Below are 144,179 nucleotides of genomic sequence, written 5' to 3'. Positions count from 1 at the left end.
AAGACTGGGCATTTGGAAGCAAAGAAAGAAAAAACACATTTATTCATCTCCATTATGTGATTCTATCCTCACAGCAATCTCCAAAATGGATAATATCAGCCTTTTTCATGGGTGAGGAATGTGAAACTCAGAGAAGTTAAGTAATTTGCCCAGTCACATGTCTTATTGGTGGCCAAATGGGCCTTGGAACCTAGCTAGGTTGCCTGTGTCAAAGTCCAGCATTTAAGTCTCCTGAGGTGTTATAATCTTATAAAAAATGTTGAAAAGATTAAAAAGGGAAATAATATAACTGATGCACAAAAATCAAGGTTTGATTGTGTTACGGTCTAGTGAAATATAATTTAATTTTGGACTCCATTTTCCCACTGAACCATACCGTAACTAATAGGCAATATTCTTTTGTGAATCAGAGCCTCAGCGTTTGCGTTTTCTTGTGGTTACATTATAAGAAATAATGTGCAATGTTTTGATTTCTTTGTACCCACAATCTAAGCCATTCAAAAATAACAAAATTCCACAAAGGAGGAGGAAAAAATAAATCGTAGAGAATTTTGGAAAGAACGGTATCAACTTTTTATAGCAATCATAAGAAAATCATCTACATTCGTATCAAATATCAGGTTTCCAGCACAGGAAAAGAAAACTGCAGTACCTGCCATTTTAAATTACTCCCTGTCATGTTTTTATTCCTCCTCCTCCCCTGGGATGTTAATGTCTTGAAGAAATATGTGTGCACTCTGAAAATATTTCCTGAAGTCAGTGGATTCCATATGTTCCTAGGGAAACAAATTATTCACTCCGTGGGTCATTCCTGGTGACATTTAGATCTTCTAATCAGTACATTTAGGCCCCTATGTACTTTGTATTTTCAAAACCCTCTTATGTTGACTTGCATAGAACTCAAGAAATATTTTCACTGACTCAAACCTTCCTCAACCTAAAAGAACACACGTGAACACATATGCATTCTCTTTTTCATACACACTCACTTACACAAACACATGCACAAAGACACTTGAATACATATTCTTTACAGTTTAACTATATTGGACATTGGTTTAGGAAAATTAAGATAGCTATTTTGAACTAAGCAAATGATTGTCCCCAAATGCAAAGGAAAAATGAGCAATGTACAATAAAATATACTCAATATCCCTAGTTCACAGAGTTGATCAGAGGAAAGAAAGCAAAAATAGTAAATGATATGAGATTGTTTTTGTTTGATTTGCATTTTGTTTTATTTTTTACAAAATAAAGATCAAGAATTGAAGTGTGACTTTTGCTTTCCTTTGAACCAAAAAAAAAAAAACGTATAGTTTTTGAAACTTTCATCATTTGGTTTCAGTGTACTGCTCTCTTCCTGTTCTCTGAAATCGTCCTGAATGATTCTATTTTCTGACTCTGATGTTGGAACTTCCCCAGATTATTTCATTGGTCCTCCTCTTTGTTATCCTTAGAAATTGCCATATTATCTCAGGCTTCCATTGCCATTGATATGCTACAAACTCCCAAATATATATCTTATTCATTTATTGAGCATATATTTATTGATCACTTACATGTCCCAAAAATTTGTGTTATTTAGCTGGGACAAAATAGTCATGGTCATCACCATCTGTCAACTTAAAGTCAAGTCACCGTCTTACAACTTAAAGTCAGGTACTGAACTCATAAATTAAATATGTAAATACACCAAAAATAGAAAAAAGCCAGAGGGAGAGCAAGAAAGAGAGAGACAATGTAATTAAATGACAATAGGAATAATTCCTGGAAGGAGAAAACAGCGCATACAGGAGGAGAATAGGGTAGGAAGAGGGAAAATCACTCAGGAAGTTGAGTTTAAGCTGAGATCTAAAGAATAAGAAAGATCCAGTCGAGGAAATATCTATGAGAAAATTGTTCCAGTGTTTCTGGCATAGAACTCCTCATACCTTGATCTCTCCCTGAGCTCTGAACATGCTCCAACAATTGCCTACTGAACAACGCATTTGAATAGTCTATAATTTCCCTGATTTTAAGATGTATATAAATAAACTGTCTAATTGACACACAAATCCAATTGCTCTGCTTCTCCTCAAGACTATTTCTGTCTTGGTTAATGGCACCACCATTCACCTAAGCTAAACACCTCAGAAGAGTCTTGCAAAAATCTTCCTTGTCCCTTACACTTTACACAATCCCTCACCAAATCCTATGAATTCCACTCTACATAGAAGGTGCTTAGTAAATGGTTTTTTTAAATAAATGAATGATTCACTCAATAAACCAATGAATGGAAATGTCTTTAGGCTTCTGCCTACTGATGAAAAGTTTCCAAGTGCCACTACCAAATCTATCATGATAACAATAGTATGTGTTTCTTCCTCATTTAGCGTGTACTCTCTGCCTTTCAAAGGAACTTAAGCTACTTTTTGTTGAGCACATATTGAAGAACTGGGGGAGAAACTGGTTCCTATCTTGCTGCCTGATTTCAGTGAGTCTAAAATCAATTCTTGATAAAGGGGATTTGGTAGAGCCCACATTTTTATATTAGGAAGAATTGTTCCTGGAGAAGAGCATGAAAAAAGGAGCATTATTTTTTCCTCATCTTTTACTATCTCTATACAGACAGCTCACAGATTTATATTCCTGCACATACCTCTTCCCTGAACTATCTGTCTGTAGACTAGTACATCCAACTGCCTACATATCCAACTAGCTACTCAGCATTTCCGCTTAGATGTCTAATTAGCTTCTTAAACATAAATATCCAAAATGAACTCCCAATATTCTCCCCCAAACCCCGCTCCTCTGACAGTGTTTATCATCTCTGTTGATAAAAAATAACATCCTTCCAGTTGCTCGTGACAAAAAATTGGAGCCATTCTCAACTCCTCTCTTTTCCTTATATCCCACATCCATTCTTTCAGAAAATTTTGCTGTCTCTATCTTCTAAGTAGATCCAGAAGCTGACCAGTTATCACCACCCCCACACCTACCGCCTTGTCCTAAATCAACATTGTCTCTCCTTTGGATTATTGCAAAATCTTCCTAAAGGATCTCTGCTTCCACTCTTGCTCCTCTATAGTCCTTTCTCAAAAAAGCAGTCAGAGTAATAGTTTTTGCTCAAAACTCTTCAATCTCACCTGAAGTAAAATCCCAAATCCATACAGTGACCTAATAAGTTCCATGTGGCCTGCCCAGTTGCTGCTCATCTCTAGGAGTACTCATCTCTGAGTACTCTCTGAGTCCTCATTTCATCTCTGAGAGTGTTCATCTCTGAGTACTCCACATCTCTGAGTACTTTTCTACTTGATGTTCTCAGAGCCTGGAAAATGATCTTAGCTCTTCCCTTTTCCTCTCCACATCATGGCTAATCCTTTCTCTCCTTCCTAATTAGTCCTCTTCTGATTACCCTAGTTAAAATTACAGACCCCTCCCTGCCTTACACTCCCTGTTTCCCCTGCCATGCTTTATCCCCACAGCACTTTCAACGTCTAAAATTCTGCATAATTATTTTTTTTTCCCTACTGTCTGTGTCCACCAATTAAAATGTTATTTCTTGGAAGACAACGTATTTTTTTTCTGTCTTCTTCATTGCTGTTTCACCAGTGACATATAGTAGTGTAAAAAATATGAATGAACAAATAACAGAATGAATGAATAAATGAAAAATGGGTGTTTATATGTCAGGAATTGGGCTGGCATAAAGATGGGAGATTGGGTCGATACTTGAAAATTAAAAAGAAACACATCCTCTTTTATGGGAAACCCCAGGGAAAAGATTTCTACTCTTAAGGGAATGGAGTTGGAGATAGCCAAATTTAAATTGTGGCACAGTAGGAGGAGAGAAGTCAGAAGCAAAATACAGATGGACTTGGTGTGGAGGAGTGGACAAACAGAAAGGTGTGCATTGTGACTAATCGGTATGTTTGAAATTTTGGTAATTGAGGAGTTTGCACTAAATTATTTCGAAATCTTTGGCCAGCTATAAAGCTCTAGGACTCTATAAAGAAGAGAGACAGATACCACCAAGCATCGAGATAAAGATGCTTATTAAAAATCTGACACAAATCCTGTCTCTAAATTTCCTGGCAGCTAAGGCAGAAAGCAAAACGTGTTGTTTAACGATTGTTTGTTTTGCTAAGTAAAGCATGCAATTCATTCCACAAAGACAAATTTATCTTACAACTAAACAAATGAGGATTGACTATACAGGCTCTCTAATGATGAGGTATGGATAAGAAAGTGAGCAACATCTTAAACCATAATTTAATGAAATACATATACAAATATATCTATTTTGATAAAATTGATGATTCTTTTATGAGCTCTCTCCAAATGCAAAGGACATAACATGAAATGAATGTATGTTGATCCCTACTGGATACAGGGTAATAAATCTTGCATGTCTCCTTAAATCTCACTCAAATCTTCAGTGTTTCTGCTCCATTATATCCCCACCTTAGCAACATATTATAGCTTATCCTGACCATCTTAAACAAATACATAGGCGACAAAATTACCAAATAAAAAGAAATGGGAGTGTGCCACAAATTGGTGGGTATTGCTTTTGGAGGAAAAGTTGTTGAGTTTCCATCCCAAGTTTTATAATATTTTCAGACAATTAAAATTAAATGCCCACAAATCCAGCCTCTTTGGAAGTCAAGTTTCAAATCGATCGCTATCTTTGCCTCCCTCAACCAGAAATGATTGCTTTGTGTTATTTTGTTCAGATTACTGACAACTGCCACATGTAGAAGCTGAAGCTATAAGACCTTTGATCTTCCTTTTTTTTCTGGCTTTATTGAGGAATAATTGACAAATAGAATTGTATATATTTAAAGTGTACAGCATGATAAATTTATAAACATATATACTGTGAAATGATCACCAAGATCAAGTTAATTAACACGTCTATCACCTCATATAGTTAACTCTTTTTGTGTGTGTGGTGAGAATGCTGGATCTACTCTCAGCAAATTTCAAGTATACAATATTATTAACTATAGTCACCAGGCTGCACATTACATCTCAGAACTTATCCATCAACTGAAAGTTTGCACCCTTTGACCCACATCTCTCCATTTCCCTCTCCCCCGAGCCCCTGGCAACCACCATTCTATTCCTTGTTTCTGTGATAGCGGCTTTTATTTTTTTTATCCCACATATAGGTGATACCATATAGTATTTATCCTTCTCTGTCTGGCTGATTTCACTTAGTGTAACACCCTCCAGGTGCATCCATGTTGTCACAAATGGCAGGATTTCTTTGTTGGTTTTTAATGGCTGAATAATATCCCATTGTATATATTTACACCACATATTCTTTATTCATTCACCCACAACAGATGCTTCAGCTGTTTCTGTATCTTGGCTACGGTGAATAACACTGCGATGAATGTGGGGGAGCAGATATCTCTTCAAGATACTTATTTTTGTTTCTTTGGATATATACCCAGAAGCGGGATTGCTAGATCATATGGAAGTTCTATTTTTCATTATTGGAGGAGCTCCATACCATTTTCCACAGTAGTTGTACCAATAATCATTCCCAACTACAGTGTACAAGGGTTCCCTTTTCTCCACATCCTTGCCAACATTTATCTCTTGTCATTTTGATAATAGCCACCCTAACAGGTGTGAGGTGATAGCTCATTGTGGTTTTGAATGCATTACCCTAATGATTAGCGGTATTAAGCACCCTTTCACGTGTCTATTGGCCATTTGTATGCCTTCTTTGGAAATGGTCCTTTGCTCATTTTTTAATCAAATTATTTGGGCTTTTTTGTTATAGAGTTTTGAGAGTTCCTTACATATTTTAGATATTAATTTCTTATCAGATATGTAGTTTTCAAATTTTTCTCCCATTCCATAGGTTGCCTATCATTTTGGTTGTTTCCTTTGCTGTGAAGAAGCTTTTTAGCTGGATGTAGTCCCACTTATTTATTTTAGCTTTTGCTGCCTGTGCTTTTGGCATCATATCCAAAAAATCATTTCCATGACCAATGTAAAGGAGCTGGGTTTTCTTCTAGTTTTACAGTTTCAGGTATTACATTTAAGACTAACCCATTTTCAGTTAATTTATGTGAGTAGTGTAAGATAGGGTCCAGTTTCATTCTTTTGCATGTGGATTTCCAGTTTTCCCAACATCATTTATTGAAGAGACTATCTTTTCCCCACTGTGTGATCTTGGCACCCCTGTCAAAGATTAGTTGACTCTATATGCGTGGGTTTATTTCTGGGCTCTCTATTCTGTTCCATTGATCTATGTGCCTGTTTTTATGCCAGTATCATACTATTTCGATTACTATAGTTTTGTGATGTAGTTTGAAATCAGGAAGTGATTCCTCCAGCTTTGTCGTTTTTCCCAAGATTGTTTTGGCTATTTGGGGTCTTTTGTGGTTCCATATGAATTTTAAGATAGTTTTTTCTATTTCTGTGAAAAATGCCATTAAAATTTTGATATAGATTACATTGAATCCGTAGATTGATTTGGGTAATATAAGACCGTTAATTTCCTAATAAAATCAATCTTCATTATTCATAGATTCTCTATTTGCAAATTTACCTACTCACTAAAATTTATTTGCAATCCCAAAATCAATACCGCGTTGCTTTCCCTGTCATTTGCAGAGATGGACAGATCAGTGAAAAGTTTGAGTCCCTGGCTGGCACATTTCCCAGCTGAGACTGAACGAGAAGACATTCTGCCTTCTTGTTTCAGCTCTCATACTGTACACAAGCATCTTTTTCACAGCCTATTTAATACCAAATTTGTCACATTTTTGTGCATTTGATTGGTGATTTTGCCATTTAAAATGGCCATCAAAATAGTGTTGACATGCTGTCTAGTCTTCTCAAGGCTGTGATGTGCATTACAGAGAAAATATGCTAGCTGGATAAGTTTAGTTCAGGCATGAGTTATTATGAATTAGAATGCTGTTGGCTGTGTGTTCAATGTTATCCATCAACAACATATATTAAATAAGGTGTCTTTAAACAGAAACATGCAGAAAGCAAGGTTATTTATCGATCAATTGTCAAAAATATTGTGACGAGAGGAAACTAACACTATATTTCCCCTAGGACCAATGTGCAGTATTGCTAATTCAGTGTACATGGTAACTTCATAGAACATAATTACCAAAAATAATGAGACTCATATATAGTTGTAGTATGCAATACAAGCTTTTGAACAGACTTTTGAATGAAAATCTTATACTATTCCACCAGAGCTAGCTTGCTAGGTATAGTCTAGCTACAAGATCACATAAAAGAGCTACATGTCTCTGTGTGGCTAATCACTGATGTTTCTAAAGAACCAAAGAGAATGTGAATGTAACTCCTCCTTTGCTTTTGGACACTCTCCTCTGTTGGTTGGAATGACAAAGAGGTATCCTCCCAAGCAAAGGCTACAGCCCTCTTTGGAAATTATGTCTTTGATTGACTTAAATAATAATACCAAGCCACTGATGAAAATATATTTCTTGGAATTCTGCAGGGGTTAGATCTCCCAGCATAACTGGAACCTCGAGGGATTTTTCTTTATTTGTTTTCATTATCAGGGATTTGGGAGAGGGAATAGGACTTGCATTCAGAAGACTTACGTTTGGAATCCTTGCTTCATCACTTTCTAGCTGTAGTTACTCTATACATCTGAGCATCCTCATGCAAAATAGAGAAATATCTTCTTCACAAGCCTGTTGTCAACATCAGGGGAAATTATAGAGAGAGCACTCTGCAAACTATAAGGATTATACAATCATGCCATGACTGATTGGATATAATCTAATGAAATAGTTACGTTGTAGTCATATCGAAAGGTCTTTTCTTTGCCTTCATCATTCTTGATTTGGCTGGAACATTTTACTCTGTTGGGACCAACTTCTTCCTGAAACAACCTCCTTTGTTTTTTAAGAGACTGCATCATCTCATTTCTATTCCATCCTTTTGTCCGTGTACTTTCTTGTTTTTTTTTTTTTTTTTTTTGAGGAAGATTACCCCTGAGCTAACTACTGCCAGTCCTCCTCTTTTTTTGCTGAGGAAGCCTGGCCCTGAGCTAACATCGTGCCCATCTTCCTCTACTTTATACGTGGGACGCCTACCACAGCATGGCGTGCCAAGCGGTGCCATGTCCGCACCCAGATCCAAACCAGCGAACCCCGGGCCACTGAGAAGCAGAAAGTGTGAACTCAACCGCTGCGCCACCGGGCCGGCCCATACTTTCTTGATCCCCTCCGGAAGGATCATGATTTGAGGGAAGAGAGTGAGTGAGAAGGGGAAGGGAGAAGGGAAGAAAAAGTATCTGAGTCAGAAAACCCAAGTCCAAATAAGGCTCCACTGTCCGATAGAGGGCCTTCTACAAGTTTCTTCTTTGATTCTAACTTTCTTCATCTGTAAATTTGTACTAAAAATATGTACCTTATGAAACATAATTTATAAATAATTATATCATTTATAATTTACACTAAAATATGTACCTTCTTGTGAATGTTAAATAGGGAATAGAACTGCTTGTCTGCATCCCCTATGAGATGACTAAGTTGAATCCCACTATGCTCTCTACCCTGGTTTACCTCAGTTACCACTGGCAGGCCAGCCTCCCTGTGCACCAACTGGATCTGTACCCCAATTTGGATCTGTACATCCCTTAGGCTAACTCAAGCTTCCACATCTTGTCAACACTCTCAACTCTCACACTATGCCTTCTGGAACTCATGGTTTGCCATCACCAATAAACTCAATATTCTCAACCTCTTCTCTGCCAGTTCTCTTCACCATCCAATCCGGCATACCTCGCATGTCCCTCAGTTGATGTCTTTTTCTTCCACTCACAGAGATGAGGTAGATATTCTCTCTGTTCTTTATTGTCACTTCCAACTTTCCACACAAAGCTCTAGCTACTTCTAAGTACGTACTATAAGACTCTGATATGTGATAACCCTCCTTGTTGCAGATGTCTATCATCCTCCAGGTGCACTCCCTCTCATTCACTGAAGATTTTATTACCTGAAAAGTATCTTTCTCTTTACCATTAACTCTGTATCATGTTTGGTGATTTCAGTACCCATCTAACACCTGATCACTTGGTTCATTGACCTGTTACTCATTCTACACAGTTCCTGTGCCATAACCTTGAACCAAGTTAAAACTATGCAATATTTCCCAAATATGCCGTGTGTTGTCCAGTTTCAGAATACTTGCTTAAGCTCTTTTTCTGTTATGGAACACCATTCTTTATCATCTCTATCTGACAAATTTCTACTCATTATTCATTGTCTGCCCTAAATGTCATTTTCTTCACTAAGCCTTTCTTGATCATTTATTTTGGCTGTGAACTCTCCTTTCTTAAAATCTTATGTCATTCTTATTAGACTTAGTTTCAAATTACTCTCTTTTGCATTCTTTTTTGTCCCCCTCTGTCTTATACAGATGTTTGCTATTATTATAGTACACCCTTACACGGCAGGGGCTGCTTCTCACCCATGTGACATTACTTGGTGAATCTAATACAGCCATTTGCCTAAGTATATGCTCAACAATCCTTTTTAATTGAATAATTATAACTTCTTAATGAGTGTTAATAATTAAAATGCTTTTAATTTCAATAGACTGCTGGCTTCCATACAGAATATGGAATCGTGCAAAGGGCTATAAGAAAGTCTTTTCTGGATTCTGAGTGCCTACAATAGTGCTTTTATATTCAAATAATTTTTGATAGATGAATGAACTCTCTTCTCATTTTGTAGGTCCTATACTTAACACATTCATAGCGAAACATCCCCAAGGAAAAGGCAAACAACTTGCAAAAGTCTTGCAAGAGAACAATAATACTGAGTAAAAGTGGTGGCAATTCTCTACAATTGTAATTCAAAACCTTAACTAATCATAAGAATCATCTTCAGAATATTGTAAAAAATATAAATGCCTAAGCCCTATTCCAGACATACTAATTAGGATCTCTGCAAGTGAAACCAACCATCGAAATAATTGTTAATCTGGGGATAAGACAATTTTGGGAACACCTCTTAAAGGAGACATGGCTGGGAGGTGATTCCATTTCTTACCAGTAGATATGACCTCTATACTCCATCCACAGTGAATACATATAAGGCATTTTTAAAAATCTGAGCGTTTGTAATCTATGCATTGAATAAGCATTTAGGAAATATATTTGAGGCAGAGTAATTGGACAAATCTGCAGGCCAGTGATAACCACAGGTAAGTACTTTAAAGATGGGTAATTTAATGTGGATCTACTTCACTGAAAATAGGTTTATATCGTATTTATAATGCAATTTTAGCGTATGAAAAAAGAATTTCTAACTCAATGTTTTTCCTAAGATTTGTTGAATACGAAAAAACTAGGAAATGTTAGTTAATATGTATCTCATATTGTCGTTCTTGGCTCGCCATGAATAATTGTGTCATATGAATAGGTCCAAGCCAAGTAGAGATAATTTAGCCACGTAAAAGCAGTATGACAGTTAAGAAAGATTATTTAAGGTCACATAAGATAGCCAACTGGAATTTCTGTTTGTCAATCTTGGGGTTAATCACAGTGGAATAACACTAACTTTTACTTAGCTAATCCACATCTCCTCCATTTCCAGAGAAAACTGAGCAACCACACCTTGTTCTCAGAAAAGATTTAATAACTGAGAACTTGAGTGAGATTAAAATGTCAAGTTATATTTCTCATATTAAAATTAAAAGCATTAGACAAGGGGCAAAAACACTGGACATTGTTGAGTCAACTGATCTCAGTTCTTGCGCTAATTCTACCACTGAATTGCTGTGGGGAAAATAAAAATTGTCCTTGTAAATGTGCCTCTTTAAATACTGACAATATTTTTTATTTAAAAAGTAATTTATAATAAGAATAATTAAAGACAAGGGTGAACCCCTGCTTCAAATGCATTTGGCGTAGGAAACTCTGACCTACAAAGAGAGAACAGAAGTCATTCATTCAACAAAAATAATTTGAGCATCAAAGCATCATAGCAGGCACTCAGAAGCCAAAAAAAGAAAAAAGGATGCCACTGTGGCCCTTTTGATTCATGGTCTGACAGAGAAGGCAGGAATACTAAGAGATAAAAAGTGAATGTTTTTATTATTAAACATCTATTATATAGTTATTTAATTTGAGAAGTCTTCTCTGTGGGCTTTTGTAACCACAAGAAACATTAAAGAAGAGAGAAAATTTAGTTGGGCTTGAATAATAAATAGAAAGATAATGAGGCATAGGAAAGCATTCTTAGAAGTATTCTGAAGTAATAAACACTGATTTTTGCAATCACAAGACTTTGGGTCCATTGAGAGTCATGTGAAGTTTGTAAGCCAGTTAACCTTTCCAACCTCAGGTTTCTCATTTGAGACACAGAGAGAGTACTAATTCCTACCTAGGTCTTATAATTATAGGGAGGATCAAATGAAATAATGCCTGCAGAAGTGCTCTGGAAACTGTAAAGAGCTGTGAATATGTTTTTAGTTGGAGAAATGTGAGTGAAAACCCAGAGCCCCACGAGCCTGGTGTATGGAAGGAAGCATGCTGACAGTAAGAAAGCTAATGTGACTGGAGGGAAGACTTACGGGGAGCAATGTGAAGTCAAGTTAGATATAATTAGAGTCAAATGATTTTGTTTGCAATCTTGAAAAGCTGTTTGGAGTTATTTTAGGAGATAATGTGAAAGTACTCTAAGCTCTTATGGTTGAGGGGCAAGGGAGCAAGTCAAAGCTGGGTTGTTTTTTTCTTGCCAAAACAATGCAGACGAATCAAAAGAGGAAGAACAGACCAAATAGTAAATAACTGCAATATTTGAGAAATGATTTGATAGCAATCTGTGCTAGAACATTGTCTATGATCATGGAAAGGAAGGGCTGCATCTGAAAGGCTTTGTGACAACAGAATTAACTTGGCAGAGAGCTGACTTGTTGCTAACGTGAGATATTCCAAGGGGATACCTGAGATTTCATATTGTTGTTGGGCCATGAGGAGAGATGCAATATGGAAAAATAAAATTACTTTAAATATTTAAAGGAGTAGAGAGTTGCAGAGAAGGGAACAAGGAAAACTGGCAAAATGAACGTTTGTTTTAATCACATTGAGATACTCGGAAAAACGAATGTAAAGTTTGGGTAAAATAGAAGCATTGAAGTTGTGACTATAGAGTTGATCATGGAAATGCTAAGAAGTTTGATTTATTTGTATGAGAGAGAGAAGCTTAGGATATATGTATAAGGAGTTGGTAAGAATGAGAATGCTTGAGAAATAAATGAAAGATGAGAAACAGGACAATAAGTAAAGATTACTACTCTTCTAGCTAAGGTAGTAATTTTAAGATTTTTATAATCTTAAAATTATTAAAATGTTAATAATTAATAAAAAAGAAGCCCTTGTTTGAAGATATTGGGATAATAAATTGTAATGTTGTTCAGTGTGTTTGTGGATGAAGACAAGGAATCAGGAAAACAGGAAATTAAAGAAAGTTCCCGATAGGGACTGAAAGATGAGATCAATTTTGTTTTGTTTAGAATATAAAAGTTCCCTATTCCTTTCTCTCTTCCCTATTAAATAATGCCCAATTTTTCACAGTGGCACCTCGAGGTGGGAGGGGGAGTTTGAGGAAGTAAGAAAGCAGACATTGCAATCCTCTTCGGCAGGGTGGGACAGATCTCCAACGGGCCCGGGGACCAATGCTGATTGTGGAGGCCAAGGACCTGGGGAGCTTGGTGAGGTGGAACTTGGGACTCTTTCACAAAGGATCGAGTATTCAAGTGGGAGGAGAACTAATTTTTATAGAATGCTTATTAGATACCCAGTATCATTCTAGCTGCTTTACGTGTACCCTGGTGAGTTGAGAATATTATTCTCATTCTCGGAAGAGCCTCACAGAAGTGAAATAATTTGCCAACAGTCAAATATCTATTAGGTAGCAAATATAGGGATTTAAATGTGGATATGTCTAATTCCAAAGTCTGTGATTTTTCTCTATTCCACTCTTTCCTAATCTGTAAAATGAAAATATAGAACTAGATATTCTCTAAGACCCCTTCCAACTCAAACATTCTCAGCATCTCCATGTGTAACTACATTCATGCATTACTTAATGACAGGGACGCGTTCTAAGAAATGCATCATTAGACGATTTCGTCATTTTGCAAACATTATAGAGTGTACTTACACACACCTAGATGGTAGAGCCTACTACACACTTAGGCTATATGGTACTAATCTTATGGGACCACTGTCACATGTGCGGTCCGTCATTGACTGAAACGTCATTATGCGGCATGTGACTTTACTTCATTGGACAGCTCACCTTACTCTGTCATCACCGGCAAAGCAGGGCTTCAAAATAAGCCCTTGACTGGTGCCACCAATGCTTGGTCTTCTCCAACTTCCTTCACTTTCTGAGATCCTGAATTCCTCATCCTCACACTTCTTTCATCTAAAATTACATCCTTAATTTAGTAAACATGTCATATTTCATCTTGAAAACAAAAATATATTCCCTGTCTGAATCTTTGCTTATTCACTGAGAAGTACTAGCAGATGTTAGACATTCAATGAGAAGATAGTAATGAATATGTGCTGGGGAATTCAGGTGATATCATTTCCTCTTTTACTCCCGAGGTATGGAATACCAGTGTGCTTTAGGAATTCTGTATTCTGCAACAAAAGTTTAAAAATGAATCATATCCACAAAATAATGGGATTTGAAGAAACTTCATGAGAATCTACCCTAATCCTTGCATTTTACAGATGAAATAACCAAAGCACAGAAACATTAAGGCAATAGAGTATTCAGTAAATGAACAGGCTTTAGGCTGAGACTGTCAAAACTAAATCTTGGTTCTTAATAGCAATGGTTTCTAGGTCTGATTCTCTGTCTGATTCTCAGTCACCTCATCTGTAAAATGGGGATAACTATAGTACCTACCTGATAGAGTAGTTGAGATGATTAATAATTTAATGTATATAAGCACTTAGCACAGTGCCTGACCCAGCGCAACTGCTCAATAAAAGTTATTCTTATTACTGCTACCATCTTCATCATCATCAACATCATTGATAGCATCACCATTATCATCCTTTTTATTCAGAGCTAATCAGAGGCAACAGTCGAACTCAGGTCTCATGAGTCCTATCCCAGTACTCTTTACTTTAGTTTCAAGGTACTCCACAGAATTTCACATTAATGATATTGCATAGGACTACAACTTGAAAATTGCCTTATTCTTGGGTGCCTCTCTCAACAATCGTCACTCACATCTTCCCATTTGAGTCTCACCCATTGCTCTGCAGTAGAAAAAGCCAGTATCCTCATTTTACAGGTGAGGACGTTGAAGCTAATGAGTGCCTTGCTAAGGGTGACCTCAGGTCAGCAGTTGAGCCTGCACCCAAACCCAGAAATTCTGACTCCAAGTATGTATGTTCTCCTCCTGCTACAACAAGCCCACTCCCTTGAGCTTGATTCCTTATATACATAGACACTTAACTATTTACAAGACTGTCAAAAAGTGATTTTTATTTTCAGATCAGATGTAAATACGAAAGAGTTACCAAGTGAATTCTTGGAGTAACTGAAATGCACTAGCATCCTGTGAAATAAATCAGTAGATCTACAGAAATGTCAGTCTGGTCTTCTGGATGGTCAGTAGTTGCACTCCTGCCAGAGGGAATTAGATACCTGTGAAGACAGAGCTAAGAATCTTTCTTTAAGGCCTGGAAGCATGCATAGTAAACTTTCCAGTGAAAAAAGAAACCCAACAGAGCAAGCAGGCAAGCAAGCAATGGTCATCTTTCTAAGTTGTTATCAAGACTTCTGTGCAACATCTGATTCTGCAATCTGTCATTGCCCAAAGCCAAGAAATGAAGAGACAGTGGGAGTCAAGTTCTTTGTAGAAAGCAGTGGAGTTGTTGGGGACTTTGTTCCCTTCCTTCTGCCAAGTGAGATGGAACTCTGGCGGTAACATTTTGAATAAATCATGAAAACAGTCCTAAGGGCCAAGAAATTATTTCATAAGGGAGAGGGAGGGAGAAAGAGAAGGAGGTGCTGGATCCCTAGAGCAATCAATTTATGTACTGTGGTATGAGATTTGATTATCTTTATCTGATTTGTATAACTTCAAATGCTATTGGTCACGAAATACCTTGCATAATTTAAGATCTCTGACTCACTTTTTAACCTGATGACCTGTCTCTATATACTGGTTATGAGTTCAATTTCCCCCAAGTAATTCAGGATGCATTAGCTACACTTTCCCTAAGAATATTATCTTGTCTTTTGTTAAGTAGCATTGGTTTCCATTTTTTAATTCTTCAATTTTAATTCACTTTTCAATATCAAGCTAAAATAATCACAGCAGGTTATGGTGAAAAAATGTCGAATTTGATATAGGGAAACTTGAATTGAGGGCCCAGCTTTGCCATTAATTAATTGTATGACCTCAATCAAGATGTTTTTTACCCCCAGGAGCTCAGTTTTCTCCATCATTGTGAAAAATGTTTATTTCCAATTTCTAAGGCTTTAATACATTCTATAAATTCTACAAATTTCTGACTTCCAAACAATTCACAGAAATTCCTTTGCTGCCAAACACTGAGTAATATTTCTAAGTACAATATACTCTCCTTGCACTCTGATAGGAGAGTAAAAGAATCTAGAGCCTACGGCACATGTAGCTAAGGCCATGTTCTATTCCAAAGTATTCCAAACAGGTGAATTAAATAAACAGAAACAAAATCAGTGAAGACTTTATGTAATTGTTCGTATCTTGCTTTAATTCACAACTTAAAAGAATATATAAAATAATATGCAAAAATAAAAATATGAAAAAACTAAAATAAAGACATTGTGAGTAGAATAGAAGATCAAGACCATAAGGGAAACTAGAACAAAGATATGTATAGATTGGTAAGATCCTATACTGTTATTAACATTGACCTTCATGTTAATCTCCACCCAATGTTTCCCCCATGCTTAGAGACCACAAACTTTTGTATAGGGTAGCGAAATTGTATTTATTATTTTCAAGGTCATATATTTGTGGTCTTTTCTTACAAAATATAGATCTCATTCAGGAAAAGCCTTGTCACACACCATATTTCCTAGGTCCCAGATCTTATTTGAAGCACTCAGGATTGGGCAATTCTACACAACTTATGAAAATAATGTATTCTCTATACTTTTTAATGCATATAAACCTGAAATAGGTTTTAAATCCAAAGTCTGGATCTCCACTGAAATGGTTTTCAAAATATACCTCCCAAGTGTACATTACTATATGATTTTTTTTGATTGCACTGTCAACCCAGAAGATATGAATCAAGTGAAAGCTTGATGGCCATCTGGCGGGGAACTTACAGAGGGTATTCATGCTTTGGGCAGAGTCTGGATTCTTTTCATAAAAGCTGATGAAAACTGGGTGTGGACTTCAACCCTGTGAACAGTTCTCAGGCCTGAGACAGAATCCAGGAGGGCTGGCAGGATCAGCTTTGCTTAGTAGAGCACTGGACAGCAGATGAAAGCCAAGCAAGCACTGGTATTATCACAGGGATTACCAGTCTCTATCGGAGGAAGGTTATTAAACAGAAGATCTGAGAAACAAATGTAAAGACACAGAGAGGAAATAAGGCAAAAAGTCAGGAGCCAAAGAGATCATGAGCAAGTCAGAAATCAGAGTGATAGGTGGCATGTAGTGAAATGTTTATGATATTGCTATCTCAGCTGTGAATGAATGAAGCAAGGCTGCCAGGACCTTTTTTGTTTTTTGTTTTTTGGGGGGGATATTGAATGGTAGGTAGAATGGTCAGCTTAAAGGAGCATTTGGCTGGATATTTACTACCACAGCTATCCAGTAGAGAAGACAAAAATGTCAAACCCTCTTAAAATGTTCTGAGCCCTCTGAGGCCACCTTAGCACCATTGCTCTGGCAGAGTAAGTAATAGGCTTCTCCCATCACTCAATAAGTCAAGTGTAAGATATCGAGAAAAGAGATATGTTTTTGTCAGATTTTGTTTTGAGAGACAATTCTCTGCAGGTCTCTTTCATTTTTCCACATCTTGCGAGCAGAGGCACTTTCTATCATTTTCCAAGACTATCCTTTTAAGGACGTTTGTAAAACAAAGAGCCTTGGAAGATAAAGATAGTGTTTTCCACCAAAGCAAAGGGCAGATGTGCCTACTGTTTTGTATAATAAAAAGTATGTCTAGAGGCCCGCTGGTGGCACAGCAGTTAAGTTCGCCAGCTCCGCTTCTGCAGCCCGGGGTTCGCGGGTTCAGATCCTGGTGTGGACATGGCACCGCTTATCAAGCCACGCTGTGGTAGGCGTCCCACGTATAAAGTAGAGGAAGCTGGGCACGGATGTTAGCTCAGGGCCAATCTTCCTCACCAAAAAGAGATGGATTTGTGGCAGATGCTAGCCCAGGACTGGTCTTCCTTAGAAAAAACAAATAGTATGTCCATCTTCAGAGTAAACAGCAGGAAAAGTTACTTCCACCACAAAAGATTCAGGTTCCCTAATCTCAGGACCCCTCCTCTTTAACACAAGCTGCTGAATGGACAGGCATTACCCAATCTTTGCACTGTCTTATGTGAACTTGGATGTGGGGAACCAGCACCAGGAAACGCTGACGCTCTGGCTATTGCTATTGCTGATAATAAGGTCCTCTGTTTCTGAAGCAGGAGTCTTGTGTCTTCTGCCAGCAGCTACGAAACTGTGGCAAGCTAACTTGTTAGCTTGCAAGGAGTATAAAATCTCAAATAGGATAAAAAAAATAATTTTAATTATCTTGCCTGTAAAAGAACTGTCTTAAGAGAGACTCACCTCTGTTAACTGCCTCCAGGTAAGAAGTGATACTTTATCATCAGCTTGAGAAAACTTGAAAGGATGGACTAACCAGTATATGTACTTCATCTGATGTTTGTCTATTACATTTTAGACACCAAAAATATTGGCTTTAAATAACTTTACCTAAGAAGCTTATGCATACCAGCTAAAACTAAACCCATGCATACCTAAAGATACATTGAGTACATTATCTCCATCCTCAATGTGATTTCCTCTTAGTTGATATAACTTGAATGTAGAAGTCCTATGAATTTTCTCCTTTGACTTTGAATTTCACCTCAGTTATCCCTGATCTCTGCTCCAATTTGCACTTAGTTTTTATTTTTACCCTCAGGCTGTTCAGTACATTTGCAAGACTCAAATGGTAATAATTCATAATTGAATTATATCCCCATGCTGTTTTTCAGTTATCACATCTACAATACTTATTTGTCCAGGTCAGTACTGTAAGCCTTTTATTAAAAACTCTAGGAAATATGAACCATATTTACATGGTACTCTCTATATAAGTCCCTTGGAATTTTTTCATTCTTTTTTTTAACATAACCAGCATTATATTCAGATTGGGGCAGTTACCCTGGAATATAGTTTGAGAAAAGTGCAGATAGAGAGGATGAAGGATAATAATATGTAAAAATGGGAGAAGAAACAAAACGTGGGGACGTAAGTTGAACGTCAGGCAAAGAGGTCAGTAAATTCCAGAGAAATCCATGATGGGAAGAAATAGAAGAAGGGGCAGAGGAGAGAGCACACGTGGGGGCCCGAGGCAGACACGCTAGCATAAGCCAAGTTTAGATTATTCTGTTTTATCACTTTAGCATTCCCAACAACTGTATGAATACAAATGCACCACGCTATTCACTTCCGCAAATCCTTGCCAACGCTCAGTAAGTTTCAGTTTAAACACATCACACAGATGTTTACAGTCAGTAGAGAAATCTGAGGATTTTCCTCAGGATATACAAAACTTGAGTCTGGAAGTTTTGTGGTCTAACAAGTCCTCCTACTCAGAAGCAAAGGCATTGCTGCTACAAAGTCTGTTCAGATGGGGCCAAAAGGACGGAGAGGTTTCAGAGATGATGGCTCACCCACCCCAGCTAATCTATGTTATGAATCAAGTCTCTTTCTGGCCACACCAAATGGGCCAAGACCAGATTTATGTGCTTCCTCCACTCGACTTGTGACAAAAAAAGAGGAATAGTTAATTTCAATAACTACTCGTTGGAATTCACAGTTTGGGTTTTCTCAGGCCTGCACGATAGGACCCTGAGTAAGCAGGGTTCTTACTTCTATCAATGGAAGTTTTCCCCTAGAATTTACGTTTTAAACTGGACTTTTTCTTCTAGTTCATAATTTGTCACTTTCTGCTATTTATGCAATAAAAGACATCGATAGCCTACTCTATTTAAAGCATTTTACTCAGCACAGAGTACCGAATGATGAGTAAAACAAAATCCTTGCCCTAAAGGAACTTAAAGTGGGCAGTTATCTTTGGAAGCAGACCATCACAGAAGCAAACACACACTGCCACTCCAACAAAAATATTTAGGTTGTTAACTGGTTGAACTTGCCACATTTATTAAGGTGACTTGACTTATCAGAATAAGAGACATTATATAAATTATATATATAATTATATATATATTAAAAATTGTTACTGTACTTTTGCAAAGTTGAAAGTGAAGCCAAATTACAAGTGGCTTGTCGTTCATTTTTATTAAATTGTAAGGTACTGGAAATATAAAAACTAGCCTGGATTAAAAAATAATAACAACGATAATTTCTGGATTTCCTATAATCCCTGCTCTCCAGTCACACACCCAGCTCTTTGACTTGGTCACTCTTTGCCGCCTGTGTAAAGGAGCTGCTAAGTCACCCTCATCTTTTTGTGAATTCACTGCCATCATGAGGGGTACATTTTTTAAAAAGTGATTCCAAGGAAATTTTCAGATAGTATGGCCAGGATAGAGAGATAATATAGATGCTGAAGACCCATCCTACAGCAACCAAATAGCATCGGAAAGTCATCTGATTGACTTACGGATGGAGTTCTTCCTTATGGCAGCCAGCTTTGTTGTTGGACACAAGATTATTATTATACTGATGGATGGGGCCATAGACAAACTACCACTGAGAAATCTGCATCAGATTTGTATAGGTGATCCTAGGCCTCATGGACAAAAATGGAAAGATCAAGTCCTAGAATGTACCACTATCCTATTGTCCTTTGCTTCAGACAGTAGAGCCACCTTATGTCCATTTATATATGGGCTGCACTTAACATGTGGAGCAGCCGTAGATGGAAAGATAATAAGTAAATGAAATCTAAATACAAGCATCTAATTTTCACCATTCATTGCAACTCTTACCTCCTCCAAGCTTATCTTGCAAAAGTTAGTTGCTCAGTCTTCAACCAAATTAAGCTCTCTGGTGCCTTACCCATCTTTTCTCTCCTACAGCATTAACTACCTTCCCCACCTCCAACATACACAGTTTCAGTTGCTTCTGTACACAGCCTGTTCGCCATAGTCTCACACTTTTATGATGTTTTCACCAGTTCACAGTCCCTGGTTCTTTTGCAGTGTCTCTCCAGAAACCCTCCAAACTTTATCAATGCAACAAATCACCTTCTTTCTTCTTAACACCCAGAAAATAAGGAGAACATCACTTCTTGTGAAAATTGTGGCCCCTACAAATTTCTGCTTTCTGGCCTTGGCTTGGTCTACGCTGTTTCACCTGACCCTTCCTTCCTGTTTGCTCATGTCAGCCATTCCAAACTTTCTCATCTTTCCTTAGACTCTATGCTCTATCCCACTTGCTGCAGGCCCAGCAGATGATTTCTTCCTCCCTCCCTCCCTTCCTTGTTCTTAATGGGGCATTCACCATTAGCTCCCTGAAATTTGATCCTTCCCTCCACTTGCTTTGTTACTGTTCTGGAGAAAGCAGTGATCATTTCTCTCCTGGACTATTACAACTTTCTAACTGTTCTCCCTGCCTACAGTCTCGCCCTTCCCTCTCGTCTGCCCCCTTATATACAGCACATCCATTCACCCCAGTACTACTTCCATATGCTAGGAACTCCCAAACCCATCTCCATCCTGACTGATCTCCTAAACTACAGATCCATAGATACAACTACCTTCTGAATATCTGCAAATGGACATTCAGCAGACACCACATGCTTAACATGTCAAAAACTGAATTTTTTAATTTCCTGCCCTGGAATCTACTGCCCCCTGCACTAAGTTATTGAATCAATAGCGTAAGTTAGAATCTGTTACTCATTGTTGGCCCTTTCCTCTCATTCACCAATCTCCCCCAGATATCACATATAATTGAGTGCTAAGCATTGTTATTGTACCTCCCAAATATCTCCTGAATCTATCCTCTTCTCTGTAATACTTTTACTAATGTTCAAGTCTTTGTCATTTGGGGTTAGAATCATGAAAGCAATCTACTAACTATTCTTGCTTCCTCAGCCCTGCTCTCCATCAGTGCATCTACCCTAGTGATACCAGAGCAATATTTCTAAAACAAACATACATAATTTAGTATGAAAAGGTGGAAAGTCTCTGATAAATCTTCTCACTATTCATCCAAAATAAGTTTAAAGATGACATAACACTGGAAAATAAGGCTGATGGTAAATTCATACTAGAATTTAGGAAGCATTGGGAAGAATTCTCACTAAACGCAAAGTCAGTGGCACTGCCCACCAGAAAGAGGAGGAAAGAATATATGAAGCCTGGTACCTGAGGGTTATTGTAAATATTCGATAAGAACATGGTTACCCTTCAACTTTGTTCCCAGCACAGCCACAGATGAAAAGAAGTTAGTACCCACATAAATCCTAGATAAATAATCTTATTCCCAGGGCTGGCCCCATGGCCGAGTGGTTAAATTCACACACTCTGCTTCAGCAGCCCAGGGTTTCAGACATGGCACCTGGGTGCAGACAAGGCACCGCTCATCAGGCCATGCTGAGGCTGCGTCCTACATAGCATGGCCAGAGGCACTCACAACTAGAATATATAACTATGTACTGGGGGGCTTTGGGGAGAAGAAGAAGAAAGAAAGAAAGAAAGAAAGAAAGAAAAGATTGACAACAGATGTTAGCTCAGGTGCCTATCTAAAAGAAAAACATAACCTTATTCCCCGTTAGATGTATTTGTTGAACCCAAATGCTTGCTTCATAGCCCATGCATCATTATAATTTGTTAATTTGCTGTTTTCTTGCTTAACTTAAGGGGTGACTGAAAGGTCACAAGGATTTATGAGCCTGTTTTGCAGAAGAAAAAGAATGCCTTTAAGGAAGTTACAACCACCAGATAACCAGCCCCCAGTGGCCACTGACACCAGGAAGTCTGGCTGCCCAAGGCCTTATCTGGAGTGAAAGAAATATGGACTTCCCCTTTATTTCTCCAAAACTCCTCCTCCCAAGCCTTTTAGTACTATAACAAACCCCTGTTTTCTTCTTTTCTTAAGGTGGATTTGAGAGAACCTCTCCTCCCACCTTCTCATTTTGGCCAGTTTGAATAAAACTTTCTCTATCTCCAAGCACCAGTGTCTCAATGATTGGCCTATGTGCATCAGGCACATGAATTTGAGATTAAGAGGTTCAGTATCATATACATTTATTGAGTACCTACCATGTGTCAAGTAATCTAGTAGGTGTTTTAGACAGGAAACTAATTCATCACAACTCATCGGATCAGAAGTGTGCTATCCAGAGAGAGTACCCATATGTCCCTAGTGGTGGCTGCAGGTCTTTAAAGCAGGCAGAGGGCTTCCTCCTACTTCCACTTCCTAACCCACCATTTGGACCTTCCTCTCTACATCTAGTCTAATCCCACAAACTCTATGGAACAGAGCAGGGAAGAGAGTGTGGGCACAATAATACTAGCACATTTATTTCTAGAAGGTATACTTCTTACAAGCGAGTCATCACACGCATAGGTAGAGACAAGATTTGTGGAAGCAGGGTATATTGAAAATTGCAGTTTTAATGTACCTATGTGCTCGAAATGGCAGATAGCAGGCAGTGGAATGTAAAAGTAGATCAGCTATTAGATAATGACACTAGATAAAAAGTTGCAGATAGTGAGAACTGGGAAAGAACTCTGCACCAACCAGCCACTATAGCCATTAGTCTGAGAAGCAGACTTTACCATCACGAAAGTAAGCAGGCTCTGAAGCCAAAGAGCAAAACACACAGCCAGTGTGTTGGCAAATACCAAGAGTGAATAAAAAAATAAATAAATAAAATAAAAAGGAAAGAAAGAAGATTGGACTTATGGAAAAAAAAAAATAGAGTAATGGCAACCCAAGAAAGTTACATCAATTTAAGACCTGAGAAAGAGAACTTAGAAAAAATAAATTTGAAATGTGTACATTTGGTGTCAATTAATAAACAACAATATAGAAAATTTATAAAATAGAAGAGAAAGCTATAAAAGTGAGATGAAGAGCCAGCAGAATCACAAAAAAATAAGCTATAAATGACACAAGAAAGAATTGCTTTGTTAAGCTAAAATGCAATAACAGAATTAAAATCCATATTGGAAAACATAAATGACAGTATTAATACCATGAGAAATCAAACCAGTGATGTAGTGAACATGCTTGAAATATCCTGCCAAATACTATGGAAAAAATAAAAAACCAAATGATGGATGTGTAGGCAAGGTAACAAAGATCTAAATAAGCAACAATAGTTGACACAGACCATCTTTCAAAGCACTTTACATACATTCGACCCACTTAATTCTCTTAATAATCCATCCTCATGTTTACAGATATAGAAAATGAGGAAAAAATGACTAGCCCAAGGTCACAAAGTAAAGAGAGAGAGAATTACAACCCAGGCCATTTGACTTCAAAGTTTAGTGTTAGTCACTTTGCTGTAATGTCCTGCAAAAAGAATATCTAGAAAAAAACTAATAGTCAAATAAACAAAGAGAATTCAACTGATAAAGGATTTAAAAGTTACATCAAATGTCAGAATAAATCCATAAAAATAAACATAGACCAGACAAAAAATTCATATGATGACTATAAAGAAAAATAGCTGACATAGCTTTTTTTATATTATAATAATTGACAAAAAAGAATTGAGATCAACCTTTTTGACCCAATAGTTTAATATTCAGCCAAGTTATAATTCATCTGTGAAGGCAACTGAAGATATTCAAAGGTTCACAAACATACCTTCCTTGCAACATTTATGAAAAAAAATTAGACATACTCAAAAAATGTTTGCATTATGTAGATAAGTGGAAAAATCAGATTACAAAACAATAGGCATTATTTAAGCCATTTTTTGAAAAAATATAAATCTTTACTAGTATATTATAAAAGTATTCAAAAGGTTTTATATCAAAATTTTAATGTACATGAAAAGGTTTTTTGCTCACGTGAAGTTCCATTTTTATAGCATGTAACTACTTGTTTCATAAAAGAATAACAAAATTAAAAAAAATGTTTTGAGCAACAACGTGATGAACAAAATTAGGAACTTAGCAGGCAATCATAATATTAAAAATCAGGGTAATTGCTGAATCCTTAAGCATAGAATCAAGTTGAAATCCTCATTTGATGATAAAACCTAATGAGAAACCAGAAAAAAAATAATTATTTGCTAATAATAATCTTGTATAAAAGTCAATATTTAGCAAAAGATCAGAACCTCAGTAACAATAAGAGCTAAAGAGAGTAAAATCGTTTCCATGTAGGTCACCATACTGGTAGGCCCAGAAGATATCATGAGGAAAGAGTAAAAACAGGAACTTTTAGAAGAAACTTTAGTGGCCAGTAAAATTGGAAACACAGAAAACTATTTGTCTTTCTTAATTAAGGAAATACAAATTAAAACCAAATGCTATTTCTCACATATGAGCTTAGCATATTTATACCATCCAGTGCTACTGAATTTGACAATGGGTGAAATTTATCACCATAAAAATGTGTATGGATGATGGAAGAAGTAGGACTCAGGAGTAGCTAGTAAAATTTTCAATGTGCATAACATTCATCTCCAGCAATCTCACTCATAGGACTTCTTTATCTTAGAGAAATATTTGAACATGGGCCCATAGAACAACTTACAAAATATTTATTGCAGCATTATCTGTAACAGCAAAAATTTGGAAACACGTAAGTGTGAGTTAAAAAGGGAATGGGTTAAATCAATATGGTACATTCATAATATGGAACACTGTGTTTAAAAGAATGAGATAGAACACTATGAACTGGCATAAAACTAACGTCCAAGATTCATAGTTTTATGAAGAAATCAAATCTCAGGTAAATGCATACAAGATTATTCCATTTATGGAAAAACTCCACAAAGCAAAAAAGATATATATTATTGTCTGCCCTAAATATATGAAATTGTCTGTTAGAAATCTGGAAAAATGGAGAAAGAAGAATTTTTTTTTTATTTCTACATTTTCACGATTGCATATGGGATTTATTTTAAAATAAATATATATCTGTCAAAAAAGCCAGGTTTCCTTAAAAAACAGAGGCTAAGGTAAATCTTGGATCTTAATGCTTCATTGGGAGGAGAGGTGCACTCTCACGGCAGCAAGAGTGGGAGAAACAAGAAAGTGGGGCAGGGACTCCTGGAAAGCAGAAACAATGTGGGGCAGCATGGAGCTGGCCCAGCTTCATGGGAAAGCATGGCTGTGGACATGTCCTGGCAGGCCACTTGGAACAGTTGGGAGTGGGATGGGGAGTGGATTAGAATCAGTTCTCTCTAATCTCTTAATCCTCATTGGTCAACTTTTTCCTCACAAGTTAACTCCCGTGAACTTCTGAGTTGTGTTACTCATTGCCTCTGAATAGTCTTTGGGAAAGGCAGATCTCATGCCCAATGACAACTGCTCATCCGAATGCAGAACCAGTGGGAAGAGACAGAATTGGCATGCATTTAGTTGAGTTGAGCCTTGTTTAGATGCTGGTGCAGCTCCCCCGTCATCAGATGCAATAAAGCCTGATTTCTTAACTGGGGAACTTGAGACTGCAAGTGATATTTGGGGATGAGGTGACAGCATAATGTGACTGCCAAAGATCTCCACTGAGCAAGCAGCCAAGACCCCAAGAAGCAGATAGGGTCAAGTGAATGAAGGAAGGTGTATCAACATTTAACCCCATCACAGATATATTAAATTATGTAAATACATTAATTATAGATTAAAAATTAGTAACTAAACAAATAAAAGTTATTTATATATTTTATCTTCAATAATAAGAGAAATAAACAAGTATTTTTTAAAGTGTTTTAATTCTACTAGCTAATTACTTAACTGGTAATTAACAGTATGCTTACTTTTCAAATTCCTGGACAAGTGAAAACCAAAATATAGTTCACAAAAGAAATAAAAGGAGACTCCAAGGAAGAATAAAAATCAGAAAGCATAAAAAAAAAGATAATACATTTAAATTATGCTAAATGGTTAACTCCCCCATTAGGGGACAAGGCTACATAATATTAAAGCAAATAAACAGAGCAATATCCAAATATTTATTGGCAAAACACTCCTCATCAGTTCTGAGACCTTGCAGTGCACAAACTAAGATATCACCTTCATCTAATGCAATGCGTCTCCAGTTGTCAATAGAAAGAGAGCCCAAAAATGCATAGATGAATGTAGATGAATATTCTGAGAGTCTGTGCATAGAATCTGATGACCAGAGCTCAGTAATCTGGAAGTTTGAATCTAAATGTCTCATTAAATTATTTTTAATGGCATCCAGGTTATCTATAGCAGTAGAAATATGACTCTGTTTCCTTGTTTTCTAGTATAAAAAAAAAGTATCATTTTCTAAATATTTTCAAATCATATTTCTGACAAGGGGTTAATCTCCAAAACATGTAAAGAACTCACACAGCTCAAAAACAAAAAATAAACAACCTGATAAAAAAAGTAATGGGCAGAGGACATGAACAGACATTTTTCCAAAGAAGATACACAGATGGCTTATAGGCACATGAAAAGGTCTTCAGTATCACTAATTGTTAGAGAAATGCAAATCAGAACTACACTAACGTGTCACCTTACACAGTAGGAATGGCTATAATCACCAACACCAAAAATAACAAATGTTGGAGAGGATGTGGAGAAAAGGGGACGCTCCTACACTGCTGGTAGGCATGCAAACTGGTACAGCCACTAAGGAAAACAGTATGGAGAGTTCTCAAAAAATTAAAAATCAAAATACCATATGACCCAGCTATTGCGCTACTGGTTGTTTATCCAAAGAACTTGAAGTCTACCATTCAAAGAGACTTATGCACCCCTATGCTCAATGCAGCATTATTCACAACAGCCAAAAAGTGGAAGCAACTCAAGTGCCCATCGACTGGTGAATGGATAAAGAAGATGTGGTGTATATATACAATGGAATACTACTCAGCCATAAAAAAGACAAAATTGTCCCATTCACAACAACACGGATGGGCCTTGAGGGTATGATGTTATGCAAAATAAGCCAGACAGAGAAAGACAAACACCGCGTGTTTTCACTCATATGTGGAAGATAAACTAACACATGGACAAAGAGAACAGATTAGCGGTTACCAGAGGGGAGGGAGGTTGGAAGGTGGGCACAAGGAGTGAAGGGGCACATATATATAGTGACTGACAAAAAATAATGTACAACTAAAATTTCACAATGTTATAAACTACTACGACCTCAATAAAATCAAAATAAAATGTATCATTTTCTAAATCATGGAAAAAACTGTGGCATTGAGATTTTTTTGGTGGGATGGGAAGACGAAAAGCGGAAGAAGAGTGTAAATCCTTTTGCTTATGGAGAAGCTCCTTTGAGAGCTTCACTTCTCCATGTTTTTTCACATTTTTTAAAATCTTGGCACAAGACTGAACAGAAGCATAAAGGCAACAAGAGAAACCCACTAGTAATAATTCAGATAAGACTTTTGTGAGAGTTCATTACGATTAAGATAAGTTTCAGATTTCTGTGCCTCTGCCACAACATAACTTTTTTCCCTGCAAACTTTTCCATATTTTTCTGCATTATTATAAATAAAATCTAATCTTTTTTCCCCTCTCTAGTTCAAGGATCTTCAGTGGGTTTTCCAAAGTCATATCTAAATGTCTGAGATAATTATTGCACTATAGAAATGTACATATGCCTTCAAAGTCCTTACCATTTATGCTCAGGAAATTTTGCAGTTAAAAGAAAAGATATTTATTTAATTTTGTTCTGTGCTTTTATGTCTGTCCTTGATTTGAACTACACCCAAAAACACATAAAATATGAAGAATAAAAAACATACATCCAGATAAAGTCAGCAAATACCAGAAACATTTTCATAGCTATAAGTAGCCCATAAGTTACCGTGTAGTCTACTCTTCTGGCACTAACATTTTTTCCAAGGAATGATCTTGGTGCTGGCCTTATACGTCTTTGTAGATAAACACAATAGCTATGATGTGTTTAGTTCTAGACTCTGAAAGTGTTAGGGCATTAGTGTCTTCATTCCAAGATATTCAAGCACTAGCATTATCAGTTATTCATTTTAGGAGCTTCAGTGCACATAAACACATCAATTCATCAGTTAATCCACACTTTCCAGCCATTAAAAGAAAAGGAAACAAACCAAGAAGGAAGAAAGGAAGGCAAGAAGGAAGAGAGACGGCGTAATCTAAAATTCTGAAATACTAAGTGTAGATCAATTCTATAATAACCTTGTAAAATTTATGTCCACTTTATTAATATTGGCCATATGTATGTTACATTTTACCACCACTTACATCATTATCAACAGCATAAGGAACCAGCCTGAAATTGAAGTCAGCTCTGAAGCTAACAGAAAAGAATGATACGAACCACGTTGTAAGGGCAGAGTCAGCTGCTCCTCAGTAGAGCCACACTGGCTTTAATACTCAAACCACTCCTCTGTAATTTAAAGGCACACCTGAAATTGTCAAAGATACAGAAACTATGACTCTAAAATCATACATGCTGCTAATTATCTCTATTATGCAATTCTGTTCAGAGTTTCATTGTAAAAGATAAAAATGTTTTGTTTTCTGTCATTCAGTAGTTTGACTTTATATGAAGACTTCTTAATTCTACAATGAAAACCTAGAAATTAACCCAGAAGACAAGTTATTACAAGGCCTCTGTAGTCAAGGTTTCTGTTAGATATTGCACACTCCACACTGCTCCGTTTAATGGAACTCCAAAAAAAGCAGTTAACTAAACATAAATCCAAGGGACAGAACTAAACTCCAGGCTGCCATGAACTGCTAGGCTTTGCAAATGACATTTCTCTCTCTAACACCATATTTTTATCTGGCCCTTAACATCAATCTTTCTGATACTTTCTGACTCTGTGATTGGTCAATGACCCTACTCTGATATACTTCCATTAAGATACAATTTTCAGATATATCTTTAGATGGGGATAAGGTCTTCTCACCCCAGGCATCACAGCAGTCCAGAGGGGACACAAAGAGGGGGAAAAAGAGAAAAGTTAAGCCACCCAGATAGATCTCAGCCTTCAGCCCTGAGCTGAGCTGAGCTGAGAGGTGAGGAAGCCACACCTAAGTGGAAGAGATTCAACATGGGGTAGGAGGAAGGACACTCTGCCCACACCCCCTAATGGAGCCATATATGTTCTTGGCATGATAATATGAAGGATATGATGATTCACAAGGCCCTCCTGTCCAAAAGTCCCAACCCCACCACTTGACATTTTATCCACAGGGATTAATGCCTTTGCAATTGCCCAGGGGGGAGATCCCACAGTGTAAACTGATACCCATGAGGAGTGAAATGGCAGCCACTTGAAGAAAGAAATACAGAAAAGCTAAAATACAGGATGAAAAGTTTGGGATGAAAAAGGCCACTGAGAGGGTAGGTAACTTTAAGTAAAAAAAAATAAAAATAAAAAAAGACAAATTCTATATATGTCACTCTTTTCCCTGGATAAAATTCCATACCCTGGTAAAGAGAAAAGAGCAGTGAGAATCAAAGAAAATAAAATATGTATTGGGTACCTAGTAGATAAATCCTGTTATAGCTTTGGGATGTAAGGAAGAAACAAAACGTAGAAATGAAAGTAGGAAGATAGGAAGGAAGCATAATAACAGAAATCAAAGTTACCGTAATAATGAAGAAACTGTGAAGCAAAATCCTGATACTTATCTTGTACTAAATGTGGCAATTTCTAATTTCTCATTCGGGTCTATTTGGAGATTTGATCCTGTTGTGATACGGAAATAAGTTGGTTCCTGATGAGAAAAACGCTAGCTACTCCTCATCTCCAAGAGTTACATGACAGGAGATTGTGTGAAAATGTTATGCAAATCTTTCAAAACATTCACTCCAAATCTGCTCTGAGTGGATACCAACTTACAGTTGCCAGAGATAAAAACTGAAGCTGCATGATTTCTTAGAAATAGATATGCAAAGTATAAAAGAAAAAGAAATAGGAAATATTTTTTCCTCCCTCAGTTCCTAAAAAGAAAATTTCCTAAAACTAGTTCCTCACAAACATAAGCGCTGTCTCAGCATTGAAGTGTGAAGCCTGAGGAACAGCAATCAGGGATCTCGCTAAAACAGACTCTATGTCCACTTAATTTTTCAAAAACTAGGTGTTCTTTTTTCAGTAGCATTCTTTTATTCATTCCATCAGCAAATTTTTGTTGAGCATCTCCTATGAGCAAGCCATGCTGCTTAAAATGGAGAATGTAAAGTTTGGATCACTTGATCCCTACCCTTCCGGAGCTCGATTTGTTGAAGAGGTAAGACATGTCTAAAAAAGAACCATGATGCAGAGCAGAAAATGATAACGTGAAAAGAAAAAATAAAGCAAAATGCCAGGAAAGTCCAGAGGAAGCAGAAATCATTCCTATCGTGTTGAGGAGGGACAAGGCATTTTTCAGGGAGCACACACACCAGCAGAGTCGGGCCTTGAAAAACGTGTAGGATTTCTATAATTATAGATGGAAGCTGAAGAAATTCCAAGTGAAAGAAAAAGCGCAATAAAAGGAGCAAACGTGAAAAAAGTCGAAGAAGTGTTTAGGGGAAGAACGTGCCCAGTTGTGTATGTTTAGTGATGGTATAAGTAGATTGAGAACAAAATGCTAGACTTCCACGATTTTTCTAGGAACTACTGGCTCATATTCACATTTTCAAGACACGCTTTTATACAAACCATAAACTATCTTCTGTTGAAATAATATCATAAAATTTAGATCTAGGACCTTCTAGCTCAACCCTCTATTTTGGCAGAATTGAAAAACTGAATTTCAGAGAGGATAAATGGCATTTCCAAGTTCAGACAGATAATTAACGGCAGTGTTGAGACCTACAGTGGAGTTTATTATTCCAGTCCAGGAGGAAGGATTTTCCCTGGTCCATAAATACTGTCTTACTCCACATACTACCTCTCACCCTTTCCCCATTCATGACAAAATATGCATTGGTTCACAGTCTGTGACCAAGGGAGAGGGTATTTTCTCTGTAAGATGCTAATTGGTTCACACAGGGAGTCAGTCTCTACTTTTGCCTCATTAACTCCAGGTTCTAACCAACTCCTAGACTAGGTCCTTATTAAGAGGGTCAAAACGACGTTGTCACCAAGAAAAGGAATTTCTAAAAGGAACCAATAGCAGTTGAAATGCATTAAACATAACTTTCTTAGATTTGACTCCCTCTAGAGTATGTTGGAGGAAAAGACTTGATCCAGTGAATTCTTTTTCAAAACACATTTTAAAACATGGAAAGGTCCTGCTACAATACTTCTCCTCCCTCACAAAATCTACAAGTTTCCTTTAAAAACAATAGCAAAAGCAATATAGTCTTTCTTAATAGATAGAGCTGAAATCTTTCTGTTGAGCAAACTACTGATTTATATTTTTAACTCATTCACCTACTGATACTAGAACCAGACATCTCTAAAGTCAAATCATTAAATACTGGCTCTGTGATTTAAAGTATTAAAATTCCAGATTCACACTAACAACTTTAGTATGAGGCAGGTAGTGTTTATTAATGAGCTAGCATTTAATAAATGCTATCAAATCAGATAAACCTATCATGAAGCCTTTATTTCTACAATTAAAGTTCACTAAGCAACTTCAATGAGGTTCAGCTTTTCACATATATAATGAATATACATTCATCTGTAAATGCGCAAACATGATATATTCTTTTATGGCAAGATATGCATGTGTCCATTTCATATTGCAAAAAGGAAAACCTTAACACTTGAATGCATTTAAGAGATTTCTTTCACATGTTTTGCATTCTAGATCTCAGGTAGACTGATTCAACACAAAAATTCTCTCAAGGTCCCTGAAGCATTAAATACCATATATCAATAATAGATTTATGAAATCCCTCATAGGAATAACACTTATGCTAGGATAATCAAATTACATTAGATCTTGTCATTTTCCATTCTAGCAGGAAACTTACATAAAGTATATATATATGTATACATATGTATACATATGTAGATACAGTTATGGATATAGGTATATATTTTTTAATGAGCTTCTGCTATCCTATGTTGGAAGACCCTATTACTGTGTTATTTTATTACCTAACACCCTAAAATTTAAATACTATACATAAAGAAACTTGGAAATAATATGAGAAAAGAAACCATAAATCTTAATTTGAAAATACCTTAACACTCATCTGAATTTATGCAGGAATTCTACGCTGCTGGAAAACACTTTCCATTTTTAGGCAGCTCTCATGGTCCAAAATGACCCCTGATGTCATTCTCTCTCAGTAATACTCCTCCCAGTAAAGAAAGCTCTCATCAGGCCTTGGGTCACCAGCTATTAGTTGATTAGCAAAGTACTTTGGGTTGTCTACTAGTAATTAATAATTAACTTGATTGATTAATATACATTAAAGAGGCAAAGTCACACTGGCAGGAACCTATAACAGACTGGGTCATTTATTTGAACACTGTGGCGCATTAAGAGTTTATTTTGACTTGCTTGAACACCGCAGAGCAAATAATTGCTCACTTTCTGCAGGACTGAGAAAAAACACTTCAGTTTTTCACAAGTTGCAAAATGTAGTGAGTAATCCTTATTATATTGTATTACACAGTTGTGAGAGGGCTTCTGATGTCAATAGACCATTTCCCATTCCACAGACTGGATCACTTGACTTTCTGTTTATTTAAGTGACACTCTTGTTTGAAATTCTGGGTGCTTCTGATCCCTTTGAGTCACACACTGCGTCTGGAAGCCTCTGCTCTGGCACTTTTAGCACCTCATTAATTACTAACTGTAGCAAAGTCCTGCTGTTTTGCAACTCTTCTGCCTTTGTTGGGAAATCACAACCCCTTGCTAGAATGAGAAAGCAGGACAATAGTTATCTGCCAAATGTCCAGTTAGGTGCATATTTCGAAGGCTAATTATCTTAGGGTCATGTAATTTCCTTAGATATTCAAACTTGATAAGATAACTCATTGTGTCTCTGAAGTACCTTTAAGTTTAGCACCAGGGGACATTCAGAAATCATTTGCATCCAGCTAGCTAATATTCAGAGCAGTCAAACAATTGTTAAAGTTATAAGTGAGAATGGGTGATGAGATGGAAAATTGTCCCCTAGTTCACACAGGCAGCTTTCAGAGGGAGAGCCCAAAGCACAGAACCCCAAAGCAAAACAGCACTCTCAGCTCCTTTAGCACTTACTGTCTGCATCTCCCATTTGGTTCTCAATATATGCTCTGCTCTGTCGTTGTTTATTTTGTGTGCACACAAGCTGTGAACCAATCCCACCCACACAATAAATTTTAAGCTCTTCAGAGGCAGGGGCTGTATTCTCTAATTTTTTTTTTATCTGTAGTGCCTAGCAGATCCACACATTTCTCCATGTAGATTTTTAAAATACATATTATTGGGGCTGGTCTCATGGCCTAGTGGTTAAATTTGGCACACTGCGCTCCACTTTGGTGGCCCCAGGTTCAGTTCCTAGGTGTGGATCTACACCACTCATCAGCGGCCACACTGTGGCAGCAACCCACATACAAAATAGAGGAAGATTGGCACAGATGTTAGCTCAGGGCCAATCTTCCTCAGCAAAAATAAATAAATAAATACATGTTATTTTTCTACTACAAAATATAAAATAACAGTATGAATAATTCTATAAATCAATACAAGGTCTTGAATGACAACTAATGTAATTTTACAAAGAATTAATCTGTCAAACCAACCTGATGTTCTATGTCAAGTGGCAGATACTTTGAACAGATGCAATAAGCGTAATCCACACCAGTAATAGAAATGTGTTGTTGCCTTTGTGTGACATTTACTAATAAAGAGACCAAACATTCTTGAAATCAGTATTCCTCAATCTGGGGGTGAAATAAGAGTAAAGGGAATCCACAGGATAGCTTCCCACAATCCTGAAGAATATCTCCTCATTCCCTTCATATGGGACTCTAAGACCCTCAGTCAAGTTAACCATTCTGATTTGCTCTCTCTTCCTCTAAAAACTCTGGTTATCTTCTCTCCATGTTCCCTTTCAGCACCAGCCCTTTCCCAAACAAAGAGATTTAGAGTTGTTGAGAATCATTCACTGATCTACGTGCTGCGCTGGCTCTTGATAAAGATAAAGGACCAGGTTGATGGGTCCCACCTCCACCTCTGCTCCCACCCTATCAGATATTTTGGAAGTGATATCTCATCCCACATTCTCTCTTTTCCATGTTTGCCTCTCTGCTTTGTGAGTCCACTCCCTCTTGTCACCTGGTAAAAGGATATAGGGACGCTGAGACAAAAATGAGCTCCCACAAGGTCACCAGAGGAAAGGAATGGAACATCATAGGATTGCCAGTGTTTCCCATGCTTCTTTGTTAATAAACATCACCTGGCTTACTTGTTAAATATACAAATGAACAGGTGTCTCGCCTGGAAATTCTAATTTCTGATTCAGTACATTCTAAACCTAGACTCTGGAATCTATTTTGTTAACAAGGGCTCTAGGTGATTCTCATCTTAAGGAATATTTGGGAAAGAGTAGAGAAGTGCGTTCAACCCTGTTGGCACACTAGAACCTCCTGGGAAGTGTTTAAACCACACAGACACCCCAATCACCAGGGATCCTGATTTAATGGTGTTGAAATACAGCTCATTCATCAGTACTTTTAAAAGCTCCCTGGAATGATTATACCATGAAGCAGCTTCTCAAACATTAATGTGCATACAAATCATCTGGGGAAATGGTTAAAATGATTCAGTAGATTGTGATTCAGCAGGTCTAGGGTGGGGCATGAGAGTCTGCATTTCTAACAAGGTGATGTCTGTGGTGCTGCTCTGTGGACCACATGTGAGTAGCAAGGCCTATTAAACTGACATCTTTGGGAATAAAGCCAGAGCTAGAACCAGTGCTCGCTTACTCGCCTTCCTTCCCCCTCTTCCTCTCCCCAACATACATTATTTATATATTTTAGATTCCAGTGGCGAGTAAGAGCATGACAGAGAAGACTGAGAAGGACCTGTCAAACTGCCTAGATGGAAGAACTATGAGGTTAACAAATGTGACAACGTGCCATAGTGCCCGCACAGAGCCTGGAACATGAGCCCTTAGGAATTGCTGCTGAAGGTGGATCTGAACATTCTCAAGGGGTATATGCACAGAACGGGTCATTCAATTGGCCTCAAAGAAGAGAAGGAAAAATTCGAGCCTAAGCCTTTCCTTTGAATAGTAATAATTTCAGCATCTGACCTGCTCTTTCCCTATATCTCCATCAAATTTGCTTCAAAATCTGGCTTAAGACTCAGGTCTTCAAAGACTGGTACCTTGATTGAATTGCCCTGGTTCTGCTCATTTCTCTGTAGTTTAAAGAGTAACTTTTTTCTAGGACTAAGAAAGTACATATAGCATAATGTTTTCATTATGGATATATTTCTTTATTATCTTCTTCATGACTAAATTATGAGCTCCTGAAGACCTGTGTCCTTCATTTCTTTGGTGTTACTCTCACAACATTTAATAAATTTATGCTTATTGCCCACATAGTAGACACTTAGCACTCTCACTAATGGGCAGTCAGGAAGCACTTGATTTCATCTGAAAATAAATGAGTAAGCTTCAGCAGTACAAGTATAGGCTAACACATGGAATAAACACATTGCCTTATTTATTTGAGCAGATTATAATTTTTTTCCTTAAGTATGACTGAAAAAAACCCAACAGGGCCACTTTATAGCAAATCCATACTGGAGTTCTCTATTAAAAAAAATAAATATAGGCTTCAGTTACAGAAGTAAATGGTGAAATATTAGTCTTCCTTCTATTATATTCAGAATTCACTTGACTATAGACTTTGCAAATAAAAGTATATGAAAGTCATTGAAGAATTATTAAAAGATGCAGAATCAAAGTGTTTAACCCAAGGAAATGGATAAATTCATAATTATTTTAAACTTTATGAGAGTTCTTCATTTGAAAATGGTAATGAGGATCAAAGACAATGCCCAAAAAAGATACTAAAGGAATGTTGAATGAATGTAAGTGAATGAATGAGCTGTTCTCAGGTTCCATTGGTATGAAACAAAAGGATACAGATTTCTAAAGTAGCACGAGTAATGAAACACAATGCTGAATGAAACAGCATTCAGAATCCTGATACGGAGACGAACAATATTGTTTGTCAACTAGACTTCAATTAAAAGAAATTTTAAAAAGAATCCTGCTGTGGTCAAAAGTCTCCTAGTAATGAGATGGAGCGGGTTTTAATCTCAGTTTTGCCAGCATGGCCTTGGGCATGTCATTTAATCTTTCAGGTCTCAGCTTCCTCATATACAAAATAAAATAACATATACTAGATGATCTCTAAGAGTCCTTCCAGTTCTAGAATTCTATGAATTTTGCAAGTCAAATTAAACTAAAACTTTTGTTAAATATCAGAAGTGTAACCAGTTTCTAGGTAAAGATTCCAACTGGCTTTTGAAATTTCGGTTCAGTACAGAAAACTTATGCTGGCAGAATTCACCATCAGAGGGAAATGAAATTTGTTGCTCTGTATTTTTAAAAGCTTGTAAAGAAGGCTGGACATTCCCTCCCCAACAGGCTTCTAAAAACTGTATACACTTTTGTCTCTCAAGGATGCTTTCAATGTTCTCGCACCTCAAGTTCAGGTGCAAACAGGTTTCCCTGTGGTACTCCTCTCCCATCGATGTGCAGTAACCCATAGAGCATGGTGTGTAAAGGACCCTAGAGTTGGTGGTGCAGAGTGTCATGATCACATCAGTAATGTGCACTTCACAGAGAGGGAGTTGTGGCATCTAGTGAAATATCTGCCAAGTGAGAAACATCGGATTAACTACCAAACCCGTCAAGTTCTCTAAAATACGTGTGTTTGAACTTGGTATTAAAGGTAATCATTCTTTGGCAATGGACATAAAATAAAAGAATCCATTCTTGTATTTAACTTTTAAATACTTATCAATTCAACAACAGCAAATATATCTTATTCCAGAGGATTCAGCTGCTCCATCTTTCAGTCAATCTTGCCCATTATCAGCAAGGATCTAGTGACTCTTACCCTGTAAATTATCCATTACTTTTCTCTTAGCTATTTTGATGGAAATTGTCTATTTTTATTCCCTTATATATCCCCTTCCTGCACACATATCCTGGTTTATATATGCTAGGACCTATGTTGACTGAAGGAAACCGAATCTAACTAAAGGGAAATCTTGGTAGCCCAGTAACTACCAAGTTGTGTTTCTTGCTCCTGTTATCTGTCTGCCCAGCAGCAGCAGCAATAGGGAGGGAGGGAGAGGTCTGCTCACCATCGTCCCACAGGGACCTAGTCTGATGAAGGATTCATTTTTCCATGTGCTTGCATGATCATCACAGCCCTAGAAAGAGAATGTGGTGAATCTGACCCTGGCTCTTAAAGCTTTTACCTTGAAGTGACTTAGCAACACTTCTGCTCTCATTTCTTTCAACTTATACATTCTACACCTAACTTGAAAGGGAGAGGGGGCAGGGATATGAAATCTCTACCTGTGTCCAGAAAGCATAGTGAAGAGAGATGGCTTCCACACAAGGCCATGTCAGCGCTGGCATTACAGGGAGCCCTCCTTTGGTCACTTTTCACCCCTACTTGAGTGCTGTACCAGATGTCTCTGGCCCCCAACTAGATCTGCCCTTGAACTACTATAGTATGTCCCACCAGCATAGGGAGGAGTTTTGTCAAGAGGAGACCAGACTATGACTTCTTTGTCCTACTCTCCCATTCTCTTTCCTCAAGTTCCAGAAGGGTTCTCCACCTCCTCTTCCTTCTGACAAGGAAATCTTTTAAGTACTGATTCCTCACAACACCATGACTCTCAGTGAAACTCTATATCTGGACCTCCAACTTTGCTTGTAAATGTAAAGGAAAGTTTCAGAGTTTTGAAATTTCTTGTCTCTCAACAAATCCACGGCAAGACTAATATTACTAGGGATTCAAGAAGGCAACATTGAGACTCAAAGCAGAACAATGGAGCTGTGGTTTGAGTGATAGATGCCCTGACCCCAAACAATAAATAGTGTGGATTCAATGGATAGAGTAGTTGGAGAGCAGCCTAATTTCCATGGAATGAAAAATTCATCTGCTTGACATTTTCAAAACTGTTATCTTCAAATTAAGCAATGTAGAAAATTAAACTTCAGGGCTGTAAATTAAACGAAATTCTTTTTATTATCTGGGGCAGTCTTTAAATTAAAATATAGTATGAGTACTACTATCCAATCAAAAATATCTATGCTGTCACTGAGGGTTTCCCCCAGTGAAGCATTTAGAAGTTGGTCATATCAGAGAAAATTCTTTCATACAATCTTCACTAACAAGTATCGATACTAGCCACAATTTCAACAACAATTTATTTCAAAGGGAAAACAGGCAAAGAATAAAAATAGTACAGTATATTCTGCCTCACTTTTTTATTTTTGAGAATATATACTCATCTACTTTCAATCTTCAAGTGCACTTTTTGGATAATTTCTCTTCTTTTCTATTTCATAGGAACTCATGCCAACTCTTAGGTGGATTTACGTCAAGGAATTTAAGTTATTTTTAGAACAATCCATTGTATAATCTTTTACACAATCTCACTCTATGTTAAGGAGATTGTTAAGGGGGTTGCAATCAGGCGTCTAATTAAAATTTTTATTAAGACTTCATCAGGCCCTCCGTAGAACACTAAGTTCATCCTTGAAACTCACACTTTCCCTTCTGCTGCTGCTTTTTCCTGTAGCTCATGTTCCACCTCCTACAGTTACTCAGCATCCATATGAGACACGTCTCCCACATACTCACATCCATAATGCCCTGCCCAGGTCAGACCTTCTCCCCTTGCCAAATGTCAGAGATCTGTTAAGAAGAAAACAATCTAATTAAAATAATTCACTCATTCTTAACTTTCTTGGGAATCTTTGCATTTAAGATAAATTTCTAATTGTGATGCTTTCAGTAGTATACATAACGATGTGAATAATTTCAGCAATGAAAATAGATGAAAAATATATATACACATACACACACATAGAGAAAGAGGAAAGCAAGCTATACATATGAATATAATTATTGGGGGAGACATCTTCAAGTTATTACTTACCTATTAAAAGCCAGGCTGGCTCTGAATTTCTAATTATTATTCCATGTATCTTTAACAAAAACATGAAAGACACCATATTTTATGTAATTGACAATGTTACTAAAAAAAAGTATTGATTCTTATGACCGCAAATAATAAAAATTCACCATTAAGTCACGCAAAATCAATGTATCATTCTTAAGTAAGTCAGAGAATCAATTAACACCAAGAGAGGAAATCCATTAGTTTATCTGCCTCCTTTGCTAAACCCTGAGGGTAAATCCATTTTGTAGAGCAAAATGATTGTATCTATTTCATTGAATCTTACAACTACGGAATTAAGATAGCAGCTTCACATCCCTGTGCACTAAAATGATAAGTCCTTCTGTCAATTTTAGTAAACAAAAGGAAGTCCTCCCAGCAAGAAAGCATTTACACAGTGGGTTTTTTTTAAAGAGGAGTCTTCTATGTCATAGTCACAAATCTTAAGTAATGCTGTCTTCGCTCTTGAGACAAGAGAGAAAGGAAAGAAAATAATAGCCTGAAGTTTCCTCTGTATAGGAGAAGGCCTGTGACTTCCCCCAAGATCAGAATGCCCCAACGATTTTTCTCTATCAGTTCTAAATCATAATAGTCTCTACCTATGTGCTTAAGGCCAAAAGTTTGTCCCAAAAGTGGCCTGGAACTTTGTGCTGATTTGATATTCTGAGGCCTCAAGACTAAAATTGAAACTTAACCCAGAGAAAGAACTAATCTAGAACCAGAACATTCTTTACAGATAGACTATAGGTAAACTTCATTTTACCTTTCTTGTTTCAATTCAGTGTCTGTTTTCTAACCCGCCAAAGGCTTCGAAAGCTTGACTTTATGCAGATGTCAATAACCTGTTCATTTGCTCTGTGATGGATTAAAAACAGCCAATAATTCTTTGCAGCTCCTCATATCAGAAGATGGAGTCTATAGGGTAAACTCTGGAATCTGAGCTGGCCCTGTAACTCACTTTGACCAACAGAATGTAGGGGAAATGACACTAGAGGACTTCCAAAGGGCCTTGCGACTTCCCCTTTCATGCATCTAGAACTCAGAGATCTGCCACAATCAGGATGAAAAACCACCTGGGGAGAGAGGCTTACGTTCTCTGCCTTCTCAGTTGAGCCCAGCCCCAGTGACCTGACAGCTAAAAGTAGCGTATGAGTGAAGCACATGAAGGCAGACCAGCAGGAGAACCAGTCAACCCTCAAATCGTGAGAAGCCATAGTTGACATTTTAAGCCACTAAGTTTAAGGGTGGTTGGTTATACAGCAACATGTAACAGATACAAGCTCCCTGGGAGGAAAGTCTTTTGTTTCCCTCCATCTTCTTGCAAAATCCTTCTCACTGAGGCAATCTCACCTATAAATATAGAATACCACCTGCCAAATTGGAAAAAGTGGCAAGTAAGCTAGCATCAAAATGTCAGCCAACCAACCAGGAGCTTCTCTATTCCTCATAACGGCTTGAAATTTCCTACCTCTTGGATATGCCCCACAGGCCAATGTAAATCAAAATATATTTCTAGAAAGAAAGGATGACATGGGAGAGCAAAGAAGGAGGGAAAGGCAGAGCTAAGTGAACCCTTTATCACTAATATGTGAGCTAGACTTAGCTTTCTGAGGAGGGAGCTTCTAACGTGGGCAGTTAGCCAGCCCAACGGCTGACACTCAGCAGGGGACTTTGGGTAAGGTTGGGTGCACAAAACACTGTCTTGGGAGAACATGTTGCAGAGGAATACCAGAATGCGTGCGGAATGGTGGAGCATGGGGGTGGGGCAAGAGACTGAGAGCAGCCAGCCAGAGGAAAGCTGACCCTCACTTCTTTGTTGGTTACTCTAAATATACTCAAACACTTGTAGAAAATAGGAGAAATGAAACGTCATTTTTCTCACATGACAGCCATCTACTCACAGTGTAGCTACAGTAAACTGGTCAAATTATTAACCTACATAGACACCCGCACATGTATCAGCCATTAACAATACTCCCACAGGGTCAATACTGAGCCACGTTGAATCGCTGGAGGAGGAGGCCTGATTCCACTCCTGGAGTATGGCTGCCTCCCTAGCAAGCAGGCAGCCAACCATGACCACTGACCTCCACAAAACAAGATAGAAGAAGAGCTTATCCCTCCACCTCTGAATCAGGGCCAGTCTAAGCAAAGGAGAGAATCCTTCCTTATCCACATTAAGACTCACCAACAGTCCTTTAAATGCTGTACATCTTAGACACAGAATTTATCTCTCCCCACACCCAAAGCATTGTTCCTCTTTCCTCTTCCCACAACATACCACATAGCCCTTATCGCAGAGCATTTATCTCATGAAAGCTTTAAACGTTCCTGTGCCTGCCTCCCTCCCTGAGGGTGTTTTCCTTGAGGGCAGGGCCCTAGTCTTCATAGTTTTCTATCTCTAGAGCCTAGCAGAGTATTTGCCACATGTTCAGTGAATGCTGAAATAAGAGCAACCAGTTGACCAAAAGTAGCTACCCAAATGCATCAATACTAAAAGTTGTAAATCATAAATGATAAGTAAGTATGTAGACGCAGAGAGGATGGTATTTTGTTGTTGTTATTGTTCTTTTTTAGGAAGATTCGCCCTGAGCTAGCATCTGCCATCAATCCTCCTCTTTTTGCTGAAGAAGACTGGCCCTGAGATAACATCCATGCCCATCTTCCTCTATTTTATATGTGGGGCGCCTACCACAGCATGGTTTGCCAAGCAGTGCCATGTCCACACCCGGGATCCAAACCAGCGAACCCTGGGCCGCCAAAGCAGAACATGTACACTTAACCACTGCACCACTGGGCCAGACAGAGGATGTTTTTTTTAATATAGCTGCTTTGAAGAGATGTTGCCTAAACCTTGTTGTTGAGCATGCCCTTATGTGCCTCTATATGCCATTATATTTCTGTCATAAACTATAACATTGCTTCTAACCAGAGCACCAATACAACCTATAACGTCATCCCGTCAATATTCTCTTCTTAATGACCATGCCTAAAACTCTGCCTCGTTGCCTAGCCTGGAGTCACCTTTAGTACGCAGCATCAACAAGCATCTGTGGTATGAATGGATGACTGATTTACCTTAGCTGCCACCCTTCACTACTCTTTCCAATCAGGTACCCCTACCCACCTATGGATTGTGCAAGACTGGTTTTAGACCTAGCAGGAAAAAATAAATAAATAAAAAGTGACTTAGCCAAAACAGCCTTTAAAATCAATGTCATCTTTTGCTGCTGCTGTATCATGACTGCTGCTCCTTCTTTTCCTGTTTATCACTTTGTTTCTGATGCCTGGTTATAAGTTTGAACATGAACTTTGCTTTCCTCCTTGCCATTCTGATTCTAGCCATTCACTCTGGTTTAGCCCATGACCTTGCTCTCCAGTCTGTTATGTGCCCAACCCTTTTGATAAGCCTTCCTAGTTTGTAACCCTTCAGCCTCCCCTGACCACCCCCTCTTCACTCAACTCAGCTTTAATTAGCGCATTTCCCTGGAAAGGCCAGATGACATGGTGGAAAAAGCACTGGCTTCAAATCAGACAGCCTGGTTTCCAGTCCTGGCTCTGACACTTATGTGTCACTTAGGGACCCAGCAAGGATTTGGGGGAGATATTTTAACAAAAGGACTGTTTATAACAGTGCAGCGTTGAGGGAAACAACAGGAGATGCTGAGGCACCCCAGGGACTAGGAAGTGTGGGAAGCCAGTTCCACCCACAGGCCTAAAGAGGCTCCGAGAGTAGAGGTGTTATTGAAGGCTGGTAGGAAGCTAGAGTCATGGCAGAGGGGCTGCTTGGTAGAGCTGGATTCACTCCGAGGGATACGGCCACCTCGAGAAGGTTGCCAGAGCAGGATCACACTTTCTTCCCATGTTCTGATCTCCTGTTGGTGCCCCCACTGACTGAACTCAACCAGAAACCAGAGGGAGAAGGCTCTGCTAACTAGTGCACAGAAGCCAACACCCTAGTGGTCAGGGAGGGTAGAGAAAGTAGATGGTGGGGTAATATAAAATCACAAGAATAGTTTCTATATAAGTTTAAGCTAATAACTTTACCTTTCTGGCTTCAGTTGTCTTATCTATGCAACAAGGTGTTTTGAGACTGTTTTGAGATAATACATGCAAAAGCAACTGCAAAAAAATTGCTTATTTTATTATAAATTATCCCTCATTTAGCCATGCATTCTACATTTTGCAATACTTCAATGTCTTTGAGAGTTATCTCTTAACCTAAAGCTGTGACCACAGCCACTCAAGCCTCACTGTTGACCTTAGGAAGAGTTTCCTGGGACAAAAGAGACATGGATACAACTCCTCATCCAAAGACACGAATAGAAATACCATGAAATAAAAAGGAAAGTCCTCACTCAATGAAATCCATGTTCCTTCCCCATCTACGATTCCTGGAAACAAACTGAAATTGAGGGGTACCTCCATGAGGTGCAGAAGTCCTTTTCCTCGCTCTCTCTAGGAAACTGCCCAGAATCTGAGGTTTAAAGTGTGTTGTTCCTGTCCCCACAGTTCAGAGACATCTAGAAAGATGGAGCTCATCCTGGACAGATTTGCCTAGACCAGAGTCATCTAAGATTCTTGTAATGGGTTAGATTTTTCCAGAAAGTCAACAAGTTTGAAAGCAGATTTCTAAATCTGGACCCTTTCAATTAAAAACAATTCTGTAAGTGAAAGCTGTGATGTCACACAACTAGAAATAGCTTTGACATTTGCAATTACAAATCTGTCTTTCTTTTTCATATATTGCCATTATTTTCAGAGCTAAAAGGGATTTTGGAGATCATTTAGTTGAATTTCCTCATTTTTCAGATGAAGAAACCTGAAACACAGTAACAGAGAACAAAGACTCACCTTGATTTCCTAGATTGCTAATCTAGTCCCTTCAAAGCAACACACATCCTCTTTTAATATCCAAGATCTATAATCAAACAAAATTTTCTGAGGCGTTAAATTCTTCATATTAAATACTACTGGATATTCACTTTTATATGACCCCAGTTATTAACTGTGAAAGAAAGGAGTTTTTAAAAATACGCACACCAAACAGTGCTCACCATAATTTCATGTGTCCCATAATTTTATCTGAGAGGAAGAACATTCTTTCTTGTTGACAGAAAGTAATCCATCATGGGCCTTGATTTTCTTAATGTTACATAACCATTTAATCATTTTTAAAATTGCTATAATAATTCTGTCTCCTTTATTTCTCTCTCTAAAAATAGTAGTTGTCTTTCATCTACTAATTTTAATGGTTTTTAAATACTGCCGTCTGCTTTATATTTCAGGGATGACTTCTAGCTGCGTCAGTTACATGGATCCCGCCAGCAGTACCCTGTTTGACTCACTCACTCAGATGCCTCCAGATCTGAGTAACTGGAGAGCTGAGCATTTTCAGGATCTGCATGTTAGCTCTGTGGTATAATGACTGATGTCAGCCTGAACTTTGCCAAACATCTCTCATCACTACTAGTTATACCCCTTTCTAAGCTATTGGGCTTGCTCTCTCTTTCTGGAGCACACTCCCTTTCACATATTTGCAGTATAGATTCAACAATATGACAATCATTTTCTTTCCTTAAAGTGCCACTGCTGCAATGGACAAAAATAACTTATTACTGTTGTCACAGCCTGGTGGGGGAGGTGGTAAAAGAGAGACGAGAAGTTGCAGGAACTAGTCTGGATGTGTTTAATCTCCTCTCTTTGTCCAAAATGATTCTAGTCTCCTGGCCCAACTCTTAAACTCCTGGTTATCCAAACTCCCTGGGACTTTCATGTTTTCTGGAGAAAAATAACAAGCAAATGTTGACTTCTATGGTGAGCCTATAGTTTTTAACTTGCTTTAGGCCCAGGCCCTGGAATCCATTGCCAGCCACGGGCTTCCGTGAGTGTTGTTTTCTTGATTAAAAAAAAAAAGTAATACATTGCACAAAATAGGCCATGGCATGCTTTCTATAAGCATCTAGGACAGTTGAGGGAATGCAAGCCTCAGCCAAGCAAGTAAACACACATTTAATAGTACGGTAACATGGATCAGGAAAACGTTATTCTGAAGCACAGTGTCAAGAGAGAAAGAATACACTCGCCGTTTATTTAATGTTTTCCTTATGTTTCCTCAGAAGAGCACTTATTCCTTGACAAGCTTTTCCTGCCCACTGCATCTAGGACTTCTTTCTTGGGATGGCTCAAGGACTCTAGCTTCTCACCGTGTTTATTTATTTACACTGCCCTTCCTGTTCTCATCCAAACTAACATACGTCTGCACAACACACAGTGAAAAGTAAATGTCTTTCTTCGTGTTCATTTCCCTGAAGTTGTTCACCAAATTGGTTTTGTACATCCCTCTTGCAATCTCACCCCATCCAGCTCAAGTATCCCGGATTAGACAGGCCCTCTCTGGAGTCCTTTTCAAAGGGAGCCTCCCACAGCCTTTAAATCCCCCATGCTTTATGGTGCAGATATTCAAAATCTGAGGTATTAAGTAAGAGGGAAAGCAACTGACAGGGACAGGCACAGAAAATAGAGTAGCTTCTTTTTTGGATAATCATTATTGGAATTGTCCTGTTATCTGTAACTTTTCTGGTTCAAAGTGATAAATTCAGTCATTTGCAACTGGACATTACGCAGCAGATAAAGGAGGGGAGCGTGTGTGTGTGTGTGATGTACCGAAAAGACAGTTTCACCATAGAAAGAGGCATGTTGCAAATGGGAATTCTTGAAAACAAGCCCAAAATCATAATCTTGATGGGGTTATTGTCTTCCCCATAATGTCAAATCTAAAGAAAACTTTTCCTACCTTCAAAATTCCAATACAAGTATGCAAGGTAATAAATGACATTCAATTAAGAGATTAGCATGGAAAGACCAGTCTCTCAGATTTTAATTTTTAGCACTTTGACAAGAATGCATACTGCATGTTCTCTTCCTTTCACATCCAGGCCATTTCATCCCCCAAGTCCTCACTTTGGGGATGTATAACAACTACATCATTGAAGACTTCAGAGTCATACAACAATTTAAAGCACTGCAAATGTGTAAAGTGGGATGGATAGGGGCAATAACCTTTTTTTCTCCTCTCATTTATCAACACATAAATTGAAGGCAATCCAGCAACATGGGTTACAAATGGAAGAAAGAGAGAGAAATACAAATCTTATGTCTTTTCCCAGAAAGGCTTTCGCTATTTTCTAAACCCAAATTATTTGAGCATAAGAATTAACAAGGTGTCTATGAATCAGGGACTGTTTCAAAATGACCTTGGCAGTTTGGGGCTGTGTAAAACTGGAGTGCTACAGAATGTACTCCTTCAGATATTCTGTCACATACAACACATAGGACAAGTTTATATGAAAATCATTTGGAGGGGCTTGTGCCTTTCAACTGAATACTTCTTCAACAACTCCTGGAAGCCCATCGACTTGTACTAACGGAGAAAAGAGGTGGGAAGCTTACCATTAACTAATAGTAGGGTGCGCATCGCTCAGAACTGCCTGCCCTCTGTGGTCCCACCCCCTGGTTGACCACTGAATCTTATTTTCCGCTGCCAGGGGGCCCCCACTTGCTCTGGGAACAGAAGGAAGTACTGGGCCCTCCCTGCCTCCCCCAAGACTGGGAAAAATCTTTCCAAATATCATTCCCAGTCCCCTAGATAAGAAACCAAATTGTACAACAGATTCTCTCAGGAAGATAGGGAGACAGAGGGTGAGACAGAAACCGCCCAGCGGAAGCAAGCTGACTACGGAGGGAACTGCCTGAGCGAAGGAGGACTCTTCCAGAGCCGCAGCAAAGGCTCAGTTTGGAAGTCAGCCGCAGCACAATTGAATTTCCAATGGGACAGTCCCGAGCGCACACACCTCCGGAGCCTCCCCTCTCCAGGCAGGTAACCTGCGGCCGAGCTGACCCTCAGCGCCCACTGAGCTTCCTCCAGACCACCCGCCCAGCGCCCAAGTGCAGTTACTTTTATTGAAAGAAAAGGAGAAAAGCCACACAGGAGGGGCTCAGGAAACTGAACAGGAGTCCGCAGCCAGAAACCCTCCAGCGATCTGCCAAGGGGGCGACGGGCGAGCTGCCCAAGATCCAGCCGTAGCGCGCCGGCGCCGGGGTTGGTAGCACAGGGGCGCAGGGGCGCAAGGCCACCGCCAGCCGCGTGCGCCCAGCCTGAGGTGGAGGCGATCAGCGGGACTCGGGAGTGGGGGCGGGGGTCTCGTGCCCCGCTGGACCTTCGGTCCTAACACTCCCAGCCGGAGCGCGCCCACCTCTCCCCGGGAGAGCTGCCCTTTTGAGGGGCTCCTCTCGGCGCGCAGTGCCTCCCCCACTGTCCCCGGCTCATGTTCTCCCGCCTTCTTTGCAGTGTCCAGAGATGCTCCGCTGCAGACCCGGGACCCCTTAGGCGCCTCTTCCCGTCCCTCTGCCAAATCGTAACGCCTGTACTTTTCCAGCTCCCTCTTTCCCTCTTGAAATTGAAAGTTATTGAGGTCGCTCAGGGTTGTTGCTCCAGCAGTTTCCTTCCCCGCCCCCGAGCTCCCCCCGCCCCCCGCAGCCATACCCCCTCTCCCCTCCCTCGCTGGTCCTTCCCTTCCTCTCTCCCTCCCTCCCTCCTCCCCTCTGGGGTGCTCCTGAGAGCCCAACCCAACACTGGAGCGGCTCCTGCTCGCGAACGGCAGAAGCAGCTCGGGGTCTCTCCGCCGCCCCTTGGCCATGGCCGCGGCGCCCACGGCGCCCGCTCCCCTGCGCTCCCCGGGCCCCCGCCGTTGCCGCCGCAGCCGCCGCCACCTCTGAGCCCCAGGGGCCGTCGCCGCCGCCTCCCGCCCGGATCCCGCCCGCGGCCGCCGCCGCCGCGCACCATGCTACCTGCGGCCGCCCCGGCGAGGCCGCGCGCTGCTCCCGGAACCCTCGCTCGCGGCGTTGACAGCCACCCCTGCGGAGCTGCCGCGGTTCAGGGCTTGGACAATTTGAAAGTACAATAGTTGGTTTCCCTCTCCACCCGACCCGCTTCGTTTGCCATCCCAGCACGCCTGTCTATCGGATCTGAGTGGAGAAGTTGTCCGCTGCTTGGGTTCTCTCTCTTGCTCTCTCTCTACACGCCTTACACCTCCATATATTTCTGAAACATTCAATATAATTAATCACAAGCAAAAGGAGAAAAGGAAAGGAAACATTACTGGGTTACTATGCACTTGCGACTGATTTCTTGGTTTTTTATCATTTTGAACTTTATGGAATACATCGGCAGCCAAAACGCCTCGCGGGGAAGGCGCCAGCGAAGAAGTAAGTGCAGGGGTTTTTACGCGTTTGCTTCCTCCCGCCGCGTTCACCTGTCGGGTCGCTGTGCCTGTCCTGAGTCCGCTCCCAGCGGCAGCGGTCCCCCCGCCTTGCACCCCACGCCTCCGACAGGAGGTAACAGTGTGGGCTCCGGTGTGGACGGTGTCCTTCACGCCTTCCACCCCGCGCCGCTTTCTTCCCCGGCATCCTTGCCGGTGCCAGAGTCGCGCGGCCCCGACGCTAAGGTGGCTCCCGCCCCCTCGTAACTTAAGGTTCGCGGAGAAGTTCCGTCCTTGGTTAGACCAGCTCTCGGGATCTGCGCTTGCCTTCCGAGACGCAGAGGGGGGCCTCGCGCCCCAGGCATCCCGGACGCCTGGCCCGCGCGGCATGCCCCGACCACCGAGTCAACGCCTGGATAGGCGCGGTCGCGGCGCCCGCTCACCTCGCGTGGCCGGCTCGCGTGGGGAGACCCGGCTGCGCTCGGGTGCGGAAGAGCTGGCCCGCCAGCCGGGGACCAGCGAGCCGGGGCCTGCGCGGTGCTCCCCCAGCCACGCGCGGCCGGAGCAGAGGGGCGCGCGAGGCGCTCAAGGTTCGCGTGCCTGCGCGCTTGCGGAGCCGCTCGCGGTCCCACTCCCGGGGTCTGACTGCCGAGCCCCGCCGCTGGGAGCCGGAGGTGCCGGGTTTCCAGTTACAATCTTGCCTGTCACGCGTGAGCGCTTTTACCATCTCAGGCCCTTTCAAGTGTGTCCCCTGGGGCAGACCCATAGTGAGGGTGGGGTTCCCCCTAAAGACTCGCGCTCGCCTCCTCGCTGCCCCTTATCCTGACTCCTGGTACTTGGAAGGCTGGCTTGTGAAGGTTTCTTGAGACAGTGTCCTGGCTGGGATTAAACGGACACCCCCAGAGCACCCTCAACCCAGGTGGGTCTGTCTGAAAGGCGGCGTCTTCCAGAGAAGAGGGAACAGACACGAGAAGGCCACCTCTCCTGCTCCAGGGCAGCCCAGCGGCGCGCTGGGGTCTCTGCCGGCCTGGGGAGTTCCCTCGCAAAGAGCAGAGCCGGGCTCGACCCTGGCTCCAGTGGAGGGGACGCTGGTGGGGACAGGGAGGGAGAAACCTCCGCGGAGCTCGCAGGTCGTAGCGAGCGATGCTGTTGTCTTGGCCCCTCGGAGCTCCCCGGCGGGGGAGCAGAGGACGGTTGGCAGCGCCCGGTCATGTGCACCGAGCCCACTCGGAGCGCCTGCCGCGAGGCCCCTCGGGGCAGGCAGGTTGCCGCGTAGAGGACACAGCATAGGTTTGTGTGAGATGGAGATTTAGCGATCGCTTCCCCGCCGCTGTTCGTCTCTGCCCTGCCCCTGGACGGAAGGGTCCCCTGAAAGCTCCCTTTGTGCCGCTCGCCTGGGGCAGACAAGGTTTGATTCTCCTGAAAATTACCTTTAAAAAACATGGCTGGGCCGGAGCGCCAGGGGCTCCGGCCGGCCTCACTGCTTCTGCGATCGCATAGCAGGGGGCAGGAGGACCCAAGCTAAACATGTCAGGGCGTCCGATTTATTATTCTTGGCCTCTGAATGGTTTGTATTCTTCGGAACTCCACCCACACTTTCACTCAAGTCGTGCGGCCGCCTTACAGAAGGAGCGGCCCCCGGCTCGAGCCTTGCCCTCGCGCCTGGTGGTCTCCGCCTCCTCTCCTTGCAGGGTCTGGCGGGGAAATTGAGCCACAGGTCGGTGAGGAAAGGGATGTCAAGAACAAGCGCAGCCTCCTGCTTTCCATCGCTCTTCCAGCCTGTGCCCACTCGGTGGCCACAACCCATTCCCTCCTTCACCCCACGGACGACCCCCGGGCCAGGAGCTGGGGCGGGTCCTGAACTTCAGTGTTAGTGGTGTCTCCGATTGCAGTTTTGGGGACTCTGTTTCCGAAGGAAGACACTGGAAAGAAAGCTGGCTATCCGTTCGTTCCCATCTCCCCCAGCGAGGATAACGGTTCGGGAAGCCGCCCGGGGACCCTGTCCCCGAGGCTGCGGGGAGCAGCGGGATGGTGCACCTCCAGGCTGGGGCTAGAGAGGAATCGCCGAGTCAAAAGGCGAACTGCTTTTCGACCTGCCTTACGAGTCTCAAGGCCAAGTCAAAGGCGCCCTCTGGTTGTGTAGCCAGGAATAAGAAAAGGAGTCGGTGGAATTGGGTTGAAATTCCAATTATTCTGTGGGAGTGGGGGTGGGAGAGAGCTCCTGTTGCAGTGGCTGCTCCCTGCTGCTTCGCACTTGAATCTGCCTTTGCGGCTGGGTTTGCTGATGAAATCCTGGGAGAGGGGCGACCCCTTGCGTCCTCCGAGGAGACAGACGAGACTCTCTTGGCAGGTGCAGGACGGTTTTTGGAGAATGGGGAAGGGTTAAATGGTGAGGAGAGATCTTCGTTAAAGGTCCCTAAATTCAAGGTCAAATTGCATTTGCATGTGCTTGTTTCTTTGGAAATCTCTGAAAGAAATGTATAAAAAACCCCTTTCTCTAATAGGGACTCAGAAAAGGTTTTTAAAATGAAAAATAAGGTAGTAGTCAAAAGAATATTAGAAAGAGGCGGTCTTTCCTATTTTTCCTTCAAGAGACAACTAAAGTGAATATTTAAGAGTATCCCTCTGGTCCGTACGTAGTGAAGTAGCTTTGCTTTCCTAAACTTTTAAAATCACAGCTAACAATATGAAAGAGAGAAAATTAAGGTGTAAGAACTATTGTTCAAAGTTTTTTAAGTGGTCTCTTGAATGTTTCTGTCAAAAAAGATATTTATTTGCAGTGTTAAATCTTGTCAAGTGTAAGGAACCGTGGCCAATCCTCAGCTATAGTAGATAAAGCCCTATCAGTGTTCTCCTGTTTCCTTGCAACAACGCTTATACCATTTGTCTCTGCTTTGTTGCAAACTAGTGATCTTGTTTCCTCTTGTAAAAGAAAGATTTTAAACAGGAGTTTTGGGCCTTAAAAACTTTCTATTGAGTTATAGGTGAATAAATGCACAATAACTTTCTTACCTATTTGGATTCATATACAGCTCCTAGAGATAACTAAACTGAATTCAAGATAAAAATGAAAGGCAATCCTTATTCAGAAATCCCCAGCCAGCAATGTTTTCAGAGGTAAGCCTTAACTTTAAGTACCAGATGCTAAATCAAGAAGGCGGAGCGCAGTTTTTAACTCATTTTCATCTCAGACGTTGCAACTTGGTACTATCAGCTTCTGGATTCCAGGTTATGTGCTAATAAAATTAAAGGTCATATTTGACATAATAATAGGAACCACAATACCTTACTATTGCACTGATGTTCACTTGAATTATTCACTTGGGGCCTTAAAAAGCCACTTGAAGTAGAGAAGCAGGTATTAATATACCCATTTTACAGAAAAAGAACCTGAGAAAGAGAGACTAAGTAATCTATATAACGCCATACAGCTAGTAAGTGGAACTCGTCTCCTGCTATTTATAATATATGCTGATCTGTGTCATAGAGAAGATGCCAGGTGTGTTAAATATTATACCTGATGGTCTCCAGACCATCACTTATTCAATATGTTTCGAGAATAAGCTGCTCTAGTTGACTGGAAATTTTTGAACTGATATTTATATGTATTATACATAAGTGACCAATGTCAAAGAATTAAATACCTAATGGTAATAGTGAAGCTTGCTAAATATAACATTATTTGATTATTCCAAAGACATTGCAGGATCATATTATGCCAGAAGACTATTGTTAGAAACATCGCATGCCAGTGGAGTATCCTTTTTATTTGATGCCATCTATTAATTGGGTTTTAATTGTTTCGATTCCAAAAAAATGAAAGTTTGAGAAGTCGTTGTACACATAATAATTACAAAGCACCTATTGCAAAATCTATAAAACTATTTAAAGTCTGGGGGCCGGCCCGTGGCCGAGTGGTTAAGTTCACGCGCTCCACTTTGGCCCAGGGTTTCACTGGTTTGGATCCTGGGTGTGGATGTGGCACCTCTCACCACGCCATGCTGAGGCAGCGTCCCACATAGCACAACCAGAAGCACTCACAACTGGAATATACTGCTATGTACTGGGGGGCTTTGGGGAAAAGAAAAAAGAAAAAAAAAAGATGAAGAAAATTAGCAATAGTTGTTAGCTCAGGTGCCAATCTTTAAAAAAAAAAACTAAAGTCTTTCATGAAGATGTCTGAAATACAGGAGTAAGAATACAAGGAAAATAATTTTGATCATAATAAAATCAAAAGTGGTTTATTGAGATCTACTGGTCATTGCTCAGAGCATGACATTATTTCACATGTTGAGCCATTCTTTGAGAGTTTAGGTGAGTATATTGCTAATCCTGGAAAATGACAAGTTACCTTTAAGAGAGGAAAATCTTTCATTCTACTATGCACTTTGTAATATTAATTTTGAATGAAAGTATGGTTTGGATATTGGCTACAAACCCGTCTACTTTTGTCGCCAGTCTACCTTGTTTTTGAGAGAAACAGTGTTTTCCAGATGGAGACATGAGTAAAATTTGCTGGAGAAAGTATATTCTGCAACATATCATGATATCTGTATGAAGCAAAGCCACAAATTCAAAGTCTTAGGCAGTAGTGGTAATATCAAAATACAAGAAAATACATTTATTTTTTTGACTTCTAATTTAATTTTCACTACTCTATCAGAGTTGTTTCTAAAATGTCCCTTTTTATACTATTTTAATTCTTTATTACTTCAATAGAAGGATTTTACTAAGAACATTAAGAATGATAATTTTAAAATATTTTCTCTTTAGTCCCAAGTTATTGTATGTAAAGTAATTGAGAATATAAGAGTGTGACAGTGGTTTAATGTCACCATTTCAATATTCCTTTAAGCATGAAATCTGAACAGTATTTCAGCGTGTAAGTAGATAAGTTTTGCTAAATCATTTTTCCATTAAATATTTTCCTGGCATTTAATAATCTACAAATTGAGTCCCCAGAAGGCGATCAATGGAAATTACAACATGTAGTTAAATTTGATTTTCAAGTTATTATGGGGAAACCCTTGCCACATTACTACAAACCAAATTTATTGGTCATCTGATCCTTTTAGACTATTTGAATCTGCACACAGATCTGCAGATTGCTACTAAATATCCAAAGCATTTTCTAGCTAAATGGTTAATCGTTTTAAAAAATGCAATAGTTCTTTTAAATCCTATTTAGTATTGATAAAATACTATGGAGAGTTCTCCGTACCCTATGTAGAGTTAAGATGAAATGATCCCTCTGCAATCATAAGAATGAACTATCAAAAAATAAAACTATTCTACATGTAGTCATTTACCAAACCATCTTTCCTCTGTCTCTATCCAAATGTCCCATTTGCACATTGTTCTAACCTCTCTTTCCACTTCCTCACTATTCACCCACCCCACCCCCCAAAAATCCTTTTCCAAGTAGTGAATTCTTGAAATGCCATCAGAGTGGGTATTATATTTCATGAAATGTAAGAATCAACTTTGGTTGCCATTAGGAAAACATCATTCAGTTTTGAGAGCATGGTAAGGATCATGCAAGACAGTGTGTTGAAATTATGTTTTACTTGGTTAAGACTATTTCTTCTCCTAACAGTGCATTGTATGCTTGCATTCTTTTGAGAGTGATCATTTGAAAAAGTGTTGCGTCATAAATTATATAGATTTTTTTGCCTTGCTTTTGATTTCAAGGAAAAATGTGAATTGCTTTTTTGATTGTGAGGTTTAAAATGATTGGATTATCTTCATATTTACCGTCTGTTGGACAACACAGTAAGTTCGAAATTCTTTGCAATTATACCTTAACGCAATATATAAAGTATAAAATATACATCTGTAAACCATGCTGCTCACTTCTTCTATTTAATTCCACTAATCAGATCTTTCCATTTAGGAATATTACCAGCGTTCTCATTAAAGTGCTCATCCAGCAATACTGAAAGGAATGGAATGTTCCATTCTCAAGGATTGTGGGGGTGCTGAGAATACTTACCATCTAAGTGCCATTGAGTGCTAAGAAATCCCATTTTCTGCTCCAAAGGTGTTTCAACAACATGAAACTTTTAAGCAAAATACCTGAATTATTTTCGCATGTGAAGTTTGATAATTTCTAAATTTCACTTAAAAAAATATGGTTGCAGGTGCTTCTTATCTGATAAGAGCATTTCTGCTTTAGTTGCAATCTTGGCAAGGGACCTAGTTACCATCTGCTGTCACTAAAGCTCTTCTAGAAGTTTTTTAGAGAAAACTCTATGGTACTAAAGAATATTATTGCCCAATTAAATATGTATTTGGTAGCTTTCAACTATCTTTATGCTTTACGTAAGAATCTAATCCAGTCTTCAAAACACTACCTTATTAGGGTTCCATCTGACCTTTAAGAATTTGATGAATAGCAAGTATCATAAGTTTATGGTAGAGACTGAGACCTAAGAAGCCATTGAGGGAGACTCTCTCATGCACGCTGGGAAAATTAGACTGAGAAGTAAAAGACCTGGATTCTCCATCCTGCACTGCTGCTAAAATCTGGATAACCCAGGAAGGTCCCTTTACCCACTAGGCTGCAGTGCCTCATAAGTGAAATGAGGTGGTTGCTCAAAACTATAGATCTAAGTGATTGCTATAGTCTCTTCAATTTTTAATCTTTTGGTATGTGAACATAAATCATGACTAGGGAGTCCTTCTAAACTTAGTCATATTATTCAACAAAGTATAGTGGATAACAATTAAGAATGCAAACAAATATAAGGATTCATTTATTGTAAGTAAATTCATCAAATAAAGATTAACTAATAAGTAATTTATCAAAGTAGAGAATAAATTAATGATGATATTCCCCTCATTCACAATTTCTAGTGCCTGAAAACCAGTGTCATAGCATTGATCAGCATACTCAGTCAACAGCAGGTCCAGCATGTCCTTGGGCTTAGAGGCACAGGGATCTGGTTTGGAATGCCAGTTGGAGAGATGCTTCGGAGCTCTCCTACCATGACAGGCTTTCAGAAGCTGCCTGTGCTGGGCTGGAAGTGGTAATTACAATAGCCCAGCTTTAAGGTAATAAGGCCCTTTGCTGTGACAGTGACTGATTGAGCAAGAGAGTACACACCGCTGATAAATGATTAAATCAATAGGTCTTGCCAACTAATTGGATATGAAGGGAAAAGAGGAGGAGGGCTGTATTTGGCATTAAACTTTGGAATGTAAGGACCCAGGTCTGGGTGACTGGAAAAATGATGGAAATAAACAAAAAGGCAAGAAAGTGGGAGAAGCTGATTTGGTAGGAAACATTTTTCTTTTGAGCTATCTTTATTTGGAGGGCCGGCAGGACATTTAGTAAGTCAGAATCAAAGTTTCAGAGAGTGTCAGGGGCTGAAGATAAGTATTTTAGAGTCACTCACATAAAGGGGATAATTGAATGCATGAGGTAAAACCTAGTGGTGCCTTGTTTATTGATATCGACAGTGTTTGTAGTGCTGACATTGAGATTTACCGGTAATATCAAAATCCGAGCATTACATTAAGGTATTTTATCTATTTTAAAGAGTCAAATATATCATTCGCAACTGTTGTTTTTCATTTTTATAATACTCTCCATATTATATAAGAGAATAGTAACTGATGCCGTGAGCTGAAGGTTCACGTTGCTACATCTTCCACCTAAAGCTCCTACTTGGAAGTCTCATCACCTGTGGGACTATATGACTTTGCCACAGATCATAGGACACTTGAAAAACTTTATGGCAATGAAAGATAAGTTTCCTTAAGCTGTAAACCTGTTTCTTTTATGTGGTTCCATTTGGACCTAGCATCTACTCAGAACAGTGGCATTCTACTTTCAAGCAGATTTCCCTGTAAACTGCTCTCTTATGATAAGAGAATCCCAGGAAGGGATGAAACGTGAAGGAACCCAGGCCATCTACACGGTGTGTGGATTGCATCTACAACATCCCCACTGAGTCATTTTCTGGCCTCAGTAACAACCAGGACCCGTGCCCTCTCTCTCTACTCCTGTTCAATTTGGGCTTTCTGTATCAGAAGCAAGTTATGTTTTCTAGTGTGTCTATTCTCTCCCTTGTTCGTTTCTGAGTTCTTGGCAATGGGCGTGGGATTAGATTTAGTTACCTTAAAACATCATTCTAAAATGAATACACGATAATGCAATGCACTATATTCACTCCCAAAAATTGTCCTCAGAAAACTAGCTGGTAAGCATATTCATAATTATACCCCAATACAAAGCACATTCCTGAGAGTAAGTGGTAAAGCAGCCCCCAATTTATAACCACATAATACAAACCACCACCACACAATATAAAATAACAGAATTTGTGAGCTGCTTACTTTAGAACACTGTTTTCTTAACATATGCTTGATAAGTTGGTCAGAAAAAGAGTAGCTGGTTTCTCATTGTTATGTTCTCCTCTCATCCAAAGGGATCTCACAGATATGAACACAGTCATCTTGACAAAGGCTGTCATATAAGGAGAGGAGGTATCAGTCACATTTTGCCAATAAGAGGTAAAATGTTACGTCAAAGTCGGTGTAAATGCCTCCTGGTAAACTACAGCTTCGGAATTCTCAGAGCCACTGTTCTATTCACATACATTTTATTTTAATATACATTTATATTTGTTTGTTACAGTGAGTATTGTGATAATGATTATTATTTAAATAACTGCCATGTTTTAATTATCTATGAGTGCCAGACTCTGTATTTGAGGCTTTTGTAAAGATTCTCTCATTTAGTCCTCACACCCACCCTGTAAGGAAGGTGCCAACAGTCCCCCATAAGTTGCCCGAGATCACTCAAAAATGAGGTGGTGGACCTGGGCTTCCAGCCCAGATGTGACTCCAAAGCCCACGTCCCGCCTTGACCTCTTCACACCACCTCGACTGTCGGGATTTTAGTACTCTCCCCCACATCTCTTTGTCTTCTCTATCCTTTATCCTCTCTTTCCTTAAATCTGCCCTATTGATGGTTTTTAAACATAAAATTGGCTGATTCTTTTTTCATTAGAAGCCACAGAATAGCACAGTTTGCATGAAATACTCTAAGATTAATCTTCCCATCTCCACTGTGCATATCCAAGGGAAGATTAATTTAGACATGAGGATGTGAGCACAGTCTATAATTTTGCAGTCAAATATCAAAATCTTTTTTGCATAGTTTATAACCGCAATAGATATTTCCCTGGCTGGCTTTTGTTATCCAGAAAAGTTATCTTTAGGGTGCTTCATAAAATTTGTTATTTATGCTACTTTTACCATGAGCATTAACAGTAACCTCCACTCCAAAGTTTTGCTTTATGGATCTTGGTAGAGTGATTTTCAACCCTGAGTTCAAATGAGAATCACCTGGCGATCTTTAAAAGCAAACCAGTGCCAGACTCCACCCTAAACCAAATGAAACTGTCTCTGGGAATGGGGCCTGGACATCTGTATTTTCAAAAGTAGTCCTGGTAATTCTAACTTGTAGCAAGACTGAGAACTACTGTTGGAGCCTTGATTGAAGAATGCCTGTTATGGCTGAGCACCTGTTGAAAACAATGCCAATTTCATGAGAGTTAGACAGACAAAATAGACTTGTGTGGACTGTGATAAGGATGAGCTATATGTCATTTGAACAGATAGTAGTTTAAAATATAAAGCAATAGCCCCATATTGTTTATCAATAAAGTATTGTTAAACTTGTGGTGCTGACTAGTGCAAACAAGACCATCTGATGTAGAGTTGTTACTGCCAAAGGGTCTAAGAAAAAGAGAGCAAAGTGTCCACAGTAGGACAAGATAGTGACTGTGACAGATACTGCTTGCCAGAACAGAGGCAGTCAGGGCTGAGTGTATACCGTGGGTGAGGGAGGGAGGAAACAGGATAACTGTAGAAGATGGGATATCAGCTATACCACAAATTTTTTTCAAAGCTACTTAATAATACACAACTGTTTTCATGGCTTACCAGATGCTTGGTAACATGCCCTAGAGTCCTCTTTGTTTTTAGGAAAAACGTGATGATTAGAAAACTGCCTAACAAGAAGTAAACATCTCTTTCTTTTATAGTTTCTACAATTCCTGACTAACTAGAGTGACTACTGGTGATCAGTAAAACTACTATAAATAGCATAGTTTTAACTCTATCTTAATGGGTTAAGGTTTGCGGTAGGTTGTTTATTCGTGAACTTACTGTTTTTACTTCTCTCCTAATGTGCTCTTCTTTGGGTGGCTATCTTCATTAAATCTTGTTTATTATTATGTTCTAGTTCGTGAAGGATTTTCAAACCTTGTCATAAGCCAGGGAAGCTCCGTGTAAAAGTGAAGTGGAAGTGCGGACTTCCTGTCAGACTTCATTCTGCTTGTTAAGGGGGCTCCTTGGGAGAATCAGGGTTCCAGTGAGTCACTAGGCCAAATCCCAATAACTACAATTGCCAAAAGTAATTAGACTGAGGAAAGCCAGGCTCCTTGGGAGGAGGGTCATCCCAGCACGCTTGAGCCATTGCTCCGCGGTCAGACCTCGTTACTTGTCCCTAAGGGTTGGGAGCGATCATGAGTTACAGAGAGCAGGAAATCCACCAGAAAACAATACTTTTCCACCCATTTTTTTTTCCTCAATAGGTTATTCACCCTAAGCCTGCAAGAGATGGAAATATGCCGCCGGTATATGTGCACAGTTCACGTCACTATCATCTTATAAACCACCTCATCTGCCTGCATAAGTGCAGATGCACGCACAGAGCTCCTGCTGGCATCATTGCAAGGTCTGCTCCTCCCTCCTGAGCAGATAAAAAGAACCCAAGGAATTTAGTCTGAGTCTTTGTAAGAGAAGTGTCTGATCAGGATGGAGAGGGAAGGGATCCTTGTAAATTTCCTAAGGTCAATTTAGATATAATATTACTGAAGTACATTTGGAAAGAAGAAAATAGTAGTACATTACCCCAGGAAAAAAAGAGTTCTAAAACCTCTCGAGTTAGGAAATGGCCAAGAGCAAACTTACGATTTCAGGATGAAAACAATACTATTTAGAAATATGGTGCTGTTAAGTAGCTAAGTAGACATTATCAATAACTAAGTGGTCCTCGATTGTTAAACTTTCAATATGCTAGAAATTAGAAGATTGTTTAATCTTTCTCTAGGAAAATATTCAAGTAGCACAAATATATCTGGACTTTAATAATCTAAGTGAAAGTTTGTCTTTGAAATTATTGGCATTGCCTCAAATACCCAGGAAGGGTACACTGTCACCTCATGTGATGGCTCTTTAATGGAACAAAGACACAAAATTCTCATTGATCACTGTCCTTAATGTGATTTCACATTATGATTCAGATGACTTCGGCAGATTTCAATACTCCTGTGACCTTAGACTACTAGCTCTCTTTGTTTAAACATGTGGATGGGTGATACTGCTTATTTTAAATCCACCGAGAGGCAGGCAGGCAGGCAGGCAGATTCTTTTTCTGGCCAGCCTCCTCTGGCAACTGGCACTCTCCAGGTAACATTTAGCAAATAAACCCCGACCTCGTGTGCTGTGCACATCTGAGAGTTATAATAACCTGCTCTCGATATGACCAATTTGATGGAACTATATATTTACTTTTCCTCAGTCTTTCATTTGACCATGAGTAATCCAAGAATAGGAGAATCTTAATTTTTGGAAACTTAACAGCAAAACTGTGACCTGTGTTTACTTGTATCACTACCTTTTGATGGCATTAATTTATGCCATGAAATACAAAAGATATAGGCAAATGCTGCTTGACCACAAACTAAATGAGCACGTAGTGAGCAGCTGAATATTTGTTTCTTACAGAATTCAGTCTTGTTTTCCAATTTATGACCAATTTATTGATATAAGTCTGAAAGGCCCCTCACTACTGTTTGGTAGCAAGAAATAAAGTCCAAAGATGGTACCTTAGCCCCTTTGGCCTCAATTTACCCACTCATTTCATGCCATTGTCAAGATGGTAGCTCTTAGCCCCCTCTACAAAAACTAATATAATTTAGAAGAGGCAGTCTCTCTTTCCTATAGCACATTTATAGGACACCCACCCACCTTTCCAGCTCTGTCCAGAGCTTGATGTAGATCCAAGCTTTTAACATAGATCAGTGGGATTCCCTTGGAAGCCAACTAGGCTTGCAGGATCATGTCAATGCATACTTGGTCCTAGTACAATCAATAGTATGTGCCATTCCACCCAGCACGGAGCCTCTAGGACCCAGCCCTGATTCATGTGTGTTTTCAGACTTGTGAGCATTATGTGCTCACACCTCAAAGTTTAATTTCTAACAGAATAAGGGAGAGCTCCAGGAAGATCTCCAAACTATTTCAGGCTACTGCTACCATCTTCAGCAGCCATGTGGACATATCACTGACACGCCAGGAATTCATTATAAACTGTTGGCCTTTGAACTTAATATATTACCCATACTATAAATGGAGAGCTTACAATCCCAGAAACCTTTGTGTAACAGTTTTTAACCAAACGGCTTAATTCATAGGCTGTGGAGCAGAAGTGCTGTCATTCATCAGATAGGAACACATTTCAAATGAAAATAGCCAAGATTTTCCAGTGCAGGATATTTTCTCCTCCCTTCCTAGCCCAAACTCACCTCCTCATCCACTCCCCAAATTCTAAACCACTACTAAGATGAGTTCAAGAGTCTTAATTTTAGAATCTTCTAAAGAAAAAGCAAACACACAGACAGCCTAGTTAATTTATAACACACTGCTGCATTTATCTTGGCATTTATCTTGGCAGATTTCAATTCTCTCCTGTCTAACTAACTCTTGCATGCTGACTCTCACTCAGCAACTCATGCGAGTAAGTCATTTCTATATATTAAGTGCCTCGAGGGCTATTGCAGAGAATAAGTTTGGTGTTTCTTCACACTTCTTGTACAAGTTTCTTTCCTCATACACAATTTATTTACTGGGTCTCTGAAACCTAAATAATCCCTTTACTTTAAACCTGAAGCAAATGGGGAGTCATTTTTACAAGAGCAATAAACGAAAGTGGCTGTTCAGATACTTTACTTGAATTGGTCTGCACACTGAAGTACCTTTTTGTTAATACAAACCTTTCATGTTCTAGCAAGCAGCTCCCTGAAATTCTAGGACTGCTTAAAATTATACGACCAGGGACCAGGAATCTCCCCTCCCCTCCACGCCAGCCCCCAGCTCCTGGGAGTTTGCCAGCAATTTTGCAGGATTCATTCTGACAACTGTTCTGGTGTAAATATTTAGAGAAATCCTTTCCATTAGAGATTAAACAAAGTGTAAGTAACTGTTCGTAAATGATAGATCTTATTAATGTTTGCAACAGCAGGCCATATGCTATCGGATGCACAGATTCCAATACTGTACACAGGAGAAAAGACGAGGGGAAAAAGAATCAAGACAGGAATTAGATTGAATTGTATGTAATCTGAGCTGCAAAACATTATTTTAAGTTATCACGATAGAGATGACATGTTTTAATGTGCACAGAATGTAGGGGAAATGAGTTCACTTAAATAGAAAATAGTAAAAGTTTGCTCCTGGTGTTTTAATGGTTTAAAAAAGGTGAGGGGTAATTACAGATCTTTTTATCACCATGCCAATATAATGCAGTTCTGAGCTGTTTCTCCATATTCCCACCAAAATGAAGTAATACGTCTGAGATCCTATCTGATGTAAGCTCTAGTTTCCATATTATTATTTAAGAACTATTAAAAGGGATAATGGCAGGCTTCTAATGCTTATATCAAATATCACTTGTTAAGATAGGGTGGTACCCTTGCCTCAAGGGGTGGAAGCTCACCACTGTTCCACTTCTGTGCTTTGCTGTTTGTATGGCGTTTTCAAGTGTTTGTTATATACTAGGGGCCTACACACCTAACTAATTTAGAGCATCGGAGGTTTCACTGACTGAATTTCAAATTAATTCTGCAGTATTAATGATTACTGTGATCCTTGACTAGAAAACGTCTACCTCCTTTAGACAAGTGTTTCCTTCTTCCCTGAGGATTTAAGGTCTACACAAAAATATAAGAAGCTGTGAATTTGAATTCAGTTTCTTTATTAACAAGTCACAATCTGAGATTTCTCATTAGCATATGCAATTTTTTCTTCTTTACAGGAGTAGGATTTTTTTTTTACTTTACACTAGGATTTTTTTTTTCCTGTGGAAAAGCATTTTAGAAAAAGGATGCCATGCAAATAATGCTGATAAAATATCTACAATGGGATTTTCCTCCTCCTTGTTTTGCTTCAAACATCTGATAACAATAGTTCACTGCTGAGTCTCCAACTGAATGCCACTTGAATCCTGCATTTGTTCATGATTTAGCAAAGAAAATAATAAAAGGTGACTTAAGCAAGATGAGCTGGAAACTTTATAAGCTTCATTGCAGGAGAAGAACATCTTTCTCATTGCCTTTTTAGCGTCTAGATTTTCTTGAGTTTGGGCTATAGCTAGAGAAAGCCCACAATAGGGGGCAGGTGGATTTGATTTATAATTAATACTCTGCTGTATCATTTAGACAAATCATTTAGTCTGTGATTCAGTCGCATTCACTATAGAATGGGACTCATAATCTTTCATTTGTCTAAAAGCAGGAGACATCTTGAAGCGCCTCCAACAGTAAGATCAAGAGCTTTCCATTTTCTTCATGTAGCATGATCTAACCTTAGATAGTCAAAACTTCAAGAATGTGAAGTTAGGGCTTGAATTCAAAAGCATAAGTTTCTCTTTGTACTTTCATGGAGTTTTTTAGACCATACTTTTAAAAAGCTGACAAGTGAAAAGAAAGTTCTGGTTGGGGGAAAATATGGGGAACAATTGAAATTAAACTTAGCCCTAATTAAAACAGCAAAAATTCATTCATTCACTCAACAGCTATTTATTGAACATTTAGTATGTGCTGGATTACAAAGTGAGCACCACACACTTGAAACCTGCCATCATAGCATGTCACAGTGGTTAAGGAAAGAAAATACAAAGCCAGAATTAAACAGTATTCGGCTTAAGATAAGTTAGAACTATTAGATACTCTTTCTAAGCTGTATAACATTTTTTTAAGGCTTGTTTAAATAGAATTGGAAATTAATTAGTTTACCAATGAGCCTGATGCACACCCAGAGTTTTCTCTGGAAAACAAGGATACTAGACAGCATGTGGGGATGAAGCAGGAAGGTGGAAGGAAGATCAACTGAAAACACTGGAGTTTATTGGGCCTCCCAGTATTTTCTTGTCTGAAAATTTATGACCAATGAATAGGAGTCATCATTTAGCATGACGTGTGTGACAATCATCGGAAGTATGCTATGCACACTGTAAACGTAGTTGGCATTGTTAGATAAAGCTTGTAATGGAATGGCATAGTTTCGCTGAGCAAATTTCCATTTTCGGCACATTGACTAATTTCTATAGTGAACTTTCACACTAGTTCATTAAGTGGAATTACTTTCACCAAACAAACATTAAAATATTGTATGTTTAAAAATAGTGCATTTTTGTCCATCTCTCCAAGGCATTTTTCACCCCTTTTATGGTAACCCCTTGACCACTACGTGGAGCATACAATCCAATCTACTTAAAGCACCAGTTTGGCAAACACGTGTCAACAAGTTATTTGGATTTCTTACATAAGGCTGTTGATGACCTTTCATAACATCAATTGACAGCTTTAAAGATGCCAGTTGCCAGAATTCAGAGTCTTGAAAACAACATGATCCAGTTCTTTTCTGTAGGCCATTAGTAACTTGTGAAGGGTTTTGAGTAAAGAAAGGTAACTATCAGGTATTTTTATATGTGTTATCTCCTGTAAGTCTCACAACAATCTCATGCTATGTTAACTATTTGTAAATGAAGACACTGAGGCTCGAAACGATTAAGAAACAAACCAAAATGACATGGCCAGAAATGGTACAACTCAGTGTACACCCAGATCGTCTGACTAAGACACAGCTTTCCCCATTACACGCTGCTTTCCATTAAACCCATGAAAGGAGAATGCCAGAGGAGGTTTAAATCGGGGAGAGTCCTTTTCTGCAGCTGAGATGGAACTACTAATGCCTCCTTAGACAAAAAGTGAGGGTGAGACAGAGCAAGCCCGGCTAATTGACAGAAGTGGTTACTTGGGAAGTGCATTGAGAAGACTTTAAACTGTTTTTAAAGCAGGGGCCTGATAAGATCATAAGGATTGTTCTTAAAAGCTGTCTCTAATTGCTAAATGGTAGCAGTAGTGGGGGTGGGAAATAGAAAGCTGCCAGCGCTGTTAATTAAGGAGGTAGAATCCATAGGAAAGGGCTTGGAGATGTGGACGAGGAGGGCTTCTAGATTCCTGCCCTCAGCAACTGGATGGTGCCGTTTACTGAGAGAAAATACTGGAGAAAGGGCATGTGTAGATTAGATGTACGACATGTTGTAATAGCCAGGAAGACTCGGGGGAATAATGTATGCAGAGGGCCTTCGTGTCACTGAAGAGGAGAATGCGAGACCAGAGAAGTAAGTTACTAGATTGAAGTCACCTTGCAGTGGAGCCAAGAGTAGAAACAACTCTTGTGGCCATTCTGTAACACCAAATGACGCACAGCAGATGGACCCAAGGACTGACGTTCCAGGGAAGTGCTCTGTGGATCTTCTGCAATCTGATATCTTATTTGTTTAATTAATGGTCATTTCAAAGAGAATTATCTGTTCACTCGATGGAGATTTATTTCACAATCTCCTTATTTCCTTATTCCATGAGATCCAAATCTTACAAAGTTACTATAACCTGTTGCCCTAGTCTAATATGACTCATGATACGGCACAATTTAAAAAACAAGCCAACTACACATACTCTCATCAAATACAGTTGTCAGTTTTCCCATCAAATGTATTCTTATTCTATTCCTGGGAATGGTTAGGTTCAAATCTGGCCCTGAGTTGGCAAAGTATCATTATGCCCATCATTAACAATAACATCAATATAATTTTGTACAGCTTATAAACACTTTCCCATCATCATCTTATCTGATTTTTTTAATACCCTTGTGAAATGGGCAGAGCAGGTTTTACCATTCTCATTTGACAGATAAAGTTCAAAGATGTTAAGTGATTTGTATAGTGTATTATTTGTATAGTAACACAAAGTGGCAGAACTCAGCCTCAAATTTCTTATAGGGGTATATTTGTTTTGTTTTACAAGTCCATGGCCTTTCCTGCATTGCTGCAATCCCCATTTATCTTCTGTGAAGTTCCTACTATCAGTATCATTTCTTTGGGTTTGATGATAAAGGCATGTAAATTAGGGGAAATCTGGGTTAAGATGAGATTATTCTTACTGGCTGACAAGGTGAACTGGTGGATCTTTAAGGTCCTTTCCTATTTGAAGATCAGATGTGAGCCCATGGGGTGCGGGGGAAGATACCCAGGGAAAAGGGTGCCAAATAAACTATTTTAAAGACTGAACATGAATGCTTTCAGATCTAAGAATAAAATTCTAAGCCCATGGCTCCCTTCGTAGTCTTTCATAGCTAAAGGAAAATAAAAATAGAGACTTGTAGTGATATGCTATTTTGGAAAATGATTAAGAAAAAAAGTTCCAATTTTGCTATTTCACTGTCTATAATCATTATTTTTGTTAGATATAGGGAATGAATTAGGATGCAGAAATTAGCTAATAGTGAGCCTTCTGGTGAGACAGAAGGTCCAAAGCAGCATACCTGTTGGGGTGTGATAGAAAATGAGCCATGTTGGATCTCTTTTTGTAACAAAAGGTTTGGGCTCAGTAGTCTAAGTATAGATTGATCATTTATAATAGACCACCGGAAAATTTGTTTTATCCAGTGGGGAAGATGGAAAATCAGAGCAATAATTGTCAGGTGTCTCTGCTCCTACTCTGGGCAATTTTCCTGACCAACTTTCCACGTCCTGTCTCCACGATGACTACTCACCCAGGACTGAACATCAGAGAATGATCTCAAACACTGGATGATGTAATGGGATATTGCTGTTGTAAGAAATTAAGCTTAGCTCCAGCATTTTAGCTCTCTTTGACTTTGGAAAACTCTTAGATTCCGTACCTAAATTTGTGCATGCTCTGGTGTGTTGAACTGCTGTGTTGGAAGTGTCCCTCCAACTGTGTGTTCTGACCTCCTATGATGCATGAACAACTTTTCCTAAAATTCCATCACCTTTCAAAACTGTGATGTTTCCTTGTTATCTTCACAGTAAACTCCTTAGCCTGCTATTCATACTCTTTATGTTTATTCTTAACTTTTTCTCCCCTCCATTTCACACCATAAGTTTTACTTTTCAGTCAAACCAAAAAAAAAAAAAAAAAACCTGAGGAATTCCACTAATGCTAGGTGGTCCTAGTCAAAGTACCAAAACTCCATAAGCCTCAGTTTGGGGTTTTTTTGGGGTTTTGTTTTATATAAAATGAAGGGGTTTATTTATTGTTTCTGATTTATTATGAACCTGTTAATATGCCTAGTCCTGAGCTATATGTCTGGAAGACAAAGGAGGAATAAGAAGTCCAAGCCCCCAGGACCTCAAAATAATCATTTTACCTGCTTTTCTCCCTGCCTCTGTCACCTATCCATCTAGTTTAATATTTAAATCCCCTTATCTCAGTTAATTACATTATTTTGTGGCTGGTCTCTCAAGTTAGAAAACCTCAAACCAACTTTTATTACTCCTTCATTTGCCCATTTAAAATTGATTGTCAAGTCCTGTCAATCCTGCCCATTCTTCTTTGGAAATAACTTTAAAATCCTCTTGTGCATCCCACTAATGCTCTTCCAGTTCAGCTCACAGCCATGCCAGGTGCAGAACGTAACATCCTGCTGACTGTCTCAACTTGTGGACTCTCCTCCCCAGTGACTCGTCTCTCTGCCGTCCCAGAGTATTTTCTTAAAACCAAATTAGATCATGACACTGATTTATCCGTAAACAGTTCCTCCCAATTACATATAAGATTAAGTTCAAACCCCCACCAGGTTTCCCCTTCTTTCTCAAAATCCAGCTCGAAGAAAGAAGGTGCTTCGAGGAGGTTAGCAGTTTCCTTCCTGCCCAGGCCTCGTACGGAATGTTTACCACACTGGCTTTACTTTGCTTATGGTCTCTCACCATACTTTGAACTCCTAGCTCTTATCCATCTTTCCATCCAAAGCAGCAAGCATTGTTTGACAAACTGCCTCAAGGAAAAAGGAGAAGACGTACTGGGTGTGCTTTACGGTAGTAGAGCTTCCGGAAAGACAGGTTTACGTTCAATATGGGGAGAAGTTTTAAAATGTTCAACATGAGCAGATGCTGTAAAATAATTATGTTGGCTGCCCCTAAATATCATACGATTTGTTTTGTTAGACATGGTTAAATAGACTGTTCTGGGGAAGCTGTTTGAACTAAATCCCTCTAAAGTTCCAAAGGTTTATGATTCTATCAGCTGGAAGATAATGAACTGTGTGGACCTCGGTGTGCTCATCTGAAATTTGGGAGAAGGAAGAGATCTGAGGTCCTTTTAAATTCTAGTTATAGTCACCATTCTTTCAAATATTCTTGATGTATTCCTATATAAACACTTGTTTATAACGTTTTCTCTTTTCCCCCTTTCATTTGTCTAAGTTTTTCTTTTCCTTCAAGTCCTATAACTATTTGTAACTGCTCCCATGGTCTCCAAATACCTCAATCTTCAGTCACTGCTCCTGCCTTTTAATTTCTTGTGCACTGAATTTCTAGTCTATGTATTTGTGGCCCTTAGAATACAAAAAGACTATTTTACTGGGGCTGGCACCATGCTATGGTGGTTAAAGTTCGTCATGCTCTGCTTCAGGGGCCCGGGTTTCTGGGTTCGGATCCCAGGAGTGGACCTACACCACTTGTCAGCCATGCTGCGGCAATCCCCATACAACGTAGAGGAAGGTTGGCACAGATGTTTGCTCAGGGCCAATTTTCCTCAGAAAAAAAAAAAAAAAGATTCTTTTACTAACTGTATTGTAGGTTTCTTGAGTGAGAGACCATGTTTTGTCTCTCAGCCCCTAGAAGAGTATTTCCAGTAATCACTGAATAAAGACTTATTTGTGAAGATGGCAAGGATGTGATACTGAAAGTGTGGTATTTGTCTCACATCCACCTGGGGTGCTTCTGATAAATGCAGCTACCTAGGCCCACCTCTTCATCCCTGAAGCAAAATCTTTGGAAGTGTAACCTATGTACCTGCATTATTAAAATGTACTCCAAGTCAACTTTACACACAGTGAAGTTTTAGAACCACTGGCATAGAACTGCAGGTTCTCTACACTCTTCCAGGATCGTTTTTATGGCCTGCCTTACCTCTTTCAGTCTGTTTAAGCAGGTTCTTGTCTTCAGTGGGTTGCTACAGACCCAGAGGGCTTCGTGCCCAGAATGTTTTGTGAGGCCCCCATTGATTGAAAGCTATGTCTGCATTTCATAAAAAGTAGCCCTGCCTGTGACTGTTAGTGAGTCCCTGGCTCCCTGAGTTTCCCCAAATCTCCTGTGTTAGACAAGCACCGGCATCTGCCCTCTCTCCAGCTTCCTTGCTTGCAGTGTTTTGAGAGAGTTATTATTGACTAAAGCTCCCAGCTGCCTGGAATAAGTGTGGAAACAGCATGAGGATTAGTTAATACTTCTTGGGTAAAACAAAATGTCTTAGACCTACTGATTTGTAATGAGTGCCCATGAGAGTGCCAGGTGCTTACGGACGATCTCATTTACTAACCCCAGGATCTATCACGTAGCTATTCCCGCGTTACAGATGAGGAAGCCTAGGCTCACAGAGGTTAAGCAACTTTCGTTTAAATAAATAAGCAGATTGTGAACTCCTTGACACAGATTATTGGTTTTACTATTTTTGGATGCTCAATAACGAGCACAGTGTCTGGATGTTGGATAATTCATTTAAATGACTAGCTGGATGGAGAGAGAAATTTTGGTTATTCAGATAGTAAATATCAGAACTCTGTATGAGTCCAAAGCCACTTCTCCACCACCCAGTGCCTGTGCTCCTTTGAGAGGGATGCAGGGCTTATTTCTGACTTAGGTGGCAATGCAGTGAGTCATGCATACAAGTACAAAAATGCCTCATACTCACAAAGGTGCATATCAGCACCTTCTGTTCTGTCAGCAACTTTATGAATCTAGGAGAGAAATCCGCTTATTTTCTCTGCACAGCATCTTAGAAGTGCACATAAAGCCGGACTTATTTAATGGTATACCCACTATTTGCACATCTTCTTGTGCCTGCTAAAATACCACAAGCCCCTCACATGCTGTTTGCTTATGCTAAGACCTCAGCCATCACATATGCTACTTTAGCATGCTGTGTGGCAGGAAGATCCAAGTTTGTCCAGAATATAACAAAGTAGAGTTTGTTTTTAGCACAAACTGAAGTTTGTTTCCTTCAAGAATGTGAACTTAGCCATTATGGAATCACACTCATGCAGATTCATTCCCATTAAACTATCACATTTTCTGTTTATGTTGATTTCTAATTAATTCTCTCCTAAAAAAAAAAAGGGGGGGGGATGGCTCTCTCAGCCAGACCAGAGCACATAATGATTCCCACTGTTGGATGAACACTGTTGGATCTGTCTCATGAAAAACGCTGTTATTACCACCCACTAACTCATCAACAGGTCCTGGCTCTCTACAGAATCTGGGTCTCCATTACCCCTGTCCACGCCCTCTTGTCCTCTATTCACCTCCACTTGGGAACATGGCCACTTGGAGAAGGGGAAGCTTTCCCTCCCTTAGCAACAGCTGGAGATGCTGATGCAGTCCCTTATATTTTACACCCGTAGCAGAGTGCACTAACCTTATGATAGATTTTCTACTAGTGGTTAGGAAAAAAAACAACTATTTTTGGTTCTGCAAATACTTTTGGTTGTAGTTTCAGTAGCAGAATCAACTATAGCTGTCTGGTAGGTCGCAATATGGTTTTCACGACTTTTGAAGAATCAACTTTAGAATTAGCCCATAGATTATTAATTCATTTGATGGACAAAAGAACATAATATTGACATTCTAAAAGGAAGTTCTACTAAAAGTGAAACTAACGTGTTGTCGCTCTAAATTATTTAGACTGTGTCAATGAGCATCACTAATGGCAAGAATTCAGAAAAATACAAAAAAGATTATATGTAAGATTGCAAAATGTTTTACTTTTTATTTTCTTTATTTGTTCTTACGATCTCATATATTTCATAACTTTCCTGTTTCTCTTCACCACCATCACCGCCACCCACCCCCAAACACAAACACTCTAGTAAAAGAAATTGAACATTTAAAACCCCAAAGCAAACTAAAATTACTGCTAGAGAGAGATAGGAGGAACAAAGGAGAAAGGAAATGTTCCCAAGAGCAAAGAACATGTAGATCGAGGCACAGTCTCTTCAAAGACTGGAACCTGAATGTAAATTCCTAAGTTGTGGCTGGTTAGAACTTCTCCTCTAATATAACATTGGTAAGAGAACATGTTTTCATGGAATACAAGATGCCGGCTTGTTCCATAACCCATAAAATTAACAAAAATTAAAGTGAATAACTATAGCAGGCAAAATGTGTTCTTTCCTTTCCTTCTGATATTTGCTTAGCAACACAGAGTCTAGATGCACTTCGCATGTAGTCCTGGCTATTTGCTTTGGTCCGCAAGGGTCCATAGGATCTGGCTCGAAGCTCATCCCTACTGCTCACAGCTCTGCAGCCTCACTGGTTCCCTTTGTGCTGCTCCTCATGCCTCATTCTTTCCACAGTTGTAAAAGTTTTGCACTTGCTGATGCTCCACTTGGAATCAGGTTTTCATGGTTGCCTCGTCATTCTCCATGTCTCAGCTAAAGGGCAGCCTTCTCAAGGGGCCCTCGCTGACCACCATATTTCAAGGAGCTCCCCAGAGTTATTCTCTGCCTTACCCACGTGCTTATTCCTTCACAACACTCATCACAATCTTTAATCACTTAATTATTGGTTTACTTGTTTATTAACTGATGAACATCATGAGGTCAGGGACCAGATTATCTTGTTCACGCCTCCATTTTCTGCATCGTGTTGCGTTGGGTATATAGTGAGTTATCAGAAATTTTTGTTGAAAACGTTAATTACAGTCTCCACAATGTACATACGATGCAGCCCACTTTTTCTGGCTTTCATTTCTAGTCCTGATACTGCAGCCTGTGGATAGACAAAGAACCGCCACCAGCCACCAACTTGGCGTCTAGCGACCAAATATTCATCATATCTTAGATTTCAGGAATTCTATATCTGCCATCATTTGCTAGCCATTTTCTTAATATTCTGAGCTGGCTTGATTTTAGTGGAAAGTCTAGCTAATTGCTACTTAATGTTAGGTCTGTTTTATTGCTGTGGTTTTATTTAAAGTATTTATAGAATATAAATATTAGACTCCCTTCGGAAATTATTATTCAGTAAGAGAAAGAGAAAGCATTTCCAAGTTCTCCAAGAAATAGTTTCCATTAAAAACAGTATGTTTCCCCACATAATAACGGTGGAGCTCTAACTGGACTGTGTTCAGCAGCTGGTGAAGACATTCCTCTCTGAGACTGTTAGGAATTTTACGAACCTATTGGTATGGGCACAAACTTTGAGAATACTCAATGTTGATTCACTGGGACAAAAGATGTGGCAGATTCTCTTATCCTAAGGGTTTCAAGTCAATTAGCGTCTGTGCTTTGACTTTGATAAAAGACCAAATAGAACCTGTGTGTCGTGTGTCTAATTATGTATATATATACATATAGGGACATGTACATACACATACACAAGTGTACATTAGTATATTTAAATAACATAGGTGAATTTTAATTCATTTAATGATTAAAACTATCAGATGACACAGTATTTCAAAAATAGCAAAATCTATAATAAGTTTGTATATATAAACATGTGGCTCTTTGAACAAATTATTAGTCAAAAATAATAATGCAGGGCTGTGATAGACCCTTATTCATTCAGAGATCATCATTTGAGAATATAAAGGAGTGCCGTATATCAAGAAGTAATTATATTCACTCAAAGAGCGTTTGATATTTTGCTGTCTATACGTGACACTCTCAGACTGCCCAAATGGTTGTGGAGACCCAGTCGTTAGAAGCTTTAACTTAGGAACGAATAAGAAACATTGACTCTCAATATGTTCTGGGGTTGATTCAATAGAATTTGAAAGAGACTGCCAAGTAATTCAAATTTTTAACATTAGATTTCTCTTAAAGCAAATATTGCCAAACATTCCAGAGGAACCATGAAACATCTCTTTCTGTGACCATAACATTACATTAAACTTAAAAATTATTCTATAACAGCCAAATCCCAAGACATGATAGAAATGTTCTGTCCTAACTTAGACAAGAAAAAACTCTACATTTTCTCTAAGTGAATGTGTAACTCAGGTCAATGGCACCTAGAAAAGCCTTCATTATTTTATTTTGAATGATTTATTTTATAATTAAGCATTCTCAAAGTGTATGTGATTTGAAACTTGATTTCTTTACCATATGTTCATAGGCACAGCCCACTTAAAATCAATTATTATGGATACTTTCTGTTAAATATGTTTTTGCTTTGACATCTTTATTATTTTTTTTTTCTTAAAGATTGGCACCTGAGCTAACAACTGTTGCCAATCTTCTATTTTTTTTTCTGCTTTTTTCTCCCCAAATCCCCCCAGTACCTAGTTGTATATTTTAGTTGTGGGTCCTTCTAGTTGTGGCATGTGGGACGCCACCTCAACGTGGCCTACTGAGCGGTGCCATGTCCACGCCCAGGATCCAAACCCTGGGCCGCCGAAGCAGAGCATGCAAACTTAACCACTCGGCCATGGGGCTGGCCCCTATTATTTTTTAAACACACAAATAAATAACTTATCTTTTATATTTATTGCCTTCATCCATTCGCTAATCAAAAACTCTTTATTTAGAACCTATTTGATAAGCAGCTGCCCTGTGTAGAAGCTGGGAATTATCAAGAAAATTATGAAGAATTATGAAGACCCACCAGAGTCCTGCCTTCAAGAAGCTTCCAGTCAGTGTGAATGTCCTCATAAAAGGAGAGGACATGGAGGAAAGAGCAGACGTAAAAACAATTTAGATCATAGAATCCCATTAATCTCTTCTCCCTACCTTTTTTCTTAAGGCCACTACATAGAGAAGAGCAGGCAGTGAATGTTGTGAAGATAATAAAGCTTTAGAGAGAGAATCTGTATGGTTGTTTTTCCCTTCGCTTTTTTTCCTGGTGAGGAAGATTGGCCCTGAGCTAACATCTGTTGCCAATCTTCCTCTTTTTTTTTTTCCCTCCCCAAAGCCCCAGTACATAGTTGTATATCCTAGTTGTAGGTCATTCTATCTTCCATGTGGGACACCACCACAGCATGGCTTAAGGAGTGGTGAGTAGATCAGTGCCCAGGATCTGAACCAGTGAAACCCTGAGCCACCAAAGTGCAGAGTACAAACTTAACCACTCGGACACAGGGCCAGCCCCAGAATCTGTATGTTTTTTGGTTAAAAATGACTTTTATCAAATTTGTTAATTTATTAATTTTGATTATCTTGAGCTATAAAATCAATGTTTCTTTCATGTATTTAGCACTTTCTTTGAACTTAGTGAAACCTGTTTTTTAAACCTAAAGTCTATTAAATTTTGTACTTCTGGAAATTCTCTAGCCACAAATCCATGACCATCAGAGGTAATTGGCAGCATGCAATAATGGATTTCTTCCACATGGCAATTTACAATAGACGTTAGTACATTTGCAGTTGGGCTTTAGAAGGGGATTAAAGTAAGGCAAATCCTTGAAGCTTGCACTTAAATTGTTACAGAAACAGAACCTAGATTCCAATGCTGCAATCTGTTTGGTATATCATAAAATTTGAAAATAACGAGCCAAAGATTGTGTATTTACTACATACTCTACTACCATTTAAAACTCTATATTCTGGATGTTTTCTCAAAAAAGTTGAATTAAGTCTCATGACAATAGCCCATAAGAACTGTTGCATCAGTTACACATCATGAGATTACCAAATAGGGAAAAAGTAGGAAGCTTTCTTTAACAGCTAGAGAAATTGAAGTCAGTTACTCAAGAGAGTGTCAATGGTTCGGACACCGAAAACTGGCTTAAGTTATGCATAATGTATATTCTTTTGATACTTAACCTTCACATACAAGTCGAGAAAAGATACTTTCTTCTTTCCCAATTTTAGGGAAAGATGCTAATTTTACCATGTATTTGACACGTCTGTAACCAGAAGTTCACAATTTAAAGTTCCCATGAATGCTGCCCATTTTTCCACTAATATTTACCCACATTACACATCTAAAATTTGTTGTTGTTATTAGTACCATCCAGTCAATTCCAACTCCCAGCGCTGCTGTGGACAGAGCGGAACCCTGCCTGGTCTTTCGGTGCCATCCTCTCACCTTCCAGCGCTCTATCACAGTGCTCCACTGCTATCACTTAGATATAAAGAGATTGGTACCAGAGAGCAAAGATCTATGTTCTAATCTTCAGTCTAAACTCATTATTTGTCCAGTAGTTTACATCATCTCTTTGAGTCCTAGTTTGGGGTTTCAAAAAAAGTAGTGGTGATAGCTTTTACCTTTACTAACAGCAATTACTACAGTTCATTTAGCTATCTATGAGATGCATGCTTTGAAAGCAAAAGTGGTATAGAAATTCAAAGTATTATTACGATTAGCTGATAACGTATCTTTTTCTCCTACCAAATGTCCTTTATTTTGGACTACTTTTCCTTCTTCCAGCATTCTTCAGTGCCTCCCCATTTCAAGATGTCTTCTCTAATTAAGTAGTTACCACCAGACCCTCACATGTACATCGCTAGCAACCATCACAATATTAAGTTCCATCTATTAAGTATCATTTTCTGGATGTTTCATAAAACCCGCAAAATCAATGATCCCAAACCATGCTTATATTTGTAGATGTTTTTATTCTGTGTACCTTGCCCCAGTCCTCCAGCTGCAGGCTTTTACTTCTCCAGCCATCCTTATCTCTTTTCACTGACTGGAACTTGAAACATGCCTTTGTGAATCTCTCTCTTATTTAATTCACATTCTGCTGGTCACCATATTTGATTGAGTCCACCTCCTAAATATCCTTGGACTATGCATCTCTTCTTCTCCACCTTACACTGCCTCTGCTATATTTTAAGCTATCGTCAGTCTATTACCTTGGCCACTACATTAGTCTTCTCCAAGTTTCTGTGCCTGCCGTGCTACCAGAAAAATTACCTTTCTAATACAAATGTGATCATATCACCCACCAGATTGAAATCCCACATATCTACAGAATAATTTCCTTTGCACAGCCCACAAAAGTTCCTTAATCTAGGCCTACCCATGCTTCCAATCTTCTTCATATTCTTCACACCTCCATTAACCACTACTTATGCATCAGTTCCATCAAACTCATACCAGTTTCCTTGATGTGGGTAATTGTGGTGTTCCCTCCTGTAGCCCCTTAATGGCCTCTTACATACTGATAACTTCAACTCATTTTCTAAGATTTAAATTCAAACATTAGATACTCTATGAAATCTCCTACCACCAAAACCTTCATTGCTCATATAAAATAATAGTACAAAAGCATTGTTTGAAAAAGAGTCATTCAGAAATATAATGCAAAGTTATTATTAGAATGGAAATAAGAAGAAACATGACAACGTACAATTCTATTTTCTGTCTTACAATCATAAGACTTTAAGGCTGAAAGAGTTGTTACAGTCAATCCAGACCAAAGTGTTCTGTGGTTTCCATATAAAAAGTAAAACTTCTGGCCTCAAGATGAAGTTTGGGAAATTTGTATCTAGTTGTGTAATACTGACTGTATAATCTGAGTGATCCTTACACAGCATTCAAGAAAGCCATCACTATGCTACCCAACTGTGAAAAGAAAATTTGGAATCATAGAATCTGAGCTTGATGGTCTCAATGTTCCTCACTAACCACAGGGTGCTACTTAAATCTTCATGAAGAAATGAAATTTGCCATCATTTGTACCTGCCCATATTCAAAATTCCCTGAGTAAAAACAAACAGGAATTTTCTTTGCCAGTTAAAACGATTATATTTTCTTTACTTTTTCAAAAATCTACTTTGTCAAAAACTTTTGTCTAAAAAGGAAAAATATGGGGGAAACAAAGCAAGCAAAAAGAATGATTGTAGCACAATGTGTGAGAAGACAAAAGTTTTAACAAAGGAGTTGAGCAAGGCACTTCTGGCATAGCTCATAATTTCAGTGGAAACTGTTACCAATCGTCAGACACATATAGAACTCTCTCCTGGAGAAGTTTCCAAACATCCAAAACCCAATTTTTTAAATAAAATTTATTTTAAGGTGGATCAGTTTTGGAGGCTCTGAACATGTAAATCATATTTACTTTTATAATTGATCTATTTAAATTATATCATAATTGACAAAAGTTTTAAAGTGCATAAAATTACAATTGTGCTTCCTTGGAGCAGCTGCATTTCAGAGATGGAGATAGATTGGTGTGGACCAATTCAATCCATCTTCAATTAAACTCAGAGTCACTTGCTGCCCCGAGCTTGGAGTGATTTTCTTGCAAAGTGAGGTCCTCTTTTCATAGACAGTTGTTTTGAAAAGGTTTTACAGGTTTTTACCTACACCTCTTGCTTCTTGAAATGGGCCCATTAGATTCTGAACACATGGAGCTCTCTTTACTCCTTTACTTTTTAGGGTCCCCCCCCCTTTTTAAATGTGTACACATTTTCTGTAAGTCTCCGATGCTGAGTTACTGGCATGAAAAATGACCCCGTTACTTGGAAAGCAGTTTTCACTTACAAGTCCCCCAGGTCCTATAATGTGTAAACCTCCTGTGCCACTTTATATGTCTGCCCCACCCCACAGAGGAGCATGTACAGGAAAAGCAGACTCCCTTCCCCCACACATTTCCTCAGTTTATTTACAAAACGTCTTGGAATGAGAATGAGCTGCTTGTGGTTCCTGTGGCTGATTCAGGGATGGTTTCCTCTAGACAGAGGATGCTGGTCAACCGTATGACCTCTCTGTAGCTAGCCCGTGCACTGCTGGGGTGAGGCTGACTGGGCTTATGGATAGCCCCTCTAACTCAGCCCAATGGGGTTTGTTTTTGTGGTAGAAAACTTAGCAATAACCAAACATCACTGTTAAGACAGACTTAATAATGGTAAGATCCATCGGAGCCTAACCCTCCCACCATCAACAAAAGAAGTCAGAAATACACTGGGATGTCTTTGCACTCCTGTGCATCAAACTTTGCTTCTGATAAGGGTCAGGACTTTTCCCTTCTGGATTCCTGAAAGGGCAACAAAGCTGTTAATATTGTATTTGAATAGAGAATACATTAGCAGGAGAAATCATCCCAAGCACCAGCTACGTGAGGGATGCTCCTTAGTCAGCAGTTTTCCATCAGCTCACACATAGGTGTCGACGACCAGTTAATATTTGTAAAAAGGTTCAGAGTTCTGAAGATCTCAAGTAAACGTGAATCTTCCAAATGTTTGTTTCTATTTGTTCAGACTTGCTGATGAACACTCTCACCCCACACATTGGTGACTCTTGGAAAGCTTGGAATTCTCAGGAATATGTGTAGCGGTACTTCTTAGTGTGGACTGGTCATGTCCTGACCAAATATATATTTCACTTGAGTAAATGGAATGTGAGGGCACAAAAACTGTAAGACTTCTCTCCCGAAAGATAAACTGTTGAACATAAATTATTGTAAATACTCACATATGATCCATGTGGAAATACTGGTAAGATAATTATCACATTTTCACCATCATATCGATTTGAAATGATAAATATTAAACTTATGTGAGAAGAAATATTTCAGGAAAGCATTGGGGGGGTGGGATGCTGAATAGCTATATAGTTTCAGAATCAGTTTGCATCGGATCAAAGAGTAAAATTGTGCTAAGACCATAGTTGAAAAAAGATATCCTAGAATGTAGTGTCCTTGAGTAAGTCCTTGAGTAAGGACTCAAGCCCTAGCCTGTGTTGTCATCCCTTCTTGAAAAAATTAGAGGCGTACGCTTTCAGCCACCAATAAATGAAAAGCAAAACTAATGTGTATTGATTTCAATGAATGAGCGCAAAATTACCCAGCCTCCAATCTGCCAGAATGCTAGTTCAATGAAGATATTTTCACTATATTTATGATCTATAAATAGTTTGAGGCAATATATTCTTATTTTTCAAATGCTCAAATTTTAAGAACTGTGAAATTAAAAACAATATATGTATGTATTACAGGGAAATACCAGATTGCAGAAAAAAAGAGGGAAAAAAAATCCCAACTCATTTATCCATTACCACCCAATTGAAAGCTAAGAAAGAAAATGTATATTCTGCCCAGAGAATGTCATAGAACTCCTCTATTTGTGATTTAACCTTTGTTTTGTCTTTCTCTATTTGTCCCCCCAGTGCATCCTAACGTCAGTCAAGGCTGCCAAGGAGGCTGTGCAACGTGTTCAGATTACAATGGATGTTTGTCATGTAAGCCCAGACTATTTTTTGTTCTGGAAAGAATTGGCATGAAGCAGATTGGAGTGTGTCTCTCTTCATGTCCAAGTGGCTATTATGGAACTCGATATCCAGATATAAATAAGTGTACAAGTAAGTGCTCATACAAAATTATGTTTTTATCTCATCCTTGGGGACTTGCCAGATTTGAAATGGCCTCTAGCATATTTGTGATATTCAATGTCAAGTAAATAATAATATTTACCTGATAATTAGGCTAAACCATACTTGGACTTAGCCCTCAGAACAGGAAAATTTTCACACTTAAAAAAACGCTCAAGTTTTATGGGTTTTTTTTTTTTCATTATAAAAGTGAAAACTGAGAACACGTTTATAACTCATTGAACCTATAGAAAAGTACTGGAAGCATCAATACCATCGGGGTTCCCTTGACCATCCCAAAATCTAAGTGTTTATAACTCAAAGAATCAATTCAGGTATTTTGGCTTCAAGAAGGATTTCAGTATAGCAACTGAAACATTTGTTTATCAGCTGGAAATAAATGTTGCAAACATTCTCGTTATCACCTCTCCTCTGTACCCTGAAGGTCTACTCTCTATACTGCGGACTGAGTAACCTTTCAAAATGTGCATTAGGAAATACCGCTCCTCTATCATACGCCATATCACTCATCTGTGACTGCCGCCCAAGCACGTTGCACTAAGCTCCCTGGCCTTCTTACAAGATCTTCCCACCTCAAGGCCTTTGTGGTTCCGTCCTGCACTCACTGTTCTGGCAGGTTGGAAAGCTCTTTGCCCACACCTTTGCTTGGCTGGCCCTCTCCTTTTATTCCAGATTCTGTTCATATGTCATCTTCTCAGAGAGGCATTCTATGACCATCTTACCCAAAACAATCAACCTCTTCCCCTTATCAGTCCTTTTCCATATCTTTTTCCCTATCTTTTGTTGTTATTTTTTCCAGAGTACTTATCACTCTGTAACCATATGGCCTGGTTTCAAAAACCAGTCTGCTCTGTGGTCCTGGGCTAGGTACATAACGTTTCCGAGCCTCAGTTTCCTTATCTATAAAATAGGAACATCATAAGAGCTACCTCACTGGGTTGTTGTAAGGTTTAAATGGCTTAATATTGTAGAATACTCGTAGCAGTGTCTAACTCATAGTAATCACCATATAAGGGTCAACTATTGTTATTCTTTATTGTGTCTCCCCTCCTAGAATGTAAGCTTTGTGAAATCTGGACTTTATCTCTCTTTTGTTCACTGCTGTCAACCAATACCTAGAATCATCCTTAGCACATAGTGGGCAATCAAATATTTGTTGGATGAATGAATGAATAGACTTCAGGAACAGCACAAAGGCAACATCCCAGCATATTTCATTAAAGTTCTGATGGAATCATTTCCACTATCATTTAATGTCAAACAGATACTTGGTCTTATAAACATTCTTGGCAGTAGACATGTTGCCAAAAACTTTTTCAAAAGGTAATCAGTACAATAATTTGGAAATCAGTGACTGACGTACGTCAACTAAATGACTGTGGAGGAATCCTTAATTCAGTCTGGCAAAATAGTTTTGAATCCTAAGTATCTGTTTAACACCAAAGTCTCCCGTGCCTGTGGGGTAGGCATCCAGACCTGGACTGACCATAGTTAAGTGAAGATAATGAAAGCGTATTTCTCTTTTCTTTTTTTTCTTTCAGAATGCAAAGCTGACTGTGATACCTGTTTCAACAAAAATTTCTGCACAAAGTGTAAAAGTGGGTTCTACTTACACCTTGGAAAGTGCCTTGACAGCTGCCCAGAAGGGTTGGAAGCCAACAACCATACTATGGAGTGCGTCAGTATCGGTGAGAAGGAATCTAAGATTTAGAAAGAATGAGAAATGCCTCAGATGGTGATGTCGGTCTCCATGGACGTGCTGCTCAAAGTCCCATTGCACAAGAACCTGCGGGCCTGTCTCTTACAGGCTCTCTCCATCCTTCTTTACAGAGACACCATCTTAGTGGTGTTCCCATAGCTTTACCCAGTATGTGTCACAGTGCAATTTAACACCCGTGGCTGCTCCATTATTTCTTATTCTCCATTCTGTCAATAGCTGTTTCAACTGTTCTGATCATTATAGATATTTTTCGTATGATTATTTACTGAAATTTCACTTATAATGATTATATATATACTTACATATATATAATATATAGATTACATATTTATTTAAACTTGATTTTTTTTTTCACTTGAGGAAGATTGGCCTTGAGCTAGCACCTGTGCCAATCTTCCTCTATTGTATTTTTGTTTGTGCGTTGCCACCACGGTATGGTTTTGATGAGTGATGTAGGTCCACGACCAGGATCCAAACCTACAAATCCTGGGCCCCCAAAACAGAGCACACCATACTTAACCACTACACCACAGCCCGGCCTCTAAATTTGGTCTTGAACTAAATTTCCACCTTAGGGCAAGAGTTTCACAAAACACTAGGTCTGATGTCAACCACTGACCAAAATTATTTTCCAAAAGGAGAAAACATAGTCTCTGGATGCAGCCCATTAATACTCAGTAGATGGATCAACGACTCAGAGAACTGGAACCGAAGAAGTTAAAAATCACACTTTTTCTCTCACCCTGCTTTGCTGAAATGTCCTGCTTGCACAGGTATTCAGAAACAAGGAGAGGATTTTGGACTTACTCAAACTGACAGACGGACACAGTCCCAGGGTCTGACTAATTGCAGGCTGAATTTCCTGGAGGGGAGGTCCCTCAGACAAGTTGTTTGTCTAAATAACGGATCACTGTCAGGCTATATTTTCCCTCTTTTAAATGTGGTGCAGCTACTACAGCTACAAGTTTGATGAACAGTTGGGGAGCAGATGCTAAACCAAATGGGAAAACAGCATACTAAATCTCAAAGTCCCCTGGGCAACAGCTACAAGAAGCTTTGATGCTGCACCGATGTTGGCACATGCACACAAATGTTCTCCCGATTCAGTACAAGATAGTGTCCAGGACTCCCCTGGGGTCCCCACAGACAGATCCATTCAAATCTAAAGTGCTGGAGTAATAACTCTAAAGTGGTGATTTAACCATTTCAGATCCACACGGAAAATTTACTTCTAAGCAAAGTTTTTGAGAGGATGAAATAAATAGATGATATTTTAAAGATCATTTCAGAAGCATCTGGAAAACAACAATCCTGAAACAGTTCATGGCTCCTTTTGGTCCAGTCTTTTGTTTTTTCCCCCTCTAGTCAATAAAGACACAGAAAAACAACTTAGTAATAGGGTAAAAGATACATGAGAAAACACTGCATGTTCATCTCTTTGTAGGTCCTGAGGGCTGATGATTAGAGGTAATAAGTTCCAAACAGTGGAAAAAATAGGAACCAATTCTGTGGCACATTCAAGGACAGAAATTCGGGATGAGTTGCAGAAAAGTTTGTGGTATTTCTCTCCCCAGGAAAGAGGGCACAGGTTTAGACTGTCTTAGTTGTTGAAGGCGCAGCATTCAGTCCTTGAAAGTCTATTTATCCTAAATGTATTAACGCTTTCCTATCACAGAGGGCATTTAATACCTGGCACTGCTGGATTAGCTATGAAAATTTACTGGTAATTTATACTACTGTTTAGACAAAGACTAGGTCTTAACATAACTAAATTTAAGAAATGTATATATTTTAGAGTAAGGGTTAGCAATCTAAAGGCCATTTAGTGCATCGGGCTCATTGAACAGATGGGTATAAATGACCTAGGACATAGTAATAGCATGAATCAGTAACTTTTGTTTAGGGCTGGCTCTTGTGGCTGGCTCCATAAGGCAGCTCTCATCAAGCAGCGCCGAACCTACAAACGCTATATGGGCCATGCCCATGGGCTCGCTCCAGAATTTCATGAAAAAGGATGATCTATTTGATTATCACGAAGGAACAGTAAAGCTTAGTTGTCTAATAAATATGATAACTAGGACCCAGAGAGCTGAAATGATGATCCCAAGGGTGCAATGTGAGTTATTGTCAGTGCTGTACAGTACCTTGACTCTAGCTCTCTAGCGCTCACCCAAGAGGCTGAAGAACGTGTCTCTCCTTTGCTAAAATCTACACTGTATGACTTGTTTTTTACCCAGGTGTTGAGAGGAAAGGTCATAACCAGAGAAAGTACTACCCTGATATAGAGCTGGGGCAAAAGGCTTGTGCCATAGCATATCTACTCCCCCTGGTTTGCAGGTCAAATTAAGCATAAATGTCCACTGAACCCAATTTTATAGGAGAACGTATTTCTTCCACTTTGTGCTCCAGATATTTGCTTCCTTTTTGCACTGTCATTCTGTCATCCCCATCGCTCCTCTTGGAGAGTTGGCCTTGTTCAAGTAGTCACAGAGGGAAGATATCCAGCTCCAAAGAGTAAGTAGCAAAGAACGAGCCCTAGTTCTGTTTTCTAGGAACGATGCAGTCAGTCAACGAGAATGAGAACAAACAAGTAATGGTGTTGTAAAGCCACTACTGGTGGGACATCCAGTTCAACTTCTCTCCTAATTCACTGGTGGCCCAGTGGCACAGAGGTTAAACTCACACGTTCCACTTTGGCAGCCTGGGGTTCGCAGGTCTGGATCCCGGGTGTGGACCTATACACCACTTGTCAAGACATGCTGTGGCAGGCATCTCACATATAAAGTAGAGGAAGATGGGCATGGATGTTAGCTCAGGGCCAGTCTTCCTTAGCAAAAAAGAGGAGGATAGGGGGCTGGCCCTGTGGCCGAGTGGTTAAGTTCACGTGCTCCGCTGCAGGCAGCCCAGTGTTTCATTGGTTCAAATCCTGGGTGCGGACATGGCACTGCTCATCAAACCACGCTGAGGCAGCGTCCCACATGCCACAACTAGAAGGACCCACAACAAAGAATATACAACTATGTACTGGGGGGCTTTGGGGAGAAAAAGAAAAAAATAAAATCTTTAACAAAAAATAAAAATAAAAAATAAAAAATAATAAAAAAGAGGAGGATAGGCAGCAGATGTTAGCTGAGGGCTAATCTTCCTCAAAAAAAAAAAAAAAAGAATCCCTTTTACAGTGTTCCTGTCAACCACAGCGCAACCACTTCCAGGGCCGGGGAGCTAATTCCATTTTTGAGATACTAGCTTCTTTAGTGAATAAAGATTTCCAGTGTTCAGATTGTTCTTAATACAGAAGATAGAAGAAATACAGAAGGTGAGTAGTTCTGTTTTTTCTTAATTACCTCTTAACCAAATAGTGCCCCAGTTCTACACTGCTCATTTAATGACCTGAATAGAATTTAAATCACCCTTTTTGTTGTCTTTACATGTTTCCCAAAGTGTCCATTTTTTCCAGAAATACTTTTAGGACACTAACATTATAGGTTCATTCTACAGTATTTTTTGAGGGAAAATTCTCCTCCTCTCAAGGCTTTTTAACTATCCTACTTATTAGAGCTTTTTACTACCTGAATTCACTAGTTTTGAATATTTTTCCTCCTTCTTCTTCAGTGCAACGATCAAAGATTGTCATTAGAGTTTCATTTTCGAACCATTCATCAGCTGACTAAGGACTCAGCTACGTCTGCTGGGATTTTGTAAATCGGTTTTTCTGAAGTCTAGGTATACATTTGCTTAGATCACCTTTCCTATTGTGAAAAAAGCACTAAAGTTCTGGTCACTTCCACATCATATAATTTTTTCTAATTTAGTCCTCTTAGTTCTGGCATTAAATGAATACTGGACAAAGTGACAGCTCAGAAACTTTGATCTTTATTTTTCTATTTGCTTCCTTGGAGGTATTTTTATTCGTATATGCTAAAGACCCACTGCTTTTTAATAATTAATATTGGGATGGGAGATATGTCCTTAACTGGCAAGAGATTATTATACCATTAAGTGACTTGGTTGCTCTATCCATTAACCAAAATTATAGTGGTGTAAGTGAGCATAAAGATTATTTTGAAAGTGGTTCAGTGAAGTTCATTTAAATTCATAGAAACCTGTGTTTACTTATCCAGTCATTTCCATTTAACTCTGTGTTGCATGCAGATACCTGAAAGGGATAAAAAGCATGTGAAAATGTGGATGGCAAATGGATTTAAATTTCTAAAACATTTAGGTTGCCTTTCTTGAGGTTGTACGAAAGACAGCCTTCTATTCTAAAATCAGGGTTCTTTAAACCAGAAGGCAGCAAGACAGCTTACTGGAAACTTGTTTCCGTGGACAGTCTTATGTCATCTGAAAGAATTACTGCTGTTGGCTGTTTCCATTGCTGTAAATTAGGAAGTTTTATGACTTAAATATAAGAATAGCACCTTACAGACATTTATTTTCATTGAAAGTGCAAAAATCTCTGCAAAGAGCCAGCCCTGATGGCCTAGTGGTTAAAGTTCAGTGCTCTCACCACTTCAGCGGCCTGGGTTCACTTCCCAGTCATGGAACCATACCACTCATCTGTCAGGTGCCATGCTGTGGCGGCAGCCCACATAAAAGAACTAGAAAAACTTACAACTCAGATATATAAACATGCACTGAGGTTTTGGGGAGGAGCAAAAAAGAAAGATCTGCAACAGATGTTAGCTCAGGGCGAATCTTTCCCTGGGGTGGAAAAAAAAAGTCTCTGCAAGGAAGCCATGATTGAAGAGAAGAGATTAATGCATACGGAACAAGAAAAAAATATACAAAAGAATCTTTAGAAAAAGTACATCAGGACTGGCCCCGTGGCTGAGTGGTTAAGTTCGCGCACTCCGCAGCAGGAGGCCCAGTGTTTCGTTAGTTTGAATCCTGGGCGCGGACAAGGCACTGCTCATCAGACCACGCTGAGGCAGCGTCCCACATGCCACAACTAGAAGAACCCACAACGAAGAATACACAACTATGTACTGGGGGGCTTTGGGGAGAAAAAGGAAAAAATAAAATCTTTAAAAAAAAAAAAAAAAGAAAGAAAAAGTACATCAATTCATCATAGAAATCATTCAGTCAAGTTAATTCCAGAAGCAGTTTATCAGCTGAAATTGACCTAGAATTGATTTAAAATAGATACTATGCCTGAACCAAACCCATTAATAAATGACAACGTTTAAGTACCCAAGAGCACGTGAAAGAGAAAAGACAGGGAATTGTAGGCCAAGGACTTGGATTCGTTTTTTTGCCTAACCATTCTCTAGCACAGACGTTCTCAAACTGTGTTCTCAGGACCTGCAAATCAGCATCACATGTATTGTTAGAAATGCAAATTCCCCAGCTTCACCCCAGACAGCTGAGGCTCTGGGGATGGGGTCCAGCATTCTGTGTTTTAGAAAGCCCCTCAGCTGATTCTTTTGTACACTAAAGTTTGAGAATCATTTCTCTAGCACATAATAACGACTATTTTATCAAATTATACCCAGGATCAACCAATAAATGTATCAGTGCCCTAGAAATTGTAAGGCATTGGTAAATTGTGAGTAATTATATTAGCGCCTGGTTTAATCAACTCTAGAGTGAAAAGTAAACCCAAAGCAAGAATGAGTTTACCTGATAATATAAGAATGAAAAAATGGAAAACATTCTATTCCTGCCTTTCTCTTTCTCTTTGTTTTAAGTCATCTTGCCCAACTTCATTCTGCAGGATTTCCGCTGAGAGTTTGGGCAAGTATTGATGGAAGCAAACTTTTTTGTTTATTTAACAATTGTGAAAATATTTGTGAGCCAGCTGAGGCTCTTGCTGCTGTTCTGTTTCAGTGCACTGTGAGGCCAGTGAATGGAGTCCTTGGAGTCCATGCACGAAGAAAGGAAAAACATGTGGCTTCAAAAGAGGGACTGAAACACGGGTCCGAGAAATCATACAGCATCCGTCAGCAAAGGGTAACCTGTGTCCCCCCACCAGTGAGACAAGAAAGTGTACAGTGCAAAGAAAGAAGTGTCAGAAGGGAGAACGAGGTACAGTCATACTAACAAACTGTGCTTGTTTGAATCCTCAGAATTTGATGCAAATTTCACTTCATTTCTTAGGAAATATTTAGTATTATCACTTGTGTCTAAAACCCTGAAATATGTACCAAACCAAGAATATGTCGGCTGTAAATTACAGAATATTGATGTAATAGTTTTAAAAAAGGGAGCCTGATATCAGAAGCTTAAACTACTCTAGAAGTGTGCTAATTGAATTTTGGCAAAAGAGGCTGCATTGGATGCATTTGGGCCTCTACCTTTCTTTTAGGCCATTATCTTTCCTATCATCCGCCTTCCTAGTGCCTGGAGAACTTTTGGGAAGCCTCATAAACGCAAGGTCTGATACCATTTAGTATAAGAGCATGGTGAACACCAGCCATGAGCTTGTTCCTTTCTTCATTGCCTATGAACCCAAGTAGTGCGATTAGGGTTAAGTTTTTGTCACTAAACTTGTTTTAAAGGTTACACAGGATTTTTAGAATATTTAAATGGTAGATGTTTTTAATACTGACTTTATAGTTAAAGTAAATGACCAAGGCCATATTTCATAAATATAATACACGAATTAATGACATTTAATCCCCAGATTTTTTTCATATTACGCTAACTTTACATATCAGATTACATAATCCATAGATAAATATTCAATAACTGTGTCAGAGCTTGTTCGGAAGTCTTACGATTGCAAAGGAGAAGTATATCATTTAATGTGATGTTTTAAGGTGATTAAACTTCCATTTAGAAGAGAATTTTTCCACCCTTCTCACTAATGTCCTCAGCGTCACTGCCTATAAATACGTTATTTAGCTTTATATAACTATTGGTAGTTATCTGGCAAGCCTATAAATGATCCTTTCAATTAATTGCATCTTGGAAGAAGTTTAGCTGTGCCTGTAGTTGAACTTCCTGTGTTTATTTCATTCATTCATTCAATCAGTATTATTTCATTGACTTTTCACTTTATGGCCAAGCATAAGGCTAAGCCCTGGGGTTCACAACAGAATACAGTACTGTCTCTATCTGAAGGTGCACTCAGAGTCCAATGGAGGGTTGAGATGTTTAAACAGATAATCACCATATCATAAAGTAAGAGAGATTATAGGCGTGTGAACAAATGTCAGTGGGGACGCAGAGGAGGGTGCCTTGCAAACTCCAACAGTGCTCACACAAGAAAGAATTTGGGTCACCTGTGCTTTGCCGACACCAAACGACTGGCCATCATCAGAACGTATGCAGCCTGTTGTTGCCGTTAGTAACCAAGTAGTTAATGTGATAAAATTCCCGAAGACATGGATTATTTTAAAGGGAACTTTAAGCTTTTGTAAATTTGTAAGAGCTTTTGATTAAAATTAGGCTTAAGGAATGAAAGTTGGCTAGTGAAAAAGGTCTTTCTGGCATTGGTTACCAATTAATTTAAAACATCTTACAATTTAAAAGCTGGATTTGGAAATCAAATATTTCATCACTCTACTTGTTGGTAAGCTCCCATAGCCGTACATTTACTTATGTTTACTAAATTTTCTTGAAATTTAATGACTTACAGGTGGTCTTTGCTCATATTAGTCTTTGCACAAAGACTCTACATTACTAATCAGTATTCAGTGAACTTGGCTTTTAAAATATAAGTGAAGAAAATCTTATCCAATAGAAAAATTAAATTATGATGCTAATTACATTTTATTTCCTCTATTAGAGAATGTGTTCTTTTAATATATTTTGCTATCACATGACTTAAACATTAACATTGAAAATGTCAGTTTTTAAAACTAGCAATGGATAAGTAAAGGATGCCACAAGAAGTTTGAAATAGTAACCTGTGACAAAAGCTTGGCTTAAAAGTTTCTTTCTGGCCTTTTTTCCTCCCCTCTGAGAAGGGTACAGTGTCAATTTATATTTACAAAGAGAACTTTATACAACCTTAAAAATGTAGGTGAATTATTCTTTTTCAAATTTCATAATGCATAGACTACCAAGTAGGAAATGTGGATCACATTCTTTATAATTAAATTCCACATTCAGTTCCATTTTATTTAATCTTCATTCATCTTTCTATATGTCTGTCAAAAAATTTTTTCAAGTAGCCCAGAAATTTAAGATAGGAAGGAAACGACTTCTCTGTCCATTCCTTACTTCTCTAACCTAACAGTTTTCTTAACTTCTTTTAATGGTAACTTCTCAAATATCCTATCCGAACATTAAGAAACCAAATAGAAAAGTATTTATGACCTCTGGACAGGCCACTATATATCAAATATCAAATCAAAATAGTTACATTACCCAGAGTCCTCTCATTTAGGTTCTGAAATATATATATCTTAGAGAGATATATATACAATAAAGTGATAAAGATAAACACCATAAAGTTATGAAGACATGATTTCTCCTGCCACCAGAATAGCTATTACTTGAGTTGCTCCTAAATGCTTGTAGATTCATAAGATAAGATCTTTTAGGTTCGTGGCTTGAGAATGTTTAGATGAGTAAGCTAAAAGATAAGGTCTTTTTAAAAATAAAATTTAGCCTAGAAATCTTGAATTCACACTTACATCTATCATCCCTGCTTAAGAGTTAACAATAGACAGAGGTAGATAACTCATATTTGGAAAAGGTATGGAGCATGTGTTCAGGATTTTTTCTGCTGTGTTGTAATTGCCAAAGGCAAGGTCTCTGGGGAAGAATGATAAGATCCAGAAATGACTCTCCAAAATGTACACAAAGAAGAGGCTGAATAGAAGGAAATAGTTTTTAGTAACAGAATGGATTATTCTACTTGTGAGATGCTTTTTCATGGATATATGTTGGAAAAATTGGTTGCAAAATCTTACATACACATGTTTTTCTTTACTAACATTCTTCTCTTGCTTAGAATAGTTAGAGTAAATGAATCTGGGAAGAAAAATGTAATTTCTCTAGCCCCAAATCTGAGTTTTTGTCTGATGTACTATTTGTTTGCACCATTTAAGATTATTTCCCTTTACCTGACATGCTACCTTTTAATCAATCTTAACTTCTTCATCAATTACGAGCTTTAATAAGAAGTTATTACTATTGCAATACTTTCTAGCTTGAGCCTACCTAAATTAAATTATATATCTGAAATGTCAAAGATATATGACATATATTTTAAGAGATTATAAAGACTAACTTATAGGCTAGTATCACATATGCATTAAAATAATATATTGAAATAGAAGTAAACAAGGAGAAAATGCACTTTCCGTGATTCTCAACTTATATTTATTGAATCTTTTGATATACTGGGTGTAACCATCTTAGAAAAGAGGAAGTGAAACAGGACAGGTAAATATATACATGTGCCTGCATTTGATGCGCAATGGTGATTTTTGTGGAGGGGGCTGGGAAGGGGAGCAGGCAGAGGAAGGAGGATCGCCAAACATATTTTCATTCATTTGTACATTTCTTTAATTAACTGAAGACAATTTCCTAGAGATATTCAATTTTAAAGCAATTCACAAGGAATGAAATAAATTTTCTTCTTTGACCAATTGCATAAAAAACATACTAATTCATTACATGTAGTGTGTGATCTTGGGATAGAAAAGAGAGAGAAGGGCAGAGTCATTGAAGAAATGGGGAAGGGTCTACGTTTTTGGTGTAAAGAAGAAATAGCATCCCCTCTAGCAGAGAGAGAAAAAAGGAATCTATAAAAATATAAATAAATAAAAAGTTCAGAGACATTTCCAAGGAAGAAACACGCGTGGGAATTATTGCATTATTGGAATATATCATAGGTCGCCTTATGTGCCTTCCCAAAATTAGACGTCATAAACGTCTACTAGTTTTTACATAAAGGAAAAGTGTTACATGTTAACTTATAAATTGCTATCAATCATGCCTTGAATGCTTTCAGTATTATAAATATGCATTGTATGTATCATAAGCACAATATTTAAAATTACAGCAAAATCAGTGTTAAAAAATCAAGCAAATAAAAAAACGATGTCTGTTTTTTTCCCTATGTTTGCTTCCCTTTTAGTTTACTTCTTAAAATCTTTATAACAACTATTCCAGTGATGAATAGTTAAGTTTTTTACAGGAGGGATTTATATTAAGTATTCATTCAAATTCAAAACAAGACATCTAGCCAAGATTTCCAGAACAGTTCTCAAAATCCAAAGAGATGGATTCATTAGCTCAAAATTGTAGGATGCCAACTGGCTTAGAGCAGTTAGCTGATGTCCTCTCCCCACCTTCACCTCATGGAGGAAGACCAGCTGGCCTACAGACACTCATCCTGTTTAAGCACTGGAGGATGGGAGCTTTCTGCTCTTTCTCTACACCCAGTCAGTAGGCTAGCCCTTTGACAGAGGTCAGAGAAAATTAACGTAGTACAGAGCTGAGATAATAATGGCATGAGAGACTGTGGTTCTCAATCAAGCATGATTTTGCTCCCCAGGGAACATTTCTGATTGTCACAATGTGGGGGAGGAGAATGCTACAGCCTTCTATTGGGTAGAGGCCAAGGATGCTGCTAAATATCCCTACAATGCACAGGTCAGCTCCACAGAACACAAATTATCTGCCAGTAGTGTCAAGGATGAGAAAACCTGGTATAAAGGCAACAATCTCTCTTTGTTATCCCTTCTTGGGGACTAGTCAATCCCTAGCCAACAGGTTGTTTGTTCTGGGAAGGATCACTTGCCATTAATGAAAACCTGCACATGGTGCAAAGCTTCAATAACAAGAATAAGATGGTGGAACAGAGGGGAAATTTTTGCTCCCTGATCAATATAAAGGTAATAATCAATTTTTATAAAAATTAATATTTTTTCAATTTAAAGTATTTCAGTACCACACAAAAATATTCAACCATGTCTAAAACCTCTGAAAAAGCTGGTCCATTGCAGTAATAACACTTTTCACTCTCAGAGAGATATTCCTTAATATAAATGTATGTACTTCTGCTTAAAGGCTAAGCCCAATTTTTCATCTAATGTCCTCAATGGAGAAGCTGGCCAGTTGTTTAATCACTATTTACTTTTCTCTTGACCAAGACTAATTATGGGGCTACAGTCATCTCTTGTTGTTTAATGTTCTCCTCTCTATTAGGCTGAACCATATGAAATTGCCATTTGTGTAGGTCATAAATGGCCAATTATTAGTAGTTTCATATGGTTCAATCTAATACTTCAAAATTTAAACTAAATTTTGTAAATACTAGAACCAGACCTAGATTACAATTGTTACTGATCAAAAAATTACAACTTGTATAGACCATAACCCCATGTAAATAGTAGGCTTTCAATAACAGTACAGGTAGACTACTGTATGAAGGATGCAGGCACTATTGATCTCCAAAGACCTCCATAAAAACATGGTTCATCTTCAGATCCTTGTCAATCATGTTCACTCATGGCCTCTTCCCTGACTTTATGGGTTTTTGTTTCCCTTAGTATATTATTCAACTGTTACTCCTTTTTGCTTCTTTCCTGAACTCCAATTTAATCCTTGAAGCATCAAATCAGCTTGAAAATTCAATGGATATGTCAGAATTGGGGGTTTTTTTGCAAGGAAGATTGACATTGAGCAAATACATATGCCAATTTTCCTCTATTTTGTATGTGGAACATGGCTTGATGAGCGGTGTGTGTGTATGTCTGCACCCGGGATCTGAACCCGCGAACCCCAGGCCCCCAAAGCACAGCTTGTGAACTTAACCACTACACCACCAGGCTGGCCCTAATATGTGTCCGAATCTATTATCCACACAGCTAAAAGAATGTTATAGCCTCTACAATGGGCCCCAACCTTTCTCGTTGTTTCCTCTGACACTGACGTGACAGTGGCAGGATCTTTATGAGGATTCTCAGCTGCCCAGGTTTGTGGGTTGAAGACCACGCCAAGATCCTTTGTATGTACAGTTTACTTCCCTCTGTAATAACAGAGCAGAAGGATCACAGTCAGCACCTGGGTAGATGCTGAAAAAAGTGAATTGACAGTTATTAGGTTTCTTGCCTCTAACACATTTTACAATCCCATTGTATGTTCTTAAACTTCTCAATGTCAAAGAAAAAGCTCTGCAGAAAATAAAAAGCCTTTTACTTCATTCCTTGCAACCCTAGGTACAATACCATTTTTTATAATTCAACCAGCAGTTCTTATCTCTTTACAATTATTACCATGGCTTGCTAAGATTTTAGGGACATTATTCATGGTGGTCAAAATTCATGGTGGGAAATACTTGCGTTACCATTATCCATTAGGTCTTTTCCTTGCTATAGTGATAGAAAAAAATATTTTTAGGCTTCTCTGCTCTGTTGGTGTGTACCTCAGCATCCCTATTCTAAAACAATCTTTGTAATAAATTATCTAAATTAATGCCTGTATTTTCTAGGATTTCTCTTTTGTGATGTTTATAAATATCTAATGCTTTTTGACGCATTGGTGTGTGTAACATAACACACACTGGTCAGGTTATTGAATAGAGTAGTAACTGTAGTATATAAAGCATTCTTCAGCTCCAAAGTAAACAATGACCTTGCCATTGTTTAGATCCTGTGCATGAGAGTGACGTGGTTTCAGTTAGCTTTTGCTGCATAACAACCTCAAGACATAGAGGCTTAAAACAACAACAATAAATGGTGTGTGTGCAATTTGGGGTGAGATCCACCGTGCAGTCCTCCCGGGGCTCCCTCATAAGACTGGCTGGCTGAGGACTGAGGAAATTCTGCTATGTTTCTATCATCATCAAGGTGCTTAGGGGTTCTACAAGGTTCCAAGCAGTTCCTCTTGAGGCGAGGCTCAAAACTGGCACAATTTTACTTTCACCACATTCTGTTAACCTATGCAGATCACAAGGCCAGTTCTGATTCAAGAATTGAAGAAACAGATTGCACCTCTTGGTGGGAGAAGCTGCAAAGTTACTTTACAAGGTGGCATGCACATACAGGGATGAGTGGAGAATTGTAACCATTTTTGCAATCTACCACAGAGGTCTTTCTCTTGTTGGCAGTTGGTTGAGTATGCTTGTTCATTCATTTAACATTCTCTTACCATCTAAGGTACTGGCTATCTCTTCCTTTGTAAAAACACAGTCAGTGGTTGATACAGGAGATGTTGCGTAGGAGATTATTTCCATTGTACTTTCCAATTTGTAAAGGGCAGAATAGGAAGAATAAATCAAAGGTCAGGCCAAGATACCTTCATACACTCAACAAATTTTTATTAAAGCACCAGCTGTGTGCTAAGCAATCCTAGGTGCTAAGTAAGGATATAGTAGTGAACAAGAAACAAAAGGCCCTGCCATCATGAATCTTATGTTTTAGATGTTGGCATCATGGCTTATGTCAGTCCACAAGGTAATGACCATTGATGATCAGCTCACTTGTAGCATATGCCTGTGTGGACAGTTCTCATCTTTGCGAGTTGCTCCATCAGTAGCTGCAGTCTTCATTAGAGTTTGCTAACATGTTTACAAAGAATTTGTGTATGCTGGCAAAAGTGAAATATCTCTGCCTACTCTCTGTTTTGGTCTCAAGGCGAATATCTGTATTTTTTCTGTGACCACCATGTTGATGTGCTAATATGTGTTTGTAAGCTGGCTAAGTAGGGTTAAAGGTACAGCTTGTGGCTGTGGAACAGAGCTGAGTTAACGGGCCCTTTGGAGGAATGACCCCAAGACCTTGGCTTCATTCGCAGCCTGTTCTAGCCAAGTGAGATCCCTGCCAATTAGGAGGGTTCCCTAGAGAGAGACTCAGAGAGCATCAGCATAAATTTAAATTCTGGACCCCCAAGTATAGTTTCCAAAAGGGCCTTCTTGTCCTTTGCTAATTACAAAGTAAACATTTCTCCAGCAAGAAGACACTTCCTCCTTTCATGCTCCTGTCCTCCTTCCTACCTCCCTAATACAGTCACTCCTTGAAACTGCTGGTGTTGCTGAAACCTCTTTGGCAGAGAAGACATCCCACATTTGAAGGCACAAAAGAATTATTCTTTCCATAGATCATTATCTCCTTCTCTTTTTATCTACTCCAGCAACTTCTTCTTAGAAACGTTACAGACTGACTTTGTAGATTGTTACAGCCTGACAGAAAGGACTGGATACCTTGACCTTAGGCCCCCCAAGAGGTGTAACCAAGCACATACAGCCAGGTTACAATGAAATTCTGTGATGTCATTGAAACAGAAACATTCTCAGACTGTTTACATTAAAACCATATCATTTTTAGCATCATGAATGGGAATGCCCTACTCACATGGTTTAATCCCTGTACATTGCTGTCAAACCAGACCCCAGATAGAATGAGGTGCATTTTTTACCTATGGACAAATCTAAGCATGAAGCTTCTATCACAGTGTGTGGCACCAGTGGGCTATTATTGTTAACATATACAAAATGGGTGTAAATGGCAAATTCTTCAAACCTCTTAATCCACTATGAGTCTACTATCTTCCACATGTACTTCTCTTTCCATTTAATTTTCAATTCAGTCCCTTTTATCTTGTATTGAAAGCACCTAATTTCTCATGTCTTAAATTGGAAATGACTGAAACCAAAATGGGTTCCCTCCTGGCAAGTTAAATCAGACTCTCCACCAGAAGTAGTTGTCTCACAAAGTAAGGTGTATTTGCAGCAAATAGGAGACCATGAGGAATCACTTCCAGAGGCATGGTGTCCTGGGAAGCAGGGACCTTATTTTGGATGGGGAATGAATATTCAAAAAGGAGAGGTGGGTATTGGCTTGGGCAGGCTCAGTTGGAAAATGTGATTCCACGCACACTGAGGTAATAAGACCTAAGCCCCTCCTGGAGAGATCTCAGCATTAAAAATAAGGCAAAGGTCATAGGCGTAGCTCTTGTGGTGAGGCTTGGTCTGGTTCAGGGTGGTTGGTGATTGCATCTCTTTAACATAACAAAAGGGAAAAGAACAATTTGGAAAGATATTTAAATGCTTCCAAACCCACCCTTGAGTTCCTCAGGGCAACAAGTCGGTGATAGAAATACTTTTCCATAATTTTTCTTTCTGTTTTTCAGTTTCTCTAAAAAATTTATTTGCAAATATACGTGATTATTACTTTAACAGAAAGACACTGTATCATGGTTAGCCCCCACTGATGGCCCCTTTTCTCCAAACTCGGTGTTACCCCTGTGTATTCATCAGGAAGTTTTAGATGAAAATGACAGATTTCAAATTACCTTAAGCAAAATGAAAACTATTGGCTTTAGGCAAAGCTTGCTCTGAGTGCTCAGATATTATCACTGGGTCCATCTCCTTCTCGCCTCTCTCTTTCTCATCATTTCAGCTCACCCTGCCTCTGTTTCTCTTTGGTTTGGGCCTTCTTTTCCCCTGCTGCTGAGAGCCTTCTCCAGCCAGGGGAAAGCTCACTCTGGGCGGCCCTAAGCTATATCCACATTGCTGTCAATCCAACAGGATAATGCTTTCCGTCTTTCAGCGTCCATTTGTCCAATCTCATGAAAGGACTCAATTGACCCTGCTTGGTCACATATCCAACCTTGAGCCAGTCACCATGATGGAGGAATTGAGATATTGTGACTGGTCTGCCTAAGTCACATGCCCACTTTTGAAGCCAAGGGACAAATGGGCCATTTTGAGTGGCAGTTCTACTTAGAAACAAGGGTGCTGACAAAACAACAGATGTAAATGGCCCCTTCCAAAAAAAAAGTTTAAAATTTACAAAATCTAGAAGCTTATACTCTTCTATAGGGTAATCCTTGTCCAATATTATTCATGGAAAAAAATTTAAGTGAGAAAGAATAACCAAAGTTTTTCTCCATCTAGTTTAGATTAGAGAGACATGTCCAGCATGGTACTAATAATATTTTAATTTAATTTTTTTCTAAGTTCTCTGATTTGCTAGAACATTTCTATGTGAGTAAACTGCCTCTGAAATGAATAGAAAAAGAATCTACTTCTTATTTAAATGGTTTCTGGAATTGAATTGTGCAAGCTTAAGTCAAGATATGTCCGTTTCTAGCTGCTGAGTGTTGTTCTGTGTGAAATGCACCAGTGTGGGTAATGACCTTTTGCTTGATTATGCACCAGGCCAGTGAAGCTTTCAAATTAACTCAAACCTAATTACTGAACTCTTGTGTTTATACTGTGTATACACCACTCGGTCATAACTCTAGCCTCTGTGAGCCCAGGCTGCCATAATTGAGAAATATGCCTTGTAAAGGGTTGTTTTGTTTATTTGTTGTTTCTGCTGGAAGAGCCTGCTTTTCCTATTTTTGCAAAGGATCAGATTAAGGAAAGAGATTCTGAGTGGAGTCCAATTACATTTTATTTCTCAATGCTAGACATGTACATTTTTAAATGAGATATTCCTGGTACCGTTGCATTACATGAAATCTAATGTCTGGAAGCACAATGACAGTTACTTTTCACTGATGGTTTGAATAATATCACATTTTAGGCAAGGAAATATCAACATATTCACACTTGGGAAGTATGATTCATTGCTAATTCCAAAAATAAAACATACTTAGAAATGTATGCATACTTAGGATCAGCAGTTAATATCTAATTAATTGTAAGCTGTGAACAAAAGTTATTACCCTAATTGACAGAAATAATAACCTAGTTTTGCATAATGTAATTTGTAGAATGTTAATTAGATAGCTAATTTTTTTTATGGAATATGGACATATGATAGTGAAATATCCCTCAGAATAATAAATACACGCTGTAAGCATCTGATATGATGCTTCTCTGGTTTCCAACCAATACCGAAATCATAAAGGGCTTTTTGTTTTATCTCAATTGTTTTATCTCTGTTTGTTACAATGCAGTTTACTCAAGTATTTCATGGGCAAACCTGCGGTGGATTCACACTCATCCAGTTTGTCGAATTTTGTTTTGAAATGTGTAGAAGGGAGTTTTTATATTTAATTTCTCTCCCTCAGCCTGTTGTCTTCCTACCGTGTTTTATGCTCTTAGTGGCCCTCGTCCTGCTTCATATCCTGCCTTATCATCCTTTCTTTCCATCCCTGCAGGTTTCTTCAATTTTCAAAGAATTATCTGCTCCTAGAATCATTGTTTCTTTTCATGTTCACCATCTTCAAAATGTAACGTTTAATATTTGCAACGTCAGCTTAGTGAAGTAAAAAGTACTGAAATAATTTGAAAGGCAGTACCACCTCAGTTCAACTCTGGATTTGCTGTTTGTTTCTTTGCTTAGTTTTCACAAAAGCATTATTTTTTAATATCAGTAATAGTATACGTGCTATTTGTACATAAAAGTATACATACCAATATACCACAATGCTATACCTAGATAGTAAAAATTTTTTCCTGTTTTTTGCTCTTACAACTATAATAAAAATCTCTATAATGATAAGGAGCTGATGCACCCACTTTCTTTTGGAGGTAAGATAGGCGACACAGCATCTTATTTAGTATACGGGCTCTGGAAGCACAGTAGCTGTTTTCACATCCAGTTGTGCTTTTAACTAATTCTATGACTTTAAGCGAGTTACTTAACCTCTGTCTACCCTGTTTTCCTCATCTGTGAAATGGGGATAAGAGCAGTAACTACCTCACAGAGTTGTAGCAAGGAGTTCATGAGTGTGGATAAAAGTCTTAGACTTGTGTCTACATGGTAAGCACTCCATAATTGTGAGATCTAATAGAAAATGGAGTGCCAAACATTGGATGGATAAACCAAAGGATGTATACATTTTAAATATTAATGTATTCTGCTAGATTACTTTTCAAAAACGTTTTAACAGAGTTCACATTTACCAGATATCAGATTTATCAGCAGAATATCAGAAATGCCTATTTCCTTATATCCTTGCCAGGCTGGATGTTATCAGTCCATCAAATTCTTGCCAATCTGATGCATTAACAGTGATATCGTATTGGTTTATTATTAACATTTTTCTGACTACTAGTAAGGCTAATCACATTTATTACTTATTTAGATTTTTATCGGATACCCATTTATATGTTTTGCCCATTTTTCTATTGAGTTAATTTGCTTTCTGAATCAGTTGTAGGAACTCTTTGTATATTAGGGATATTAACCTTTTGTCATGTGTATAGTAAATATGTTTCTTATACTATTATTTATTTGACTGTTTATAGTGGTTTATCCTATTTTTGAGTAATCACAACTTTTCCTTCTGGGTTGCTGATTTTCTAAAAACTGGTTAGATACTGTAATCTTATATGTGTGAATGTTCATTCAACAAACATCTGTTGAGCAGCAATTGTGTGCTAGACATAGCGCTATGCACACTAGTGTAAATGGATCTGTGTGTACATAGGACGGTCCATATATGTAAGCTATTTTGCCAGTATCCCTCATAAATTCACTTTGCCTCTACCAACGTAATTAAGAGAAGATGTGTATTAGGACTAATCTTATTCCTATTGTAATAGGTCTTGTAAAATGAAAAATCAGAATGAGAGAGTCAATAAAGACCTTAGATGGACAGTTCGTCGGTCCTTTTTCAGCAATAAATGATACCAAGACCTAAAGAGAATAAATGACTTTGCCCAAATGACCTTATCACAATCCTGGTTCATTGCATATTCCACTATATCATGTGGCTTAATGCATGTAATATTTTCTGTAGTGTGTTATTGCTTTCCATTAACAACTGTGTTGTTATTAATTCCATTTCTGGAGCTATACAGATATGTATAATGTATCCTCATACCAACTTTACCTGCTTTCTCCTTTTTTGAATCACTTATCAACCCTATTTTTAACAGCAAAGGGAGCCTCCTACTTGAGCGATCCTCAGCTGCTACAACGGAAAAGAGACAGGCTCCTGTCAATGAAATAGGTCTTTCTCAGTGAGTTTGTTCTCATTGCTTGGGATGGCTTAGAGCCAGGTATTCTGGAAAGCAGATTTGAGCATTAGGCTAAGAGATTTCTCATTGGAAAGGTAGGGTCTGGGAAGGGGCACCAAAAGAGTGGAACGAAAAAAAACGTATAGAAGAGGCAAGCAAGAGGTTTCTTATAGGGAGAAGAGCAGCCTTTTGAGTGGGCATTTTACAGAGTCTTGTTTTGCTCCTGTTAATAGATTGCTGAGCTATCTACAGATGCTTGCAAGATGAGAAGATTGGATGAGAAAAGTCACTTTAGAATGAATTTTGGTGACAGAATCCTCTACTTTATTGAAATCTTATGCAGAGTCCAATGTATAAATAGATAAAAATAGAAGTGCTTGTTGTTGGCAAGGATGTGGAGAAATTGGAACCTTTGTGCACTGTTGGTGGGAATGTAAAAATGGTAGAGCCGCTATGGAAAACAGCAGAATGGTTCCACAAAAAATTAAAAATAGAATTACTATATGATCCACCAATTCCACAGCTAAGTATATCCCAAAATAATTGAAAGCAAGGTCTCAAGGAGAAATTTAGACACCCATGTTCATAGCAGCATTATTCACAATAGCCAAAATGTGGGAGCAACCCAAATGGGCATTGATAGATGAACGGATAAATAAAATGTGTTGTGTATACATACAATATAATATTATTCAGCTTAAAAAGGAAGGAAATTCTATCACATGCTACAACATGGATAAACCTTAAGAATATAATGCTAAGTGAAATAAGCCAGTCACAAAAAAGATAAATATTGTATGATTCTACTTATATGGGGTACTTGAAGTAGACAAGTTCATAGAGACAGAAAGTATAATGGTGATTGCCAGGGGCTGGGGCGTGGGGGGAATGGAGAACTGTTATTTAATGGGTACAGAGTTTCAATTTTGCAAGATGAAAAGATTTCTGGAGATGGATGGTGGTGATGGTTGCTCAACAATGTGAATGTACTTGATGTCATTCATCTGTGCATTTAAACATGGTTTAGATGGTAAGTTTTATGTTATGTGCATTTTGCCACAATTTAAAATAATAAAAAAAAATAGAAGTGCTTGTATTGATGTAAGAGCTAACCAACTGATAGCCTTGTGCTAGAGCATTCTACATGATACCATTAAACAGGATGGTTTATAAAATCTCTTTCACGTTTTTCAATTGGATTCAGGTAAAATCTGAACTTGACATTCCTATGCACTCTTTACTACAGTAAAGCACAATATTTTCTCTTAGGAAAATTGCTTGAATCTTGTAAGGGAGGAATATGTCAGTGTAGCCCCCCAGGCATTGTGCAGGGGTTATGTCAGATGTCTTTGTGTATGTTATGCTGTAGCTATAGGATGTTTACAGCTGACAAGAAATAAGTAGCTGTGAACACTAGCTCTCTTGGGATGTACTAACGTGTTAGCCTTTGTTTCTTGGTTTTGTCCTCAAATTTGTATTCACTTACACAATTTATGGAAATGTTCCCACATTTGTCATCGGAAGCAGCAAAACTGGAAAAGGGACATGAAATTTTGTAACATTCCTAGCACATACACTTTACATGTAACATTTAACTTGTATTAATGTTTAATGTATGGCATCATATCATTTTGAACAACATCCTTTCTTGTTGTTTGTCCCACTTAATCCCTTGACACAATGTTTTTTTCAGGATTTCTGTCATTTATCTCTCCTTTTTTGATTGCTAAATGCATAATCTATAACACCAGGTTGCAAACCAGCCTTAAATTGGCTAGGAGCTTAGAACTACTCTGAACACTTTTTATATAAACTCTAAGGAGGTCAGATTTAGAAAAAATCTCAGCTGCTGTACTTGGATCCCATGAGCCACTGACCATTTATAATTAATATTAATAAATGGCAGATGACAGATGTTTATTACTTAACTAAAAATGTGTGTGCAATGCTAAATTTAGAAAAAAAAATAAGTTAAAGACCCAAAGGACTGGAATATATGTATTTGGAATAATGAAAAGAATAAAACTACCAACATGTGATCCAGAATCCTCTAACTGCAAACACCCAAAGTTCCATAGGAAACATAAAAATATTTTTAATTCATTGTGTCAAGCATTGGATTGCCATGAAACTCTACTCCTTTAAACTAAAATGCCTGTTTCACCAGCCTACATGTCTCTGGAAAAGAGGCTTATGAACCATTAATATGCCCTTAACTATTGATCTCACCAGTCTAAAACCAAATTTTTTAACATACACAGCTTTTATAATCAGAAAGTAAAAAAATAATACCCGGATTCTGAGTTGGTTTAAATCTTAACATTCCATGGAGTCCCACTAAATAGCGTAACAACCGGAAGGGAATTTATTCACCTCTGGACACTAAGGAGTTAGGACATGGTAGTTCAGTTACCTAGTTATATTATTCTAGAAACCTGATAGGATGATTACAATAAAGATGACACTTCTAGTTATCAAAAAAGTAAAAATAGTTTAGGGGAATTACAATGGACCCAGAGTGATCTTACAAAAAGAGAAAAGGCAGGAAAATAATTTGCTTGGGTTGTGTGTCCTTACTCAAATCCAATGACCATATCCATTGACATAGATTAATTCCAGTTAGGCTGTGATTTAATAATATGATTTGTCTAAATCTTGGCAGTTTTGCATCATCATCTCATGTAGTCCTTTAAGTATTCCGGGCGTCTCTGCATTGTTGTTATCAACTCCATTTTAAAAATGAGGAAATTGAGGCTTTGAGTATGAATAGTTGATTTAAAATCACTCATAGCAGGTGACAGACACAGGACTTAAACCCTGGCCTGCCTCCAGGTCCAGTGAAATTTCAAGTAACTGAGGCTGGAAAGAGTTTCTAACTACTTTAAGAGTGTTAGCCGGCAGGTACATGCATCTGGACTACAACCTGGACCTTTTGTCTATGAATCCAACCTTTTTCCCATTCTGTCTCTTTGAACACTTTTGCCACATGTTCAAGATGACCATTTATTCCTATTTCACCTTTTCTAATTATACCCATCCGACATGTGGTTGGCATTCACCATTATTTCTTATTATTGTCATTGTTGTTGCAAATAAAATTGAGAACATTCAATTTCTACCACCAAATCTACTAAGTCCTTCTTTCTGTTTTAAGCCATTCTGTTGTTTAAAGAAGAAACCTGAAGTTACTGAGCAAATTGCCCAATGATTCCCCTTTGATTCAAATCACATTGATGTTTTAAAGCCAAATGGTTTTCACAAATTGCCAACATCATATTCAAATGTAGTCAATGGTTATGTTAGTGGAGTCATGCTGTGCAGACAAAGACGCTGTCAGTCAATAAAGTCATTGATCTTCAGGCTTTATGCAATTTTCACAGGGTTATGTTAAATATGGATCCTAATAAAGATCCTCATTTGGCTTTTTAAAAAGTTATGAAAATTAATACCCCATCCAACTACTATAAAATAACATTGAAGACTTAAAATGAAATACACTAAAAATGTATTTCAAAGGTTCGGATTTTCGACTCAATTTACGAAGTATATATGGTCTCCGAAGTGTCGTGTGAATCAGTGGATATGCCAGACGCAGAGCAAAGTTCCCACCCCAGGGGGCTCCCAAGCCTGAAGCAAGCTGTGAGTTCCAAGAGAGAACACGATGTGCATGTGCGAAGAAAGCAGATGCAGCATGACTTTTGGTTTATTCTTTGGGAACTCACGACTATATGGAAAAATCTCATGCTGCTCTCAATTGCTGTAGACATCTGCTGAAGGCACGTGAGACTGAGACTAGGGCAACGGTGCAGAATTCCTCCTAGAATTTAGTAACTTAACTTTGGAAACAAGGCAAACTGACTGCTAAAAGAATAAGATCTTTACTCTAAAGTTACAGATGTATAGCATGCTCACCCAAGTGGGCAAACAGAGGTCAGTAAGCTACCTGTTTGCAAAAAGATGGGAGCATTTATTTCCTCTGGAAGTGTTATTAGACATCTATTTACAGCCTTGACTTTGGGCTGTCAAAGACCAGCCCATTTTTAATGGCGTGTGTGTGTGTGATACCTTGCTCCTGGCAAAGTCTTAAAATTTTAGAGGCTTTTAAATATTTTCCTGACATGAAATTGAGCTCACAAAATAAGCTTAATGGCAAGTTAGTCAGAAACACATGGATGTGTTTCCTTTAAATTATATACAAATTTTCAGAATTAAGATGTGGTAAAACCTACTAGTGGTCTATTCAGCCTCCTAAAGCACTTGAAACATAATTAGAGATTTTCAAATTCAAGGATGGCCTAATGGAAATAAGAACAAATTGGTGGTTGCCATTTTGGCATTGACTGTGTATTTTTATAAACACTTCATTTAGCCTAGTTTGGAAATAGTGAATATGCTGTCATCAGGAAAAGACCAAGAAGTGTGAAGAGACCAAAAGAAACATGGGATGTTAAGAAATCATGGTTACAGATAATGTTATTAAACTGCTTCTATGCTGGATTTTATTTTGTTGCTGTTGTCCTATAAGAAGATGAGGACCATGGCTTTTCAGGTGGACCTCACTGCCGCCATTATTTCTCTAGAACCATTAGAATGGAGCTAGTCTTACGCCATTTTCCTCAAAGTTTAATTATGTGTGTGCTACACAGTAATTAAAAATAATACACATGGAGTCTCCGAACTGGAAACATAGTCATCAACACATTTTTTTTTTAAAGAAGCCTATTTTATGATCTATTTGTATTTATTCTCAGCCATACAATAAATTTCCGTTTGAAGTACTCAGCAAAATTTTCCTAGGCCAGTTTGCAGGGATGTCTGATAGAAATAGTGTTTAGATTTACAGAGAAACTTTCTACCCTCGGGCAGCTTTATCTTAAATCTTCAAGCTAGCCATGGAATCCTAAGTGAGAAAGTCTTGGATTTCTTTCATTTATGTCCCTGACTGTAGGCACAGATGCATAAAAATTTATTCAATTTGAAAACTTTTTAGTGAATAGATTTTATAGCACATTTCAGTGCAAAAAGAAGTAATTTTTCCAGCTTATTGAGAGCACTCAATGATCACCTCACTCATTTTTTTCTTTTTTTTTTTTTTTTGATGAGGAAGATCAGCCCTTATCTAACATCTCTTGCCAATCTTCTTCTTTTTGCTTGAGGAAGATTGTTCCTGAGCTGACATCTGTCTTCCTCCACTTTGTATGTGGGATGCCACCACAGCATGGCTTGATGAGTGGTGTGCAGGTCTGTGCCCAGGATCTGAATCCGCAAACCCTGGGCCACCAAAGCAGAGCATGCGAACCTAACCATTAGGCAACCGGGCTGGCTCCTCACCTCACTCTTTTTGCATTCTATAATTCATTCATCCCCTACCATATACATTTTCCCAGAATCAGAGTTATTTATTGATTTGTAGTTTCATCCCTCTATTTGACTCTTTGAGTCTCTTATCTTCAGTTATTCCCATTTGTTTTGTTTTGTTCATTTGTCTAACTTAGAAAATAGAGGTCCTTTATTGAAGATAAAACCCCAAAGCACATTATTTAGTTTTTGTTGGGGTAGGGGAAGGGTATGCATCTTGCTGAATATTGAAAATCCAGAAAATCCAAGAAGTAAAAGCTTTGCTAGTGTGAATTATAGAATATGTTTGAAAGACATGCAATCGTGTTACTTTCCTCAATTGCATATGGTTACTTTGTTGTTGCCAAGTGGAAACTGGTTAGGTAACTGCTTCAGTTATCAAAGTATACTGCCTGGTAACGTTGATTTTTTTTCATAAACGAGTAAAAAGTGCCGGAAAACTTTATACTCTTTGATAATTTAAATACCTCTAAAAACAATGTTTGTTTCAATATTAATTTGCTTAACAAATCCCTTTTCTCCTGATGATATTGCAAAGGTCAATTTTAGCACACATCTCAGTCTGTTCTAAATCATAGATTCCCAAATTCATGGCCTTAAGTTGATTTTCTTTTAATTACTCAGCCTGAATTCTGCACCTCCATATTGGTCTCAGTCTTAAAACTAGTAAGAATAGATAAAGTATCAAACCTGGATATTCTTAAAAACTGTGTTCTTTAAGATCAGCTCACCAAATTTTCCAACACTGGTAAGTGAGGACACATTATATTGAGTGAGATGATTCCTAGCCATATTCTTTCTAAAATTTGTCTTAAATTCTTTTCTTATAAGCATTGTGTATTTATCATCAAAATCATCACTATTATTTTAAAAAACTTATAGAGTGCCCATCTGAAAATGATATGTTGTTGGATGCTTTGTAATGTTAAACAGATGCAGACATAAAGACAAAAGCAAATTCCAGAGTATTTTTGCAGCGACGAAACCACCATAAAAAGAGGTTTGTGAACCCGATGTTACCTTAACATTGTCTTCAGCATTTCATATTTAATTATAGTAGATTACTCACCAATATAATAAATATAGATTTATGAGATACTTTAATGTTCTTAAAACAAATGAAAACCACCCAAGAGGAGCCTCACCAACCCTGAGGTTGTCCAGATTGCATTGGTTAACATTAAGTGGAAGATCGTTCATCTCCAAGGGTCATGCAATTAATCTCGGAGTGGGAGTTAAAGCAATGACTAAGCAGAAAAGGAAGCTGAAGCACAAGCCTGTAACAAAAGGGGTTGGAGCTCCAATGTCAGGGAACTTGTTATTTCCTTTTTTGTGAATAGACCTAAAATACTCACTCCTTACTATCAGCTTCTTTGGGTCCTAAAACCCCACTTGGATAGGTCTGCTATTTTTTCATAACAATTATTGATATGGCCAAACTGATGTAAAGAATAAGTTTTAAAAGAGCACGATGTGTTTTAATGTCTAAGAAGAAAAAAAGGCACTTTATCTTAGGAGTCACCAGAAAGTAATTTAGGATGAATTTATGATAATCCAGAATTTGGACAATGAAAAGGCTCAAGGCACACTTTAAAGAAGAAATATTCTACTCCAGAGTTTACATATTTATTTAATTTCAAATAAAAGTCAAAGTTCATCTTCATTTAGCTCAAGTGACACCTGTTGCAAAGTATGGCTTCCTTGTGGCTGAATTAATATGCTCTTGATAATCCCTGTGATTCCCTATGGTAGCAAAGCTTTATTTCAAATAAACATCACCTGTTTTCCCCCAACCATACTGAGATTTGCAAACCTTACATTTTAAGCCAAGGCTTCTTTTGAACTTGCTCTTTCTTTAATCGTAGGGCCTTCCTCTAACTGAGGAGAATTCTGACCCAAGATTGGCCTACCTCTGGGGTTTTTAATGTGATGTGCCACGGCTGATGGCCCGTGGAAGTGACTGCTAAGTCTACTGCTCACGTCAATGTTCCCACTGGATATTTTGCTCATTCCTTGGGAATTTAAAAGAATAACAAATAACCAACAAATCATCAAAAGCTATAACATGTTACCCAATTCTTGGGAATAAGCCAGTGAGACTAAAATCTGCTTAAATATCACAAATGTGAATTCCCAGCCTTTCAAGCTACCAAATTGTACCAAATGCTCCCAATGACAATTCCATATCTCAGCTGTACAGAAGAGTCACATTCATCTGGTAGCTGTCAACTGTGAGGTTCTGCCTCCTTCTTAAACCCAGCTGGCCAACTTGGAATTGATTTGAGGTTGGCACCAAATGTTTTATGCCAGTAGTAAGCACTGGTCACAAGAACTTAACTCTATATTCTATTAGAATTATTGATAAGGTATGAACATAGCATGTCCCCATCTATAGGAATGAAGAATCAGAGCTGGGTGAAAAGCTAAAATAGTAAAACAAGAACTGAAAAGAAGTTTTAAAAAATGTAAACTGAAAAGATTTGCATTGCCTTTCTCTCTTTTTATAACTTGAGTAAAAGGGATGGAAGACAAAGGGAGAAAGGACTCACAAGAGGCCAGACTTTTTTTTACAAATGTGTTTGTTTTTCCTTAAAAGTCAATTGGAAATGCTATCCAGGGAAAGGAATTAGAGAGAGCCAAAGAGTGGTCTCAAAGTTTTGTTTTGTTATTGGAGTTTTGTTGTTGTTTTCCAAAAATAGAATGGTGAAATAAATTTTATTACACTAGTATTAGTCCCATAGTCTGTGGGATATAGTCCTTCTTTGACTCATTTCTGAAATTGAAATGAAGTGTGAGATGAACTTGGTATTCGTTGAATATTAATAGGTACTTACTTAGGACTCTTCTAGGGCTGTGTATCCTATGAGGAAATCTTTATAGTTATCTTGAATCCAAATTTCACTGTGTATATTTTTAATTAGTAGATTATATACTGTAGTTGACAAGTGAAAACATTCTGGAGAATTGGGGCTGGACAACAATTGTAAATGTCACAGACAATTTCTTGAGATTCTCAAAGATACGCACAAGAGCTGCTTAATTACCAAACTCATAACAGAATTTGTGTCTTCAAGCAGCTTTAATTTGAGACCTCTTTTTTTCACATAACCATGAAAATAAAAGATAAGCAATACGATTAAATTTGGAGGAACTTAGTCTTAGGTAACCCTTCAAAGATTTTCCTAAAATGATTGGAAGCCTGCTAAGTAAAAATACTCTCCATGCTATAAATATGCTCAGTTATAAGTCAGAATAAGTGGTAGAATATCCGTTTCCCATGAATTTTCAAAGGAAAACTTGCTGGGCTAAGAATCAATATCAACATGATATAATATTTACTACTTTGTGTTACATATTATATATACTATAATAATAATATATACAACATACATACTAACGGTATTATATTTTCTATATATAATCTTAGATATTTCTAAGGGATGTTTATATTTTGGGAACTTTTATAAATGAAATCAAAAAATATGTGGATATACAAAATACACATTGTTCTAGATTTCAACCAGGTTTTTTTATATTATACTTCAAAAGTATGAAAATATTGCTGAGAAAGGAGCATCTGTGTCTTTTCACATATAACTTTTCTTGATTATTTCTAGGAAAGCAGACTAAACATGCAGTTCTGACATAATGCAGCATCCCATCTTAATTTCTAGTTCGCTCAGAAGCCTTCACCGGCTGAAAAAAATCTCTGAAAAGGGCAAAACTTTCTGACCCCAGGAGGTTCCGATAGGAAGAACTGAAGCAATGAACACCGAGAGTAGAGAAAACATTGGAATGAATTCCCCAAAGTTCTGTAACCACACTGGTGTGGGTGTGTGGAGGAAGGCGTAATTTCATTCTTAAAGAATCTCCCTGTTTTCACATTCTTTCATTTCTTTTAAAGCTCCTCTTGCAGATGATATAGTCCAGATGAATTTCTGCTTAATAGGAATCCTTGTTCACAAATTGACACTGAAAATGTGTCCACCATATATGTAAAAATAAGATGGGGAGGACCCAAGCACACTACAATAGCTTGTTTCACAATTTGGCTAGTAATTAATCACATTGTTTTTAGGAAGGCAAATTTTTGGTTCTCTTAAGAATTGGATAAATAGTAGAGGTATGAACTTTAAAAACAACTAGGATGTGGTTCTTTCTGGCTCTTGGCTCCCTTTGATCTATTATTTAGCATCTGATCATCAATAAATTTAATTTCTCCAAATTTCCTAGAATAAAGTTTCCAGAAAGGAAATTAAGGTACTTGTGTTCTAACAGTCTTTGTCGACAAGTTAGGTGCTGTTCATCACCAAGCTTCTCTAGAGCAACTGAAGAGTGGGATAGTGGTCTTCAAAACTGTTTTTGGCATATATTTATGAACTGAAACACAAGAAAAACATTACAAAGTTTTAGCTTGTATTAGTTTTCTATTGCTACCATAAATTACCAAAAATGTAGTGTCTTAAACAGCACAAATTTATTATCTTATAGTTCTATAGGTCAGAAATTCAACACAGGTTTTGTCAGGCTAAAATCAAGGTATCTTGAGGACTGTGTTCCTCCTGGAGGCTCTAGGGGAGAATCCAGTTAGCTGCCTTTTCCAGCTTATTGAGCCACATCCTTGGTTCATGGCCCCTTCCTCCATCTTCAAAGCCACAAATGGCATGTGAAGTCCTTTTCACATAGCCTCTCCCTGACCCTCTCTTCTGCCTCTTCTTCCACTTTTACAGACTCATGTAATTAGGTTGGGCCCACTTGGATAATCCCAGATAACCTCCCTGTTTCACAGTTAGCTGATTAGCAATCTTAACAGCATCTGCAACGTTAATTCCTTTTTGCCATGTAAAGTAACATATTCACAGGTCCCACAATGAAGACGACGCACACATCTTCTGGTGGCTATTATTCCGCTTAACACAGGGCTGTTCTAGAACAACAGGAAATTTTAAGGCCCCTCAATTTACGTAATGCTCTCTTAATGGATTCTAGATGAATGGTCACCACGCCAAGGACAAACCTTAACTGACATTGCTCATTTTTATGAAGTGGGCAATCATAGAGTTTATTTCCTTCGTGAGAAATTGTTGACCAAATCAGCTAAGTCTGCCCAGTTCTTTCTTTACTCTCTGTGTGTTTCCCATGGAACTTTCATTGTTTTAAGAAGAAAAGTTAACCTTTCTCATAAGCATACTGTAGAAAAATATGACTAAATTATCCCTAACTCAGCATGAGTGTGTTGTGCATATTAATCAGAGGACAAATTGAAGCCTAGAAATTGGAAGCTGGATGCAATGGTACTGTGAGTAATCCTTGCATCCTCACTGCTCCCAGCTGGGGTGATGTCATGATACCATGCTTCATATAGAACAATTTTGTTTACGAGATTACATCATCGCCAAAAGCAAAGATTTCCTTTACTTGGAATAGCATTAAAGAAACTGACAAAGCAATATATTTGTGACAAAATAAAAACAAGTGCAATAAAATAACGATGTCCTTCTAGAAAATTTGTTTTTATGAATGGAATTGTCATTAAACTGTTTAGTTATTTAAACCTTGTGGTACCAGCACTCACCTTGCTTTGTATGATTCTGGCATTGAACATTCCATCTATTTATCCTTTTATTTGAGTTTATGTGTTGAATAACTACTATATGCCAAGAACTGTGCTCAATGCTAGAAGGCAAGATGACAAGGAAGATATACAAATAAGTGTGAGACTCAACCGAGAGTTCATAGTTTCATGAGACAGTTGGTTGTAAACAAATAATGGCAAAATAGATGAGTGGGTATGGAGTTCTGGTAACAGAAGAGGTAAGGTGTTATTGACTCTGTCAGGCCAAGTAGAATTTTTCCAGCTAAAGAAGCTTTCCATTGAGGTGCAGCATCTAAGGCACAAAAACAAGAAAGCATGATGTGGTCAGACAACAGTGAGACATGTAGCGTGGCTGAAGCAGAGGGAAATTAGGGGAAGAGATGATGCCCTATAGAATAGGCTGGAGTCAGTCCCAGCTTTGGGAGGACAGACACTGGGGAGATCGAAAAACTAGAGACCAAGAAGAACAACAGCCCAGCCCTCTGCGCTATAAGAAGGTAACATGACAGCAACATGGAAGACATCTGGAAGCAAAAGGAGCAATGTCTCTGTTTTTGCAAAAATACATTCTAGAGATGATAAGAGGTTTTAACTAAATGAGAATGAAGAGGAAATAACACACTTGAGAGATATGTAAGTGGTAAAATTTCCAAAATTGTACCAAAGCAGATAGACCTCAGTGGGTTAAGGACTTCCACTAAAAGTCTCAAAAGAATTAAGTACCCTGAGTTTTACCATCATCGGACTGAAACTGTTCTATTTTCAAAGGTGACTTGATTCATTCACTCAACTGTTTTATATTTTTATGGAGACCATCATCATCATCATTATTTTAAGGGTGATAATTTCATAATTCTTTCGATTTTCTAAGTACTCATATATCATTTGTTCCTCAGACCTGTGAGAATAATAGGAACTATCTGATCTAGTTTATAAATGAGTCAACTACAGCACAGAAAGTGCTTCATTTAAGGTCGTATTGCTGATAAGCAACATAGCCATGTCTGAAATGCACATTTTCTGATACCTATTTCAGATTTGTGACATTTAATTTAATGCCACACATATTTTTTTAAGCACATGTTTAAAAAAATGAGGTCTTGAGAGTTTAAATAACATCCCCCAAGGAAAGACAATGACTCAGTGGTTTGGCAGAGAATCAGACTCAGATCTTTCTAACTTCAAAGTCCAAGGTCATAGAAGCCATACTTTACTGCATCCCCTCTTCACCTGCTAGAGAATGATCAGGGAAAATTTCATGGAGAACGCAGCCTTTGAAATCTATCTCAAAGGATGTATATAGACAAGGAGTGATTTTTAAAACATTTAACAACTAGTACAGTAAAATATGTTAATATATTAATCCATGTATAAATCAAAAATGTTGAATATATTAACATACATAAAGAATACAACTGCTTACCATGTGTCATAAGCGGTAGTGAAAACCATCAGTTAGATCATTCAGTGATCTCTGAAATATTTGCGGATTTTTAGAAGTCAGTGGTATCATTTTCTGTTGGTTAGGGCAGATTCACACACCCAGACCCAGACCCACTTATGCTCAGGGAAGGCTGCCCAGGAGACATTTTGTGCTTAACTCCTCAGAGCCTCTGCTACTAAAAAGTTCCAACAGAGTTTTGCAGGACCCAAAAATGTGCTTGTCTAAGGGTGACCAAGGTACACTGGAGAAGAAAGCCTTCTCCTTCCTATACCCCCAAATCCCAGCATAGCAGAGAGACAAATGTGCCAATCTTGCTTCTGCTTCCTTAAATATTTTTACTCCCCAGTATTTTTTTTTCTTTTAAAGATTGGCCCTGAGCTAACATCTGTGGCCAATCTTTTTTTTTTTCCTTCTCTTCAAAGTCCCCCAGTACATAGTTGTATTTTCTAGTTGTAGGTCTTTCTGGTTCTGCTATGTGGCATGCTGCCTCGGCGTGGCATGCTGCCTCGTCATGGCCTGATGAGCAGCGCTAGGTCCGCACCCAGGATCTGAACTGGCGAAACCCTGGGCCACTGAAGTGGAGCGTGTGAACTTAACCACTTGGCCACGGGGCCAGCTCCAACTCCCTAATATTTTTAATCACCTTTTGACTACTACCCCTTTTCTTAAAAATTCCCTGGAGATAAGGGAACGGCTTATGTACACTCATTGACCACATATCCCTCTTTCTACCTTAATATGGCTGTCAGGCACACAGGAAGGTTGTTCACTTGGCTCAGGAAAAAAAAAAAAAACCCAAAAACATGGGTTATTGAAAACTATTTATCCCTTTAAAACTTTTTTTCTATCTCATTTAGCCTTGTTATTTCCAGGATTATCTTATTTGATTCTTAAATACTCAATTAAACAATAAATACTCATTTTCCTGGAGATTGAGTAAGATAGAGTTCATTTCTTCAGGAAATGTCACATTTTCTTTAATTTTCAACTCATTTCCTTAAGTCCTTCCTAGCACTTTCTCTCCCCATTAATTGCATTACATATGCCATTTGCTGCCCTTGCTACACCCTCTTAAATTGGAAGTTTCATCACCCTACCCAACAGCCCTTCATTTTGGTGGAATTCCACTGAAAGCAAAATTCAGTGAATGACAACAAAAGCCACAGTCATTCAAAACACAGGAGGAAATCGAGCTTTTGAGACTGTACAGTGCCACTTCAAAAGCACCAAGATTGGGCCAAGATGAGCCAAGGTCATATTTCATTATTTTGAAAGAAGACTACATTCCCAGCTCCATCAAATAAATCATCATTTACACCTGCTATAGGAGATAATTTAAGGAAGAAAAGGTTATTTTGCCATCTTTCGACTTTTCACAATCTTCTGAAGTCCCTTCCTCCCCTCCTCCACTTCCCCTTTCTGTCGCTCTCCCTGACTGCTTCTTATTCTGCAGTCTCAGAAACGTCTTGTTAGATCACTGTTTCACAGCTTTGGACTGGGAGATGGACTGTGGGCCATCCTCCCATCCTCAGTGAAACTTCAGAGCCTTCAAATCCCCAAAACTACCCTAGTTTAAATTGCTTCTCAAAATAGAGGAAGAGACTAGGGTCCTCTGTAACCTCTCTGTTGCAACCTGGACTTTCTAAGCTCTCTTCTTAAAACAGCCTTAAGAAGACTCTAGTTATTCATTATTGGTTTAGTCCAAAGATGAGCTTCTAGGGCATGATAAGTCAAAATTATTTCCCTGAGGCTGTGATGTAGCTTTCTAGAGTGGGCTGTAGCCACTTAAAGCCAATATTGGAACAAAAGTGGCTAACTGACTGAGGACTCCATAATAACAAATGAAAGTCATTAGGACAAGTTGTTGGAAATGCTGGGTAATCACAGCGTGCTCGTGTATGTGAGAGTAACACCAAAAGCATCTCTCTCTATGCCTGCCCTTCCCTGGTTCTCCCTCAGATAGAATGATGGGCATGAAATCAAGAAAACAGAGCATCATTCATCTTTTCATTGTATTTTTTCAACAAATATCGAGTAGCTACTGCGTACAGGCTCTTGCCAAAGAGAAAGGCGAAGCTACAACATTCTTTGGAACAATTATAGCAGAGCTTACCAGTGTCCCAGGTATGTGGGCCTCCTATGCCTGTGAGGTTCTCTGTGCACAAAACTTTGCAAATCAATGAGAAACCCACGGCTAGAAGCCCTAATATTATCCATCCACCCCGCCCCCAAATACCCTGTCCTGTGAATTGCATTTCTCTTTTTAATGTATTTATAGAGAATTAAGATTAAGTTCATCAAATTTGAAGTTATTACTGTACTGTTCTAACATTACAAAAAATAGAAACATAGATCAATATCACCTTGACAAATTACAAAATGGCCTAGACATACGGATCAAAATTCAGTAGATAATCTATAGTGATGCACTTAAGGACCAATCAAAACAATGGAAGAAAATGAACTAGTTAGTAGCAGAGAAAGAGGAGAAAAATTGGGGTTCTAATGACAATGTCAATGTTGGGAGGGAAAGTCCACCGATAGGAGTTTGAGAATCCAAACAATGAAAGTAATTCTTTGATTTCCTCTGTGCTAATTAGGTACTTATTAGAGGACCATGTTCTGTCTTCCACAACATGTTGAAGGTTTGTGAAGAAAAAAAGTAGAGAGGATGCAAATGTGAATTTAACATATGGAAGATATGTTTAAGAAAAAGTTAAAAGTCATATAATCTAGCAAAGTCTATTAATTTTAAAGATTCAAGTTTCTGGACTCTTCTAATAGGATGAATCTCCTTTCAAACTAATTGAGAATTAAATTGGAAAATGGGCTCTCTTTGAATTGATATTTTTAAATCCACTCAAAAAATAGAACTTTTCCATCTGTGGTGGGAAGGGACCTATAAATAAATATGTGTGTGTGTATATATATATATACACACATACACACACACAAACATACACACACATTTGTTGCACATGTGTCTACCCTCCCAACTCTCCTCCCTGACCCTAACACGCATCAAAATAACAATAAAGGGAGCACAATAAAAAGCTGTAAGGGCTGGCCCCGTGGCTGAGTAGTTAAGTTCGCGTGCTCCACTGCGGCGGCCCAGGGTTTCACTGGTTCAGATCCTGGGCACGGACATGGCACCACTCATCAGGCCGCATTGAGGCAGCATCCCACGTACCACAACTAGAAGGACCCACAACTAAAATATACGACTATGTACTAGGGGGATTTGGGGAGAAAAAGCAGAAAAAAAAACAAAAGAGGATTGGAAACAGTTGTTAGCTCAAGTGCCAATCTTTAATAAATAAATTTAAAAAGCAGTAAAATGAAATTCAGTAAAATCTTACTAATCTTGCTTAATTATAGGGTCGATATTTCTAGATTAGTGAACACAACTGCCAAAAATTTTAAATAAATTAAATCAGTGGTCAGTGGTCTTCCATTCAAGTATATATAACCACTATTGATGAAGTAATTATAAGGAGTTATCTTGCTGGTTATGGAAATGCATGTGGAAAGTATTTCTAGTTAAGAACAGATATTTGCACCAACAGAGTGGGAGAAACAGTACTTAAAACAGTTTGCCTTATCTGCCTTAGGTGAAATATGCCCTTTATGGTCTTATTTACATTATGAATAAAATTTATTTATTACAAATTTTAATATAGTGGAGGCTAAGTGAGGTTTTCTATGTTTTCCAAGCTAGTTAAGAAATCAATAGTTTGAGACAGAGTCTGCAACAAGAATAAAGAAAATACTGAACCAAAGTGAAAACATTTGAGAATGTACTGAAGGTGCATTAAAAAGTTAGCTTTACATAGGTAATCAATAAATAGCTGAAATATTAAATTATAGCTATCTTAGTGTGTGACATCTTTACTAAAAATATCATGGAGTAGTATACACTAAAATAAGAGACTTGGTAGTTGTTTTTCCCCCTGTGATGTAATTCCAGACTAGAATTACATTTTTTCCCCCGTAGAACAGTAAAACACTTCAAAGAGAAGAAAGAGTGGGCTGCGGTAGAATGAGGATTAGACGGCAGAGCCAACTAGAGCGTAAAATGCTGAAAGAGACTAGAATAATATCAATATTTCCTGTATAATCAATCACTGCAGTTGTGTCAGCGAGTGTGAGGCCATCCCCTCCTGTCAGTGCGGTCGAGTCAACAATTCGGGCGCGGGAGTAAGTGCAGCACCGTCAGACATGGCTATCAACACTTCTTTTTCCGTCTCAGAAGAACAAAATTCTGAGACAAGTTCTTGGAGCAAATGGAAATTTATCCAAATGAAAATCAAATGCCAAGAGAATATTCTTTCTTTGGAATTCTTTCAGTTCTTCAGTTTAACCAGCTGGAATGAATTTTCAAGTAGCATTCTGTTCAGTCTTTTGAAACGAAGGGCTTTTCTGTTAATTGGAAAGCTATATTTCATCAAAGATAAAGACAGTGCTCTTGGCTTAGTGATTCTCTTTTATTTTTTTTAAGGGGGGACATTTTGTGGATATTTACCATAAACAGATTCCAGAACATGTATTTCAAGTATGAAAGACTGAACTGTAAGCCTACACGTCTAACTAAAGAAAAATGGGGAGAATTCAGATACCAGCATTATTCTAAGATCTGCATGAAAATTCACTATCACTGTGGTCCCTCCTGAGAGGAAAATTTAAGGAGGGAAAAAACTTAAAAGAAATTAACTTTCAGTATGGAATATTGATACAACTGAAGTTCCTGGTTTTTCTAAGGTAAATGAATTGGGTGAGTCAACGAATGTCAGGGTTCTTTACTGTGTTACTTTAACATGTCGCTGAGGCTGAGGCAGCATGGTCGATTTAGAGCAGAAGATTTAGAGCAGAAGAAAAGGAAAATTCCCCAGGAAAAAAATCTTTTTGAGACTCAGATTTTCAAAGCAATCCACCCTTCAGGCAGTACTTTCCACTTAATTGCTGATTAGTAATATACTAAATAAAGTTGTTACATTTAAATTTTAAATTGACACAAAATTAGGCAAACTAATTTATCACAAAGAATGTGGAAACTTTTTAAAAGGAATTAATTATACTGAAGTACTAAAGAAATAATTTCTCCAAGTTTCTTAAATGAATCACGCAATAGGTGGTCTGAATGACAATTTTATAGGAAAAACTATCTGTGATCTATTTACATACTTTAAGTCTGGCAATATGTATATGATAGGAATATTCAAAGAGGCTACATCACTGGGTTTTTTAACTATTTAAATTGCTGAGATAGATTTTTTAAAGGATGATGTGAAAGAAATATTTAACATAAACATTCCATAGACTCAAACGTATTCTCTACCTTGAGATATAAGATGGCAGCTTATAGCAGCAGACAGCATGAGTTGGGAGTGGGCAGTCAGGAGGGAGGTTGAGTGTGAGTATTACAAAAAAGATAAACACATCAATTCGTTTTTGAGATGGTCATTAATACTTTGAGAAGACTGATCTAAGGTGAAAATTTCAGGAGGACACTGCAATTTGACTAGGCAGGCTTCAAAGGGTTTTGAAACAATGAAGCCAGCCACGCCTGTCTAAATTTCTGAAGATATGCACTATCACATAAATCCCCCTATTATAAGTTTATAAACAGTACATAAAATAATCAAAATATCATATGCAGACTCATTTTCTTTCTTAAGGAAATAGTAATATTCATTTCACAAACTAGTCATGAATTTCATGGCAAAAGTAATGAAGAAAATTTGAGAGGATTTAAGACATGAAATTTGCCAATGCACCCTTTGACAGCAAGTGAAAATCAGAGTAAGTTTACATGCGTATCCAACAGAAACACTTGTATAAGACCCAAGATATAGTTCAAAACACATTATGCAAACAAGCTTAAAACAAGAAATTGTCAACGTGTAAATTAATGTGTGTGATTTAGTTTCCCAGAGTTTTATAATCTAACCTAATGTGGTGGATAGAATTTCAAAGTCAGGAGATTTTGCACTGAAGAAAGAAACACTGAAATTACTAATTTCAAATGAACTTTTAACCAAAAGGTAGTGGATCCAAGAGAAATAAGCCCACATAAAAGAATACTAAATTTAAAATAGCTATGTAATATAAATTGTTATGCCCTGCTATGTTTTTAAAATATTATAAAATAAAATACAGGATACCCTTTACTTTTATAATGAGTAAATTGTAATATTGCAAATAGTAAAAAATCTTCGGGTACTTTCTCCTCTTTGCACTCTCAACTGTTCTTTTAAAACTGATGATTTACAACAGGGAGACATCCTGGTATGCAATATCCAATATCTTTACCAGCTTCTTTTGGACTCCAGCTAATGTTCCTTTTGAATGCAGGGCATCCAGGCTAGGGTTCTGGGCAACAGAAGCAATGAGGTGGAATGGAGTTACCTTGGGTGACAGAGCCACGGAAACTTCTGTCAGGACGTAGAGCCAAAATTCAAAATTTCAGATCCTGAATCTTCAGTGAGTAATAAGATTATTTAAATAACAGAGGGGAAAAAAATCTGTAAAGGCTTATTGACAATAATCAGTTCATAAAGAAAGGAAAGGATTTGATTTGGAAAAAGAAGTTTCATTATGCTAAAGCACATTATGGAAACATGGATTCTAAAAAACTGTGATTATTAATATTTATGAGGTTTGCTATAAAATGAAATGATTTATAATAGGACTGCCTTCAAACCTCAGTGGAATTTTAAAATTTAAATCCATACAGTTTTTCTTTCTCCTTTTTGGTATTAAGTGGCACAAAAGACAAAAATCTCTGATAATTTTATTAGGATTTCAAAAATGTAATGGTGGTAGTTTAAAGGCAAAATAAAGTTTCTAAATTAGATATAAATGATATACTACATAAATAATTTCCAAGTTATAAAAATATTATATCCTACCTCTTTATGATTGTTGGGAGGGGTGGAAATACTGAAAAATAAATAGACCATGGCAATACAAAAGAAGAGAATAAAAAAGAAGAGATGAGAATGAAGTAAATGAATGGTGCTGGGACACAAAACATCTATTCTAAAATGCTGTTCAGTTCTGATGAGCAACTTGCCATTCAGAAAATTCAAATTTCAAGAGAATAAGCAGTATGTTCTAAACCTTAATTTTTATAAAACCCTTCTATTTTAATAAGTTATTCCATGCCTGGGCACTTCCCTTGCCCCTTTTCTTCTGCTCAGTAGCTTACATGTAAAATAAACAAGGATGCCATGTCACATTGTTCTCTTTGGAGATGCCACGTGGAGGCAGAAGGGTGCCATGCTAAGAGTCCTCATTTTCCTCACTGTTAAACAGGGGTATAATCGAGATGACAGACACAGTGTTCCTACTCAGAAGGATGACTGGGACACAGAAGTGTTCACTGAATTTTAGTTACCGTTACTATTACTATATTTAAAACCAGAGCACCCAAGTCATCTTCACCTTGATTATTGCAACAAATTACCAATTGGAGTTAAGGGGCACAGAGAGGAGAAACATAAATAATCAACCTAAGCAAAGGTTAGAAGAGTGAGGAAGGTTTTCCCTGAAGGGGTGACGTGGGCAGAGAATTAAATACTCAGTCTGAGTGACAGCAAAGGATGGTAAAGACTGCATTCTAGGTAAAAGTACCAAATACATGGGATCAGGAAATGTCGTGGGTTTGGTGAGTGAAGCGGAGAGGGGTGACTAGGAAGAGAAGTGGGAGGTCATCAAAGTGGATGACCAAACAAGCAGGAGCAAGGTCAAAGAGGGCAAGGACTCCGAGTGCCATGTTAAGAAGCTTGGGTTTATCTGCTTTCAGCTCCTAAAATTTACACTCAGTGTCTTACCATCAGGACCGTCTTGTTTTGGAATTCCCAAGAGTGTGACACAAATAGATTGCATCTCCTATATTAGCCCTTTTCAATTGGTGGCAAAATGCTATTTCAATCTTAATATATTTTCATGATCAGAGCTATCTTTGCAAAAATGGGTTCAATTTAATTTCCCAAATGAACAGCATTTAGTAGAGTATGTAATGATAAGCCAAATTATTTTTCTGTGAATAATTAATCAGAAGCATCTTGGAACTAAATAGAAATGCAATTGAATTGATTCATGTAGTAAAATACAGAGGAGATAAATTCAAGTAGCTTTAAATTTCAATTTGGAGAAATTAAGTTTCTACCTATTTGCAGAAAAAAAAAGCTATTCATTCTTTCATATTTTCACTAGCTATGTTATAAATTCCTAGCTTAAAATAATAGCAAGAAAATAACTATTTCTGTTTTATTCAAACAAGAAGCAAAGAGACAAAAGGTTTAGATACATTTCGGATTAACTCTACTTGGTAGTCATATAGCTGAGAAGGAATTTGGCCTTATTGATTTTCAGTTGTGTTCTTCACCACGGAGTCGAGCTGTCCTGAGCTTATGTAGCTCACAATTCAAAGGCCTTTAAATATGTGTCTATACACTAGATCATAGTTGCTGAAGAAGATATACTGTAGCAATTTTCCCTCCTTTGCAAACTTCCCCCAGTGATATCTCAACTAAAAAGAAGCAAAGGTGCAATTTTTATCCTCTATACCTAAAAATCAAGTCCAACTCTAGGTTAAAGAATCATTAGATTAATGCCATTTTCATACCATTCATACTTTTTTCAAGATAAAAAACCATTGGGTTTCCATTTGAATTTCATCCCATACCCAAAAAAGAGAAAAGACCTAGCAATAAATTTTATGTTTTTAATGGGATGTCTATTTAATTGGTTTGAATCATAGACTCAGTGATATTTAGTCCTCAGTCTAGAATGTGGGATCCATTTTTAGCTTTTTGAGAAAAATTCTGCTTGGAGCTACGTGAAGCTCAATGGCTCCCCTTTGTGGTGTCTTGCAAGAAATTCACCAAGAAGCAGCTTTTATAAAGACCAGTGCATAGATATTTCTAAACACCCAGAAAAGCATGAACTGATATTTACAATTTGAATTTCTCAATAAATAAGATATTTGTGATTCTATAGAGAAAGATTCTTTTATTCATAGCCCCATTACATTTAAAAGGGTAATTTAGCACTTTCTATAGTCCATATTTTCACTTGGAACTTAAATATGTAACTTAGGAAAAATAATTCAGGATCATTTTCTTCTCTCTTTGTTCTTTTTTACATGTTTATTCTTTTTAGTTCCTATTTCTATCTAATGGTTTTAAAAATCTTCAACTAATTTTCATTTTGTATCTAGGCGTCTATTTCAAATAATCAGAAAACTTACTTTAAAAATTAGTAGCTACAGGGGCCGGCCCCATGGCCAAGCGGTTAAGTTTCTGCACTCCGCTTCGGCGGCCCAGGGTTTCACAGGTTCAGATCCTGGGTGCGGACATGACACCACTCATCAGGCCATGCTGAGGCCGCATCCCACACGCCACAACTAGAAGGACCCACAACTAAAATATACAATTATGTACTGGAGGGATTTGGGGAGAAAAAGCAAAAAAATAAAATAAAATGAAGATTGGCAACAGTTGTTAGCTCAGGTGCCAGTCTTTACCAAAAAAAAAAAAAAATTAGTAGCTACAGTAAGTCAAAAAACAAATCTGATATCCATTGGGGAAAAAACACAAGAAGTCAAATGAGAAACCATGCGATGTTAAATAAATTTTGAGAGTGTATGTTAAAAGAAATTGGGTCTTCTATTGATCCACAGCTGTGGTTCTTAAATGTGGCTTCATTTCAGAATAAACTCAAGGTGAACTTGCTATTAACCTCAGTTTCCTAGACCAGAAGAACTACTGAATCATAATCTCCAGGGGTGGAGGCCTAGGAATCTGTATTTTTCAAAGTCACCTATGTTTGGAAACCTCGTCTGCAGATGGCTTATGTGAATGACTATATATTTTTGTATTAATAGGAAATAATTTCATTATCTCAAAAATGTCAATCACCTATTCAATTATAAGATACTACTTGTAATGAAATTTTAAATAATAAGTACCTATATGGTCTGCACAGAGATTTTAGCTACTCTTTTAAAAGTTAGGGTTCAAAAATAAGTACCAGTCACTGCCTATGGATTCTTATTACTCCTTCTATGGATTCTTATTACTTACACAAGTGTTTCTGAAATAGGTATTTCACATTTCAAAATCCTATTGGCGTTTTCTAAACGAGTCACAGAAACATCTGAACTCTGCCCTGCTCTCAGATTCTGATACTTGCCCTTCTCCAGTTTTCAGTACCACTGATCCTCAGGACAAATTCCCAACATGGCAATCGAGTCCTGTATATCATTCCAGCTCCTCTGAGTAATATCCTATATATAGACTCTGATCAAAGCAAGGAAGTCTACTTTCAGTCCCCCAGATTCACCACGTCCTTGATGCCTTCATGCCATCGACATATTGTTCACTGCCCCACATGTCCTTCTTCCCTCATCAGCCTGGCAAACTCTCCCTCATTCTTTAAGGCTCAGCACGAACATCACCTCATCTGGGGAGTCTTTTTCAATCTCCATTGGCAGAGTTCAATGCTTTCAGCGCTGTGTTCCCAATAGGATTGTGTGCATGCCTCTATTTTAGCATTAGCTTGTAACTAATTATTGTGCCTGTCTCCATATCTCACTTGTATCCTCAAGTTTTAGCTTTTTTGCCATCGAGTAGAGGCTTAATTCGTGTTGGTGTAATGAGTTAATAACATTAGCTTTCATTTCTCTCATGATTAATGTGTGCCACACACCATGGTAAGTGCTTTACAAGCATCATGTGTAATCCTTACAAAGTTTAGCAAGTAGTAATGATTATCCACATTTTAAATATGACAGTTAATCCTGAGGGATTTCAACAACTTGTCAAAAGTCACACAACTAGTTGGTGGCAGATCTAGAATTTGAACAGAATGTTTTCTGACTCTAAAGGTGGTGTTTTTAGACTTTATACCATAGTGCTTCCCTGCAAGGGCTCAGATTGTACTTGATTACTAATAGCAACTTCTCTTTGATGGTTTCTATCCAGACACCACCCTCATAGCTGCAACATTAAGGGAAGATGAACATTATTTTAATCATTGGAACGCTCTACAACCCAATTGTGGCAGACGTGCATGTGCACACATATAATCGGAGAACAACAAAACACAAATATGTATATAAGATTGTGATAACTGGAATGCTTAGTTATCACAAAATTATTTTTAAAAAGTATAAAAATAGCTATTGACCACATCAAGGAAAAGTCACCAGAATAGAAAAAGAAGTTGCCTTTAATGAAAACCTTACAAAATTTCCCAAATTGCACGTGATTTTTAATGGACTATGGCCACTCTTTTGCATTTCTATTTTATTTCTTGGACAAGAGGAAAATATATCAGTTATGCAAAAGGATAGTGTTTCCAACCACTAACACATGGCCTGTAAAAAATAATAATCCCATTTTCCCATTGTGTAATAGCCCTTCGTTGGGCAAGAACAATGTACAATGTGCCAGTTTACCGTTACTTTACTCGAGCCTCCCCTTTCACTCACTGCCCAGACTAAATAGCTATTCCATGGATAATAAAACTATAAGACTGAGTTTCGAGCTACTTCCAAAAATGTTTCTGCCTGTCTTAAGAAATAATCATATCAGTTTGCTAATAAGCAGAAATGCACTGTAAGTTGAGTATGTTGTCACATGTGACTAAAAAACATGTAAATCAATCTGTGACCAAGAAAGAAACAATATATTTCTCATATATCCAAAACATTAAAGTTGGGATCACAGCAGTAAGATGTTGGACCATCATCAAGAGAACAATATGAAACACTGAACTTTTGGATGATTTCCATAAAAATAACATTTTGTTTGGGGTAGGTAATTTTTGGGGAACTTTGGAATGGTTTTCACTGACGATTTTTTTTAGAATTGAACTTGAACACCTCCGAAATTATTCTCAAAATGGAAATATTATGTAATATAACTTTTGCAGCCATGCCCTTCTGAAAACCAAGCACATACCATGAAAATCAACATTTCTCTCTTTCAGTTTGTGCAGCTTTACGAAAATTAAATTATGCTGTATATTCAGGAAGGTAAATTTACTCTTCAATTTTAACTTGTTTAGTTACCAAGTTCAAGTTACCATTTCAAATGTGTAGGAATTTAAGGCAGTGTGGAAAAAAGAACCCAACGTGGATCCTTTCTGTAGAAATCTTACCAATCTAGCAATATTCTTTTAAGGGAAAAGAATAATGGAACTGGTGAATCAGTGTACAACTAGTTCCGACCTAGGCATAATAGCTGATTCTAATGTTTTGTTGTTCACCTTTACATATCTAAAACAATTTCACTGATATTTGTTTTATGGTGGTCTGAATTCTCATTTTTGTTAACTGTCCTATGAAAGTCCAGAATTTGGAGGTGTGTTATGTTGAGCCCACAAGGCAAGTTTTCATAAAGTAACTGGAAGGTTTTGTAAACATAGTCTCTGACAAAGCTAGTTGTGGCATAAAAGTCATTAACCCAAGGAGATTGTTTTGGCTGAGTGTACATATGCAATATTAATAATATTGCTCCCTAGGTTTCTGTAACCAGAGCTCAAGAAAAGGAAAGCCAAACCACTGAATTCAACATTTGCAGCCTATTTCAGGACATGAAAATATTTTGCTTCTGTCGTGCAAATAATTTCTCCAAAATACCTTTGTCCAAAGTGACTTTTTGTAGACAGAGGCTAATTTCAAATTTTACATGATTTGGTATGTGGGGATACGCAGTATCAGCATTTGTCCCACATAAGGAATAGTTGGTTCCTAGATTTCATTTACTACGACATTGATGTAAGTCAGCAATTTCTCATTGGGATATATGTATTAATGGATGTTACTAAAATCATGCTCTCAGAAATTATTTTACACTGTAGATCGTATATGTAAAATGTTTACATGATAATATAATTCACTATTCAGAAATAAGTTTTAAAAATTCATCCATTGTGGTGCCAGGCTCATGCACTTTGATCAAATTACTCCCTTCCTCTACAATTCTCAGCGCTTCTCCAATGTGAACAGAATGAAACTACCATATATTAATTGCTTCATTATATTTTGTATGCATTTCATGTTTACATTCCTTAAAATATCGTATACAGTTAATAAAGAGTAGCTGAGTGAGTGATGGAAGTAGGAGATATTTGGTATTTATGCATATAGTGTGCAACTTAAGAGAAATTTAACTCGTTTTTAAAAACTTAGAATAACCAAATAGAACATAATTAAATGTATTTTTTTAAAGGCATATCCTTTCATTTCAGGAAAAAAAGGAAGGGAGAGGAAAAGAAAAAAACTTAATAAAGAAGAGAGTAAGGACGCAATACCTGATAACAAAGGTCTGGAACCCAGCAGAGAAACCCCAGAACAGCGAGAAAACAAAGACAAACAGCAGCAGAAGAAGAGAAAGCTCCAAGATAAACCACAGAAATCGGTATCAGTCAGCACTGTACACTAGAGGGTCCCCCGCGATTGCTGTAGACTCGTGATGCTGCTATCTCAACCAGATGCCCAGGACAGGTGCTCTAGCCGCTAGGACCACAAACGGACAACGTGTCAGTTACTGCTCAGTCTAAACAACATTCCGAATAGTTGCTATATTCTTCATACAAGCATAGCTAACAACAAAGAACCAAAAGTTCAAAGAAGGGACGCTTTCGAATAGTTACCTTACGTGCATTGTTAAGAGACAAGAAATTTTGTACATAATTATCAATAGGCTATATGATGTAACAACTTAATGATGACATCTGGAGAAGCAACATCTTTTCCCTATAGAAATATTTTTCAAGCTATTGTTCTAAGAAGCAAAAGATAGTTCTGCAAATTCAAAGATGCAGTGTCCCTTCAAAACAGATAAGAGATCAGGGGAGAGAAATAGCTTTCAAAAAGACAGTCTTGTTTTGTCCAGGAGGTGTAGCGAGTGCTCAGATGTTAGGGCCTGGCATTTGGAGTCATAGGAATTATCAGCACAGAAACAACTGTTTTAAGATTGGTTCGATTGCCCTTATCCTGTCCTTCTGCAAGAAGCATGAGAGTGCACAGCAGAGTTCAATATACTGTATGGGATTGGAGAAAGGGAAAATGTGGAAGAAACCATAGAATTGGAGATGACTTTTGTGCGTTACAAAACTGTGAAGGGTTCTGATTACCTGGCACAGGTCTCCAATCTATGTCATCACTGTGTGGTTCAGCCTCTGCTACCCCTCGGGTTATATAAGCTGTACACATGTACCTGTAACTTACTTCCAGAAAGAAAATCATACTTATCAGAAGAAATTTCTGATTTCATAGAAAACAAAAACTAGAGCAAAGAGGATGTAACACGTTTGCAAAGTCATGTGTTTTCTTTCTCTCTCAACGAGGGAAAAACAATTTTATTACCTGCTTAATGGTCCACCTGGAACTAAAAGGGGTACTACTTTCTAACAAGGTGTATCTAGTAGGGGGAAAGCCACCACAATAAATATATTTGTTGATAGTTTTTAAAGTTTTGTTCATTTTGTTTTGTTGTTTGTTTCATTGGAAAATTGTTACTCTTAGAGACTCATGAATTAGGAAAGAGGATTCTGTATGCTATGTAATTCAGAACATATTACATTTTCTCAGTGTTTGCTTTTCAAATTCACCTTTTTCTGAGCCGATGGAGATTTACTTATAGGGTATTAGGAACTATTTATTCAACTTTTTTCTTATTTTAATCAACAAAATTCTAGTTATAGACATATGGTCTGCCCTGAATGATTTCATTGCTCCCCCTTCATTGCTTAGAAGTTAGCGTCTTTTCTTGTATGTGGGTTCCTCCTGCATCTGGAACATTGGCCTTTTCCTCTCCATATTTTGTCAGTCTGTGGATGTCTTTGGGGGACTGAAGTCACCCTAGCTGAAGCCCTTACCAATGTTTCACGGAGGACACAGCCAGCCCAGGGCAGGTGGAGGCATCTTTGAGTGTGCAGCACAGAATCTTATGACCCACCTTAACCTTCCGCTTGTAATGGAAGAATGCACAGCTACTCCGTCCACCATGCTTCCTAGCCCTCTAAAGACCCCTGCTTTTTGAAGAATTTGCAGTGGAATTTGGCTTCTGGCTGCCTATCTGTGGTCACTCTTTCTCTACCAACTGTACTGTTCATGTGAACTGCTTGGCTTAATTCATTTTCCACTTCTCTTTTTTCTCTTCTAAGATATAAAATTTTTGAATGATGTATTCCTATTTCTTACTCTGGTGTTTTCTTTCCTCGTCCACATGAGATAAGTATTTCAACTAACTAGATCTGTTCCCAATGTATAAAATAATTCTATCTTCAACTACAACTTATGTTACCAAGGAGAAACAAACCTTTCTCTAAGGAACTGTCAGTTGGAAATATATTCCCATGTTCTAGAACTTTTGGATGGGTTCAAATACCATCTTTGTCCTCAGTCTTATCTAGTCAAGCATAAGTGGCCAAATTATTTTGTGTATCTTTCTATATTTATCAGTCTTCATTCTTTCAACAAGCAATTACTGGGAAGGTCTATGCCTGCATATGCAGTGCTGGAAAATGGTTAAATAAACCAGGACACAATTGTGGCAAATGACTCTTCCCACGTGTTTTGACTCAAGGCTTTTACCCTGTGGTCCTCCAGACAATGGCAGATGACCTAAACCTTTGATGTAGCACTTAAATAAAAGTAGAATTATTGCAAAGGAAAAAGAAATTAAAGCTAACATGAATATTCATTCATTGTGTGTAAATGAAGACAAAGATAGCATCAATTTAACTATAATCCTCAATCCACCTGTAATAGATCTTTAGGCACATGGAATCATTATGATCTTCAAACCAGCAGCTCACTTAACTTTGAGAGAAAACTCGTGATCGACTTCTGGGAAAGTTCCCACAATAGTCACCCACAGGAGGCACTAACTTTCTGCTTTGATTCTGTCTCCATGATCTGGTAAACTGTTGATGGTAACAGATGACCGGTAAATTCTTGACACAAAGAGAATTGAGCATGCAGCAACACAGATCTGTCTATGTCTGTTCCACACCCCTGCTCTGATCTCCAAATTCCACTTTATAACTGAGGGGAGGTCTCTGTTAGGCTGTTAGGTTCCAGTCCCGGCTGTTCATGATCAACCATTGGCAAATCATTTAACTGCTCTGGGCCCCCTTTTCTTATGTGCAACATGGAAGGAGAGGGATGGAGATGGCCATTGTAGCCCCAGGCAGGGGAGCATTGGATCCTCTGTTGGTTCAGGGTGATGCCCCTAACGAGTCCTCATTAGTGACAGTATCCTGTGTCCCCCAACCTTGCTTTCCCCAAAGTGGAAATGCATAGGCTCTTAGAGGATACAGATTGAACTACACTGCTCTGATGTTACTGAATTAAAAGTTGTTCACATTGGTGATTATTAAAATATTGAAATGACTAACATCGAGAAGGAAGAAAGGAATATATAAGTAGGGCTAATGCCAGGAATAGAGGCTGATCCCCACAAAGGGAGACAGCAAAGAAAGTAGGAAGTGCACCATGGCTAAAGTTGGACAGCCTGGCTTAGCCCCCAGTTCTGTCCCTTAAGTGGTCATAACTTGTGTTACTTGGGCAAATTGTGTGGTATCTCAGAGCCTCCATTCCTCATCCGCAAAATGAAAGTGGCAACACCTATCTTGCAAGGTTTTTAAGAGAATTAAAAAGTTCATCACCCCGAATAATAACTAGACTTTATGGAAATAAATATCAGTAAAGACTCAGGACTAATTCCACAAGTCACACATACAAATCAGTTTTCCTTGATTAATAAAATGTGATGATATCCATATGAGTGTACATGTGATAATTTCAAGGAATAAGTATATATGTGAGAATCACAGAAATGAAATGACTAACAGTAACTAAAATGTGAATGCTACCAGTTTTGTCTTGGATCCTCTTAAAATTAAGAAATTATTTATTCTTTAAAGTATGCATTTTTATAAATAGGCATAAACAAAGACACTCCATCTTTCTCATGGATATATTTTAATAGCAGAGGAACTGACTAGACTCTTTTCAATACAACTGCAACTATTCCTGGGCAAATTCACAGGAAAAGGCCTCTTTTAAGGCTGATTTATTACAAACAGGGTGTTACTTCTTGTAACACAAAGAGAGTTTGTCTGAAAGCCAATATAAATCCATCCTCTACTGAAAAAATAAGATTAAATAAAGCTGGAGGTCGGATCAGTTGAGACTTTTCCCATTTCAAGCAATAACACTTCATCTCACTAGTAGATGTGTTATCATTTTATTATATTTCTAGATTTATTAGAAAAAACAAAAAAAATTTGTCTGTACCTCCTTTATGCTAGCCACTTACCCTTTGACTAAGTATATTATTTAATTTTCCCAAAAGCCCTCTGAGAGAGTTGTTGATATCCTTGTTTTACAAATGAGGAAACCGAAGCACACAGAAGTACCTAAAGTCACACAACCAGCAACCAGTGAGCCTGGAAATCACTCCCTGCTCTGGCTGACTCCAAAGCCTATGCTCCTTCCCCAACATCTTATCCTTTAAAATCATATTTGTTATTGTTCCAAGAATGTCCATGACACACATAATAGAAGTATTCTCCTGTGATCTGAACTAGTCCTTCATGAAGAAGCCTGAGAAGTCATATCACAGAAGCCTCAACCCAGGATAAGACTCTGAATCGGAACTCAAATGTGACTATGTGTGTATGAGTGTGTGTGTGTGTCTGGCTGGGTGTGTCTGTGTATCTGTCTGTGCATCTGTATGTCTGTGTGTGAGTTCCAGAGGGCCTGTGGGCTGGCTGGTGGGGCAGTGAATGGGAGAAGGCAAGCGTGTTAAGCAGAAAAAGGAAAGGAAAAGGAAAAATGAGAATTATGTGGCATCATAAAAAGACCAAAGTTCAGACACAAAGGGGGAACAGTAGGTATGGCTCCTTGGGAAAGTCCTGGATTGCTATAGCCCTTTATGATATGGACTGACTTTCAGTTCAGTTGTCTTCCAGTGTAAGCAGGATATTTACCAACACTGTCATCTTTTCCCTGATTCCTTGTTCCAAATTGCAATGACATAGGAAGAAACATCAGTAGATCTTCTTTACTGTTGGAACTACCAAAATAACTTTCTTTGGATATGCCGCACTTTCGCCCGGCTACTTCAGACATTCAATATCAATATTTTAATTGTAACACACCCTTCCTTGCCCATCTTTCACTAAAGTAATTCAGAGAGCAACATGTCCTCATACAAACAGGTAAAAAAAAAAAATGAAGGAAGGGATGAAGGAATGGAGGGAGGGAAGGAAGAAAGAAGGAAGGCAGGAAAAAAATAGTAACCACTTTTATTCATATTCATTATAATACAGTCATAAGAGAACCTCAACCAGTAGGAATATTCTATTAGCTGGAAAATTGGCAACAGGATAATTTCAGAAGACAGAATTACATGATCATAAAATGATCTGATATACCGTCTGAAAAATACCCTACGCTTCTATATCTACAGTTGTGTGCAATGAAATGATGTTGAGACAATCCAAGATATTGAATTATCTACTGAAGATTAAGTTTTACTTTTAAAAATATAGAATTAGCAAATGCATAGAAAAGTTTTTAAAAGAAGCTGAATAATAACTATAATTATCAAAGTTTTCTGGTTAATTGAGGTTTAACTGATGTACTAACTTCTGTGCTGTTAATATCAGTTGCTATTTTAGTTATCTCTATCAAATATCCATCTCAAACAGATTTGAAGTAAGAGGTAGATTTTTTCAATGAATTATCAGCTCAGTAAAAATTTTACAGAGGCATCTACTTTATAATAGAACCTGAAATAATACAATACATTTATAAGTGCTTTGAAATTGTAAAGGATCATAAATACATAAGCTGCTATTGTTGCTAGCCAACACTAACTGTAGCAACAGAGTGCCATCTTTTCTCCATTCCTCACACTGTTGACCTCACCAGAGACTTGACTCTTAGAGGAAATTATCCACACCCTTCTCAAGAAGGAGTTAATAAAAGTACTAATTCCTGAGGTGACCATATATTTGAAAATGCAGCATGCAGCCTTTCCTTCTGGCATCTGTAGCTACTGGCATGGAGCTACTTCAAAAGTGGGGCAGCAGGCACCTCTTCACTTTGTGCATTTTGTGGTGCCCCAACACAATAACATAAGCTACCACTAAATCTTGAATCTATGCCAGAGACATTTTTGAGTCAGTGGATGCTATGATGTGTGAGCTCTCTCTTCTCAGACCATGCACACCTTTGGTTGGTCCCAACCTCCCAAGAGGTAGGCCCAACAGCTCAGTCAACCATCTGGCCATGACAGTCTCAAAATTTGGGACAAAAAAGAAAATGTGTGATTCCCAAAAGAATGGAGGCCTTTACTTTCATCCTTGTAGCTACTCAGTGACAACCATGTACTGCCTCTCCCCAAGAATATTATGCAAAAACTTTAAAGAAAAAAAAGCCATGCTCCTAGCCTTGGCACCCTGGGCTCCCCACGGTGGTGGTGTCAAGTGTCCTGGCCTTTGGCCTCTTTGCCTGCTTTGGTCCTGTACTTTTCTCGTTGATATTTTTTGGTTGGCTAATTTGAGAAGGAAAAAACCTACCTAATGATCTAAAAATTAACCAAGAATAAGTTGGAGAAGAAACAATTTAGTAAGTTCCTCTACTTTTAATATAAAACTAAGGAAAGAATATTATTTATGCTTCTTAAAGCGGCAGTTTCATAAAACAAAACCAAAGGAAACTAGCAAAACAAAAGTAAAAATGCTTGGTTTTTAACATCCAAGGGATTTTCCTCATGTGCTAACTATTTAGAAGCAGGTCCTATTTATCACTAAGTTTGCTCCTACTGATCTTTTTCCCATAGTAAAAAATTATTATGACTTACTTTAGGAACACACTGAATGCTACAGGAAAATAGATTTTAGTTTTATCCAAACCAGCGGTGAGAATAATTTATGATTCCAAAAACACATAGACAAGCAGAGTCAGTTTAGGAAAGTGACTCATTTTCATGCAGATGAATTCTAGCTTTCTTGATTGCTATCCTAGCGTCCTTTCAAATGTTGGAGTTTTTAGGGTGGGAGGGGGGAAGAATGAATTATTGTGGTAAACCAATATTTCCGCTTGTTGACTGTGGAATATTTAAAGCATAGCTTAATATGCAACATGTGCAAGGGTCAAGAGAATAGAGCTTAATTTGTTTTCATATGATCCGATCAAATCCAAAATGATATTTATAGAAAGGAAGAGATCATAAGCATGTGCTATTCCAGGTCTCCAGATTTTCCAAATTTATTAGGAAAATTATCCTTCTCACAATCATCAGAATAGATTGGTCACAGACATTCCTACATGCCTAAGCAATTTGAAATTTAGAGCCAGTATCGGTTTCCTTGCCTCTACTCTTTCCACTCCCCAAAACAACCAGTCAATTAGATAATAAATAAACTAAGCCCAAACTGACAAAGAATAATCAAAAATTAAGAAACTTAAAGAGAAATTACCATAGAAAAGCATCACTTGTTTCAGGTTTAATACAGTCACTTTGGGAAATGAACCTAAAATCAGTCGGTAGAAATACTTCCTATCTGTCTTAGTGCATTTGGGCTGCTATAACAAAATACCAGAGACTGGCTAGCTTATAGACAACACTTGTGGAGGCTTGAAGTCCAAGATCAAGGCACTGGCAGATTGGGTGTCTTGTGAGGGCCCACTTACTGGTTCAAAGATGGGACCTTCTTGCTGTGTTCTCACACGGTGGAATGAGCTAGGGAGCTCTCTGGAGCCTCTTTTATAAGGGCACTAATCCCAATCAGAAGGGCTTCACCCTCATGACCTAAGCACCTCCCGGTGGTCCCACCTCCTAACACCATCACATGGGCATTAGGATTTCAGCATATGAACTTGGGGGAGTACACATTCAGACCATAGCACCATCCATTACTGAGGTATCATTTAAATAAATAATCAGACTATAGATTCTGCCATCCTTATTGTACAGCTAATTAGCAACAGTGCTTTGAAGGGCCAATACACCTACCCAACTAGACTTAGCATTTTCAGATATATAGGCTATGTAAATACTCTCCGAAAATTTTCTATCAACTTTCTAGGTAGAGGTTAAAAGCTTCGTGTTATAATGTAATAATTGCTCTACCAATCCTGGCATCCATAGTAAGTATTAACGTTTTCCAGTCTGTAAAAATGCTAACAAAACATATTATTGCTTTTGTAGTTATACAACTTTATAAGTTTTGATACCAAAAAAAACCGCAGGAAATGTGAAAATACAGGAGCCTAACTTTGCACAGATAAAGTAATTTAATTATCAGTTTGAAGGAAAACCTCTTTATCCGTAAAAAAAATCATGACTGAACTTCGAACCAGCTAGCAAAACTAAGGTCTTGATCTGCTACCCAAGCAGCGTTTCAAAAGCTTGAAAAAAATGCAGTGTACCTTCGAGTAGCATTTCAATAGGAGAAGCAGCCGCGCGGAAGGTTATTCTAGATCCTCCAAGAAATGGTAGCATATTGTCCTGCTTTTCCTTGTGTCGCTTGAAACACGATACAAAACTCAAGCAGTAAGTTAAAAATGAATTGAGAATGCTTCAGAAAACAAATTCCTTCCCAAATCACTTCTTAAAGCGTGGAGAGAAGAATAATGCTAAACTGGAGGAAAATAATTAAAAATGGAATCCCCTATAGCATATTCTAATTTGCAAGATGAAGCCTCATTCTTACTGCAAAGCGCTGCGTTATGTCCCTAAACACACCACAGCAGCCCTCATCCAAAATGTCCCAGCGCGTCCCCAGCCTTCCCGGGAGATCACATTTCCGGCTTCTATTTTGCAATGTCTCCAGTTTGCACTCCCACAGACTCAGCGCTGCATTTCCCAATAGAAAGACCAAGCACCTTCTGAGGAACTCGGCAAAGCAGAGGTAAGGAAAAACACTTTTAGAAAACAACACTACTTAATTTTACCAAAGTGGCATTGAGGTCATCACAATGGGAAAAATGAGAACTTGGTTGAACTTTCTGATGCTGGTTTTACCGTTTAATATTGTTGTATTTTGCAACACATAAAGGAAAGGGATAACAGAATCTTGCAGCCCCTGGGGCCTCCAAACCTTGATCGAGCGCCACTGCACAAACACACCACCTCCGACCCCACCGCCCCCTGCCCACTGGCCAGTACTGAGCCTGGTTTGAGAAGCACCAGTGATTCTATGAAAACACAACAAACTGCTCTCTATCCTGGTGCTTTGGGAAAATCTCCAGTTTCGCTGTTGACAGGAGCCACATTTGTAAGCAAATGTACCAAGGCCCACTCACCCATCCTGCCTTGGGTTTCTCTCATTGCCTGTGCACGGTAACACGCCAGGAGCTCGAGTCTTTCTCACAGGGTCAATCATGTAAAACCTTACAGGAGTAAAGAAAAAAGAAAAGAAAAGAACAGAGTCCTCATAATGAAAGGAAATGAAAGGCATACTAGTGACACAGTGGAGAAAACCAGCCACACCCGTTCTTTCTGGTGCCGTGTAGCTTCAACCCACACCCAAAGTAAATTGTCCTCACTTCAAGAAGCTGTCTCCCTATAAATAAACTGACCAATGTATCTTTAAAACATAAACGGCTTGGGCTGTCATAATAAACATTGCAAAATAAACACGACATAACATCTGGAGGCAGAGCTTTGGATGGGTGGGGGGGAGAGAGAAGGCTAACTTTTCTCAGTTCTGTTAATAAAGTGCGGCTTTTATTTTTTAAATTGAGGAAATGCTTTCCATTATTGACCAAATACAAACCAAAGGTGTACTGATTTTACTTTAAAGTCCCAAAGAATGTAATACTGTCTGCACACAACGTCTTTCCACAAATTAGGCTAATCTTCTTAGGGATATTTTAATTCTCTTGTTTTCTATTATTTAAAACTAGGAAAATAAGCATTCGGTTGCTAAGCCAGTTCATTTAGATATGAAAATGGTTCCTATTTAGTTGTAATTATTCTTAGTACTGGTAGACAAGAAAGCTACCCTCTTTTTGCCATGGGAAACTAAAATCTCCAATGTAATATACTAGGAAAATGCACCACTTCCATTGTAAGGGAATATTATAGTAATTATTACATTTCATTGTTACTAATCACTGCAGTCACAAGCAAAAAGACTCTGTTTCGTGTGCTTCTTATATGCATCCAACTTGTGTGTAGAGATCTCATTCCATTATATTTATAGAGAACAATGGTCAGGCTCTCTTTCTGCATAAAATAATTAGGTGGAACGCTTGAGTCTCTCTTAGTATATTTAAGAATTATTATGTAGATATTTGCCCAGGAGTCACTCTGCTTGTTTTAATGCAATGCTCTGATAAAATGTTTATAGGTGACATAGTAAGCATTGCACGTCCAATGCCAAGGGAACAAAAGCATTAGAAACTTATGTAATTTGTGAGTAAATTGTAATACTTCCTAAAAAATATTTATGCCTAATTTATAGTAAATAATAATAATAAGCAGATAAATTGTTCCAAACTTATATACTCTCACTTATTTCTTGTTCCTAGTTCATAAATCTTGATTTAAAAAAAAAATGAAGCAAATCTGTTAATTACAGGTATTATATTGTAAGGATATTTAATCTCATATATGTGTTTTTTAAAAGTGTACTTATTTCTCTTTCCACAGGGAGGACTGTCTGGCGGAGGAAAACTGCTGGGATGCGGTGTGAGAGATCATCTCGTCCGCTAACAGTCTTCTCCAGATGACACACATATTTATTGTATTTCTCACATGTAGCCTACAGTATATGAGCAAAATGGAGAACTGAGTTTTCCTTTTAAAAAAAGGTTCTCTTTTGAAAATAACAGTCATTTCCTTACATCTTTTCTTTCTTTCTTTTTCTGATTAACCAAAATGCCATTTCTAGTCGAGCTGCACAAAGGATGTTCTAAATTCTAGTCTCTCTTTCATCAGATATTGAAAACGTCGGAGGTAGGTCAAATTTACCCAGACTACAAGTTGTAATAAATTTAAAAGAATCAGCTTCGATGATTAACCATTTCCTCTCTTTCAAGAAACAAAAATTCAGCAAACAAAAACAAAAATTCATTCATATTGCAAGTTTCAAAAACAACATTTTCTTTTCATTCTGCAAGCTCCTTTTAAATGTGACAAAATAAAACACATTCAGCCAAAAACAAATATTCCGTATAACTCAGCAGAAAGGAAGGGATAGGAAGTACAAACCTGGGGGGGCACAGTGCTAGCCTTTATGCACAAACCCTCCCTCGGTCCCCGTGACAGCCTTCTTCAGTGACTCCTGGCTTCTATTTCTCTCCCATCGAGTAGACCGCATTCAACTGCATCACCAAACAATGCAAATGCACTTCAGAAGAAACAGCCAAGATGAATAGCTAGACTGAATCATTGGAGAACACTGGGAAATAAGTCTTGGGTTGCCTTATGGAGTGAGAGTTAGTAAAAACAGCACAGGCGTTGGAGACGGAAGGACTTGCCTTTAAACCCCTCCACCACTGCTGAGCTGTGCAGTCTTGGAAAGATCATTTAAGTTCTTGGGTTCTCAGTATCCTCTTATGTAGAAGGAATATGTTATTATAGACTATATAGAGCTGTTGTGAGGATTAAGGGAAACAAAGTATACAGCATGCCAGGCACATGGTGGGTGCTCCGTGAATTTTTGCTGTCATCATCAGATTTTATATGTGCTTTATTTAAAATATTCAGAATTTCCAAAGCACTCTAAAACAGAAGTTTTTATTTACATATACCTATATACATATACACGTACATATATACACACGCATGTACAAACACATAGATGTGTGCACACACATATAACATCTCAATAATTAATCTAGCTATAATATTCAGTTTAATCCATGAATATTTACGGTGTACCTGCTGTTTGCCAGACAACAGGGTGCTGATACAAATCCACAAGACAAAATCCTTATCTTTGAGTGTTAGTGGAAGAAACACATAAGATACCCAAATGCTGTTAATGTGTTCAACCTAAGTATGTGCTTGATGTGTGGGGGCCAAGAGGAAGGAACCTCTAACTCCATCTTGGGAGCAGAGTCAGGAGAGGGTGAGTGGCCTCTAACCTGAGCCAATTCCTCAAATGTGAGTAGTTCTTTGCCAGTGAAACAGAGGAGTTATGGCTCACCATCCACGAGAAGAGTCTGGCATAAAAGAGCATATGCTGTTTGGGGAACTCCGAGGAGCTTTCGTGTTCTCTGGCAAGAGATTCAGGAGGTGTGTGGGCAGGGAACAGATGACAAATGGCCTTATGTGCCATGTGGAAGACTTTGGACTTTATATCTTGAAAACAGTGATGAATCTGTTAAGGGTTTTAAGAAAGGCAGTGACATGATTTTATTTGCCTTACAAAAATGACTTTGGTGGCAATAAAACGATGGGATTTTTTAAAGAATGAAGAAAAGAAGACTCAGATGAGCAGCGGTTTTAAGTCTGGGTTATAAAATTATAGTACTCACACCCAAAATAAATAGAGCTATAATGAACGCAGAGAGAAAGGCGAAGGAGAGGAGGGGAGAGATGTCAGAGGTCATTTGGAGGTAGTAGCCACGAAACGTGGTGAGCAGTAGGAGGAAGTGGGTGAGCTGAGTGGCTTGGTGTGTCTGAGGAGAGCAATGTCACTATTCAGAGAACGGACCACAGGCAAGAGTGGGGTTGCTTGTTTTCTCTGTTGGTTTTGATATGTGGGAGACATTCAACAGAGATGAACTCATGGGAGTCTCAAATACAGGTCTGCCCCTGATTAAAATGTATGAAATGTGGAGATATGGATTCAGAAATAATCATCGTATAAATAAATGGGACAGCATGGGTGAGTGGGCCTGAGGAGAATACATTAAAAGAGGAGAAAAAAGATTGAATACACTCAACAATATTTAAAGAGTGAGTAGAGGAAAAGGAAGTTATGAAGGAAACTGAGAAAGGCAAGCTGAGAGGTAAGTAAACCAAGAAGAAAGAAAGTGATAACACAGAAACGACACGGGGCGGGGATTAGAAGGAGGTGTGATTCTATCGACTAAATCAAGCACCACAACAAAATCAACCAATGTAAAGACCCCGTGTTCTTAGGATTTGCCAATCTGGTCATCTTTCAGAACTTGTTTCAAAGAAGTTCCCAGGCCAGAATTCAGATCTGTGTGCTGAGAATAGAACGGGAGGTGGGGAATTGCAGAAGTGGCATGCAGGTCACGTGGATGAGAAAGGGAATCCAAGCAGGGCCCACCCAGAGGCAAGGTATGATGCACCTGGGCCTGCTTTATGGAGAAAGAAACAAGACCAGAGCACGTTAACCTGCTAAAGCAAAGGAGAAAAAGGAATTTCCCAGCTTAACAGACAAGGAGGAGAATCATGTGAACATGTAATAAACCTGTAATAAAACTAAAAGTGCAACTAAAAATATTGTGTTAAGCATGGTGGACAAATATCAGTTTAAACAGTATTTCCATTCTAACCTGTTTCCACAATACATCTTCCAACTCTTTCTCCAATTCGCATATCATTTCTTAAGTCTCAGCAAGATAATTTTCTTTTCCTTTCTATGTGTCTGTCTCCTTTTCTATAAAAACACATTTGGCATTGCTATTTCACCTTGACTGGTTTTGCCATCCACAACCAGTCTGCATTCCTGCCCTCCACCTAGGTCAATTTTCTCAACTTTTAGGCAGTATTGTCTACACAACTTTTTTGCCCAAAACTTATATATAATATAGTAATTTCTACTTTTTTTGTGTTACTTTATACATGAATTACAAATAGAATAAAAAATGGACAAGTCCTTTCTAAAAATTTAAAACACTATAAAATACAGCAATAAAATATATAAAGCATATATTAAATATAAAGTATAACAATAATATTATTGATATCAATTTAAGGATGCTCTTTCTCCTCCTCAATCAAGTTGTAAATCAGTGTTTGAATCATGAATACAAGTCATTGACAAGAAAAAAAACTGTTCAAGTCCACTTTCTTTTACTAAGAAAAATTTAGACCTATGAAGTATATTTTACATAAAACATAAATTTTTGGCTCCATATTTGCTTTGCTTGTTTTGAATACACGCAGCAGCAGCCCACTGTGTGCAGTCCTGTTTAGTGAAATCTTTTAGAGTTTGCTAGAGTTTACAACTCTGTCTTTCACATATTGGCACAGTTTCAGCTATTCAATTAAAAATTAGATGTTTTATTAATGTGTTCAGTTGCTGATAGAAGGCATCTTGTGCTTAGCATACTCAGCAAAAATAGGGATAAATTGTGTCCATTAACTCATTTGATGTCTAAAAACAGAAACCTAATGTAATTCTTATAGTATAGATCCAATGATAAATATAGAATTCTAGTTTTCTGACAAATAGAAACTCAGATAACCAGTAAAAATCATGTATCTTCAAAATTCCTCCCAAAGTAGAAAAGAGAAATGGTTGCTTTCAAGTCAGACTCTAAATCATGAAATCAGCTATACAAGGATCAGAAAGTCGAGCCATTTTCTTACATCTATCGTACATCCTTTTGGAAAAAAAATCTATTAAGTTTTAACACCTCCTCAAAACTGCTAAATTATTAAATTATTTTCAAAACCTATTGTCTTTGGCCTAAATAACAGGGCCTGCCCTGAGAAACAAATGTAGATTCGGAAGACTACACTAAGGTTATACATTTATATCAGACAAAATTCTAAAGCTCACATTAAGCTATTGCTGTAGAAGCAAGAAGACCAGACTTTACCCTCAGAGGAGACATACAATCCACTTGGAGCCACCACAGCTGTCAGATGTCAGGCTCGGCCTTACAATTCACACTTTCCTGTCGTGTTTTTAGAATTTTTAAAGTAATAAATTAGAGAAATTTCATAGACTGTATCTTGAATTTAACAAAGAATTTCTCCACATATTTTCATGAATAAGATTTACAGAAGTGGCTACACTTAGGTGGATCCATATCTAGCTGAGCAACTCTGTGTAAAGAATATTGATAAAATTACCTATTTCAACCTGCAGGTTCTGTAATGGTGCACCAAAATCTTTGTCCTTTACCCTTTACTGCTACTGCAACTCAATGGCTTAAATGAAGCTAAAGAAAGTGTGCTTATATAAGTTTGAAAACACAAGACAAGGCTGAAAGAAATAACTGATGCTTTGGGTGAAATGATAGGCTGGTACCAAAATGATAAGATCTATGAGAAAAGAAAGCATAGGTCTACATTAAAGTACAACAAAATACACAGAACACGGGAATTAATAGCTGTTGGCATGGAAGAAATCAACCCTTACAGGTTTTAGTTGACCACAGGTTTAATAGAAGCTGAGAGTCAGTTACGGTGTCTAAAGGAGCTAATGAAGCAATGGTACCCTGGACAGTTTGCCATGCCTGGGGCTGCTGCTATTTCCACCTCAAGGTCAGGTCCTGGAAACCAGCTAATCTGAGTGTGTACATACCTGGGCTAGAATGTCTTTAGAGACCCCTAATAAAATACCCACAGCAGCTAGCTTGGAATCTTGAAAAGGGACATTTTACTCATATCCTCAAGCCACGGTCCGCTCAAGTTCACCCCTGAGCTCTATGGGGAAATGTGAGGCCAGTGGACACCAGCACATGAGGTGGGATTTTTTCACAGGAGGGGAATTAAACACTAACTTTCCTCTCCAGTCCACTGTTTCTTTGAGAGAATTATTCAAATTTCAGCTAAAGCAAGGAAATAGCTCAATTTATGAAGAGTTTGATAATGCATTGGATTCTAGGTATGAGGTTGGGAGAGATGAAAATGAAGAGTGGATAATTCAGACTTGAAGCAACACAGATTAAATAGGGAAAGGATGGAACTTTGGGGGAGTGACAAAGGATGAGAGAGATATGCACGGACAAGAGGAGCCAGAAGAATGAAATTTCTGTTACTGTTTTTAAACCTTAACCTCTCCTCAAAGCTCAGGGATCTAGCATAATCATGCTTTACACTTACATGCAACTGCCATTTCTGACTCCCTACTCACTCCCTACACACTTATCAAAGCCTGGAGAAGATCAATCCTAAGGTCAGCCTTTCACTCCTATTTCTACTGCATCTTGGATGACTGCCGTTTCCGTGCAGACAGTATACCCAACACTCCAAGCTCATTGTATATCTCTATGTGGACACTCTTCACCTTACTATTTCCAGAATTCTTCCAGCTCTGGATTTATAATTTCTGGATTACCACACTCTGTTCACTCTCCTAAATTTTCTGCTCTCTCAAACTGTTGGTCTACAAACAATATTCTTAAGTCTCATTAAGAATTCTAATCCTTGGAGGATATGAGCCAAGATGGCGCCGTGAGTAGTCCTCTTTGTCTCTCGCCCTTCGAGTCTACAATTATTTGGACACTTATCGCTTGACAAAGGATATCCAGACAGCATCTCAGGACGTCTGAGACACCCACGCGACTATACATCGGAAGGCGGATGGACTTTCCTCCGGGAGGATGTGGAAATAGGTGAGGGCTCTCCGACCCCGACGGGCAGCCTGGTACCCGCAAGCGGCTTTCTTCCAACGGACGCCCCCAGAGGATCCACGCACGTCTAGGGCAGGAGCGAGAACACAACAGAGGAGCGACGGTGGAAACAGGTGACCAGAACCCTACCTAAACCCCCTGCAATTACTCCTAAACGCAGAGGGAAACTTTGGAGTTGCACACCTGAGCCCGCGGGGAGAGTCTCTCCCCGCCATTGGCGGGGGGATCCAGCCTGGTGCTCGGGGCGCCTGGAGGGTCCCAGAGAGAGACACGGAGGGCACGGAGATCTCCCAGCTGCCGTTGCCCGCCCTGTGGGACTAGGGATTGCCGGAGATCTTGGAGAGGACCGGGGTGGGGGGAATTTTCAAAGGCCGGTCCTGCGACCCGGAGGGGAAACGCCGGAGCTCCGCCCAGGCAGCAGACAAAACTCTCTGTCTGCCATTGGCAGAGGGGCCACGCCCAGCATTCACGGCTCCGGCAGAGGCCCGGAGAGAATCCCAGAGGGCGGGGCGACCCCCAGCTGCCGTTGCCCGCCCCGTGGGGCTAGGGATTGCCGGAGATCTCGGAGAGGACCGGGGCTGGGGGAACTTTCAAAAGGCCGGTCCTGCGACCCGGAGGGGAAGCGCCGGAGCTCCGCCCGGGCAGCAGACAAAACTCTCTGTCTGCCATTAGCAGAGGGGCCACTCCCAGCATTCACGGCTCCGGCAGAGGCCCGGAGAGAATCCCAGAGGGCGGGGCGACCCCCAGCTGCCGTTGCCCACCCCGTGAGGCTAGGGATTGCTGGAGATCTCAGAGAGGACTGGGGCTGGAGAGAGTTCCAGAGACCCAGCTTAGTAGCCTAGGGGGAAACCCTACAGGCTCACAGCAGCCTTAGGGAAAGCCTCTGCACAGCACCAGTAGAAGGCACCCAGCCGCCAGCCACAAGGCTGGAAGACCCCAGGGCAAAAGCAGCATAGCTAGGTGTACTAACCACAGACTGTAGAAGATGCCAATAGCTCTCCTGCGACCTATAGAGGACAAGTGAGATTTGGTGGGTGCCGACAGCAACGGAGCGACAAATATAAGTGATCCCACCCCGGCTGCTGGAAAAGCCCATAACACCGTTGCAGACCCCAAGGAGAGAGCACATCTAGGTGGGCTGCAACAGTAGGCACCTGCAGCCTGAAGCCCCCCTGTGACGGCCCCCACGGCAGAGGAGGGAATCCAAAGGGCCACTGTGGCTACGAAGAGGGGCCCAGGCCCAGTTAGCAACTACGGACAGGATTCCTGGTTGGTGAAATATAAACAGCTGCTCCTCCCACCGCAGCAGCTGAAACAAGTGAAAGGAGCAACTAAACTCTATTTCCATGCGGAGGCACAAATCAACAACATCAAGCAATATGAAAAAATACATTAAATCTCCAGAACAGAAAGAAAGCAACAAATATACAGAAAACAATCCCAAAGAAAATGAGATGTATAACCTAAATGACGATGACTTCAAAACAGCCATCATTAAGATTCTCAATGAGTTAAGAGAGAATTCTGACCGACAACTCAACGAGTTCAGGAGCTATGTCACAAAAGAGTTTGATACGATAAAGAAGAACCAAACAGAAATATTGGAAATGAAGAACACAATAGAGGAGATTAAGAAAAATCTAGATGCTCTGAACAGTAGGGCCGATAATATGGAGGAAAGAATTAGCAATTTGGAAGATGGCAATATAGAATTGTTGCAGGCAGAGGAGGAGAGAGAAGCAAGACTTAAAAGAAATGAAGAAACTCTCCGAGAATTATCAGACACAATTAGGAGATGCAACGTAAGGATTATAGGTATACCAGAGGGAGAAGAGAAGGAGAAAGGGGCAGAAAACCTATTCAAAGAAATAATGGCTGAGAACTTCCCAAATCTGGTGAGGGAGATGGATCTTCAGGTGACAGAAGCCAATAGATCTCCAGACTTTATCAATGCAAGAAGACCAACTCCATGGCATATAGTAGTGAAGCTAGCAAAAGTCAACGACAAGGAGAAAATATTAAGGACAGCCAGGCAAAAGAAACTAACCTACAAAGGAACCCCCATCAGGCTATCAGCAGATTTCTCAGCAGAAACTTTACAGGCTAGAAGAGAGTGGAATGATATATTCAAAAATCTGAAGGACAAAAATCTACAGCCGAGAATTCTCTACCCAGCGAAAATATCCTTCAAATACGATGGAGAAATAAAAACTTTCCCAGATAAACAAAAATTAAGGGAGTTCATTGCCACAAAACCTCCTCTTCAGGAAATCCTCAGGAAAACCCTCATTCCTGAAAAATC

General features: G+C 38.5%; 1 protein-coding gene across 1 annotated transcript; it reads left to right on the top strand.

The window, feature by feature from the left end:
- The first annotated feature begins 48,269 nt into the window (after nucleotides 1-48,269).
- On the top strand, nucleotides 48,270-126,805 carry RSPO3 (R-spondin 3). Its single transcript, XM_046676355.1, has 5 exons — nucleotides 48,270-48,746; nucleotides 79,173-79,364; nucleotides 80,936-81,082; nucleotides 86,941-87,138; nucleotides 125,590-126,805. Exons 1-5 carry the CDS (start codon nucleotides 48,650-48,652, stop codon nucleotides 125,781-125,783), a joined length of 828 nt encoding a protein of 275 aa, XP_046532311.1. The 5' UTR covers nucleotides 48,270-48,649; the 3' UTR covers nucleotides 125,784-126,805.
- The last annotated feature ends 17,374 nt before the right edge of the window (nucleotides 126,806-144,179 follow it).

Source organism: Equus quagga, chromosome 11, assembly GCF_021613505.1.
Source record: "Equus quagga isolate Etosha38 chromosome 11, UCLA_HA_Equagga_1.0, whole genome shotgun sequence".
NCBI classification, from domain to species: Eukaryota; Metazoa; Chordata; class Mammalia; order Perissodactyla; family Equidae; genus Equus; species Equus quagga.
This window is presented reverse-complemented; position numbering and strand designations above follow the sequence as displayed.

Bases quoted from the DNA above. Each gene is read 5' to 3' on its own strand.
- RSPO3 (XM_046676355.1), top strand. From the start codon at position 48,650: ATGCACTTGCGACTGATTTCTTGGTTTTTTATCATTTTGAACTTTATG. The intron at 79,365-80,935 runs GTAAGTGCTCAT...TTTTTCTTTCAG, and splicing joins AGATATAAATAAGTGTACAA to AATGCAAAGCTGACTGTGAT. The intron at 87,139-125,589 runs GTACAGTCATAC...CTTTCATTTCAG, and splicing joins GTGTCAGAAGGGAGAACGAG to GAAAAAAAGGAAGGGAGAGG.